Here is a 144,179-nt window from a genome sequence, read left to right on the forward strand (position 1 = left end):
GTGTTTTTCCTGTTTGAAAAAAGAAAAAAAAAAAAAGGGCGGGGAGAGAGAGAGAAATTGTTCAGGGTGTAAACAATTCAGCCGGGTGAGATGCTTGTAATCTTGCAGAAGGTCTTGTCTGCACTGTTACTAACTCAGATCTTTACCAAAAAGCAACTGGGAGATAGGATGGCTGACTTGAAAGTAGACACCAAAAAAAAAAAAAGAAAAGAAAAGAAAAGAAAAAGGCAAATATCCTGACTTGATTACTTGAAAATGACTTATTCGCCAATATTTTAAGTTTCTTCTTCTTCCTGTTCTAAGCAGAGAACCTTTGTGTCTTCTTTAAACTTTTTATAATGTATCAATTTTATGAAAATGACCTGAAGTTGACAACATGTTTTGGAAGTTTCTAAGCCATCAGTTATTTTTTTTCATTGCTTTACTTAAGAATTTGGCTTGGTTGGTTAAATATCTTGTTTTGATTTCAGTGATTGAACATAATTTATTGTATGTGGCACCTTGGGTGTGACCTCATAAAGATATTTTAGTAAATCTAAGTTGTACTTACTCCTCCCAAATAGGTTTGCTTGTCAAAAAAAAATTTTTTTTTATCTCCACAGTGTCATTTAAAATTTATATTACTTTTTCCTCATGCAGGAAACCCATGTCTGAGTTTCTGAGTGCTGTCTTTCTTATCTATCGTTACACTAAAAAAATCCACTTGTTGCTTCTTGTTGCCTACTCTTACCTGGTTGATTTTCCATGTGTTGAAGAACATATGTTTTGGGGTACTTCTTTCAATGAAGGTCTACAAATGTCTGAAAATGTCTTATCTTTACTCTTGGATGATTATTTAACTGGGTAGAGATGTCTAGACTAACAGGTATGTTTTCTCAGCCCTTTGAGGCTGTTATTCCATTGTTTGGGGGCTAGATGAGGAATTTCTATTCTTTGGGATTCAATATGCATTTATAATTTGTAAATTTATGTTTTTCTTCAGTTCTGAAAAATTCTTAGTTATTATATCTTTCAATATTTGGATCCACACGAGCATATGTGGCAGGCCTGGGTTTTGATTTCTTATGCGAGATTTCTAGGAGGCTAGCTTCTAGCCAGGTGGAGACCCTGGGTCAGAGGGCAGAGATTTTTGAGGCCCCTGTTCACATATGGCGTAGCCTTTTCTCTGTGCTTGGCTTTATGGAGAGCCCACTGTCACTTCTCTACCATGCGCTGGGCCATGAGTCCTTCTCTAGTCTGGCTTCACCCAGGCATCTCAGCCCTCGCCCTAAAGTGGGCGTCTGTTCCTGGTTTCACTCTGGGCCACAGGGCTTCAACTTCCTCTCAGCTAAGTCGCCTCTAACACCAGGCTTACTCCTCAGACTTCCATCCTATCCCGAGTCTTGGACTAATAATTCCTCACCACTCTGGCAACTTTCTGAATTCTTTAAGCAGGTGATTTTTGTACTTTGTGCAGATCCACAGCCTTTATTAGATCTGACTCCACTCCATCTAACTTGAGCCATCGCCCTTCCCTTTCTCAGTGTCTTACACTGAGGACTTCTCTGCCCCCTCCTGTAGTGTATTGGGGAAATGGGAGGAGAGACAAGTAATTCTGACCTAAAGTGTCAAGCTGTTAACTGTAGTTTTAGCATCATCAATAATTATTATTTGTTGAAAACCTACCGTGTAATAGGTATCATATAATATGTATATGAAATAGCCCAAGATCTCTGCTCTTATAAATTTTACGTTTTAAAGAGAAAAAGCCAGGAAAAATAAAAAATGAACATATTTGACCTTAAATCTTAGCCAAAAATTGGTATAGATTTCTTAAGATTTGTGCAATATGTTACGAAGTGGAAAAAATCAGGTAGATTTTGGTCCTCCAGTACAATTATACTAAGAGGATTTTTTTTTCAACAACCGTTTAAGCAGAAAGACAATGGGATAGACATAGTGCCAAATAGTAATAGCCATTTCATCTTAACCCTGTCAGTTTTAGAGGTGGGGACAACGCTAGATCTGCGGCCTCTATGGGTTAGTTTCTGTTGTCTTCTGTTTCTGCTTTTCTCATGCTTATCACCTTGCTTTCGTTAGTGCCCAGTTGTTTTTCATTTTTTACTGGACATTCTATTTGAAAAATTGTTTCCAGAAAGAAATCTAAGGGCTAGGATGATGTTTTCTTCTTCTGGAGAAAATTTTCCTTTGCTTCTGTAGGTACCCATGAGCACTAGCGTTCCAGAAATAATCTTAGTCCGTATTCAGAGATCAAGGCTGCCCGAGCCATCCAGATAAGTCAAAGCTGTGATGCAACCTGTGAGGACTTGTTTTCCTCTAGTTCGGCCTTATCTATCCCATCTGTGACTGCCCCAGACCTTAACATTTAACTCCCTGCTTTCTAAGGCTGTCAAAAGTGCTCTGCAGCTGTCAGACTGTGCTTACTGTGTTCAACGCAATGAAAGACAAAACTGAAAAATCTGTCAGAGAATTTAAAACTATAAAAATGACATAGCAGAAGTGGAAAGGAACCAAATAGAAATGATATAGATGAAAACTGTAATAATCAAAAAATTTAAAAGCAGTGGATGGATTTAACAGTAAATTAAACATAGCTGAAGAAAGGAAAATAAACTAGAAAATAGATCAGAAGAAAATACATAGAATGAAACTTGAAGAGACAAAAAGTATGGAAAGAACAGAAGAGAAAGAGACATGGACAATACAGCTAAACTAGTGTTTAGATGAAAATGCATGACCTGAAATGGATATATTAGAAATGAAGAATGGCTGAAAATTAATGAGGAAGCATCTATCTCAGGAAATTAGAATGAGAACCGTAAAATAAATCTAGAGAAAGCAGAAGGAAGTAAATAGTAATATGAGTAGAAATTAATGAAATAGAAAATAAATAGAGGCTTTATAGAGTGAGAAGTTGGTTATTCAAAAATGCTGATAGGACTTCCCCGGTGGTGCAGTGGTTGAGAATCTGGCTGCCAATGCAGGGGACACAGGTTTGATCCCTGGTCCAGGAAGATAACCTCCCACATGCCATGGAGCAACTAAGCCTGTGCGCTGCAACTGCTGAAGCCCGTGTGCCGCAACTACTGAAGGCCGTTCGCCACAACTACTGAAGCTCGCATGCCTAGAGCCCGTGCTCCACAACAAGAGAAGCCACTGCAATGAGAAGCCCGTGCACCTCAATGAAGAGTAGCCCCTGCTCGCTGCAACTAGAGAAAGCTCGCGCGTAGCAACAAGGACCCAATACAGCCAAAAATAAATGGATAAAATAAATAAAATTTTAAAAATGCTAATAAAAACGATAAACCTCTGGCAAGACAATTGAGAAAGAAAACAGGCACAAATACCATCTAAGGAATAGAATAGAGGTCCTGCAGACATTAAAACAATAAGGGGATGAAAGCAACTATGTCAGTAAATTTGAAAATTTGGAAGAAAATGATAACTTCTTTGAAAAACACAACTGACAAAAGAATAAAAAGAAAATCTGAATCATTCTGTAGCTGTTAAATTAATGTATTTAACAAAAACAAACAACAACAAAAACTGTATGAGGACATTAGGAGAAAGAAATTTGTAGGGCAATTTTACTTCTGAATATAGATTCAAAAATTCTAAACAAAATATTATAAATAAAATCCAGCAATATATAAAAAGGATAATATATCCAGACGAATGTGGGTTTATTCTAAAAATGCAAGGTTGCTTTAACACATTTATCCATTGTAGTCACCGATATTTATTAACAAAGTGAAGGAGGAAATGTTCTTATCTCAATAAGGAAGAAAAAAAGTTTTGATAAAATTCAACATTCATTAATCAAGACAATGAAGTAAAGGTATAAGGATTGGAAAAAGTAAATAAAACCATCATTATACCTGGATGATATGATTGTGTATGTAGAAAATTAAAAGGAATCTACAAACTGTGAAATTGCTGAATTAGTTTTGCAAGGTTGCTCAATGCATGGTAGATATGTAAAACTTAATTGAATTTCTCTCTCTGTATATATAGGTATATGCCACATATAAGTAAGTAATACTATTTTCCAAACCTCAAAAGTATCAGATGTCTAGAAATAAACCTCACAAAATATGCTCAAGACCTCTGTGTAGAAAATCATAAGACATTATTGTGGTAATGAAGAGCCAAATAAATGGAAAGATATATCATGCTCATGGATTGAAAGATTCAATATTGTAGTGATGTCAATAATTCCAAAATATCTATAGAGTCATGGCATTGCCAACTAAAATCAATGGGTTTGGGCTTCCCTGGTGGCTCAGTGGTTAAGAATCTGCCTGCCAATGCAGGGAACACGGGTTCAAGCCCTGGTCCGGGAAGATCCCACATGCCGCGGAACAACTAAGCCCGTGAACCATAATTACTGAGCCCGAGTGTCACAACTACTGAAGCTTGCACACCTAGAGCCTGTGCTCCACAACAAGAGAAGCCACTGCAATGAGAAGCCTGCGCACTGCAGTGAAAAGTAGCCCCTGCTCACCACAACTAGAGAAAGCCCACGTGCAGCAACGAAGACCCAACACAGCCAAAAATAAAATAAATAAATTTATTTTAGAAAAATCAGTGGGTTTTGTTTTTGAAACTGATAAGCTGATTCTGTAATTTATAAGAATATGCAAAGCACCAAGACTAAGACTCACTTAAAGAAGAACAGGGAGGAAGGCCTTGCTCTCCTGGATATGAAGATATGTCATATATTTAATATAGTGTGTTACCAGTACAAGGATAGACAAATAGACATTGGATCAGATTAGAGAGCCCTGAAACAGACTGACCCTTAGATGGACACGTGAGTACTGGCAAAGGTAATACTGTTGATTGTTTCCCCAAAATGATCTTTTGAAAAATGTGCTGAGTCAAACACTGCTTCCTGCACTTAGTTCACTGCAGATGAGTAGGTTCTGATGGTCTGATTGTCCCTCCGCCCAACAAACCACCTTGCTCTGCCTGGGGTTCTCAGCACCCCTTCCACCTGCTAGTGCCAAGTGCAAGACAGGTTGACAAGCATGGGACCTTTTTCTTTCGGTTAAAGAGCATGCTCCTCCTGGAGCTGTATTCAGTGAAAGTTGTTCAAGGAGAGCTGTGGTTTGGCACTGTGAGATCTCTAACTCATGGGGGCATCAGGACAGGCAAGGGGCATGCTCCAATATAAGATCTGAAGTATGCAAATACGAGGTTGTAAATGCATATGGTTAAGCCTAGCCCTTAAACTGCTTGCTTTTTCATCCTCCATCATTCATTTACTTTCATCTTTCAACCCACGTTTGGTCCTGCTGCATATTCCTAGATGGTACTGTGCCTTTAAGTCATTGTTCAGTGGCGGTCTGTTGCTGGATGTGTCAGGGAATTCATTTTTTATCCTTATTCATACATTCCATTTCCCTGTCAGTTATGTCTTGGTGTGTGTGTGTGTGTGTGTACGCACGTGCTACATCTTACAAAACGTTTCTCAAGAACTGGAATTAAGCTATGGTGTCAAACACAATCACTCATTTGAACCTCTTTTCTTTGTAGGTGAGATCACTGGACAATGCCACCTGCTTTGTGGACAGTGTGGGTCTTGGGGTCTGTAATCAGCCTCCCCAAGGAGGGAGCCTCTGATCAGGCTTCTTCTCTGTCTTGTGACCCCACTGGTGTCTGCGATGGCCGCTCCAGATCTTTAAACTCCATCCCCTCAGGGCTCACGGCAGCTGTGAAAAGCCTTGACCTGTCCAGCAACGAGATCACCTATGTCAGCAACAGCGACCTGCGGAGGTGTGTGAACCTCAGGACTCTGAGGCTGGGGGCCAATGAAATTCACATGGTGGAGGAAGATTCTTTTTTTTCGCTGAGGAGTCTTGAATATTTGGACTTATCCTATAATCGTTTATCTTACCTCTCATCCTCCTGGTTCAGATCCCTTTCTGCCTTGAAATTCTTAAACTTACTGGGAAATTTATACAAAACACTCGGGGAAAGATCTCTTTTTTCTCATCTCCCAAATCTGCGAATCCTGAAAGTAGGAAATAGTAACAGCTTCACTGAGATTCAGGAAAAGGATTTCGCTGGGCTAACTCTTCTTGAGAAACTTGAGATTAATGCTCCAAATCTGCAGACATATGCGCCGAAGAGTTTAAAGTCGATCCGGAACGTCAGCCATCTGATTCTTCATCTGAAGCAGCCTGTTTTACTGTTGGAGATTTTTGTAGATATTTTAAGTTCCTTAGAACATTTAGAACTGAGAGATACTAATTTGAACACTTTTCATTTTTCAAAAGTATCCATCAGTGAAACGAATACATCGATTAAAAAGTTTACATTTAGAAATGTGCAAATCACTGACGAAAGTTTTACTGAAGTTGTGAAACTGTTTAATTATGCTTCTGGAGGCTTAGAAGTAGAGTTTGATGACTGTACCCATGATGGAGTTGGTGATTTTAGGACATTGACTCTGGAGACAATGAAACGCCTACGTGACGTGGAGACATTAACAATACGGAAGTTGCATATCCCACAGTTTTTCTTATTTCGTGATCTGAGTAATATATATTCACTCACAGGAAAAGTTAAAAGAATCACAATAGAAAACAGTAAGGTTTTTCTGGTTCCCTGTTTACTTTCACAACATTTAAAATCATTAGAATATTTGGATCTCAGTGAAAACTTAATGTCTGAAGAAACCTTGAAAAACTCAGCCTGTGAGCATGCCTGGCCCTTCCTAAAAACCTTAGTTTTAAGGCAGAATCGTTTGAAATCATTAGAAAAAACTGGAGAAATTTTGCTTACTCTGAAAAACCTGACTAACCTTGATATCAGTAAGAATAATTTTCATTCAATGCCTGAAACTTGTCAGTGGCCAGGAAAAATGAAATATTTGAACTTATCCAGCACAAGAATACAAAGTTTAACCCGTTGCATTCCCCAGACACTGGAAATTTTAGATATTAGCAATAACAATCTCGATTCATTTTCTTTGATTTTGCCAAAACTCAAAGAACTTTATATTTCCAGAAATAAGTTGAAGACTCTACCAGATGCCTCCTTTTTACCTGTGTTATTAGTTATGAGAATCAGCAGAAATATAATAACTACTTTCTCTAAGGAGCAACTTGATTCTTTTCAAAAACTGAAGACTTTGGAAGCTGGTGGCAACAGTTTCGTTTGCTCCTGTGACTTCCTGTCTTTCACACAGGGGCAGCAGGCCCTGGCCCAGGTCCTGATCGACTGGCCAGAAGAATACGTGTGTGACTCTCCATCCTCCGTGCGGGGCCAGCGGGTTCGGGACACCCGGCTCTCGCCTTCTGAATGCCACAGGGCAGCTGTGGTGTCTGCCGTGTGCTGTGCCCTTTTCCTGTCGTTCCTGCTCGTGGGAGTTCTGTGCCACCGTTTCCACGGACTGTGGTACATGAAGATGATGTGGGCCTGGCTCCAGGCCAAGAGGAAGCCCAGGAAGGCTCCCCGCAGGGACATCTGCTATGACGCCTTTGTGTCCTACAGTGAACGGGATTCCTACTGGGTGGAGAACCTCATGGTCCAGGAGCTGGAGCACTTCAGACCTCCCTTTAAGTTGTGTCTTCACAAGCGGGACTTCATTCCTGGCAAGTGGATTATCGACAATATCATTGACTCCATTGAAAAGAGCCACAAAACCATCTTTGTGCTTTCTGAGAACTTTGTGAAGAGTGAGTGGTGCAAGTACGAGCTGGACTTCTCCCATTTTCGTCTCTTTGATGAGAACGACGATGCTGCCATTCTCATTCTGCTGGAGCCCATTGAGAAAAAGGCCATCCCCCAGCGTTTTTGTAAGCTGCGGAAGATCATGAACACCAAGACCTACTTGGAGTGGCCCGCTGATGAGACGCAGCAGGAAGGGTTTTGGGTAAATTTGAGAGCTGCAATAAAGTCCTAGGATCCTTCATTAAGGGTCAGTCTTGGTCTGGTGGTGGTCTTTCTATCACTAGTTATAACTAAGTCCATTCTGACCCAATTATATGTAAACTATATGAATGAGGACTTGCTTACTGAAACAACTAAAACTGTTCAAAAGCTGCTACCAGATTGGAAAAACATAGTTCTGGGCTTTTCTTTATCCTATGAGATAATCATGATCTCACTGCATTATTGATATCTGAATTATCTGTACCAATTGACTTAGTTCATTAGGAAACAGCAGAAATGAGCAGAAGATTTCAAATGACTGTGTCCGTCAGCTTTCTGCCAGGAGACTCACGCACGTCTGTAGAGGTCGTTCTCCATCCCCGCACCTGTCCCTTCTGTGCCTGACTGCTCTCAAGAGCAGCAAGGCAAAATGTTATTGCTGTTCTTAGAAAAAAAGTGCTGTGTGTCCTCATTAAGCTTCACAGGATACAAAAAACCCTAGAAGGTATATTTTCATATGAACTGGATCTGTCTTTCTCGCTATTTGATAAGTTTCTCCAGCCATAATTACTTGAGAGAGGGTATATAACCCAAGATGCAGTAAATTATGTATTTCTATGAAAATGAAACGAATGAAATATATACTCAGTTTTGAAGGATTTGAAAGAATCCCCCTATATCCCTGACTCAGATCTTCAGCCTTTAACTACGTGTGAAGTTCTAATTAGTGTCTTGTTACTCTGCTTTCAGCCCCATCTTCTAGTCGGCTTCCCTTGCATCATGTTGCTTTTTCCTTCTTTGAAAAGTCTTGTTTCTGATTTTTTCTCTTTTGAAACATTATGAATGTACGTATGAGCTAAATAGATTTTTAAGCAAGTATAGACCTAGAGGTTCTTCACAATGACTCAGAAATATTTGATACACAATAATTTAAAAGATAGATACTACTTCCATATGTTAATTTTTAGAATCTAGATAATAAGACATTAAGTGAATACATTAAATTTAAAAGTGAGGAGCTATTTATGGACTTCATCCAACTCACTCCTTAAGCTGGGAACCACATGTGAAAGGAAGTGACCTTGCTCAGTCCTCAGCCAGAACTGGGTCTGTGTGGTTAGTTGGGGTCTGGAATCAGAAGGACCTGGGTTAGTATGCATGTATCTTTGGGCAACTCAATCTGATCCCAAATATTTTCCTGTCCTTAAGATAGGGATAATAATAAATACATCGTAGGGTCTGATGTAGATGTCAAGGTGCAGTAATATCAGTAAAGCACTGGCATGTGCCCCTGGATGAGGACCAACCCTATGAGAATGGGTACCATGGGGTACTCGCACAGGGTGACAGGTGCCTGTGGTAGGTGTTAGCTATTATTATTATTTTCCAAGAAGGAAGTCGTCTTATATATTATGGTTTGTAAATGAATGTTTTTGTGTTATGAGTACTAGCAGGGATCTAGGGTATATTTTCTGTCGTTTGCAGAAAGTTATCCCAAAGAAATAAGTTCATTAAGTGCAGGACAGGCTTAAGTCCTTGGGAAACCCAAACAGTGGGTTCTTCTATCTCACACAAACTCCTGGGAGAGTGTAATGGAGTACCCAGCCTAAGAAAAAAATAGACAAGTTCAGGAGAAGGAGACTTGAGATGCCACAGAAACCAAACACAAAATGGACTTTTTGCTTTAGTCCTCTATTTCCTTCCTACATTAAGCACAATGTTAATTGTCATGAGAACCAGACAAATTTAACGTGGACTTGACCTGTAGATTTAATTTCAATAATTTAAACAGCAATAGAAAAGCTTCATAGTTAATTGATAGATTTAAAATAATATTTTAAAAATAATCTATTTTTCTCATTGCAAATGTTAAACTGTAGAAAATTTGAACAAGAAACAAAAGCATATAAAATAAATTAAGAATCAGCTCTTATCCCTTTACCTTGAGATAACCACTGGTAACTGAGTAGTATATACATATTACTTCACAAAACTGAGACTAGATTTAATTAATTTATTTATTTAAAATTAATTTATTTTTTGGCTGCGTTGGGTCTTCATTGCTGTGCACGGGCTTTCTCTAGTTGTGGCAAGCAGGGGCTACTCTTTACTGTGGTGCATGGGCTTCTCATTGCAGTGGCTTCTTTTTGTGGAGCACAGGCTCTAGGCTCGTGGGCTTCAGTAGTCGTGTTGCGTGAGCTCAGTAGTTGTGGCTCACAGGCTCTAGAGCACAGGCTCAGTAGTTGTGGCGCATGGGCTTAGTTGCTCCGCGGCATGCGGGATCTTCCCGGACCAGGGCTCGAACCTGTGTCCCCGCATTGGCAAGCGGATTCTTAACCACTGCGCCACCAGGGAAGCCCCTGAGATTAGATTTTAAATGCCTAAACTGTGTAAAGGAAATAGCATCTTTATTTTTTTCTGATATTGTTTAGTAATTATCTAACATTTCTGAACTCTGAGGGTCATTCAGAATTCCATGAAGACACATGCTGGTTTACTTGCCCAGAGTCCTAAAGGGTCTTCACTCTGCTCTCCATAAAAGGCAGATGGCAAATACATCAGAGGTGCATTTAAGGGCTCTGCTACAAAAGACAAACTAATTTTTAGTTGGTGCTTTATCCAGTTGTGAGGTCTTTTATTTGTCTGTAGCCTGTAAGTTCAAAAATCTTGATTTATCTCTTTAATCCTTGCACATGCCTGGTACGTAATAAATATTGAATTGTTGAAATGTTTGCTGAGTAGAGAAATAAAGCAGAGTTAAATCTTCTAATAATCTGGATGATGAGCCAGCTGTAATACTGAAGCACTGAGCAGTTTCAAGAAGGAATATTACCAACCAGAAAAATCTTAATGTGAGTTATTGTCATTACAACTACAATGGAATTTTGTATAGCATTAAGTGCGTTGCTGATATTTTTAAAACATTTATTGAAGTATAGTTGATTTACAATGTTGAGTTAATTCCTGCTGTACAGCAAAGTGACTCAGTTATACATACATACATTCTTTTTCATATTCTTTTCCATTATGGTTTATCACAGGATATTGAATATAGTTCCCTGTGCTATACAGTAGGACCTTGTTGTTTATCCATTCTATATATAATAGTTTGCATCTGCTCACCCAAACTTCCAATCCAACCTGACCCCACTCCCCCTCCCCGCTGGTAACCACAAGTCAGTTCTCTATGTCTGCGAGTCTGTTTCTGTTTCATAGATAAGTTCATTTGTGTCATATTTTAGATTCCACATATAAGTGATATCATGTGGTATTTGTCTTTCTGTTTCTGACTGACTTCACTTAGTATGATAACTTCTAGATCCATCCAAGTTGCTGCAATGCGTCGCCAATGTTTCCGACAATAGATTTGTTTCTTTTCTACTTCATACAAGTGTAATGTCTTCACGTATTGCAGAATAGATGTCTGGTGTGATGTAGACAGTGTTGGCTGTTTAACAAATGACCAGTAATTTAAAATGAATTAATTTTGGGGAGTTCAACATATTCTTGGGTTAATTTGTTTGACTGGTCTTCCCAATTCTGTTAATTTTTTCTTTCTTGCTGGATTAATTCATTTGGTCAGCAAATATTTATTGAGTGCCTGTTATGTGCCAGGTACTGCTCCAAGTGCTGGAGAGATAGTAGGGAACAAAACAGATAAAATTCCCAGTCTTCATGGAGGTGAAGACAAACAGTAAACAAATGAGTCTATGATATGATTTCAGGAAATGCTGTGAAGAAAATAAAAGCAGAGTATGGCCATGGATTGACTGTGTGTGTGTGTGTGTGTGTGTGTGTGTGTGTGTGTGTGAACAGAGTGGCACAGAAGAAGAGAGTGCTTCTCTTCCCTTTAGTGCAGCCCTTGGGTGAGCTGAGTGCATGGGGCAGCCCCAGGAAACCCAGCATAGCTCTGGCCCATTGAGTGGACTGCAACACACTGGTGCTAGAGGCTTCAGGAGTGCTCTCTGCACAGAAGGGCTCTGTGGTGCCAAAGCTGCCACGTGGTAACAAGCACAAAGAACACAAAAGACTCTGTTCTAAAACCATAGATTTAACAACTCTGCCTACTTCTTTGGAGATGTTGAACTGATAAGAAGGTACTTGTTGTAACTCAACGTTGTACGTGAGGAGTACTTTGCAAACCTCTGAAACACGCCTCAGATGAGATCACTGTAAGCCAAAGTAGAGGTGGGATGTCCACAGTGGGTTGTACCAAATGTGTCAGATGCGATGATTAGAAAACGATTGTAATTGGAAGGATGCAAAGCACGCTTTATTTGTTTATTCCATTGCTCAGCTTCTCTTTAAATTCTTTACACAAGACAAAGTGCCAGTTGTTATTCAGTTCTCTAAATTCTTGGGGTCATCTCTAAAATTAGAAAAGAAGGGCTTCCCTGGTGGCGCAGTGGTTGAGAGTCCTCCTGCTGATGCAGGGGGCACGGGTTCGTGCCCCGGTCCGGGAAGATCCCACATGCCGCGGAGCGGCTGGGCCCGTGAGCCATGGCCACTGAGCCTGCGCGTCCGGGGCCTGTTGCTCCGCAACGGGAGAGGCCACAGCAGTGAGAGGCCCACGTATCGCAAAAAATAATAATAATAATAAAAAATTAGAAAAGAATGTCAATATTAAATGTAGGATTAAGGATTAGAAAATATTTCAACATGCAATACATTGCTTCTGGGGTAGGTGTACCATGCTATTCCAGACCTAGTGAATAATTAATGCCTTGGAAGATTCCTATCACCACGGGTTGCCAGGCCACCAGATAACCAGTCCAGGATTTGTCCATATAAAAAGTGTGTGTGGAGGAGCTTCAAGATGGCGGAAGAGTAAGATGTGGAGATCACCTTCTCCCCACACATACATCAGAAATAGATATACATGTGGAACAACTCTTACAGAACACCTACTGAATGCTGGCAGAAGACCTCAGACCTCCCAAAAGGCAAGAAACTCCCCATGTAGCTGGGTAGGGCAAAAGAAAAAAGAAAAAGCAGAGACAAAAGGATAGGGACGGAACCTGCACCAGTGGGAGGGAGCTGTGAAGGAGGAAAGGTCTCCACAGGAGACCCTTCGCGGGCGGAGACTGCGGGAGGCGGAGGGGGGAGCTTCGCAGCCGTGGAGGAGAGCGCAGCAACAGGGGTGCGGAGGGCAAAGCAGGAAGATTCCCGCACAGAGGATCGGTGCCGACCGGCACTCACCAGCCCGAGAGGCTTGTCTGCTCACCCGCCGGGGCGGGCGGGGCTGCGTGCTGAGGCTCGGGCTTCGGAGGTCAGTGGGGTTGGCGGCGTGAACACAGCCTGAAGGGGCTAGTGCACCATGGCTAGCCGGGAGGGAGTCCGGGAAAAAGTCTGGAGCTGCGGAAGAGGCAAGAGACTTTTTCTTTCCTCTTTGTTTCTTGGTGCGCGAGGAGAGGGGATTAAGAGCTCCGCTTAAGGGAGCTCCAGAGACGGGCGTGAGCCGCGGCTATCAGCGAGGACCCCAGAGATGGGCATGAGACGCTAAGGCTGCTGCTGCCGCCACCAAGAAGTCTCTGTGCGAGTACAGGTCACTCTCCACACCTCCCCTCCCGGAAGCCTGTGCAGCACGCCACTGCCAGGGTCCCGGGATCCAGGGACAACTTCCCCGGGAGGACGCACGGCGCGCCTCAGGCTGTTGCCACATCATGCTGGGCTCTGCTGCCGCAGGGTTGCCCCGCATCCGTACCCCTCCATCCCCCCGGACTGAGTGAGCCAGAGCCCCTGAATCAGCTGCTCCCTTAACCCCATCCTGTCTGAACAAAGAACAGACGCCCTCAGGCGACCTACACACAGAGGCGGGTCCAAATCCAAAGCTGAACCCCAGGAGCTGTGTGAACAGAGAAAGGGAAATCCCTCCCAGCAGCCTCAGGAGCAGTGGATTAAATCTCCACAATCAACTCGATGTACCCTGCATCAGTGGAATACCTGAATAGACAACGAATCATCCCAAATTGAGGAGGTGGCCTTTGGGAGCAACGATATACATATATTTTCCCTTTTGCTCTTTTTGTGAGTGTGCATGTGTATGCTTCTGTGTGTGAATTTGTATAGCTTTGCTTTTACCATTTGTCCTAGGGTTCGGTCTGTCCGTCTTTTTTTTTTTTTTTTTTTTTTTTTTAGTATAGTTTTAGCACTTATCATTGGTAGATTTGTTTTTTGGTTTGGTTGCTCTCTTCTTTCTTTTTTATTACTTAAATTTTTTTTAAAATAATTTTTATTTTAATAACTTAAATTTAATTTCCTTTTATCTTCTTTCTTTTTCTCCCTTTTATTCTGAGCCATGTGGATGACAGGCTCTTGGTGCTCCACCCAGGCATCAGGGCTGTGCCTCTCAGGTGGCAGAGCCAAGTTCAGGACATTCGTCCACAAGAGACCTACCAGCTCCACATAATATCAAACGGAGAAAATCTCCCAGAGATCTCCATCTCAACACCAGCACCCAGCTTCACTTAACGACCAGCACTATGGTGCTGGACACCCTATGCCACACAATTAGCAAGACAGAAACACAACCCCACTCATTAGCAGAGAGGCTGCCTAAAATCATAATAAGGTCACAGACACCCCAAAACACACCACCAGACATGGAACTGCCCACCAGAAAGATCCAGCCTCAATGAAATTAAAAATTCTCTAGGCCCTCTGACCCCCGTCCCCCACCGCAGCCGGTGGGGCAGGCGAAATTTTGTTGCTTGTTGGCCTTAACACATGCCTCCAAATTACAAAACAAGATTTACTACTAGGTACACATCGGAAGAAGCAGGTGTTAATACCACTGGAACTTTGCCTAGCAAATTATTTACATAATCTGGGCAACAAAAGAATTGCTTCAGAGTTTTAGAGAAATATGTTTTGAGGAGCTTCAAGACGGTGGAAGAGTAAGACGTAGAGATCACCTTCCTCCCCACAAATACATCAGAAATACGTCTACATGTGGAGCAACTCCTACAGAACACCTACAGAACGCTGGCAGAAGACCTCAGACCTCCCAGAAGGCAAGAAGCTCCCCATGTACTTGGGTAGGGCAAAAGAAAAAACAGAGACAAAGAATAGGGACGGGACCTGCACCAGTGGGAGGGAGCTGTGAAGGAGGAAAGGTGTCCACACACTAGGAAGCTCCTTCGTGGGTGGAGACTGCGGGTGGTGGAGGGGAAGCTTCAGAGCCACGGAGGACAGCGCAGCAACGGGGGTGCAGAGGGCAAAGTGGAGAGATTCCCGCACAGAGGATTGGTGCCGACCAGCACTCACCAGCCCGAGAGGCTTGTCTGCTCACCCACTGGGACGGGTGGGGGCTGGGAGCTGAGGCTCGGGCTTCGGAGGTCGGATTACTGGGAGAGAACTGGGTTTGGCTGTGTGAACACAGCCTGAAGGGGGCTAGTCCGCCACAGCTAGCCAGGAGGGAGTCCGGGAAAAACTCTGGAGCTGCAGAAGAGGCAAGAGACTTTTTCTTGCCTCTTTGTTTCCTGGTGCGCGAGGAGAGGGGATTAAGAGCACTGCTTAAAGGAGCTCCAGAGGCGGGCGCGAGCCGTGGCTATCAGCGCGGACCCCAGAGACGGGCATGGGACGCTAAGCTACCAAGAAGCCTGTGTAGCTGGTCAGTATCCACACCTCCCGTCCTGGGAGCCTGTGCAGCCCACCACTTCCAGGGTCCCGTGATCCAGGGACAACTTCCCTGGGAGGATGCACGGCGCGCCTCAGGCTGTTGCAACATCATGTTGGGCTCTGCTGCCGCAGGCTAGCCCTGCATTCCGTACCCTCCTCCCACCCCCCCCACCCCCCCCCCACCCCCGCCTTAGTGAGCCACAGCCCCTGAATCAGCTGCTCCTTTAACCCCGTCCTGTCTGAGCGAAGAACAGATGTTCTCACACAACCTACACCAAGAGGCGGGTCCAAATCCAAAGCTGAACCCCAGGAGCTGTGCGAACAAAGAAGAGAAAGGGAAATCTCTCTCAGCAGCCTCAGGAGCAGTGGATTAAATCTCCACAATCAATTTGATGTACTCTGCGTCTGTGGAATACCTGAATAGACAACGAATCATCCCAAATTGTGTAGGTGGACTTTGGGAGCAACGACAAATATATTTTTTCCCCTTTATCTCTTTCTGTGAGTGAGTATGTGTATGCTTCTGTGTGTGATTTTGTCTGTATAGCTTTGCTTTTACCATTTGTCCTAGGGTTCTGCCTGTCCGTTTTTTCTTTCTTTTTTTTTTTGCTTAAAAATTTTTTTCTTAATAATATTTTTTATTTTAATAACTTTATTTTTTTTATCTTCTTTTTTCTTTTTTTCTCACTTTTATTCTGAGCCATATGGATGACAGGCTCTTGGTGCTCCAGCCAGGCATCAGGGCTGTGCCTCTCAGGTGGCAGAGCCAAGTTCAGGACACTGGTCCACAAGAGACCTCCCAGCTCCATGTAATATCAAATGGCAAAAATCTCCCAGAGATCTCCATCTCAATGCCAAGACCCAGCTCCACTCAATGACCAGCAAGCTCCAGTACTGGACACCCTTTGCCAAACTACTAGAAGATAGGAACACAACCCCATCCATTAGCACATAGGCTGCCTAAAATCATAATAAGGCCACAGACACCACAAAATGCACCACCAGATGTGGACCTGAACACCAGAAAGACAAGATCCAGCCTCATCCACCAGAACACAGGCACTAGTCCCCTCCATCAGGAAGCCTACACAACCCACTGAACCAACCTTAGCCACTGGGGACAGACACCAAAAACAATGGAAAATACGAACCTGCAGCCTGTGAAAAGGAGACCCCAAACACAGTAAGTTCAGCAAAATGAGAAGACAGAGAACGACACAGCAGATGAAGGAGCAAGGCAAAACCCCACCAGACCTAACAAATGAAGAGGAAATAGGCAGTCTACCTGAAAAAGAATTCAGAATAATTATAGTAAAGATGATCCAAAATCTTGGAAATAGAATAGTAAAGATGATCCAAAATCTTGGAAATACAAGAAACATTTAACAACGACCTAGAAGAACCAAAGAGCAAACAAATAGAGATGAACAACACAATAAATGAAATTAAAAATTCTCTAGAAGAGATCAATAGCAAAATAACTGAGGCAGAAGAATGAATAAGTGACCTGGAAGATAAAATAGTGGAAATAACTACTGCAGAGCAGAATAAAGAAAAAAGAATGAAAAGAACTGAGGACAGGCTCAGAGAACTCTGGGACAACATTAAACAAGGGAACATTCGATTTATAGGGGTCCCAGAGGAGAAGAGAAAAACAAAGGGACTGAGAAAACATTTGAAGAGATTATAGTTGAAAACTTCCCTAACATGGGAAAGGAAATAGTTAATCAAGTCCAGGAAGCACAGAGAGTCCCATACAGGATAAATCCAAGGAGAAACACACCAAGATACATATTAATCAAACTATCAAAAATTAAATACAAAGAAGAAATATTAAAAACAGAAAGGGAAACACAACAATAACACATAAGGGAACCCCCATAAGGTTAACAGCTGATTTTTCAGCAGAAACTCTGCAAGCCAGAAGGGAGTGGCAGAGCATACTTAAAGTGATGAAGGAGAAAAACCTACAACCAAGATTACTCTAACCATCAAGGATCTCATTCAGATTTGATGGAAATTAAACGATTTACAGACAAGCAAAAGCTAAGAGAATTCAGCACCACCAAACTAGCTTTACAACAAATGCTAAAGGAACTTCTCTAGGCAGGAAACACAAGAGAAGGAAAAGACCTACAATAACAAACCCAAAACAATTAAGAAAATGGGAATAGGAACATACATATCGATAATTACCTTAAATGTAAATGGCTTAAATGCGCCCACCAAAAGACACAGACTGGCTGAATGGATACAAAAACAAGACCCTTATATATGCTGTCTACAAGAGACCCACTACAGACCTAGGGACACATACAGACTGAAAGTGACGGGATGGAAAAAGATATTCCATGCAAATGGAAAGCAAAAGAAAGCTGGAATAGCAATTCTCATATCAGACAAAATAGACTTTAAACAAAGACTATTAGAAGAGACAAAGAAGGACACTACATAATGATCAAGGGATCGATCCAAGAAGAAGATATAACAATTGTAAATATTTATGCACCCAACATAGGAGCACCTCAATACACAAGGCAAATACTAACAGCCATAAAAGGGGAAATCGACAGTAACACAATCATAGTAGGGGACTTTAACACCCCACTTTCACCAATGGACATATCATCCAAAATGAAAATAAAAAAGGAAACACAAGCTTTAAATGATATATTAAATAAGATGGACTTAATTGATATTTATAGGACATTCCATCCAAAAACAACAGAATACACATTCTTCTCAAGTGCTCATGGAACATTCTCCAGGATAGGTCATATGTTGGGTCACAAGTCAAGCCTTGGTAAATTTAAGAAAATTGAAATTGTATCAAGTATCTTTTCCAACCACAGTGGTATGAGACTAGATATCAATTACAGGAAAAAATCTGTAAGAAATACAAACACATGGAGGCTAAACAACACACTACTCAATAACCAAGAGATCACTGAAGAAATCAAAGAGGAAATCAAAAAATACCTAGAAACAAATGACAATGAAAACAAAACGACCCAAAAGCTATGGGATGCAGCAAAGGCAGTTCTAAGAGGGAAGTGTATAGCTATACAAGCCAACCTAAGAAACACGAAACATCTCAAAAAAACAACCTCACCTTGAACCTAAAGCAATTAGAGAAAGAAGAACAAAAAACCCCCAAAGTTAGCAGAAGGAAAGAAATCATAAAGATCAGATCAGAAATAAATGAAAAAGAAATGAAGGAAACGATAGCAAAGATTGATAAAACTAAAAGCTGGTTCTTTGAGAAGATAAACAAAATTGATAAACAATTAGCCACACTTATCAAGAAAAAAAGGGAGATGAGTCAAATCAATAGAATTAGAAATGAAAAAGGAGAAGTAACAACTGACACTGCAGAAATACAAAGGATCACGAGAGATTACTACAAGCAACTCTATGCCAATAAAATGGATAACCTGGAAGAAATAGACAAATTCTTAGAAATGCACAACCTTCTGAGACTGAACCAGGAAGAAATAGAAAATATGAACAGACCAATCACAAGCACTGAAATTGAAATTAAAAATCTTCCAACAAACAAAAGCCCAGACTAGATGGCTTCACAGGCGAATTCTATCAAACGCTTAGAGAAGAGCTAACACCTATCCTTATCAAACTCTTCCAAAATATAGCAGAGGGAGGAACACTCCCAAACTCATTCTACGAGGCCACTATCACTCTGATACCGAAAGCAGACAAAGATGTCACAAAGAAAGAAAACTACAGGCCAACATCACTGATGAAAATAGTTACAAAAATCCTCAACAAAACACTAGCAAACAGAATCCAACAGCACACTAAAAGGATCATACATTATGATCAAGTGGGGTTTATCTCAGGAATGCAAGCATTCTTCAATATCAATGTGCTACACAATATTAACAAATTTCAGGAGAAAAGCCATATGATCATCTCAATAGATGCAGAGAAAGCTTTTGACAAAATTCAAAACCGATTTATGATTGAAAAACCCTCCAGAAAGTAGGCATAGAGGAAACTTTCCTCAACATAATAAAGGCCACATATGACAAACCCACTATCAATATCGTCCTCAATGGTGAAAAACTGAAACCATTTCCACTAGGATCTGGAGCAAGACAAGTTTGCCCACTCTCACCACTATTATTCAACATAGTTTTGGAAGTTTTAGCCACATCAATCAGAGAAGAAAAAGAAATCCAAATTTGAAAAGGAGAAGTAAAGCTGTCACTGTTTGCAGATGACATGATACTATACATAGAGAATCCTAAAGATGCTACCAGAAAACTACTAGCGCTAAACAATGAATTTGGTAAAGTAGCAGGATACAAAATTAATGCACAGAAATCTCTTGCATTCTTATATACTAATGATAAGAAATCTGAAAGAGAATTTAAGGAAACACTCCCATTTACCACTGCAACAAAAGTATAAAATACCTAGGAATAAACCTACCTAAGGAGACAAAAGACCTGTATGCAGAAAACTATAAGACACTGATGAAAGAAATTAAAGATGATACAAATAGATGGAGAGACATACCATGTTCTTGGATTGGAAGAATCAACATTGTGAAAATGACTATACTACCCAAAGCAATCTACAGATTCAATGCAATCCCTATCAAATTCCCACTGGCATTTTTCACAGAACGAGAACAAAAAATTTCACAATTTGTATGGAAACACAAAAGACCCTGAATAGCCAAAGAAATCTTGAGAACGAAAAACGGAGGTGGAGGAATCAGGCTCTTGGACTTCAGACTATACTACAAAGCTACAGTAATCAAGACAGTATGGTACTGGCACAAAAACCAAAATATAGATCAATGGAACAGGATAGAAGGCCCAGAGATAAACCCACGCACATATGATCATCTTATCTTTCATAAAGGAAGCAAGAATATACAATGGAGAAAAGACAGCGTATTCAATAAGCGATGTTGGAAAACTGGACAGCTACATGTAAAAGAATGAAATTAGAACACTTCCTAACACCATACACAAAAATAAACTCAAAATGGATTAAAGACCGAAATGTTAGGCCAGACACTTTCAAACTCTTAGAGGAAAACATAGGTAGAACACTCTATGACATAAATCACAGCAAGATCCTTTTTGACCCATCTCCTGGAGAAATGAAAACAAAAATAAATAAATGGAACCTAATGCAACTTAAAAGCTTCGGCGCAGCAAAGGAAACCATAAACAAGACAAAAAAAAAAAAAAAACCCTCAGAATGGGAGAAAATATTTGCAAATGAAGCAACTGATGAAGGATTAATCTTCAAAATTTACAAGCAGCTCATGCAGCTCAATATCAAAAAAACAAACAACCCAATCCAAAAATGGACAGAAGACCTAAATAGACATTTCTCCAAAGAAGATGTACAGATTGCCAACAAACACATGAAAGAATGCTCAAGATCACTAATTATTCGAGAAATACAAATCAAAACTTCAATGAGGTATCACCGCACACCAGTCAGAATGGCCATCATCAAAAAATCTACAAACAAGAAATGCTGGAGAGGTTGTGGAGAAAAGGGAACCCTCTTGCACTGTTGGTGGGAATGTAAATTGATACAGCCACTATGGAGAACAGTATGGAGGTTCCTTAGAAAACTAAAAATAGAACTACTGCACGACCCAGCAATCCCACTACTGGGCATATACCCTGAGAAAACCATAATTCAAAAAGAGTCATGTACCACAATGTTCATTGCAGCTCTATTTACAATAGCCAAGATATTGAAGCAACCTAAGTGTCCATCAAGAGGTGAATGGATAAAGAAGATGTGGTACATATATACAATGGAATGTTACTCCTCCATAAAAGGAAAGGAAATTGAGTTATTTGTAGTGAGGTGGATGGACCTAGAGTCTGTCATACAGAGTGAAGTAAGTTAGAAAGAGGAAAACAAGTACTGTATGCTAACATATATATATGGAATCTAAAAAACAAACCAAAAAATGGTCATGAAGAACGTAGGGGCAAGATGGGAATAAAGATGCAGACCTACTAGAGAATGGACTTGAGGATATGGGGAGGGGGAAGGGTAAGCTGGGACAAAGTGAGAGAGTGGCATGGACATATATACCCTACCAAACGTAAAATAGATAGCTGGTGGGAAGCAGCCGCATAGCACAGGGAGATCAGCTCGGTGCTTTGTAACCACCTAGAGGGGTGGGATAGGGAAGGTGGGAGGGAGGGAGACGCAAGAGGGAAGAGATATAGGGATATATGTATATGTATAACTGATTCACTTTGTTATAAAGCAGAAAGTAACACACCATTGTAAAGCAGTTATACTCCAATAAAGATGTTAAAAAAAAAAAAAAGTGTGTGCGCTCCGAGATGAATCTCAGTTAAGTAGGTTGCTCTACCTACAGCCATGTAGCAGAAATAGTCATTGTTATTTACACTACACCCAATTTCCAAAAATAAATCGAATCCATCCACGTTAAATTCCCCAAATATCATAATCCCAAACAAGAATAAAAGGCAAGGGTCACTTACTAAAAAAAAGAGGAAAGGGGGGAATGGTTACAGTGGAAAACGAAGAATAATGGGAACTACTGTAGTGAGCAAAAACAGCTCTGGGCTCTCCTGCCTTCAGCTCATCAGAGAGAACTCATTGCATATCTCAAAGAAAAACATTAGTTCATAGATAATACGTATGTTATCCTGGTATCTTTGATAAATTGTACTAAGGGAACTTAATTAATACCTTCTATCTCTGTTAGCAATGTTCCACACAGAAAGGCAGATTTGTCACATGTAGCTTTTATCTTACACTGAGTCTCAATAAAGAGTACATGTATTTCTTTAGCTGCCTTAGAAGAATGACAATTGTTGTTAGGATGTTACATTCAGAAATAAAGTTCTGTATCTCATAGGGAAAAATAAAAGAGTACATGTAGTATTCAAAAGTTTCTTCTCTCAAGACCATTTCTTCCTCTCAGAGAAACCAATTGTCCTTTGTTATTTAAATGATTGTTAAGGTGACATTTATGATCATATCGCCAATTTTATAACAAAGATTTATGTACTGCAGTTTCGTAAGTAAGTTATTAGCCAAAAGCTGTTCTGGACTCGTGTTAGCATGAGTGGAGGAGAGGAAGGCACATGACAGGCCTTCAGCCTTGCCTGTGCGTGCCTCGCACGGACTCTGCGAGGAAGGCCAGGTCTGGGAAGGGAGCTGGTGGCCGCAGGGGATGCTCTCTGTTGTTGGCGTGTGGCTCCGAGATCCAGGGGCCCACGCACGCTGCCTCCTCCACTGCCCTGCTTGCAAGTCCTTCCTTGGTTTGCAGTCCCCAGAGATGGGGGCGTTGCTGCCAGCGCTGCCGGTTCAAACTAAACACTTAGGGTTTGAAGAGTCGGCGGGGCAGGGAGCAGGGTGGGGGTCTCCTTTAGCACTGTGAATGCAGGTGACTGGAACTCCGAAGGAACAGTAAGGCTGTCACTTAGGAGAAGAGCGAGTACTTGGCAGGCAGAAACCATCCCTTCAGTGCTCTTCTGCTTAAGGGGGGATATGTTTTAGTTCCATTTATGCCCCTGGAACATATACACTATGGTCTTGGGCCAGTGAGGGGTTGAGGGCTAAGTCTTTGTAGTCAGCTCTGGGTGGGGACATTCCCTTCCTGTGACCTTAAGGAGATTTGGGTTTATTCAGTTGGGGATCCCTGCTGTCTATAAAAATCCTTTTGCTGCCATTTGTCGAGCAAATCTGTAGTAGGTCTTCACTCCTTTCAATATTATTATTACTTAGGTTAGCCTAAGAAAAGATGAGCTGTAGCAAGGAATTAAAAAAGCCAAAATTCAGGGGGAAAAACCCCTACTCATGTCTGGAAATAAGACAATTTGGTACACCTTCAAAATACTTTTCTATTCTAGCTCACATTTGGGGCCTTTACAATTTCAATTCTTTTTTTTTTTTTTTTTTTTTTTTTTTTTTTTTTTTTTTTTTGCGGTATGCGTGCCTCTCACTGTTGTGGCCTCTCCCGTTGCGGAGCACAGGCTCCGGACGCGCAGGCTCAGCGGCCATGGCTCACCGGCCCAGCCGCTCCGCGGCACGTGGGACCCTCCTGGACAGGGGCACGAACCCGTGTCCCCTGCATCGGCAGGCAGACTCTCAACCACTGCGCCACCAGGGAAGCCCTCAATTCTAATCTATTTGTCTCCCCACCCACTCGTCCCATCCACCTGTTACCTATCATCTCTCTATCTGTTTGCCTATCTATATCTATATCTATCTACCTATCTATCTATCTATCTATCTATCTGTCTGTCTGTCTGTCTGTCTGTCTGTCTGTCTATCTACCTACCTACCTACCTACCTATCTTATCCTTCCATATATTCACCTATCTTTTGCAATGTCCCATCACATTTCCACTAAAGCCCTAATAGTGGAATATGTGGAATATAAAGAGTACAATGTATCTTTTTTGGCATTTAACTTCCTAACTAGAATGGTAATGTAGGCACAGGGGAGAAAAGAAACCAGAAAATTGTTGTGAAAAAGGTGGTTAGGGAGAACAGAACGTTTTCTGCTGTACCTATAATGAAGATAAGGAACGTTTAAAGAATACATCACCAGAAAAAAATTTGAGATAATATTTCATAACTTTATAAAAAAGGATACAGGTTATTGATCATCCTCTTCAAATCGACCTTCTCTTTGCAGTAAGGGCACGTCTGCTTTTTACCAACAATACACCAACCTCGGATGCAGAATTCATGAAAGCTTAGGCATCTTTTTAGGGAAGCTTCTGGATATTAAAGGGCAAGGTCTGCTTCATGATGATGTAATAGAAGTGACTCCACCTGTAGGGCGGAGTGGTGGAGGTGGGAATTGCTCTCGGTTATGACTCAGTTGTGTCTATCACTCTCTTAGGGAGATTCTGCAGGACAAGGGAACCACCAAGTCCCAGAGGAGCCTGGAGTCAGAGCTGCAATAGCTTATGACCCTGAGGAATTTACTGATCTTCTCGGCCTTATGTCGATTCTTGTGATTAGATTACAAAAAGAATGTGGACATGCTTTTTTACAGGAATGTCTTATGTAAACATATCATTGTATTTCTCTGTCTCGCTTATGCATTTTTCTGTGTTTACCGTAGCATCTCTCCATTCAGCTCTTTGTGCACCTACTCACTACCTACTATGTATGTAACCAGACTTGTCTTAGGTGCTAGACAAATTTAAATTATTTGTGGTCAAGAATATGTACAAATATTTCTGTTAGCTTCATAAGTTTTTTCTCAACTTTTATTACTGATAAGGGGCCAGTTATTTTTAATAGAATATAAACCTATAATGAACATCTAAAACTCTAGGCATTTACAGATTCAGTTGTATACAACCCCTTGTCCAGAAAGTTTGACCCTTTGACCCCAAAGTTGCCAGTGAACTGTATGTTTTTCTGCAGCACCAGGGACGGAGTCTTAACAGAGCACAGGTCACTCTGTGTCATGACTTTCTGTGTATTTACATGTCTCTCCTGGGCAATATGTTACCTGTGGGACCATGACTCATTCATCTCTGTGCTCAGCACATTAAGCAGTGCCTAAGTGCCTATTTATTGGACAAGTATTTGAATGAATCATTCAAAACCGATTACTTTTGCAAATGTATTTCCCCCAGGTTCCACAGCTTATAGATTTGGGTAAATGATTAACTACAATGAGATCCATCATGTTGATTTATTTCTACAGTTGTTGATCCCAGTGTGGCCTTCTGGATCAAGATCACACGATGTTCTGTCTGGCCTGCTACACACCTGTGTGAACAAAAATGATGTTCCCTCTCTAACAGACGGAGGATATGAAGGCGGAGGCAAGTCAAGGCCATGTAGATGATTCCTCAATATTAGATCTGTGTGCAACTAAGGGTTCCCACTCTTTTACGTTCTTGGCGTTGGGGTCACTTTTGCAACACGCTTGGGTTAACATACAGTGTATTATAACAAAGATTCTGAGTCAAAACCCATACAGCTCTTCATTCAAAAGGGCTGGAGTACAGCCCCATCTTCCACATAGATATGGAGTTCAGGGGTCATCGAACGATCATCGAAATGTCCATCTCCTCTTTAATATTCTCTCATCTTCAAAATCTCATCTGCAAAGCTTCCACACTGGCAGAATTGCCGCAGAGCAAGACTCAGATTCCCGCCCCCTTGTTAATATGATTCCGGTTTGCCCACTCCTTGTTAATATGACTCATGCTAAAATGGGCCTTTAATGATACTCCCTGCAAAGCAAATTTAAAGGTGACTACATTTTCGATTACATATGCACACGTGTACAACAATCCCTAAGGGCTTTTAAAGGTGAAGAGAGAGAAAATACTTCCACTTGCAAATGGCAGAAGGGGCTCTGTTCCAACATTTGAAAAGTAATTCGTATTTAAAACTAGGACCAGACTTGGAAAATTTCTACTAAGAATGATAGTTTTTTGGGAAAGGTATCACACTAAGAAACCACATAGACTTCCACATGGGGTATCTTTGTGTTTCTCACCTTAAAATGTTAAAACTTAAATGTTGGAATAATACATTTCAGATGCATTTGGTCCAGTTTAGTTTTGCGGTACGCGGGCCTCTCACTGTTGTGGCCTCTCCCATTGCAGAGCACAGGCTCCGGACGCGCAGGCTCAGCGGCCATGGCTCACGGGCCCAGCCGCTCCACGGCATGTGGGATCCTCCCGGACCTGGGCACGAACCCGTGTTCCCTGCATCGGCAGGCGGACTCTCAACCACTGTGCCACCAGGGAAGCCCTGGTCCAGTTTTTGACTCTCAGGATTGAATAAATGGAATCTGTCCAGGTTAAACAGAATCAAATCATGAGTGCTGCACATCTAGGGCATTACTGATTGAGTTAGGTGGGCTTCAGAGGCAAAAGACAGATGGTTTAACCACCTCATAATGCCAGAGCTTTGAACCGACTGAGTGCATAGCAATATTATAAAATTGATATTGTACTATAAAATAAAGATAAATGATGCCTTCTCTTCCCTCTCTTAAGAAAAGAATTAAAATACTGATTGTTGGCCAATGCAAACACAACTCTGGTATCCAGAGTTACTTGCTCAGGCAGGACAGGCTGCTGGGTTCTTGACCTCAGTATCTTTCAGCACAGTGGAGATCTTCCTCACGGTTACTGGAGTCCCAGAGGATGCTGGTTTCCAGGCACAGGCTGGTCTGGTCCCTAATACCTAAAGATCCCTCAGCCAGTAGATAGCAATTTGGGGTACAGCCCATAGGCAGAGGAACCAAATAGTCCAAGAATTGGGTACTCACGTTTTGGTCCCTCCTTGTGTAACTTAAGGTGTCCTGCTACCTGTGACCTTATCCTCTTTTCAAGACCAAAGCTGATACTTGGCTTCCCCCATCACCACTGTTGACACAAGCAGGTTCCTAAGGATTATTTCCAGGCAAAGAACACCGCTTTGTCGTTCTTGTTCCTGTGAGACTCAGACACGGGCTCCACCTGGAGAGTCCTGAGTTCCTCCCTGCACCTGAAACTTCACTCTGTTTTTCACTCCCCAACCCTTTCTCTCTCTTGTCTTTCTTGGCTACCTGTTTGCTTATAGCTTCACCAGCTTTCCCAGCCAGCCTCTGCACAGATGCTGCAGCCCTCCTGTCTGTGTGGCATGAAGATTCGTTTTTGAAAAAGAAATTACTGGAGGAGGAGGTTCACCTCTGCTAATTAAGAGCAGTTCATTATTCAGCAGGGATTGCCAGAAAGTCTCAAAAAGAAGATGGATGGGAGGATAAAGGCTTGGGGTTTGGGGATGAGCGTTAAGCAAGGCAGAGGGTGGGGGTAAGGGGAGAAAAGGAAGGAGGAGGGAAGTGATGAGACAGTCTTCCCTGACTGGCTATCTCCCATGCCTGACACAGATTATCTGAAAACTGCCTCCTGGCACTGGCTTGATAAAGACCAAAGGGTCTCCCATGGAAAGGATACACATGCTTGCACGAAAGCTGGTAGGTGTTCTCAGTGAGTCCTTCTTCATTGAGCACCACGGTGATCTGCCCACAGGCGGCACCGATGTCGTCTGACGAGCTCCTGGTGGGCATCCCACTGACTCTGTAGAACTGTTGGGGGAAAGGCACAGAGCAACACCATTCTCGGAACACAGGGAAGCCACTGCCAGGCTTGGGAACATAGTCTTTACTGTTTCTCTGGTGGTTTAGAACTTGAAACACTTTTTCCCATAGGGACAATGCTACTGTGGGGTTTTTCTAGGCAAAACCCCACTGCACCCCAAATGGAACCAAAGCACATCGCTAATTGTAACTACCTAACCTCCCCACCAAGGAATCCTTTGAGAGGAACAGTTTTTATCCAGAGCTGTAAGTGCAGACTCACACGGGAAGCTTTTTAAGTTCACCCAGAGCCTGACCCTTCCCTTTATTTTCCTGGAGACTCTGATTCATAGATCTGGAGTAAACCCAGGCATCTATGTATCTTTTAATTAATTTTAATATAATTAAAATTTTAATATAATCCCAAGTGATTATACGGAGCACACAGACTAATTGCCCATTAGAAGGCAATGCATCTGGAACCCTAATTTAAGACACTGCGTCTCCCCAGGGCTGCGGATGAGGAGTGATTCTCAACATTAGCAGCACATTAGAATGTCTCAGAAGCTCCTTTAAAAATAAAATATGTATTTTATAATAGCTTTAAACTTAAAGATACGAAGATAGTACAGAGTTCCCATACCAAGTTTCCCCTATCAGTGACATCTTACATCAGTATGGTACATTTGTCACAATTAATGAGCCAACATTGATACCTTATTACGAAATAAAGTGTATACTTTATTCAGATTACTTGGTTTTCCCTTAATGTCCTTATTTTGTTTCAAAACCCCACCTAGGATACCATTAATTATCGTGTCTCCTTGGGCTCCTCTCGGCTTTGGCAGTTTCTCAGACTTTGGTTTCCTTCTGACTTTGAGAGTTTTGGAGGCAGGTATTTTGTAGAATGTCCTTCACTTGGAATTTAGCTGATGTTTCTTCTCTTGGTTCCTCTGGGGTTATGGTTTTAGGGAGGAAGATAACAGAGGTGAAGTGCCATTCCTACCACACCGTAGCAAGGGTACATGCCGTCAACATGACGTCCCTGTTGATGTTGACCTAGATCACCTAGCTTGAGGTAGTGGTTGTCAAATTTCTCCACTATAAAGCTACTCGTTCTTTTACTTCTTTTTATACTGAACTCTTTGGAAGGAAGTCGTCATCACCATGAGCAGCCCACACTTAAGGAGTGGGAAGTTATAAGTTATGCTCCACCTCTGTATTAGTCAGCGTTCTCCAGAGAAATGGAACTGATAGGATATGCATGAGTGTGTGTGTGTGTGGAGAGAGAGAGAAAGAGAGAGAGAGAGAGGGAGGGAGGGAGGGAGAGGGAGAGAGAGACTCATTTTAAAGACTCGGGGCTGGGAAGTCTGAAACCTGGAGGGCAGGCTAGCAGGCTGTAAACTCTGCAAAGAGTTATTTCAGACTTAAGGCAGTACTCCTTCTTCTCAGGGAAACTTCAGTTTTTGCCCTTAAGGCCTTCGACTGATTAGCTAAGACCCATCCATATTTTCAAGGGTATTTTCTTTCCCTTAAAGTTAATCATATCTCCAAAATACATTCAAAGCAACACGTAGACTGGTGTTTGATCAAACAACTGGACGCCAGAGCCTAGTCAAGTTGACACATAACATTTAACCACACAAGCTTCTTAAGGGTGGAGTATCTACATAAATTATGTGGAATTCTTCTGCATAGGAGATTTGTCTATTCTCCTCTATTTATTTATTTATTTATTTAATTTATTTATCTATCCAATCATTTATTTATGTCACTATGGACTCATGGATATTTATTCTATACTTTGAGTTATAACCCAATACTATTACTATTACTACTACCTACCATTGTGTTGCTCAAATTGTTTCAGCTTTGGCCATTGGGCTCTCTTTCAGTTGGCTTCTGTGTCTCTTTGACATATCCCCATCATTGTGGGTTTTTTCTTGTGTGGGGCTTTTTTTGAGCACTTCCTTACTTTCTGACACTACAAGATACTCCAGGCTCATATTGTATATTCCCTGCCAAGATCAGAGTCAGTCATTTTTCCAAGAAGCACTGCTTCCCCTTATTATAGAATGGTATTAGAAACCAAGATCTGGGTACTCGGTGTGCTCAATGCTACTGAGGTGTCATTGCTTCTAGGGCTTCGTAGCTGACAGAGCAAGGAAATATGTCTGTATATACTAACCCATGTGTATACACATATCTATAAATATTTCTATATGTATCATCTACATTAAGATACATTAAGCTAAACATGAGTTCAGATTGATGTCTTTGACTCATCCATTACTACATAGATAATTCTAGCCTTTTCTCCTTGCTTGTGTGTAAGCTTCTGAGAGTAAGAAATGTAGCTCCCACAATCGGTCTTCCATTTACTTGGTAGTCCAATTCCAGAATACATGTATAGTGGTATCAAAATAGTTAACCCATAGCCCTGAGGGAAACTACTTTATGAACTAGCATACAGTGCTTATGTATAGTTCCTTTTGCTTTTAATCTTAGATCTCCACTCATTTCAAAGTGACTTAGGTCAGCACTTCCCCCCACCCCCTTCAGTGAGGTTATTTCATACATTTGTAATACAGTTGAACTCTTTTGTCACAGTCTACATTCTATCCTGGCATTCCCTGACATCCTAAATGATTTCTTAAGATTTGCATGCATTAAGGTTTACCCTTTCCACTATAAAATACTGTTGATTTTGACAAATGCATAGTGTCATGTATTCACCATTAGAGTATCACACAGAATAACTTCACCACCCTAACAAATAACCTGTGCTTCACACATTCAACCCTGCTCCCTCCCTAACCCCCTGGCAACCACAGATCTCTTTAGCGTCTCCATAGCTGTACCTTTTTCAAATTGTCATAGAAGTGGAGTCGTGTAGTATGTAGCCTTTTCAGGCTGGCTTCTTTCACTTAGCAATATATATTTACAATTCATCCAAGTTTGGCATGGCTTAATAGCTCATTCCTTTTCCTAGGGAGCTTTTAAAACAAAGCAGATGCACTGGCTCCACTCCCAGAGTCTGACAATTAGTGTGGGGCTTGGGCGCTGGGGTGAGAATGGAGAGTGCTCATCCTTTGCTTCCTCTTTACCTCTGGCACAAGTGTGCACGCACGCACGCACGCACACACACACACACACACACCCCATCAGTTTAAGTCACAGATGGCTGTGCCAATGGCTCGAGGCAGGGGTTTTTATGTCTCTGGTGGTTGGAAAGAGGATGACAGGAGATGACAAGATGTTGAAGACTGGTGGGGTGGGGTCAGGTGAGAAATCTCCAGGATGTTGGTGCTTAAAGACTTGGTTGTCTTGCCAGGTTAAGTCTCTTCTTCCTGGTTCACTGGCGAACAGAGGACATACAACTCTTTTCTTCCTCTCCTGTCCCTAAACAAGCACAAGAGGTTTGGGAATTTTTTAGAGGGGGGATGGCTCTGGTTTTTGTTGGAGGAAGTAGGAGCAAAAATGCTCCCTCCTGTGTTCACCTTAAACCTTATAAGAAAGGCAGTTGTCTCAGAGATTACACACGGCAGGGCAATTCCAGAATTTCACTATAGAAATTGGATTCCAGGCTCTAGGAAAAGAGTAAGATGGAGCCTACAGAGATGGGGGGTGAAGTCAAGGTCTTGTTTACTCAGTCCTGTCCCATAAAGAGAGGGAGAACAACAGTCCAGAAGTTCACTCTTCTCTTTCCACTCACACTGGTTTTTCCATTTTACATCTGGCTGTGTACCAAAAGACTGGTAGAGGGCAGAGATGTGGAATTTCTGAAACCACTGGGTCTTCCCTGGAGCCCTTGGTATGCAAGTTTTTAAGAGATGTGCATGTGTTAGACACAGATGGATACTCCTAATATCTGAATCTGGAATCCATCTAACCAGAAAATATGTCCATTCTGAGTTTTAATTTTAAGAGAGTTAAAAAAAAAACTACTAGGGATTTTTTTAAATTCCAGGGAAGAATATTACAGTTAGAATACATTTAGCACACTTTTTTTGTCTTCTACTTCTTCAAATGCTGTATAATGGTAACTGCTGTATAATGATAATGATAACATCATATCTTTATGATGAGGCATTGGTTGATTCTAAAGTGTTTTATGTGCATAAAATATGACTTTTATTTGCATTAGCAGAGATCAAGTGTTTTTGTTATTGCTGATTTTTTACTAATCCTTTATATGTTGGCAATTGGAGTATGCTAGACATGGTTACTTTCAGATAATCTGATGCCAGGAGAATCCAGGGAGCAGTTGGGCTGACAGAACCAAAAAAGACTTATCTATTTTTGAAAATGGATGCAAATGTGTAAGATGAGACCATTTTTCCATGTACCATAAATGATTTCAAAGAATGAAAGCAGCGCTTCCCCTATAGTAGAAGCCATGTAAACTGAGCAGATCTCTGCAAAGTCTATCCTCATTACCCCATAGTAGAGGCCATAGAACGAGGGCATGATGCCAAAATCCATGGAATCTCTAGCCTTGGTTCTATTGAGAACAACAGTGAAGGGATGTAAGGATGTGGCATTTGTGGGGATGGGTGAGGGCTGCAGCTTGGAAAGTATTGGGTTGGCCAAAAAGTTCATTTGGATTGGTCAAAAACCCCAAATGAACTTTTTGGCTAACCCAGTATTTCCTGCCATGGTATCTAACAGAGCCTTGGTGGTATTTCCCCCCACTTATTTGTTTAATTTTTTTTAATGAAAGAATTTAAAATTCTCTCAATTCCATTCAAATTTTACTACTCAGGGCTAAGTGGACAAAGTCATTATTGAGAATGTTTAAAGGCTTCTTAGGACTGCAGTGCTGAGACAAGCCAACTCTAACCAGCAGTTCTCAAGCTTGGCTGCGTGTAGAAAAACCTGGGCAGCTTGTAAAAACCTCCATCCCCAGGCTGCACCCTGGGCCAATTACATCAGGCTTTCTGGGGGTGGGGCCTGGGCAGCAATATTTTTGGAGGCTCTCCAGACACCAGGTGATTGCAGTGGTCCACTAACATTAGGAACCTCTTTAATAGTCCAATGATTCTCAGCCCTAATTGTAGATTGGAATCACCTGGGGGAGATTTAAACATATACTGATACACGAGCCCACTTTCAGGGGCTCTAATTTAAGTGGCCTGGGGTGAGGTTGGGGCAGCAGCTAGGGTTGAGAATCCCTGCTATCAAACTTAGATTTTACAGAATGCTTTCAAATACTTTATCTTTCCTAAAAATATTTGAGATAGATATTATTATCCCCAATTTACCTTTGAAAAAACGGAGACTTAGAAAAAGTGATTTGCTTAACATGACAATTGGTACAAAATGAAACCAGGAATCAAGCGCAAATTTTGATGCCCTTTGCTGCTATGCCGTGGTTGCCATGTGTTAATAAAAAAAATCTTTTTGCAAGTTGGATCGTATTTCAAATGCACTAGGATTCTCTGTGACAACCCCTATTTCTTTTTTAAAGGTAAATGTTTCTTTAAAAAGTAAATGATTATATCACCTCACACCAGTTCGAATGGGCATCATCAGAAAATCTACAAACAACAAATGCTGGAGAGGGTGTGGAGAAAAGGGAACCCTCATGCACTGTTGGTGGGAATGTAAATTGATACAGCCACTATGGAGAACAGTTTGGAGGTTCCTTAAAAAACTGAAAATAGGACTACCATATGACCCAGCAATCCCCCTACTGGGCATATACCCAGAGAAAACCATAATTTAAAAAGACACATGCACCCAAATGTTCATTGCAACACTCTTTACAATAGCCAGGTCATGGAATCAATCTAAATGCCCATTGACAGAAGAATGGATAAAGAAGATATGTTACATATATACAATGGAATATTACTCAGCCATAAGTAATATTCCATTGGGTCATTTGTAGAGATGTGGATGGACCTAGAGACTGTCATACAGAGTGAAGTAAGTCAGAAAGAGAAAAACAAATATTGTACATTAATGCACATATGTGGAATCTAGAAAAATGGTTCAGATGAACAGTTTTGCAAGGCAGAAATAGAGACACAGATGTAGAGAACAAACGTATGGACACCAAGGGGGGAAAGCGGGGGCGGGGGGGATTGGTGGTGGTGGGATGAATTGGGAGATTGGAATTGACCTATATATACTAATACATATAAAATAGATAACTAATAAGAACCTGCTGTATTAAAAAAATTCAAAAAGAAAGTAAATGATTAGCTTCTAATGTAATGTCTGGATCTTAAATCATTGCACTTTTGATGTGCTATCTCTGTAAACAGTCTCAAATACTAGCAATGGATGTAGGTGAGTCTGACTGAGTTGGGAAGGAAGTGGAGAGAGGAGAGGCGTTGGGAAATCTGTCTCTGGAACCTTCTTCTGGCAGTTTTTGTACTCTTAATTTGAGGAGGAAATGGTAAAGGCAGAGAGCTGTGTAGACCTAGAGGGCAGCCATCTTTTGGTAATGCGAACCGGGAATTCCAACACAGCGGGTGGTTTCATCCTTTCAATATTTGAGAATTGGGGCAGTGAGAAAGAATGAAGATGACTTTCCCTCCATACCCAGGGGAGCACGTATTTATAATCTAATTGATAAAAAGTGTAGCAATGAACTCGTGGTTCCACAGAAAAGAATCTTAATACCATAATGCTCAAGAAAAATTAGTAGTGAAAAAAATCGTTCCTTCCCATCTGAAGGGTTAGATTCTTTGAATGCCTCACTATAGGAGAATTCCTGGTTAAGGATCTTAAAATTATATGGATAATAATCTTGGGGCAACTCTATTCCCAAGTAACTTCATAAAAGTCCTTATGAATACTTTTACATTCATTAAAGTAATACAGACAGTATGCTGAAAAAATAAATCCGTGTCTTTCTATAACTTAAACTAATAATAATAGATCTGTACAGTTATTTTCTATCCCTTTCCTGCTAGAGAATGGTAGGAATTCCCGCTCTGAAAGTTTCATGAAATACTTATAAAATCAGATTGCTATGTTGCCATAGGAAGAGCCCTTCTTCCCAGGGCTGGCTCTCCATCTGATTGTCTTCCTTATTTTATTTATTTATTATTATTATTTTTTTAAAGTAGTTTTTAAAATTTATTTTATTTTTGGCTGTGTTGGGTCTTCATTGCTTCACGCGGGCTTTCTCTAGTTGCAGCGAGCTGGGGCTACTCTTCGTTGCGGCACACGGGCTTCTCATTGCGGTGGCTTCTCTTGTTGCAGAACATAGGCTTTAGGTGTGCAGGCTTCAGTAGTTGTGGCATGTGGGCTCAGTAGTTGTGGCTTGCGGGCTCTAGAGCACAGGCTCAGTAGTTGTGGTGCACGGGCTTAGTTGCTCCACGGCATGTGGGATCTTCCTGGACCAGGGCTCGAACCCTTGTCACCTACATTGGCAGGTGGATTCTTAACCACTGCGCCACCAGGGAAGCCCTGTCTTCCTTATTTTATGAGTTAAGAGTTGCTGGCCTCTACCTCTGAATTTCTGTTAAGGTCCTAGAGATTTAGAGTAACTTTGATGTGACAGATCTTCCAGGAAATTTTTCATTTGACATGTTTTCCATGGCTATGCAGTATGTCTTACATTCCCTTTCTAGGACATAGGTTGATTACACAGCCTCAGCTCTGCCTGTGAGACCCTCACCCATAGCACATCTCAGCAACCATCTTCGCAATGGGAGCATGGTTCTGAGTCATAGATATTATTATCCCAATTTCCTTTATTTCTCCTTAGACTTTCTTGTTTTTTTATCTCTTCACCTCTCTTTCAGTGAAAGTTTCAGTACTCAGTTTCCTCTTTTCCCAACTGCTCCCAGCAAAAGGGATTTCATGGATACCAGAAACAAAATTCTAGAGCAGTGCTGTCCAGTGGAAATACAGATTGGACAAAATTAAAAGTTTTCTTGTAGCCACACTAAAAAGGTAAAAAGAAACACATGAAATAATTTCACCAATACATCCAGAGTACTATCATCTCAGCATATAATCGATAGAAGAATTATTTTCTTATGCTGTCTTTGAAATCCAATGTGTATTTTAGACTTACAGCACCTCTTATGTCATAATTTAAGTGCTCCGTAGCTACATAGGCTAGTGGCTACTGTATTGGATAGCATACTTCTAGAGGTTTTAAGGAAGAAGATCTATAGAAGGAAATGACACTTCAGAATTTTGTGGAAGGGAAATTTGTAGTTCAGTAAGAACTACTTTACCATAAATGTCAGCCTACTTTTTTGTTTGTTTGTTTAAATTTATTTATTTATTTGGCTGCATTGGGTCTTTGTTGCTGCGCGCGGGCTTTTCTCTAGTTGCGGTGATCGGGGGCTACTCTTCATTGCAGTGCGTGGGCTTCTCATTGGGTGGCTTCTCTTGCTGCAGAGCAGGGGCTCTAGGCGTGCAGGCTTCAGTAGTTGTGGCTCACGGTCTCTAGAGTGGAGGCTCTGTAGTTGTGGCGCACAGGCTTAGTTGCTCCGCGGCATGTGGGATCTTCCCGAACCAGGGCTCGAACCCATGTCCCCTGCATTGGCAGGTTGGTTCTTAACCACTGCGCCACCAGGGAAGCCCTGTCAGCGTGCTTTTAATGGTGATCTTTTAAACTTATAGACCACGTATAGATTCTCTTTAAAGCTTATAATTTTTGCAAAACTTTTAAATCTGTGGGTTTTCTCTTCCTTTTCTCCTGGTTTTCCCCAGTGATATCTACGATACCAATGATAGGCCTATAAACAACGTGTGCATGGAAAAGTGTAGGGCCAAACGTGGCTTCCAGAGACAGAGAACTCGACCAGGTGAATGTTATAAGCAAGTGCTTGGAGATATGAATGTCTTAATTGGAGATACTTAATTGAATCCACACATTGTAAACATGATAGCCAAATAACCCACAGCACCAAATGTACAGCTGACTTTTTGGATGAGAAGAAACCATTTGTAGACCAATCTGTGGAGAAGCATAAAACACGATGTACCATAAAATATTTTACCTTTTTAGAACATTGTTATAAGTCAATTTTTAGTTTCTAAAATACTATTCATTATGCAATATACAGAACATGAGTATATTATATCAGCTAAACCCCGTAATTATCTCGAGTTTTAATACACTATCAACAAGCAGTATATAAACAGTACTATCATGCACATGTGTTTCTGTGTATATGCATATGTAAATTCATTGTGACTTATTTATGTTCCTCATGTAAAAATGGCCTTCAGGACTGGTTATTCTATATGGGACCCTGCCTACCTTCCTCTCCTCCTTTTCTCATTTGACCCTAGGTTAGCTTAGAGTGGTTTTGGCAGGAGTACTTTGGAGGCAAGCAAAAGATGGGAAGAGAAGTCTAGAGGGGAGACCCCTGGGAGTTTCTCTTCCCTCCTGCTGCCCCAGTCCCAGGGCAGGCATCACCAGCCCTCACCCCATCGCCTCTCCACTCAAACAGCACCCCACTCCCCAGTCCTGGAGCAAGAGTGCTTCAGACTTGTTTTTTCTTTTATGTGGATGGGTCCTTTGTGTGTCCCACACTCACCATGATGACTTCTAAGGCCTTTCCCTCTTCCCACAGGGTCCAAGTGGAGAAGGAAGAGTATAGAGAATGAGGGCAAGAGTGGAGATGATCTAGAAGGAGCTGTGTACCCTGTTCATTTCCCTCGTTCCAGGCAGTAAAAGCCCTTAGAAAAACTACAGAAAGGCCACACGGCTGCTTTGTGCCTGAGAGAATGTGGGAAGAGGATGGAGGCACAGCTCCATTCCTGGGACACCGTGGTACAAGGACTCTTCCCACTGGAACAAGAAGAGAGGGTGGAAGGAGGAGGGCTGGGGGCCCCAGGCTTGGTGCCCAGAGATGATAGGGGGTGCTGGCACATTGCACACAAGGGTGAACAATGGCAGGGGGCCCTGTTTGCCCTCAGCCCTTTCCCTCCTCATCCTCTTGAAGCCCCTCTCCTGCATTTCACCCCAAACTTCATTCAGAGTCTCCCTCGAAAGACCTGGCCCCCCCTTTTACCTCTGACCCCTGGAGCCCTGTCCCCAACTCTCACCTTCCCCAACTTCCTCCCTGTTGGAGACATTGCACCAAATGCTTATGTTCTATGGTATTACTGATGCAATGTTTCAGCGTTATTTATTTTTTAAAAATTTTTATTGAAGTATAGTTGACTTATGATATTTTATTAGTTTCAGGTGTACAACATAGTGAGTTGACATTTTTATGCATTACGAAATGATCACTACCATGAGTCTGGTTACCATCTATCACAATACAAAGTTATTACTATATTATCAACTATACAGGCAGACCTCGCTTTATTGCACTTTGCAGATACTGCAGGGTTTTTTTGGTTTGTTTTTACAAATTGAAGGCTTGTGTCAACCCTTTGTCGAGCAAGTCTATATGTGCCATTTTTTCCAGCAGCATTTGCTCACTTTTTGTCTCTGTGTCCCATTTTGGTAGTTCTTGCAAGATTTCAAACTTTATTATTATTATATTTGTTATGATGACCTGTGATCAGTGATCTTTGATGTTACTATTGTCATTGTTTTGGGGCACCACAAACCACACCCATGTAAGATGGCAAACTTAATTGATAAACGCAGTGTGTTCTGACTGTTCCATCAACTGGTCATTCCTCCATCTCTCTCCCTTTCCTCAGCCCTCTCTATTCCTTGAGACACAACAATATTGAAATCAGGCCAATTAATAACCCTACAGTGGTCCCAGTGTTCAAGTGAAAGAAGCCTTGCGTGTCTCTCACTTTAAATCAGAAGCTAGAAATGATTAAGCATAGTGAAGCAGGCATGTCAAAGCAGAAGCAGGCTGAGAGCTAGGCCTCTTGCACCAAACAGCGAGGCAAGTTGTGGATGCAAAGGAAAAGTACTTGAAGGAATTTAAAAGTGCTGCTCCAGTGAACACAGAAATGAAAGTGAAACAGCCTTATTGCTGATGTGGAGAAAGTTTTTTTGGTCTGGATAGAGGATCAAACCAGCCACTACATTCTCTTAAGCCAAAGCCTAATCCAGAGCAAGGCCCTAACTCCCTTCAATTCCCTGAAGCCTGAGAGACGTGAAGAAGCTGCAGAAGAAAAGTTTGAAGCTAGCAGAGGTTGGTTCATAAGATTTAAAGAAAGACGCTAGCTCTGCAGCACAAAAATGCAAGGTGAAGCAGCAAGTGCTATCGCACCAGGAAGCTGCAGCAAGTTATCCAGAAGATCTAGCTAAGATAATTAATGACGGTGGCTGCACTAAACAACGGATTTTCAATGTGGACAAAACAGCTTTCTATTGGAAGATGCCTTCTAGGACTTTCACAGCTAGAGAAGAGAAGTCAATGCCTGGCTTCAAAGCTTCAAAGGACAGGCTGACACTCTTGTTAGGGTTTAATGTAGCTGGTGACTTTAAGTTGAAGACAATGCTCATCTACCATTCTGAAAAATCCTAGGGCCCTGAAGAGTTATGCTCAGTCTATTCTGCCTCTGCTCTATAAATGGAACAACAAAGCCTACATGGCAGCACATCTGATTGCAACAAGGTTTACTGAATACTTAGTACTCCTCAGAAAAAAAGATTCAAAATATTACTGCTCATTGACAACACACCTGGTCACTCAAGAGTTCTGATAGAGATGGACAATGAAATTAATGCTTTTATGCCTACTAATACAATATCCATTCTGCAGCCCATGAATCAAGGACCAATTTCAATTTTCAATTCTTATTTTTTAAGAAGTACATTTCATAAGGCTATAGCTGTCATAAATAGTGATTCCTCTGATGGATCTGGGCAAAGTAAATAAAAAACTTTCTGGAAAGGATTCACCATTCTAAATGCTGTTAAGAATACTTGTGATTCATGGGAACAGGTAAAAATATCAGCATTGACAGGAGTTTGGAAGAAGCTGATTCCAACCCTCATGGATGACTTTGAGGAGTTCAAGACTTCAGTGGAAGAAGGAACTGCAGAGGTGGTGGAGATAGCAAGAGAACTAGAATTCGATGTGGAACTTGAAGATGCGACCAAATTGCTGCAATCTCCTGATAAAATTTGAATAAACGAGGAATTGCTTCATGTGGATGAGCAAAGAAAGTGGTTTCTTTAGATGGAATCTTCTCCTGGTGAAGATGCTGTGAAGACTGTTCAAATGACAGCAAAGGATTTGGAATATTACATAAACTCAGTTGATGAAGCAGCAGCAGGGTGTGAGAGGACTGACTCCAATTTTGAAAGAAGTTTTATGTGGGTAAAATGCTATCAAACAGCACCACATGCTGCAGAGAAATCGTCCATGAAAGAGTCAGTTGATGAGGCAGACTTCACTGTCTTATTTTAAGAAATAGCCACAGCAGCCTCAGCCTTCAGTGGCCACCACCCTGATCAGTCAGCAGCTACCAACATGGAGGCAAGACCCTCCGCCAGCAACAAGAGTACAACTTGCTGAGGGCTCAGATGATGGTTAGCACATTTTAGCAATACATATTTAAAAATTAAGGTATGTACATCGTTTTTTTGAATATATTTCTATCGCACACTTAATAGGCTACAGTATAGTGTAAGCATATATAGTGTAAACTTTTATGTGCACTGGGGAACCAGAAAACTTGTGTGACTCACTCTATTGTGAAATTCACTTTATTGCAGTGGTCTGGAACCCGACGCAAAAGGTATGCCTGTACATTGCATTCCTGTAACTTACTTACTTTATAACGTGAAATTTGTACTTCTTTTTAAAAAAATTATTTAATTTATTTTTAATTTTGGCTGCCTCGGGACATAGCTGTGGCACATGGAATCTTCACCGAGGCATGCAGGATCTTTTGTTGAAGTGCGAGCCCTCTTCATTGTGGTACGTGGGCTTCTCTCTAGTGGCGAGCAGGTTTTCCTCTTCTCTAGTTGTGGTGCGCAGGCTCCAAGGTGTGTGGGATCTGTAGTTGTGGCATGAAGGCTTAGTTGCCTCGAGGTATGTGGGATCTTAGTTCCCCAACCAGGGATCAAACCTGCGTCCCCTGCATTGTAAGATGGATTCTTTACCACTGGACCACCAGGGAAGTCCCAAAGTTTGTACTTCTTAATTCCTTTCACCTATTTCACCCATTCCTCCACTCCCTTCCCCTGTGGCAACCACTAGTTTGTCCTCTGTATCTATGACTCTGTTTGGTTATGTTTTTTCATTTGTTTGTTTTTACATTCCACATATAAGTAATATATGGTATTTGTCTTTGTCTGACTTTTAAACTTAGTATAACACCCTGTAGGTCCATCCATGTTGTCCAATCAAAATGCAAACTTCAATAATTTCAATGGCTGAGTAATATTCCATTGTGGGTATATACCCTATCTTCTTTATCCATTCAGCTATTGATGGACACCTAGGCTGCTTCCATATATTGGCTATTGTAAATGCTGCCATGAACATGGGGGAGCACACATGTTTTTAAATTAGTGTTTTTGTTTTCTTTGGTTAAATACCCAAAAGAGGAATTGCTGGGTGGTAAGGCAATTGTATTTAAACATTTTTTTAAAGAACCTCCATACTGTTTTCCATAGTGGCTCCACCAGTTTACAGTCCCACCCACAGTGCACAAGGGTTCCCTTTTCTTCACATTCTTGCCAACACTTATTACTTCTTGTCTTTTTGATAATAGCCATTTGATATGTGTGAGATAATATCTCATTATGGTTTTGATTTGCATTTCCCTGATGATTGATGTTGAGCATCTTTTCATGTGCCTGTTGGCCATCTGTATGTATTCTTTGGAAAAATGTCTATTCATGTCCTTAGCCCACTTTTGAAATGGATTGTTGGTTTTTGATAGAGTTGTATGAGTTCTTTATATATTTGGAGATTAACCCCTTATTGAACATATCATTTGCATATATCTTCTCCCATGCAGTAGGTTACCTTTTCATTTTTAACAGTTTCCATTGCTGTGCAAAAGCTTTTTAGTTTGATGTGGTCCCATTTGTTTATTTTTGCTTTTGTTGTCCTTGCGTGAGGAGACAGATCAAAAAAATATTGCAAAAACTGATGTCAAAGAGCATACTGTCTATGTTTTCTTCTAGGATTTTTATGGTTTCAGGTCTTACATTTAAACCTTCAATCCATTTTGAGTTTATTTTTGTATATAGTGTAAGAAAATGGTCTAGTTTCATTCTTTTACATGTAGCTGTTCAGTTTTCCCAGTGCCATTTACTGAAGAGACTGTCTTTTCGCCATTGTATATTCTTGCCTCCTTTATTGTAGACTAATTGACCATATTAGCATGGGTTTATTTCTGGACTCTCTATTCTGTTCCACTGATCTAAGTGTCTGTTTCTGTGCCAGTACCATACTGTTTTGATTGCTATAGCTTTGTAGTATGGTTTGAAATCAGGGAGTGTGATACCTCCAGCTCAGTTCTTCTTTCTCAAGATTGTTTTGGCCATTTGGGGTCTTTTGTGATTCCATACAAATTCTAGGACTGTTTGTGAAAAATGCCATTGGTATTTTAATAGGAATTGCATTGAATCTGTAGATTGCCTTGGGTAGTATGGATATTTAAACAATATTAATTCTTCCAATCCATAAGCCCAGTATATCTCTCTATTTGTGTCATCTTCAATTTCTCTTATCAGTGTCTTACAATTTTCTGACTACAGGTCTTTTACCTCCTTAGGTAGGTTATTCCTAGGTATTTTATTCTTTTTGATGCTATGATAAGTGGGATTGTTTCCTTAATTTCTATACCTGATAGTTCATTGTTAGTGTATAGAAATGCAACAGATTTCTTTGTATTAATTTTATATCCTGCAACTTTACCAAATTCATTAATGAGCTCTAGTATTTTTCTGGTGACATCTTTAGGATTTTCTATGTATAGTATCATGTCATCTGCAAACAGTGACAGTTTTACCTCTTCCTTTCAAATTTAGATTCCTTTTATTTCTTTTACTCCTCTGATTGCTGTGGCTAGGACTTCCAAAACTATCAATATGTTGAATAAAAGTGATGAGATTGGACATCCTTGTCTTGTTCCTGATCTTAGAGGAGAAGTGTCCAGATTATCACTGTTGAGTATGATGTTAGCTGTGGGTTTGTCATAAATGGAATTTAGTATGTTGATGTATGTTCCCTCTATACCCACTTTGTTGAGAGTTTTTTTTATCATAAATCAATGTTGAATTTTGTCAAATGCCTTTTCTGAACCCATTGAGATGATCATGTGATTTTTATCCTTTGTTTTGTTAATGTGGTCTATCATGTTGATTAATCTGTGGATGCTGAACTGTCCTTGCATCCCTGGAATAAATCCCACTTGATCATGGTGTATGATCCTTTTAATGTATTGTTGAATTTGGTTTCCTAATATTTTTTGAAGATATTTGCATCTATGATCATCAAGGATATCGGCCTGTAATTTTCTTTTTTGGTAGTGTTTTTGTCTGGTTTTGGTATCAGGGTATTACTAGCCTTGTAGATTGAGTTTGAGAGTGTTCCTTCCTCTTTAATTTTTTGGAATAGTTTGAGAAGGATTAGTATTAACTCTTCTTTAAATGTTTGGTAGAACTCCCTGTGAAGCATCTGGTCCTGGACTTTTGTTTGTTGGAAGTTTTTGATTACTGATTCAATTTCATTACTAGTAATTGGTCTTTTCAGATTTTCTATTTCATCCTGATTCAGTCTTGGAAGATTGTATTTTTCTAGCAATTTATCCATTTTTTCTAGGTTGTGTAATTTGTTGGCAGATAATTGTTCATAGTAGTCTCTTATGATTGTTTGTATGTTTGTGATATTGGTTGTAATTTCTCCTATTTCACTTCTGATTTTATTTACTTGGGCCCTCTCCTTTTTTCTCAATGAGACTGGCTAAAGGTTCATCAGTTTTGTTTATCTTTTCAAAGAAACAGCTCTTAGTTTCATTGATCTTTTTAATTTTTTTCAAGTCTCTATTTCATTTATTTCCACTTTGATCTTTATTATTTCCATTCTTCTACTAACTTTGGGCTTTGTATAGTCTTCTTTTTCTAGTTCCTTTTAGTTGTAAATTTAGGTTGTTTATTTGAGATTTTTCTTGTTTCTTGAGGTTCGCCTGTATTGCTATGAACTTCCCTCTTAAAACTGATTCGCTGCATCCCATAGATTTTGGATCTTTGTGTTTCCATTTTCATTTGTCTTGAGGTGTTTTATGATTTCCTTTTTATTTCTTTGTTCACCCATTGGTCGTTTAGTAGCAAGTTGTTTAGTATCCATGTGTTTATATTTTTTCCAGTTTTTTTCTTGTAATTGATTTCTACTTTTATACTGTTGTGATCAGGAAAAACACTTGATATGATTTTGATCTTCTTAAATTTATTGACACTTGTTTGACACATGGCCTAGCATGTTATCTACCCTGGAGAATGTTCCATGTGCACTTGAAAAGAATGTGTATTCTGCAGTTTCTGGATGCAGTGTTCTATATATATCTATTAAGTTCATCTGATCTAATCATTTAAGGTCAGTGTTTCCTTACTGATTTTCTATCTGGCTGATCTATCCATTGATATAAGTGGAACAGTAAAATCCCTTGCTCTTACTGTACTGCTGTCGATTTCTCCCTTTATGTCTGTTAATATTTGTTATATTGTATTTAGGTCCTCCTAATGTTGGGTGCATAAATATTCACAGATATATCCTTTTCTTGGACTGACCCCTTTATAATTTTGTAATGCCTTTCTTTGTCTTAGTCTTTGTTTTAAAGTCTATTTTGTCTGATATGAGTATTGCTACCCTAGCTTTCTTTTAGTTTCCATTTGCATGGAATATCTTTTCCCATCCTTTCATTTTAAGTCAGTGTGTGTTTTTAGATCTGATGTGAAGCCAACATATAAATGGGTTTGGGTTTTTTTTTTTTAATCCATTCACCCACCCTATGTCCTTTGATTGGAGCCTTTAGTCCATTTACATTTAAAGTTCTTATGATAAGTATGTACTTATTGCCATTTTGTTAATTGTTTTTTGGTCATTTTTGTAGTTCTCTGTTCCTTTCTCCTTCTTTTAGTCTCTTCCCCTGTGGTTTGATGATTTTCTTTAGTGTTAGGTTAGAGTTCTTTTCACTTTATTTTTTGGTATTTTTATTGTGGGTTTTTGGTTTGTGGTTCATGAGTTTCATATACATGTAACTATATATATATGTGTGTGTGTGTGTGTGTGTGTGTGTGTGTGTGTTTTGAGCTGATGGTCACTTATTTGAATACATTCTAGAAGTACTACATTTTTACTCCCCTCCAGCCCATGTTTTATGGGTTTGGCATCAAATTTTATATCATTTCACTTTGTGTCTCCCTTAACTACTTATTGTAGCTATAGTTTATTTTACAAATTTTGTCCTTTAACCTTCATACTACTGGTGGTTGATCCACTGCCTTCACTATCTATTTGCCTTTACCAGTGAATTTCTTTTCTTTCACGTATTTTCTTATGTCTAGTTATGGCTATTTGTTTTCCACTTAAAGGAAACCCATCAACATTTCTTGTAAGGCTGGTTTAGTGGTGATGAACTCTTAGTTTTTGCTTACCTGGGAACCTCTATTTCTCCTTCAATTCTGAATGATAACCTTTCTGGGAAGAGTATTCTTGGTTGTAATTTTTTTTTTTTTCCTTTTAGCACTTTAAATATATCCTGCCCTCTCTTTTGGCTTGTAAAGTTTCTGCTGAAAAATTGGAGGTTTCCTTGTATGTCACTTATTTTTTCTTGCTGCCTTTAAAATATTCTCTTTATCTTTAACTTTTGTCATTTCAATTATGACATGTGTTGATGTGGATCATTTTGGGTTCATTATGTTTAGAATTCTCTGTGCTTCCTGGATCTGCATATCTGTTTCATTTTCCAGATTAGGGAATTTTTCAGTCATTATTTCTTCAAACAAATTTTCTGTCCCTTTCTCCCTCTCTTCTCCTTCTCGGACTCCTGTAATGTGAATGTTAGTATACTTGATGCTGTCCCAGAGGTCCCTTAATATATCCTCATTTTTTAAAATTCTTTTTTCTTTTTGTTGTTCTGATTGGGTGATTTCCACTATTCTGTCTTCCAGGTCACCGATCCATTCTTCTGTATCATCTAATCTGCTGTTGATTCCCTCTAGTGTATTTTTCATTTCAGTTTTTGTATTCTTCAGCTCTGATTGGTTCTCTTCCTAACTATATGTTGAAGTTCTCACTGTGTTCCTCCATTCTTTTCCCAAGATCTGTGAGCATCTTTATGACCATTAACTGAACTCTTTATCGGGTAACTTACTTATCTCTGTTTCATTAGTTTTTTTTTTTTTTCTGGAATTTTATCTTGTTCTGTTCTTTCAAATTCCTTTGTCTCATCATTTGTTTGGCCTTTTGTATTTGTTTCTAAGAATTAGGTGTAATAGTTACCTCCCAGTCTTGAAGGAGGTGGCCTTGTGCAGCAGCACCCCTGTGTGGACTGTGTGTGCTGGAAAGCTTTGGCAGGCTGGCTAGGGCTGGAGTGGACATGGGCTGGGGATTTCCTAGGGCATGCTGGGGCTGGGCTGCCTAGGCAGGATGGCTGGAGTGGGTGTGGGCTGGGGCCATTGCTATTTTAAAAGATACTGTGCTTCACTGAGTTCTGGTTAGAAGGGACCTTATGAAATATGATTTAAATGGGGGTTTGTGGGCTTGCCTGATAAATGATTTGTCATTTAAATTATTTCTATGATGAAATGCTTTCTCCACTTCAAGCAAGTGACATACAAGAGTTATCTAGACAGCACCTTCTCCTATAGGTGTAATCCTGCCTCATCAGAGGGGTCAACAATGGAGAGTTACTTGGAGCAGGAAACTCACATGGGCTGCACAAGGTGTCTTAAATCATTATGAGGCTGTCATCTCCAAAGGGAGCCAGAAAGGGCTTTTGTGGTCTTTTTGCCACAGTGACTCCTTGGGCCATCAGTCCTTATGACTTGCCAGTGTTGAGCACTGTGGAGCATTGTTCAGTGCATCGAGATAAAGGCAGAAGTTAATGTTGCCAAAAAGGGTGATGATGGGAAAAGTGGGAAAAGTGGCAGCTCTGAGAGGATATCCCCTCCAACCCTCACAACATTGGCAGCACCAGAGTGGGCTTCCCTGAACTCCACATGTACTTTCTGCCCATCTCAAGGTTGTACCAGCATTAGAGGTGTGTCTGATTAATAACTGTTTAAACTGCAGGCTTTCTCTGTGCAAAGCAGCTGGTTGATATAATTAAGCCACAGCATGTTCTTGGGGCAGAGGCTTTGCATTCCAGTAGTCCGTGGCTTGATTCTGGGCTCCCTGGCTTACTACCTGTGGGACCTTGGCCACCCTATTTAGCATTTCTGAACTGTGATTGCCTCATTTATGAAGTGAGGAGGGTAGCACCAGATCCTAAAGCAGTCCCGAAGATTATGTGAGAAAATGTGGTAACTCAATATGTCATATTGTTGTTATGGTTGTGTTATGTTTTCCAAATGTACCCCTCCATCTCCCCACCCAAATCTTCCTGCTTATTGGCGGTATGAGTTTGTAAAGCCCAGAACTTCCTTGCTACTCAGATTACACTGGACACAGATATGCTAGATTAGAAATTGTGTTGATGTCAGAGCAGCCTCCACAAAGGGAAGCTTGGCCTTAAGTTGGAGTTCATGTGATCGAGCCCAGCTCTTTGTGGCTGGCCTGTGACCTGTTTTTGAGCCTGAATATTGCTTGACAGGCAACCCAACTATAGTAGAGAGGAAACCCACTTCCCTTTCTCTGTTCTCTTTTCCACAGAGAAGCCCTGGTATACTCTGGGAGCGGAACAGCCGGTTTTTAAATGGTGTTGGTACTGGAGACTCTTCTTGGGTTTGCCTTCTTCACCGTGCCAATTTGTTCCAACCAGCTTTCCTCGTTTGTCATGAAATCCTCCACTTCCAACTGGAACATAGCTAATATGGGACTTACCTATAATATGATGAATAAGCAATGATCCATAAAGATCCTCAGGGTGTACTACCTCTCATGAACTGGAGCTTCTTTATCCAGGAAGAAATGGGGCCTTAATGAGCCTCTCCCATTGTTGTCTTTTAAGATGTCAGTGGAGCATCTTGGCTCTCAGACTGTGTCAGGTCTCGGAGCTGAGCAGCCCGAAGAAGCTGGAGTGGGAGCACAGTGAACATGAGCAGCAGACAGCATGGGCCCTGGCCATCTGAGATATAGGAGCTGTGAAGTGCCATGAGGCCGCATTTGGGTACTTTTGGTATTGGAGTTCCTCTTCATGTGCACAGAAATACAGCATTTAGCTCAGGTAATTCATTATACAGTAGAAAAGTGAACATTCTCATTGAAATAGAATATGGATTATGTTCAGGGGATGAAAACAAGTAAATTTCAATTCATCCAAAACTTAGATCCCTTTCACAAGTTTTAAACAACTTATATTTTGTAAGAAGGAGAAAGGATACCATATGTCCATTTACTGATGGATAAACCAGGCCCTACAAAGGCTGTGTAAAACTCCAAACTGGCCAATTTAGAAGGTCTCTTAATACCACCCTAAAGCTCTTCCCCAAATGGGATTAAATTAAGATACTCATAAACCAAAATTCATTTATTTGAATTTCAATCTTTATCTTTACATTTATTTATCTGGTTTCTCTCACTGAATATATTTTCCTTCTCCAAAGTAGAAGAAAAAATTGATATTTATCTCTCCTACTTTTCTAGAGGATTAAAAAAGTATACATGAATGGCTAAAAAATCATAAAAATATTTCATAGAAACTTATGATTTATTCTCCTACACAGATCAAAATTTGACATTGCCTTATTATCATTGAACACTACACATTTTCTCTTCATCTCATCAGTTTTATCTGGATTGGATTCAGATCTTGTTCAGAACAAGAACACAGAGAGCAAGAACAAACTTGTGGACACATTATGAGTTTATAAGCCCTTTGGAAAGTTTTGTGAATGATCTGATGGAATTATATACATTTCAAGAGGTTGGCAATGGGAATTAAAGTGAGCACTGGAATATTAAACTTCATTTGTTATGAGAGTAATAGCTTGTCCATTACTCATGATTTATCAGACATGAAATACATACATAGTTGTTAGAAGTACAAACTTCCAACTCTTGCTTTATGATAAAATGTATGTGATGTGACTTAGCATGGGATCCAATAAAATGCTGAGGAAAAAGTCAACATGCAAATAGTGCTCTAAAAAATTTAAACAATAGTTTCACTTCTCTTTCTCCAGGCCTTCACTAGCTGATATCTAAAATAATAAATTTCACAGACATGTTGGAATACCATTAAATATGAATGTGAATGCACAGCAGTAGAGCAAATCTCCAGTTTTGCTACAAAGGGTCAAAGAGGTGTAACACCCTCCTCCGCATCAGGAAAATGGATATTAAATATACTTTCTAATGGTTAAAATTAAGGGTGTGGTGGAGAAAGAATGAATGGAATACATACTGTGGTGTTCTCCCTGAGAAGGGTTTTCGGGTAGCGCTGCAGAGGATGTAGCTGGTAATAAATGAAAACATTCCCCACATAGACAGAAATCACCACCAGTAAAGTTTTTTTTTTTTTAACATCTTTATTGGAGTATAATTGCTTTACAATTGTGTGTTAGTTTCTGCTTTATAACAAAGTGAATCAGTTATACATATACATATGTTCCCATATCTCTTCCCTCTTGCATCTCCCTCCCTCCCACCTTCCCTAACCCACCCCTCTGGGTGGTCACAAACCACCTAGCTTATCTCCCTGTGCTATGCAGCTACTTCCCACTAGCTATCTATTTTAAGTTTGGTAGTGTATATATGTCCATGCCACTCTCTCACTTTGTCACAGCTTACCCTTCCCCCTCCCCATATCCTCAAGTCCATTCTCTAGTAGGTCTGAGACTTTATTCCCACCTTACCCCTAGGTTCTTCATGATCTTTTTTTTTCTTAGATTCCATATATGTGTGTTAGCATATGGTATTTGTTTTTCACTTTCTGACTTCACTCTGTATGACAGACTCTATGTCCATCCACCTCACTACAAATAACTAAATTTCGTTTCTTTTAATGGCTGAGTAATATTCCATTGTATATATGTGCCACATCTTCTTTATCCATTCATCTGTTGATGGTAGATTGCTCCCATGTCCTGGCTATTTCAAATAGAGCTGCAATGAACATTTTGGGACATGACTCTTTTTGAATTCTGGTTTCCTCAGGGGATACGCCCAGTAGTGAGATTGCTGGGTCGTATGGTAGTTCTATTTGTAGTATTTTAAGGAACCTCCATACTGTTCTCCAAGTGGCTGTACCAATTCACATTCCCACCAACAGTGCAAGAGTGTTCCCTTTACTCCACACTCTCTCCAGCATTTATTGTTTCTAAATTTTTTGATGATAGCCCTTCTGACTGGTGTGAGATGAGATCTCATTGTAGTTTTGATTTGCATTTCTCTCATGATTAATGATGTTGAACATTCTTTCATGTGTTTGTTGGCAATCTGTATATCTTTGGAGAAATGTCTATTTAGGTCTTCTGCCCATTTTTGGATTGGGTTGTTTGTTTTTCTGTTATTGATCTGCATGAGCTACTTATAAATTTTGGAGATTAATCCTTTGTCAGTTGCTTCATTTGCAAATATTTTCTCCCATTCTGAGGGCTGTCTTCTGGTCTTGTTTATGGTTTAATTTGCTGTGCAAAAGCTTTGAAGTTTCATTAGGTACCATTTGTTTATTTTTGTTTTTATTTCCATTTCTCTAGGAGGTGGGTCAAAAAGGATTTTGCTGTGATTTATGTCATATAGTGTTCTACCTATGTTTTCCTCTAAGAGTTTGATAGGGTCTGTCTTACACTTAGGTCTCTGATCTATTTTGAGTTTATTTTTGTGTATGGTGTTAAGGAGTGTTCTAATTTCATAGTTTTACATGTACCTGTCCAGCTTTCCCAGCACCACTTATTGAAGAGGCTGTCTTTTCTCCACTGTATATTCTTGCCTCCTTTATCAAAGATAAGGTGACCATATGTGCATGGGTTTATCTCTGGGCTTTCTATATTGTTCAATTGATCTATATTTCTGTTTTTGTGCCAGTACCCTACTGTCTAGATTACTGTAGTTTTGTAGTATAGTCTGAAGTGCAGGAGCCTGATTCCTCCAGCTCCGTTTTTCTTTCTCAAGGTTGCTTTGGCTATTCGGGGTCTTTTGTGTTTCCATACAAATGGTGAAATTTTTTGTTCTAGTTCTGTGAAAAATGCCAGTGGGAGTTTGTTAGGGATTGCATTGAATCTGCAGATTGCTTTGGGTAGTAGAGTCATTTTCACAATGTTGATTCTTCCAATCCATGAACATGGTATATCTCTCCATCTATTTGTATCATCTATAATTTCTTTCATCAGTGTCTTATAATTTTCTGTATACAGGTCTTTGTCTCCTTAGGTAGGTTTATTCCTAGATATTTTATTCTTTTTGTTGCAATGGTAAATGGGAGTGTTTTCTTAATTCCACTTTCAGATTTTTCATCATTAGCGTATAGGAATACAAGAGATTTCTGTGCATTAATTTTGTATCCTGCTACTTTACCAAATTCATTGATTAGCTCTAGTAGTTTTCTGGTAACATCTTTAGGATTCTCTATGTATAACATCATGTTATCTGCCAACAGTGACAGCTTTACTTCTTTTCCAATTTGGATTCCTTTTATTTCTTTTTCTTCTCTGATTGCTGTGGCTAAAACTTCCAAAACTACATTGAATAAGCGTGGTGAGAGTGGGCAACCTTGTCTTGTTCCTGATCTTAGTGGGAATTGTTTCAGTTTTTCACCATTGAGAACAATGTTGGCTGTGGGTTTGTCATATATGGCCTTTATTAGGTTGAGGAAAGTTCCCTCTGTGCCTACTTTCTGCAGGGTTTTTATCATAATTGGGTGTTGAATTTTGTTGAAAGCTTTCTCTGCATCTATTGAGATGATCATATGTTTTTCCTCCTTCAATTTGTTAATATGGTGTATCACACTGATTGATTTGCATATATTGAAGAATCCTTGCATTCCTGGAATAAACCCCACTTGATCATGGTGTATGATCCTTTTAATGTGCTGTTGGATTCTGTTTGCTAGTATTTTGTTGAGGAATTTTGCATCTACGTTCATCAGTGATATTAGCCTGTAGTTTTCTTTCTTTGTGATATCTTTGTCCGGTTTTAGTATCAGAGTGATGGTGGCCTCGTAGAATGAGTTTGGGAGTGTTCCTCCCTCTGCTGTATTTTGGAAGAGTTTGAGAAGGATAGGTGTTAGCTCTTCTCTAAATGTTTGATAGAATTCGCCTGTGAAGCCATCTGGTCCTGGGCTTTTGTTTGTTGGAAGATTTTTAATCACAGTTTCAATTTCAGTGCTTGTGATATGTCTGTTCATAGTTTCTATTTCTTCCTGGTTCAGTCTTGGAAGGTTGTGCATTTCTAAGAATTTGTCCATTTCTTCCAGGTTGTCCATTTTATTGACATAGAGTTGCTTGTGGTAATCTCTCATGATCCTTTGTATTTCTGCAGTGTCAGTTGTTACTTCTCCTTTTTCATTTCTAATTCTCTTGATTTGAGTCTTCTCCCTTTTTTTTCTTGATGAGTCTGGCTAATGGTTTATCAGTTTTATTTATCTTCTCAAAGAACAAGCTTTTAGTTTTATTGATCTTTGCTATCATTTCCTTCATTTTGTTTTCATTTATTTCTGATCTGATCTTTATGATTTCTTCCCTTCTGCTAACTTTGGGGTTTTTTTGTTCTTCTTTCTCTAATTACTTTAGGTGCAAGGTCAGGTTGTTTATTTGAGATGTTTCCTGTTTCTTAAGGTAGGATTGTATAGCTATACACTTCCCTCTTAGAGCTGCTTTTGCTGCATCCAATAGGTTTTGGGTCGTCATGTCTCCATTGTCATTTATTTCTAGGTATTTTTTGATTTCCTCTTTGATTTCTTCAGTGATCACTTCGTTATTAAGTAGTGTATTGTTTAGCCTCCATGTGTTTGTATTTTTTACAGATATTTTTTCCTGTAATTGATAGCATTGTGGTCAGATAAGATGCTTGATAAGATTTCAATTTTCTTAAATTTACCAAGGCTAGATTTGTGGCCCATGGTATGATCTATCCTGGTGAATGTTCCATGAGCACTTGAGAAGAATGTGTATTCTGTTGTTTTTGGATGGAATGTCCTATGAATATCAATTAAGTCCATCTTGTTTAATGTATCATTTAAAGCTTGTGTTTCCTTATTTATTTTCATTTTGGATGATCTGTCCATTGGTGAAAGTGGGTTGTTAAAGTCCCCTACTATGAATATGTTACTGTCGCTTTCCCCTTTTATGGCTGCTTGCATTTGTCTTATGTATTGAGGTGCTCCTATGTTGGGTGCATAAATATTTACAATTGTTATATCTTTTTCTTGGATTGATCCCTTGATCATTATGTAGTGTCCTTCTTTGTCTCTTGTAATAGTCTTTGTTTTAAAGTCTATATTGTCTGCAATGAGAATTGCTACTCCAGCTTTCTTCTGATTTCCACTTGCATGGAATATCTTTTTCCATCCCCACACTTTCAGTCTGTATTTGTCCCTGGGTCTGAAGTGGGTCTCTTGTAGACAGCATATATAAGGGTCTTGTTTCTATATCCATTCAGCCAGTCTTTTGGTGGGAGCATTTAATCCATTTACATTTAAGGTAATTATTGATATATATGTTCCTATTCCCATTTTCTTAATTGTTTTGGGTTTGTTATTGTGGGTCTTTTCCTTCTCTTGTGTTTCCTGCCTAGAGAAGTTCCTTTAGCATTTGTTGTAAAGCTGGTTTGGTGGTGCTGAACTCTCTCAGCTTTTGCTTGTCTGTAAAGGTTTTAATTTCTCCATCAAATCTGAATGAGATCCTTGCTGGTTAGAGTGATCTTTGTTGTAGGTTTTTCTCCTTCATCACTTTAAATATGTCCTGCCATTCCCTTCTGGCTTGTAGAGTTTCTGCTGAAAGATCAGCTGTTAACCTTATGGGGATTCCTTTGTGTGTTATTTGTTGTTTTTCCCTTGCTGCTTTTAATATGTTTTCTTTGTATTTAATTTTTGATAGTTTGATTAATATGTATCTTGGTGTGTTTCTCCTTGGATTTATCCTGTATGGGACTTTATGTGCTTCCTAGACTTGATTAACTATTTCCTTTCCCATATTTGGGAAGTTTTCAACTATAATCTCTTCAAATGTTTTCTCAGTCCTTTTCTTTTTCTCTTCTTCTTCTGAGACCCGTATAATTCGAATGTTGGTGAGTTTAATGTTGTCCCAGAGGTGTCTGAGACTGTCCTCATTTCTTTTCATTCTTTTTTCTTTATTCTGCTCTGCAGTAGCTATTTCCACTATTTTATCTTCCAGGTGACTTATCTGTCCTTCTGCCTCAGTTATACTGCTATTGATCCCTTCTAGAGTATTTTTAATTTCATTCATTGTGTTATTCACCATTGCTTGTTTCCTCTTTAGTTCTTCTAGGTCCTTGTTAAGTGTTTCTTGAATTTTCTCTTTTCTATTTCCAAGATTTTGGATCATCTTTACTATCATTATTCTGAAGTATTTTTCAGGTAGACTGCCTATTTCCTCTTCATTTATTAGGTCTGGTGGATTTTTATCTTGCTCCTTCATCTGCTATGTGTTTTTCTGTCTTTTCATTTTGCTTATCTTACTGTATTGGGGGTCTCCTTTTTGCAGGCTGAAGGTTCGTAGTTCCCGTTGTTTTTGGTTTCTGTCCCCAGTGGCTAAGGTTGGTTCAGTGGGTTGTGTAGGTTTCCTGGTGGAGGGGACTTGTGCCTATGTTCTGGTGGATGAGGCTGGATCTTGTCTTTCTGGTGGGCAGGTCCACATCTGGTGGTGTATTTTGGGGTGTCTCTGGCCTTTTTATGATTTTAGGCATCCTCTCTGCTAATGGATGGGGCTCTGTTCCTGTCTTGCTAGTTGTTTGGCATAGGGTGTCCAGCACTGTAGCTTGCTGGTGGTTGAGTGAAGCTGGGTGTTTGTGTTGAGATGGAGATCTCTGGGAGATTTTTGCCATTTGATATTATGTGGAGCTGGGAGGTCTCTTGTGGACCAGTGTCCTGAAGTTGGCTCTCCCACCTCAGAGGCACAGCCCTGATGTTCGGCTGGAGCACCAAGAGACTGTCCTCCACATGGCTTTTGGGAGGTCTGCGGTCTTCTGCCAGTGTTCAGTGGGTGTTCTATAAGAGCAGTTCCACGTGTAGATGTATTTCTGATGTATCTGTGGGGAGGAAGTTTATCTCTGCGTCCTACTCTTCCACATCTTCTCCTGTCTCCAACACCAGTGAAGTTTTATTGTGAAAAACTAAGGGACAACCCACATCTGCAACAGGGTCACCAGCTGTCAGAGAGATAAACAGAAAGGCTCCTTCAGTGACTGAGGGCCAGATGGCACATCTACTATTACACGATTCAGAAGCTACTCTGGGGCAGGGGGAAGCCACCTTCACCATCCTGTCTGGAACATGCACCTGGCTCACCACCCACCTGCAAGCTGCTCTGTACATGTGCAGCTATGGAAGGCACAGTTATTTGAACATTAGGATGGGAAATAATCCAAAATATGCATCTTCTGTCACCTCCTTCTACAGATATTTCAGATGAAAGGAACTTTAGGGTGCAACAGTTGTGTGATTTTGGACAAATGAGCTGCACTTTAGTGGTAAAATCGGGGGACACAATGTCTGCTTCCCCTGTGTTGACTGAGGTGGGGAACAAAGGAGATCACAGCTGGGAAAGTGCTCTGGAAGCAGTACTGAGCTACAGGGAGCCGAGCGGCTGTTGTTACTATGACAGCACATATACAAATGCACTGCGATGGCAAAGGAGGGAGTGGTGTCAATGCAGCAGCGTCTGGGACTCTCCTGCCTGCTGTCCCACTGTGCTCTGCAGGGCTACTCTCGCATCCCCACTGTTGGGTTATCTTGTCCCTGATGATTGGATCTTCAACCCACCATATTTCTTCTTGTCTTTTCTCTTCAGTTATTGGTGCCCTGTCCAGGCAGCCCCAGATGTGGATCAGACTCTTTCGTGTCCCTCTGTGTGTAACCCCTTTGTGGCCTATACAACTGACCTGAGTCCAAGTAGCCTTCAGAGGGTCCTTTAAGTTTTCTGGCCTCAGTCCCACTTGGCCGGAAGCAGGATAGACTGTGCTGATGAGCTGTCGGGTCAATGACTTGTTATGGTTACCATAGTGACACTCTTACTCTATAGATCAGGCCTAATGCCAGCTACTCACCTCCTTATAAAAACCACAATAGCAATAACCTTTGATCTTTTATTTTTTATCACATTCAGACTAACCACCTATATATGCTCAGCACCAATATACGAGGAGGCTGGCAAAGAGGTTTTGTCTCAGGTGTAGACTTTAATATGTAGTGGCACCTGGCAATACTCTGTTGAAGGAGATTATGAGATCGGGTCTTAGTTTAGCAGTAAAGAGTATCATGATCAGTTAATTATGTCTGCCAGTGATGTGGAAAAATTTGCCAGAGCACGCATGTCACATGTTTGTCATCTGAGTATAAAAAAGACTGATGTCATTTGTTTGTTTACTTTCTTCATCTTCGTGATAAAAAGAAGTGGCTTAGAAAAAAAAGTTTGTGAGTATATTTGGGTCCTTTAATGAGAACTTGGTTATAATAATCTCAAAGTCAATAACCAAAATTATTTGATAGAACTTCAAGATTTAAACCAAAAAGACCCAAGGCCACAGCCATTCTTCTTTCCATGTCAAATAAGAAGACATCTTCCAGGTTTTTTATTTCTTCATCTCATAAATGGCCTGGATCTGAAGTCTTCTTAGAGTGGCTCTAAATCTTCTTTCAGAGAACACTACAATTGTTATTATATATATGCATTTGAACAAAAATACACACAGATCAAATCTGAAGTAACTATTTGGAGAGTTCAGGAAAAAATATCTTATAATAACTTACTTTTTTTGTCTTTAAATTACAGGCAGTACTTCCAGGGAAGGGTAAATACTCTTTACTTCTGTCCAAATTAGTCAGATCATTGCTTTAATTTTCCATTCTACTTTGTGGGTACCGTCAAAGCTAATGAATGAGTTTGCACCTTTCTTTCTGATATTGAGATAAAGATGTATATATCTAAACAGGAAAAACAGGTTTTACTTAAGGAAGTAGAGTAGTTTTCATGAGGGCCACAAACCACATGCTAGGTAACCAGGACTCAAGATATGTTTCCTTTAGCACTCAGCGTCAGCAACTTTGACTCTACTAGTGATAATGAAAGTGTGCAGCCCCTTGAAAAATCTCCTCCGTATCTAGATCATTCATTTCCCATAGCTGATCATAGAGATTGTTAGCTATGATAAATGATAGATTTTGACTTTTTTCTTAGTTTATTACTTCTGATATTAAAAGAGGAAATGGACATAAACTCCATCTTTCAAAATCTGATCATCTCTCATTTGCATTTTTCATCTTTTTGTTTTAAGAATTTGATTCACTTTTATATCTACCCCACAAAATGCTGAATTTTTTTAAAATAAAAAGTTAAGATTCAGTTCAGTTTAATTTAGTGAAACTACCATGCTCCTATGTTTTATACTTTAGATTATAAGCCAAAATTTACAAGACTAATCCATTTCCTCTAATCAGTGGAGCTACACTCTTTTACAGTTTGAAGTGATGACTGGACTATATTCTTATAAAACTAGTTCTTTCCCTGTAGGTCTATAAGTACAACCTATTTCTAGAAGATTCCAAATTTCTCTTACTTGATGCCTGGATTTAATTAACAGTAAATAACAATGTTCAAATGTATACACATGCTACTTAAAAAAATATAGGCCTTGGAGATCAGAAATAAAAGGAAAGCAAAAAATCATTATAATGTATTGTGTATGCAAATATTTAATTTCTTAACTATCTTTAAAGTGGATACCCAGTGCCGTGTTTTCTCAGCATGCAAGGGGAAAGGTCAGAAGTTTGCATGATGAACTCAATAATTGTATAAGAACTCATTTTGAAATGAGGGCCACATTTCAGAGCGATTTAAAAGATTCTTTATCAATTTCCAGAGCAGTTAGAACTTCTCATTTTTAATAATAACTGCCACATATGAAATGTAGGAATGTTGTGCCTCATAAATAAACGCATGAAATATGTGAAATTGAGGCACATGCATGCAAAGGAGGAAACCTGGCAGCTGGGACACATTAATAATGCCAGAGGGGTCACCATCTGGGCATGTGCGGATAAAACACATCTGCATTCCTGGCAAAGGGCAGCCTGTGCATCTGGATCACATCACCCCGTCCTCCCCACCCACGCATCATGGCAGGAGGAATTTCCTGACGAATAAGATGCTGCTGAAAGGTACCATGTTTGTTCTTGCAGCCATGCACATAATGAATCTGAAAAGAACTGCTAATCAAGTCAAAACAAAGAAATCTTTTCATTTGTCTAATTGTACAGAATGATGAATGAGTCACACAGTATGAAAGAAAGAAAGAAAGAAAAAGAAAGAAAGAAAAAGAAAGTTGTTTTATGCCCATTCCCTTTGCACTACAAATCCTAAACTATCTGCAACCATTTGTGGTGGGTCTGTGTGTATTTGTATAGGTGGGGCTGGAGGGAGAGCAGAGGGATGCTCAGAGGTAAGAAGAAAATTATAATTTCCTGGCTCCAGGAAATATTGCTGCTATCAGTTCAAAGTCAATGAAGGAGAGTGTGGACATATCGAATAAGTAAAAGTACGGAATCCTGGCATATGAAGGGCTCTTAGAAATTCACTTGCTCCATATTTCTATCTTCAAATCAATTGACTGTTGATTTTGCTACTTAAATTCTTAAAGGAGATTCTGCAGTGGCATATATGTATACATGTAAGTATGTATGCAACTATGTATGTATTTGTGTATTAAAAAGATTCGAATAGATAACACTTTATTGGTACAGTAATGTGTTTTAGTGTTTCACAGCTATTAATAGTCAGGAAGTTTGATTTAAATAAAGCAAATTTTCAATCTGTGGCAAATTATTTGCCTGTGTATTGAGGCAAGTTAACAGTGTATCTGAAGCTGAAATTCTGTGTATTTACTCCTCAAGCCTTCTATTGATTTGAAGAGCAGTAGAAAGATTCTTTTTTGGTGCACCCTCCTCCACTTCCTGCAGATACGAAAAACAGGATACATAAAAGAAGGTGGCGAGGGTGTTGTTGAATGAAATTTTATTTTTAATTAAATGCTGTTAAAAGCATTTGGGAATAATTTAACTTTGAGGCTTTGCCTATGTGTATACTGTATCAACACTAGCAGCTGGAAAGAGAAAAATTCAAATATCCAGATGTTCAGTCTATGCTGTGCTGAAAATGTGATCGTGTATTTGCAAACATTCAGGTATTTAGTAGTATCTCAAACAAAATATGAAAAATTTTCTACTTTCTACCCACACTTTTTGGCATCACCTAGGAGCAGTTTATGTTATATTTTTCAACTTTATTTTCTTAATAAGCTGTTTCCTTTGCTCTATGTATTTATGATAAGCTTCTCTGATGTACACAGCTCCTATAGACCATACAACAGAATCAGTCTAGACAAATTAAATGAGCACTTCAGAAGACAGACAAATTTGTTAAAAGCTGTATCTGAAAAAATTCTGAGCTTTTGGATTGATCTCTCGCCTCTGAAGTACCTGGTCCAAATTATGCATGAAATAATGTGAAAGTAATAATACTTTATGCATAATAAATAATACCTTCAGGGCATAAATATTATGTATAAATAATAATAATAATACCTTCAATGTACAAAACTGTTCACACACATTATTGTGTGTGTACTTCCTACTTTTTTTTCTAAATTCCTCCCTTTTTTATCTGTAAACTCCCACTCCCACCATTTATCATTGATTGACTGAATTGTTCCATCCCAGTACACAAATATAGGAGTATCAGAATTGTTAACCTGTACCGCATGGGAAACAACCTTGCCCACTAGTGATCACATGAAGCTCCTATTGACTTCATCTTACAGACTCTCATTTCCAAAGGTACTCAGAGCAGCACCTTTCCCCCTAATTCCCTTCAATGAGGTTGTTTCACACACTTGTAATGCACTTAGATTTTCTCTTCACGGTCTGCATTTCTCCCTGGGATTCCCTAAACTTCCTAAATGATTTTTAAAAATTTGCATACCTTAAGGTCTGCTTTTTGTGCTGTATAGTTCAATGGGATTTGACAAATGCATAATATCTTGTAAGCAAAATTACAGTATCATACAGATCAGTTTTACTGCCTTAAATTCCCATTTCACTTCCTTATCCTTTTCCTTCCCTGAGCCACTGGCAACCACTGATTATTTTATTGTCTTTGTTTTTGCACTTTCCAGAATGTCATATAATTGGAATCATACAGTATATAGCCTTTTCATATTGGCTTGTTCCTTCATGTCTTTTTGTGGCTTGATAACCCATATCTTTTTACTGCTGACTAATGCTTCATTGTATGGAGGTACCACAGTTTGCTTATTCATTCATATTTTAAAGGACATCTTGGTTGCTTCCAGTTTGGGGTGATTATGAATAAAGGTGCTTTAAATATTTTCATGCAGGTTTTTTTGTGAATGTAGGTTTCAATTCAATTGGGTAAATACCCAGTAGTGATCGCTGAATCATAAGGCTATGTTTAGCTTTGTGGGAGACTGCCCAGCTGCCTTCCAAACTGGCTTTACCATTTTGCATTCCCACACAGCAAGAGTTCCTGCTGCTCCACATCCTCATCAGCATTTGGTATTGTTAGATTTTTTATTTTAATCATTCTAATAAGCATGTATTGGTAACTCATTATTGTTTTAACTTGCCATTCCCTTAGATGGTGAGCTTCTTTTCATATGCTTATTTGCCATCTGTATATCTTCCTTGATGAGCTGTCTTTTTAGATATTTTGACATTTAACTGAGTTGATTTCTTATGATTGAGCTTTAAGTATATTTTGGATAACAGTCCTTTATTAAGTATGTATTTTATAGTTACTTTCTCCCAGTTTGTAGCTTGTCTTTTCATTCCCTTAACAGTGTCTTTCACAGAGCACTTTTTACTCCAAATAAAATTCAACTTACCAATATTGCCTTTCCTGGATCATGCTTTAGGTGTTGTATCTAAAACTCATCACCAAATGCAAATTCATCTAGATATTTTTCCTATGTTATCTTCTAGAAGTTTTATAGTTTTGCATTTTACATTTAGGTCCATGATCCATTTTGAGTTCATTTTTGTGAAATACATAAGTTCTATGTCTAGATTGTCTAGATTATTATTAATTTTTTTGCATATGGATGGCCAATTGTTTCAGTACCATTTGTTGAAAGATATCCTTGCTCCATTGAATTGCCTTTTTGCTCCTTTGTCATGGATCAGTTGACTATATTTGTGGGGGTCTATTTATGGGCTCTCTATTCAGTTCCATTGATCTATGTGTCTATTCTTTCACCAATACCACACTGTAGTCATTACTACAGCTTTATAGTAAATCTTGAAGTTGGGGAGCATCACTCCTCCAACATTGTTCTTCATTGTCGTGCTGTCTATTCTAGGTCATTTGCCTTTTCTTATAAATTGTAGAATCAGTTTGTCAATGTTCACAAAATAGATTGCTGGGATTTTGATTGGGATTGTAGAACCTTTAGATCAAGTTGGAAAGAATCAACATCTTGACAATATTGAACTTTCCAATCCATGAACATTGATTATCTTTCCATTTATTTGAGATCTTCTGTTTTTGCATATAGCTCTTGTACATATTTTGCTAGATTTGTACCTAAGTATTTCTTTCCTAAGTATTGTAAATGGTATTGTGTTTTAATTTCAAATTCCAATTATTCATTGCTAGTATATAAGAAAGTAATTGACTTTTGTATATTGACCTCGTTTCCTGCAACCTTGCTATAATCATTTATTATTTCCAGGAGTTTTTTGTTGATTTTTTTGGAGTTTTCCATAGAGACAAACATGTCATCTGCAAACAAAGATGGTTTTATTTCTTCCTTCCCAATCTGTATACCTTTTATTTCCTTTTTTGTCTTATTGTACTAGCCAGGACTTCCAGCACAATGACAAATTGGGGTGATAAGAGGAGACATTTTTGTCTTCTTCCTTATCTTAAGGGGAAAGCATCCAGTTTCTCACCATTAAGTATAATGTTAGGGTAGGTTTTTTGTAGATATTCTTATCAAGTTGAAGAGTTTCCCTCTATTTCTAGTTTGCTGAGAGTTTTTATATGAATGGGTGTTGGACCTTGTCAGATGCTTTTTCTACATCCATTAATATAATCACGTAAGTTTTCTTCTTTACCCTCTTGATGTGGTTGATTGCATAAACTGATTTTTAATTGTTGAACCAATCTTACCTACCTGGAACAAATTCCACTTGGTCATGATGTATAATTCTTTTAAATGCATGGTTTAATTCAATTTGTTTCTATTTTGTTTAGGAATTTTACAATTATTTTGGTGAGAGATACTGGTCTAGAGTTTCTCTTTCTTATAATGTCTTCATCTGGTTGAGGTATTAGGATAATGCTGGCTTCAAAGAATGCGTTCTGAAATATTTCCTCTGCTTCGACTTTCTAGAGAGATTGTATCATTTCTTCCTTAAATATGTGGTAGAATTCACCAGTGAAACCATCTGGACCTGGTGCTTTATGTTTTGGAAGGTTATTAATTATTGATTCAATTTTTAAAGATAGATATAAGGCTTATTCAGACTATTTCTCCTTATGTGAGTTCTGGTATAGTTTGAGTCTTTCAAGGAATTAGTCTATTTCATCTAAACTTGTAGGCATACAGTTGTTCATAATATTCATTTATTTGCTTTTTATGTCCATGAGATCAGTAATAATGACCCTTTATTCTTTTCTTATACTAGTAATTTGTGTTCTCTCTCTTATTTTTCTTTGTTAGCTGGCTAGAGGTTTATTAAATTTATTGACCTTCTCCAAGAAGTAGCTTTTGAACTAGTTTTGAACTCTTCTCCCCTTAGCATGACTTGTAATTTTTGGTTGAGAAGTTCTTATTGAGGTTCTTATTTGGGTAGTAAGAACATTTAGTGTGAGACTTTGTGTTAATTTGGCTAGGAGTTGGGCTGTGTTTGATGTTTGCCATGTGTTAGAGCCTCCAATTTCCATTAGTATACGTGTTTGTGTCTCCCTTTTTGTCACTGGTTTCCCTAGAAACGCATTCTTGTGTAGCTTGCAGCTCTTTCAGCTGTAATCCACTGTTTTCTGGATGCCTGATGATGTGGGGGTCAGGTGATGGGCAGTGGAAGTGTTCTATTATTCTGTGATTAAGCCTTGGTCTTTTAGTAGTCCCCATACTACGACCTTCACAGTGTTTCTGAACTTTTTGTTTTCCCCTGAGGTGAGACAGGAAGGCTAGAGGGGCCTGGAGTTGGGTAATTTCTCTTTCTCCACATTGGCTAAGCCTCTGATAAAATCTTTTCCCTTGCGGTGCAGGTCTTTGTCATGGTGAACACTCTGGAACTCTAGTTCAAAATAATTAACTTTTCCCCTAACCCTGTCAGAAGCACAAAAGTTTTTCTTGGCTTTTTACCATGAGAAGACTTGGTGGGATCCTTGAAGGTAAAACCTACAAAAATATGGGCGGTCCTTAAGACTGTGGCCCCAGGAGTTTCTCACTCTCACACTGGCCTAAACTCTACTCCCAACAATTCTTCCAGGTTACCCATTAAGTGTTTCCTCCAGTTTATGGCTCTTGCAGTTTCTGCTCCCAATAAGCAGATCTTAGTTTTGAGTTCCTGTATTCACCTGTCTTTCCAGTTTTGTGGGTGATGGCTTTCCCTGTGACATCTATTCTCTGATAGGTCCAGCAAAAGTCACTGACATTCAGTTTGTTCAGCTTTTTTTTTTTCTTGTTATATGGGAGTGATGACTTTCAAGCTTCTTACATATTAGAGCTGAAACTAGAAGGCCTTCCTATTTTTAAAAATTCCATCATTTTAAAGATCAGGAAACTGAGGCTCACTGTGGTAAGATGAGTAGCTAGAGTTGTCTAACTCCTAAGCCAGTGTTCTTGGCTTCACAGCCTGCTCCTGTTTCCTGGTAATACATCTCACAGAACCAGCCCGGGGAATACTCCCAGACAAAGCAGATGGCAGAGTAGGAGGGTGTGCTAAGGCAGGGTAAACAGGTGTGATGTTTGAAAAAACAATACATCAAAATCTCCTAACAGAGAATGTAAATTAATGAGGGGGGTGTATTCATTTTAGCTTTACAAAAGCATTCAGAAAAGGACTCTTTTATTAGTAAACTGCTTTTACAGTGTATGATTAAATTTGCACAAATGTTATATACAAGTCATATCCCTTGAATGTATTCAGAGTCAACTGATGGTACTGAACACTCACTGTGTATCTAGAAATTCTCACAGGAAAATATTCTGAATCACAAGTCTGGGAGATGGGCTCTTATCTGCAGTATTTGCATTTTGCAGATTAGGAAACCGTGATTCAGAGATATTGAAGGAGCTGATCCTTGATATGAGAGAAAATAACTAGTGAGGTTGGATTCTTGTCTCTTCTCTGCAACTAATTAGTGATATGACCTTGACCAAGTTATTTAATCTCTCTGAACTATATTTCACAAAGGGAAGAAAAAAATTATTATCTCCCAGGGTAACTTAGATAATGTACAAAAAGCACTTATTACAACTATAATAAGATGTAATAGTTATATATAAATTTATATATAGTATTTCATATATAAGTATATTATTATAGTGATATAATTGTTATTATTACTATGGAGTAACTATTATTATAGTAATTATAATTAAGTTATATATAATAATATACTACTAATATACTGGTGGAAGTTACAATATCAAATCATGGAAATAAACTTCACTATATGGCCCCTTATAGAAAAGAGCCAGTGAGAGGACCTTCAAGATGGCAGAGGAGTAAGACGTGGAGATCACCTTCCTCCCCAGAAATACATCAAAAATACATCTACATGTGGAACAACTCCTACAGAACACCTACTGAATGCTGGCAGAAGATGTCAGACTTCCCAAAAAGCAAGAAACTCCCCACGTACCTGGCCGTGTGGCTGACAGGGTCTTGGTGCTCCAGCCAGGTGTCAGGCCTGAGCCTTTGAGGTGGGATGGTCAAGTCCAGGACATTGGACAACCAGAGACCTCCTGGTCCCACGTAATACCAGTCGGTGACAGCCCTCCCCAGAGATATCCATCTCAAAGTTAAGACCCAGCTCCACTTAACGCCCAGCAAGTTCCAGTGCTGGACACCTCATGTCAAACAACTAGCAAGACAGGAACACAACCACACCCATTAGCAGAGAGGCTGCCTAAAATCATAATAAGTTCACAGACACCCCAAAACACATCACTAGACGTGGACCTGCCCACCAGAAAGACAAGATCCAGCCTCATCCACCAGAACACAGGCACTAGTGCCCTCCACCAGGAAGCCTACACAACCCACTGAATCAACCTTAGCCACTGGGGGCAGACACCAAAAACAATGGGAACTACAAACCTGCAGCCTGCAAAAAAGAGACCCCAAACACAGTAAGTTAAGCAAAATGAGAAGACAGAGAAACACACAGCAGACGAAGGAGCAAAGTAAAAACCCACCAGACCAAACAAATGAAGAGGAAATAAGCAGTCTACCTGAAAAAGAATTCAGAATAATGATAGTAAAGATGATCCAAAATCTTGGAAATAGAATACAGAAAATACAAGAAACGTTTAACAAGGACCTAGAAGAACTAAAGAACAAACAAACAATGATGAACAACACAATAAATGAAATTAAAAATTCTCTAGGACTTCCCTGGTGGCACAGTGGTTGAGAGTCCACCTGCTGATGCAGGGGACACGGGTTCGTGCCCCGGTCCGGGAAGATTCCACATGCCGCAGAGTGGCTAGGCCCGTGAGCCATGGCCGCTGAGCCTGCGCGTCTGGAGCCTGCACTCCACAATGGGAGAGGTCACAACAGTGAGAGGCCCACATAATGCCAAAAAAAAAAAAATTCTCTAGAAGGAATCAATAGCAGAATAACTGAGGCAGAAGAACGGATAAGTGACCTGAAAGATAAAATAGTGAAAATAACTACTGCAGAAGAGAATAAAGAAAAAAGAATGAAAAGAATTGAGGGCAGAGGGGAGACCTTCAAGATGGCAGAGGAGTAAGTCATGGAGATCACCTTCCTCCCCACAAATACATCAGAAATACATCTACATGTGGAACAACTCCTACACAACATGTACTGAGTGCTGGCAGAAGACCTCAGACTTCCCAAAAGGCAAGAAACTCCCCACATACCTGGGTAGGGCAAAAGAAAAAAGAATAAACAGAGAGAAAAGGATAAGAATGGGACCTGCACCAGTGGGAGGGAGCTGTGAAGGAGGAAAGGTTTCCATGCACTAGGAAGCCCCTTCACTGGCGGAGATGGTGGGTGGTGGTGGGGAAGCTTCAGAGCCATGGAGGAGAGCACAGCAGTAGGGGTGCAGAGGGCAAAGTGGAGAGATTCTTGCACAGAGGATCTGTACCGACGAGCACTCACCAGCCTGAGAGGCTTGTCTGCTCACCTGCCAGGGTGGGTGGGGGCTGGGAGCTGAGGCTCGGTCTTCGGAGGTCAGATCCCAGGGAGAGGACTGGGGTTGGCTGCGTGAATACAGCCTGAAGGGGGCTAGTGCACCATAGGTAGCTGGGAGGGAGTCTGGGAAAAAGTCTGAAACTGTCTAAGAGGCAAGAGACCATTGTTTTAGCGTGCGTGAGGAGAGGGGATTCAGAGCACCGCCTAAATGAGCTTCAGAGATGGGCACGATCTGCGGCTATCAGTGCAGACAACAGACATGGGCATGAGATGCTAAGGCTGATGCTGCAGCCACCAAGAAGCCTGTGTGCAAGCACAGGTCACTATCCACACTTTCCCACCCGAGAGCCTGTGCAGCCTGCCACTGCCAGGGTCCCATGATCCAGTGACAACTTCCCCGAGAGAACACATGGCGCACCGCATGCTGTTGCTACGTCATGCCGGCCTCTACCACTCACCCCACATTCCATACCCCTCCCTTCCCCAGGCCTGAGTAAGCGAGAGCCCCCTAATCAGCTGCTAATTTAACACCGTCCTGTCTGTGGGGGAACAGATGCCCTCAGGCAAGCTACATACAGAAGCCGGGCCAATCCAAAGCTGAATCCCAGGAACTGTGCAAACAAAGGAGAGAAAGGGAAATTTCCTCCAACAGCCTCAGGAGCAGCAGATTAAATCTTCACAATCAACTTGATGTACTCTGCATCTGTGGAATACCTGAATAGACGATGAATCATACCAAAATTGAGGTGGTGGACTTTGGGAGCAACTGTAGACTTGGGGTTTGCTGTATGTGACTGACTGGTTTCTGGTTTTAGGTTTATCTTAGTTAGTATTTAGAGTTTATTATCTTTGGTAGATTTATTTATTGATTTGGTTACTCTCTTCCTTTTTAAAAATATATAGATATACATTTTTTTTCCTTTTTCTCTTTTTCTGAGTGTGTATGTGTATGCTTCTTTGTGTGATATTGTCTATATAGCTTTGCTTTTACCGTTTGTCCTAGGGTTCTGCCTGTCCTTGTTTTTTTGATAGATTTTAGTGCTTGTTATCATTGGTGGATTTGTTTTTTGGCCTGGTTGTTCTCTTCGTTCTTTCTTTCTTTTTTCTTTCTTTTATTACTTTTTAAATTTTTAATATTTTTTTTAATAATGTTTTGTTTTTATTTTATTTTATTCTTTCTTTCTTTCATATTTTCTCCCTTTTCATCTGAGCCATGTGGCTGACAGGGTCTTGATGTTCTGGCTGGGTGTCATGTCTGTGCCTCTGAGGTAGGAGAGCTGAGTTCAGGACATTGGACCACCAGACACCTCTTGGTTCCATGTAATATCAAACAGTGAAAGCTCTCCCAGAGATCACCATCTCAATGTTATGACACAGCTCCACTCAACAACCAGCAAACTACAGTGCTGGACACCCTATCCTACAAAACTAGCAAGACAGGAACACAACCACACCCATTAGCAAAGAGGCTGACTAAAATCATAAGTTCACAGACACCACAAAACTAACAACCAGATGTGGTCTTGCCCACCAGAAAGACAAGCTCCAGCCTCATCCACCAGAACACAGGCACTAGTCCCCTCCACCAGGAAGCCTACACAACCCACTGAACCAACCTTAGCCACTGGGGGCAGACACCAAAAACAATGGGAACTACAAACCTGCAGCCTGTGAAAAGGAGACCACAAACACAGTAAGTTAAGCAAAATGAGAAGACAGAGAAATACGCAGCAAACGAAGGAGCAAAGTAAAAACCCACCAGACCAAACAAAGAGGAAATAGGCAGTCTACCTGAAAAAGAATTCAGAGTAATGATAGTAAAGATATCCAAAATATTGGAAGTAGAATGGAGAAAATACAAGAAACGTTTAACAAGGACTTAGAAGAAGTAAAGAGCAAACAAACAATGATGAACAACACAATAAATGAAATTAAAAATTCTCTAGAATGAATCAATAGCAGAATAACTGAGCCAGAAGAACGGATAAGTGACCTGGAAGATAAAATAGTGGAAATTACTGCAGAGCAGAATAAACAAAAAAGAATGAAAAGAATTGAGGACAGTCTCAGATGCCTCTGGGACAACATTAAATGCACCAACATTTGAATTATCAGGGTCCTAAAAGAAGAAGAGAAAAAGAAAGGAACTGAGAAAATATTTGAATAGATTACCTTTGAAAACTTCCCTGACATGGGAGAGGAAATAGTCAAGTCCAGGAAGCACAGAGAGTCCCATACAGGATAAATCTAAGGAGAAACATGCCAAGACACATATTAATCAAACTATCAAAAATTAAATACAAAGAAAAAATATTAAAAGCAGCAAGGGAAAAGCAACAAATAACACACAAGGGAATCTCCATAAGGTTAACAGCTGATCTTTCAGCAGAAACTGCAAGGTATAAGGGAGTGGCAGGACATATTTTAAATGATGAAAGGCAAGAAACTACAACCAAGATTACCCAGAAAGGTTGTTATTCAGATTTGACAGAGAAATTAAAACATTTACAGACAAGCCAAAGCTAAGAGAATTCATCATCACCAAAACAGCTTTACAACAAATGCTAAAGGAATTTCTCTAGGCAGGAAACACAAGAGAGGGAAAAGACCTACAGTAACAAACCCAAAACAATTAAGAATATGGTAATAGGAACATAAATGTCATAATCACCTTAAATGTAAGTGGATTAAATGCTCCAACCAAAAGACACAGGCTTGCTGAATAGATACAAAAACAGGACCCATATATATGCTGTCTATAAGAGACCCACTTCAGACCTAAGGACACATACAGACTGAAAGTGAGGGGATGGAAAATGTTATTCCATGCAAATGGAAAGCAGAAGAAAGCTGGAGTAGCAATTCTCATATCAGGCAAAATAGACTTTAAAATAAAGACTATTATAAGAGACAAAGAAGGACACTACATAATGATCAAGGGATCAATCCAAGAAGAAGATATAACAATGGTAAATATTTATGCACCCAACATAGGAGCACCTCAATACACAAGGCAAATACTAACAGCCATAAAAGAGAAAATCGACAGTGACACAATCATAGTAGGGGACTTTAATGTCCCACTTTCACCAATGGACTGATCATCCACAATGAAAATAAATAAGGAAACACAAGCTTTAAATGACACATTAAACAAGATGGACTTAATTGATATTTATAGGACATTCCATCCAAAAACAGCAGAATACAGTTTCTTCTCAAGTGCTCATGGGACATTCTCCATGATAGATCATATCTTGGGTCACAAATCAAGTGTTGGTAAATTTAAGAAAATTGAAATCATATCAAATATCTTTTCTGACTACAGCGCCGTGAGACTAGATATCAATCACAGGAAAAAAACTGTAAAAAATACAAACATATGGAGGCTGAACAATACACTACTAATTAGCCAAGAGATCACTGAAGAAATCAAAGGGAAACAAAAATATACCTAGAAATAAATGACAATGAAAACATGATGACCCAAAACCTATGGGATGCAGCAAAAGCAGTTCTAAGAGGTAAGTTTATAGCAATACAATCCTACCTCAAGAAACAAGAAAAATATCAAATAAACAACCTAACATTACACCTAAAGCAATCAGAGAAAGAAGAACAAAAAACCCCCAAAATTAGCAGAAGGAAAGAAATCATAAAAATCAGATCAGAAATAAAGGACAAAGAGGGGCTTACCTGGTGGTGCAGTGGTTGAGTGTCCGTCTGCCGATGTAGGGGACACGGGTTCGTGCCCCGGTCCGGGAAGATCCCACATGCCGTGGAGCAGCTGGGCCCATGGGCCATGGCTGCTGAGCCTGTGCGTCCAGAGCCTGTGCTCTGCAACGGGAGAGGCCACGGCAGTGAGGGGCCTGCGTACCGCAAAAAAAAAAAAAAAAAAAAAAAAAAAAAAAAAAAAAAAATAAAGGAAAAAGAAATTAAACAATAGCAAATATCAATAAAACTAAAAGCTGGTTCTTTGAGTAGATAAAAAAAAAATCATAAACCATTAGCCAGACTCATCAAGAAAAAAAGGGAAAAGACTCAAATCAGTAGAATTAGAAATGAAAAAGGAGGAGTAACAACTGACACTGCAGAAATACAGAGGATCATGAGAGATTACTAAAAGCAACTATATACCAATAAAATGGACAACCTGGAAGAAATGGACAAATTCTTAGAAATGCACAACCTTCTGAGACTGAACAAGGAAGAAATAGAAACTATAAACAGACCAATCACAAGCACTGACGTTGAAACTGTGATTAAAAATCTTCCAACAAGCAAAAGTCCAGGACCTGATGGCTTCACAGGTGAATTCTACCAAACATTTAGAGAACAGGTAACACCTATCCTTCTCAAACTCTTCCAAAATATGGCAGAGAGAGGAACACTCCCAAACTCATTCTACGAGGCCACCATCACCCTGATACCAAAACCAGAAAAAGATGTCACAAAAAAAGAAAATTACAGGCCAATGTCACTGATGAATATAGGTGCAAAAATCCTCAACAAAATACTAGCAAACAGAATCCAACAGCACATTAAAAGGATCATACACCATGATCAAGTGGGGTTTATCTCAGGAATGCAAGGATTCTTTAGTATAGGCAAATCAATCAATGTGATACACCAAATTAACAAACTGAAGGCTAAAAACCATATGATCATCTCAATAGATGCAGAAATAGCTTTTGAGAAAATTCAACAACGATTTATGATAAAAAACCCTGCAGAAAGTAGGCATAGAGGGAACTTACCTCAACCTAATAAAGGCCATATATGACAAACTCACAGCCAACATCATTCTCAATGGTGAAAAACTGAAACCATTTCCACTGAGATCAGGAACAAGACAATGTTGCCCACTCTCACCACTATTATTCAACATAGTTTTGGAAGTTTTAGCCAGAGCAGTCAGAAAAGAAAAAGAAATAAAAGGAATCCAAATTGGAAAAGAAGTAAAACTGTCACTGTTTGCAGATGACATAATACTATACATAGAGAATCTTAAAGATGCTACCAGAAAACTACTAACGCTAAACAATGAATTTGGTAAAGTAGCAGTTTACAAAATTAATGCACAGAAATCTCTTGCATTCTTATATACTAATGATAAGAAATCTGAAAGAGAATTTAAGGAAACACTCCCATTTACCACTGCACCAAAAGTATAAAATACCTAGGAATAAACCTACCTACGGAGACAAAAGACCTGTCTGCAGAAAACTGTAAGACACTGATGAAAGAAATTAAAGATGATACAACCAGATGGAGAGATAGTCCATGTTCTTGGATTGGAAGAATCAACATTGTGAAAATGACTATACTACCCAAAGCAATCTACAGATTCAGTGCAATCCCTTTCAAACTACTAATGGCATTTTCCACAGAACTAGAACAAAAATATGACAATTTGTATGGAAATACAAAAGACCCTGAAGAGCCAAAGCAATCTTGAGAAAGAAAAATGGAGCTGGAGGAATCAGGCTCCCTGACTTCAGACTACACTACAAAGTTACAGTAATCAAGACAGTATGGTACTGGCACAAAAACAGAAATATAGATCAATGGAACAGGATAGAAAGCCCAGAGATAAACCCATGCACATATGGTCACCTTATCATTGATAAAGGAGGCCAGAATATACAATGGAGAAAAGGCAGCCTCTTCAATAAGTGGTGTTGGGAAAACTGGACAGCTACATGTGAAAGAATGAATTTAGAACACTCCCTAACACCATACAGAAAAATAAACTCAAAATGGATTAAAGATCTAAATGTAAGACCAGACACTATAAAACTAGTAGAGGAAAACATAGGCAGAACACTCTATAATATAAATCACAGCAAGATCCTTTTGACCCACCTCCTAGAGAAATGGAAATAAAAACAAAAATAAACAAATGGGACCTAATGTAACTTAAAAGCTTTTGCATAGCAAAGGAAACCATAAACAAGACGAAAAGACAACCCTCAGAATAGGAGAAAATATTTGCAAATGAAGCAACTGACAAAGGATTCATCTCCAAAATATACAAGCAGCTCATGTAGCTCAATATCAAAAAAACAAACAACCCAATCCAAAAATGGGCAGAAGACCTAAATGGACATTTCTCCAAAGAAGATATACAGGTTGCCAACAAACACATGAAACGATGCTCAACATCACTAGTCATTAGAGAAATGCAAATGAAACTACAATGAAGTATCAGCTCTCAACGGTCAGAATGGCCATCAACAAAAAATCTGCAAAGAGTAAATGCTGGAGAGGGTGTGGAGAAAAGGGAACCCTCTTGCACTGTTGGTAGGAATGTAAATTGATACAGCCACTGTGGAGAACAGTATGGAGGTTCCTTAGAAAACTGAAAATAGAACTACCATACGACACAGCAATCCCACTACTGGGCATATACCCTGAGAAAACCATAATTCAAAAAGAGTCATGTACCACAATGTTCATTGCAGTACTACTTACAATAGCCAGGACATGGAAGCAACCAAAGTGTCCATCAACAGATGAATGGATAAAGAAGATGTGGCACATATATACAATGGAGTATTACTCAGCCATAAAAAGAAACGAAACTGAGTTATTTGTAGTGAGGTGGATGGACCTAGGGTCTGTCATACAGAGTGAAGTAAGTCAGAAAGAGAAAAAGAAATATTGTATGCTAACAGATATATATGGAATCTAAAAAAAAAAAAGAAAAGGTACTGAAGAAACTAGGGGCAGGACAGGAATAAAGATATAGACATAGAGAATGGACTTGAGGACATAGGGAGGGGGAAGGGTAAGCTGGGACAGAGTGAGAGAGTGGCATGGACCTATATACACTACCAAATGTAAAATAGATAGCTAGTGGGAAGCAGCTGCATAGCACAGGGAGATCAGCTCAGTGCTTTGTGACCACCTAGAGGGGTGGAATAGGGAGGGTGGGAGGGAGACACAAGAGGGAGGGGATATGGGGATATATGTATACATATAGCTGATTCACTTTGCTATACAGCAGAAACTAACACAACATTGTAAAGCATTTATATCCAATAAAGATGTTAAAAAAAGATGTAAAAATTTTAAAAAAGAAAAAGAAAAGAGCCAGGAACCTCATGAACATGTTCAAAGCTCTAGCAGGTCCTACACAATCTTAAATGAGAAGAGAAACAAGTTAAAAGTTAGGTTATGTTTGGATGATAAGGCTATTTAGGTCAGCTTTTGTGGAAACATGTTCAGCAAATTCCATCCCAAAGATATTAAACTGAGCAGTGTATTAAGTTCAGGTTTTTGGATCCTGTTCATGCAGAGCACAATAAAAAAGCTGGAAACCAGTGCTGGAATCAGCTACTTGTGCTCTGGGAACCATTTCCAGGCCCAGTGTTTGCAGATGTCACCAAGAGTTCCTGAAATGGCTGAGTTCTGATGTTGGCTCTTGTAGTGAACCTACAAGTAGGATGTACAGCATGGGGCAAAGTCAAAGCCGCAGCATGGGGAAAGCTCAGACTCACGTGCTGGATCTCACCTTGAGCTAAAGATTGTCATCAGAGACATGAAGGGGAAGGGGGCTACACCACCTGTTCCTTTGGGGCAATACAGTAATAGATGGACAGATGGGCAAAGAAGTAGAATATACTCCACTGTATTTTCAGTTGTATCTATGAGCCAACCCAGAACAGTTCCAATGGCTCCACAGCTCCAATGAGACCCAAATCTGTCCTTGACCCCGAGGGCATCTTTAGACTCCTGGCTTTGTCAAAGTGTCAGACTGGGTCATCTTAAGAGATGCCACGATCACAGTCACCTGGTTACCTCCAAGGTATCCTTAGGACCACAGTGGCCCTCTGGGTAGCCATAAAATAGCACAGATGTGTGACAGAAGGACACAGGAACAGGAACCTCAGGGAGAAGTGGGGTGACTAACAGGGTCTAGTTTTGGGGTGGGGGGAGTGGAGAACAGTCAAAAGCAACGTCCCTGGAGAGGCATTCTAGGCAGTACAGCTGTGTAGTGAGCAACAGGAAACAACTTGGGCAGACCACTCCAGCTAATCAACAGTTGTAGCCTGAGCCACCAAGGGTCAGAACCTCCAATGGCAACAAGCCCTTCAAGGGACCTCTGACTCATGGGCAGGTGTATCTGTGGTATAGCCAGTGTGTGAACTCCACATTGATGGACGCAGTGAAGAAAATTTGTCCAAGTGGAATATAGAGGGTGTTCATTTTAATTGACAAGGCAATGGTGACATGGCAGCACATGGATGCATTTGCTTAAAGAACAAACAAACCCCTCCCCCCAAGATTCCCCTTTCTAAATAAATGTTCAAAATTACCTAAATTTACATATTATAGGGAACTCAAAAGAATTCCTTTAGATCCCATGCTATGTAGGAAGTAATATTTATGATGGGTAAAAAGAAAATAAAATACTGGTCTAAGCCAGCCCTTCATATGTCACAGGCAAGTCTTCTTATACAACGACCAGTCCAAGACCCGAACCATGGAGAGTGTTAATTGAGGACCTTTCTCCTCTGCAACGTTTCTCCACTCAGGCCATACTCAGGTCTAAACCATTGGTTCTCAGCATGCGGTCCCAGGACCAGTAACATCAGTATCACTTGGGAACTTGTTCATGTGCACATTATTTGGCCCCTATTGAATCAAAAACTCTGGGGGTGGGACCTGGGAATCTGACTGAAGGAGCCCGCCAGGTGATTCTGATGTGCCCTGAGATGTGAGCACCACTGCTCTCCACATTGCAGTAGCCTGGTCTCGGGTCCAACAAGCCCAGGGTATGACTCTGAGGCTATGAGATGGGAAGGCTTCAGTGGGCGTGCTTGGGTGGGATTGGTCTGTGACAACGGGATCCCGCTCTGTGTGGCCAAGGTCAGCGCAGTGTCTGCCTTATCACACTTCCTTGGATATGGAAACCATCAATGCCAAGACAGTTTATTGCTAATGAAACAAAGTTAGACAGACTCAGTCTTTTGTTTCTGCCATTCCTAATCCTCCTGTCCTGGGCCACTGGCAGAAGTAGTTCATGCCCAAAAGGAAAATTGGGTTACTTAAACCAGGGTTTCTCAATCTTGGCACTATTGACATTTTTGTCATGAGGAGCTGTCCTGTGCATTTTCAGCGGCATCCCTGGCCTCTACCCACTACATTCCAGTAGCAGCTCCTATCCCCCCTCCCCTCCCGCTAAGACGTGACCATCACAAATGTTTCCAGATGTTGCTTCCGAGAGCAAAACTGTACTGGGTTGAGAGCCACCAACTGAAACCAAACCATTTCCTTCAAAGTGGTGACAAAGGAGGGATGTGGTGGGAAGAGGAGCAGGTTTCCAGCGGCCCCCGGGGTGACTCACGTTGTCGGAATGACCATGCTTCTGTCTCCACTGCACCAGCACTATCTGGGCAATGACCAGGGCACAGAGGAAGATCAAGACCATCTCCACATGCACGGACTCATGGCCGTGCATCCTGTACATCCTCTCCTGCCGCAGGCTGGAACCAGCAAAGGAGGTCAGCTGAAAAAGCCCTCAACTCTTGCACATTTAGCAGAACAAGAAAAATAGGTGGGATTCATAAGAAGCAACTGGGAATTTCAAATGTAGGGTTTTTGAAGCTTTGATTACAAAGTTTTCCAAAGTCCTTCTTGGTTCTTCCCTTTCCCCTGGGCTTGGGGAAGGGACAGCTGAAAGGAGGAGCCTGAGTTTGTCAGCAAAACCAATTCCTCTCAGCCCTTAGCTTTCCCGTGTGCTTTTGGCCTCAGTCTTGTCCTTTCAAGGAAAGTGATGGGGCCAAAAGCTCACTGATGGGCCCTGGGAAGACCTGGATTCTAGCCCCTGATCTGCCACGTTGATCACCTTGGGAAAGTCACTTATTCTATTTGAGCCTCAGTTTCCTCATTTGCAAATCTCAAATGATGATCCCTCTGTACCTCACAGGATTGGTCTAAAACTGTAAAGCACATATATATTTTATTTGTACCTATATGAAGAATAATAATTGCTATTAGGTTGAATCATATGAAATTGCCATTTTTGAAAGTAAAAAAAAGAACAGTCAAATATTGGTAATTTCAAGTAATTGCTAACATTCTCAAGTACAAGGATATCCTGCAGATGGTGCCTGTGAAGAGAATATTATCCGCGGGGCTACAGAAAACTCCTGGGTTGTATAAATCATTTTCATTATAAGGAGAAAGAAGAGGCCTAATTATTATCTTAGGTGCAAACATTCAGAGGATGGCTAAATGCTTCAGTGTTTAGTTGGACTCTTTAATTTTATACAATGGTAGAGAAAACCACTAAAATATTATGTCATCTGGTTTAACTTCCTACAGCAGAAGTGGTCTCTAAGGGAGTCTAGAGCAGAGGCTCTTGACCTGGTCTGTGAGTTGGAAATCACTGGGGAGCTTTTAAAAATCACAGTGCCCAGGCTGGACCCCAGATCAATGAAGTGAGCATTGCTGGGTGTTCTGGGCTGAACTGGGTCCCCTCAAAATTCATATGTTGAAGTCCTAACCCCTAGGACCTCGGAATGTGACTGTGTTTGGAGAGGGGGTCTTTAAGGAGGCAATTAAAGTAAATGAGGTTGTTAGGACGGGTCCTAATCCAACATGACTGGTGTCCTTATACGTGAGGACACAGACTCCCACAGGGAAGACACAAGGAGAAGGTGGCCACCTGCAAGCCAAGGAGGGAGGCTTTAGAAGAAATCAAAGCCTGCCGACCTCTGGATCTTAGACTTCTAGCCTCCAGTCTGTGAGAAAATAGATTTCTGTTGTTATAGCACTCAGTCTGTGGTGCTTTGCTATGGCAGCCTGAGCAAACTGATAGAGATTTCCAGAATGGGATCCAGGCATCAGTAATTTTTAAAGTTCCCTGTGTGATTTTAAGGTGCAGCCAAGATTGGGATTCACTGGCCTAGAGGAGAGAGCAGTCCGAGATCAAGATTAGGGAAAAGGGGGAAAAGTATGAATCTTGCCAATCAATTATTTTATAAATACTGGTTAGCATTATCTTTCACCCCAAGTGGGGAACCATCAGTCACAAAATCTCTTAGTGTCCACTTATGACTGGTCACAATATATATTTAGTTAGAGCACTGATCAAAAAGCACTCCAGGGTAACATTCTGGGACCTTTTAAAGGCACTTGTTGGGTACCTGGGTTGAGTCTTTGTCTTTACCAGCAATTCTACAGAGCTGCCTCAGTAAGAGCCCCATCCAAATCCCAGGGGTGCCCCCTGCTGGAGAATGCACAGAAATGAGCCCACAGACCCTCATAAATATTCCTGCTTGAGTTCAACTTTCCTGAGATGGAATCTGAGAATGTTAGTGCTGGGAGGTACCATAGATGTACTGAGACCCCTTCATTTATCAAAGGAAGAAGCTGAAATCCACATCAGGTAAGCAACCTGCATAAAATTACATGGCTATTAGTTTCTGTGTTGGAAGCTTAGCTTAGGAGCCGAGAATGATTTCTAGAAGCTCTTTTAAAAATATATTCACTCTTCTGAAGAAATGGGAAGTGCAAAAAAAATAAAAGGGTACAAGCACTTAGTTATAGTTTTTACAGCCCCAAATACCAAATAACTATTTAATATTTTCTGTAATGAGTGGACTTCAACTTAGGCCATGTAGATAGAAGAGTGAATTTATCATCAGTCTAAAAGAGGGCTTGCATAGATATCAAACAAAATATACTTTATGACATTAATCTATTTTGTGCATATACAGTAAAATGCATCTCAGATGGTTAACCTATGTGGAAGTACTTTGGAAAGTATAAAGTAGTGTACAAATGTAATAAACATTTCTACTTTGATTAGGAATACATTCATAATTGACAACCATAAAGCAAAAAAGGAGGAACATTTCACTTTTATTTCATTTGGTGCCCATAGGGGTCCAATGGTCCCACAGTAGGTGCCACAGCACAGGGGAAACAGCCTATAAAGAAAACCAGATGTGTCTTGTGCCTCAGAGGACAAGGACATACAAGGACATGTATTGAGGGACATACGCATTTGTGGGACTGCATGGAGCCTACTGCAGAAAACAGATGAAATCCCTGTGGCTTTGGTCTATACAATCACTGTGCACACATGGCCATGCTAACCCATCTTCTATCCTGGGAAATTTATAAATAAAATGATGGCTTCATTTAATTTCTCAAACTGTTAAGAGGGAAGCCTAATTTTTAGTATACCAGCTATAAAAAAATACAAATCACTTACTTCCACTCATCATCTGCAGAAAGCTTTGTCTGAGAGATCTGAAAAACAGAAAAATTTTTCTTGTTTTCTTGTTTTTCTTCTCAAATTTTTCTTGTTTTCTTAGCTTGCATTTTACAACATTACATGAGAAACCCAAACCATGAAAAAGAGTGATGTTTCTTAGTACTGGAATAATTTAGGATGAAAGTGTTAATAAAATATTTGCTTATGGAACAAAAACACACATACACATACACACCCTAAACAAAACAGTAATCAGGTCACTATTAATAAATACTTGATTCTTCTGTCTAAGGTCAGAGAACCAGATGAGGCCCCATTCCTGTGGTTTTGTCTGGCAATTCAGTCAAGGTTGTAGGGAGTGGCCTCCTAATGGGCAATGTTACCCTGGCTTCTGGTATATGATCTGTGAATTGGAGAACCTCTGAAAAACATCTGTTTTGCTGGTGTCTTAAATGATGCCAATGAGTAAATATCATCTCCAAGTTCAAGGTTTTAGAGTCAGAGCTGACCAGCTACTTGTTCGCAGCATTTTTGTGTCCTCCTGTTAATTTAATTTAAACCCTGACCCCAGGGAAGGGCGGTAATGTGGCCTTGCCCTTGCACACTGAGCGGGAGAGCATAGAGACCGTCCCCAGGAAGTGCTTTAGGCTGACCCACAGAGTGTTCCCACATGCTGCCTGCCTTCCGCTGGTCACTGCTAATCCACTACCTTGGGTCATTTGAAGCCTTTAAGGCCAATCTTCGAAAAGACATCATCGTATAACCTTCATGGAGAACACAGGCTGCTTAATCTCTAGTCCAGTAGCATCAAAAGCTAAAAATCCCTAATGATGGCAAAGAAGAGAAGGCAAATAAAGCATCTGTTACACAAATCGGACATTAACCAGCTTTTTTCCCTTTGTTTTCTTCAAATGGAATAAACAATTCTGACAGATGGAAAGAAACAGCGCCATTCTTATTTCAGGCTAGGCTTTCTCTGACTTGAGGTCAACAGGTTCCGTAAAACACCTATGCCTTGGTCAGAGGCTGCAGAGGTTCCCTTGTAAGAGAGATGAAAGCTCCAGGTGATACAGCTAAGCAGAGGCTTGGGCAGTATCTGCACAATGCGAGGGCTGGCTGGATGATGCCAGGAGAGGAACTGGGTGAGGCAGCAGGGGATGCTGGCAGCTTCTCCCGGGCTCTCTGCCCACTGGTGGTCCCACCAGGTGGTCCCTGATATCCAACTGGAGGTCACAGCACCTGGGCTCAAGGCTGCTTTCCAGGAGCAAAACCTTAGTGGCAACCCTCAGGGAAGAGTGGTACCCGAGTCCCCTCCTTTTGTCTGATAGGGCCCACTTGTCTGACATCTGCTTTGGGGGAGAAAACACTGGATGGGCTTGGAGCCCTGAGCCATGCAGCCACCCAGCACCACCCAGCACCACCCAGCACTAAACATCGAACTGACTGGGGCTTTGGGTGACCCAGGGCACGTCACCAACCTGTGTTTGTCTCCATTTCCTTCTTAGAGACTGGAGATTGACGTAAAAGCTGCTCTTGTCTACTTCACTGGAGTACTGTGAGTATAAATAAGGCAATAGATGAGAGTTTTGTAAGAAGGTGCTTCGTCCAAGGGCCAATTATCTCAGTAAAAGTTGTAACCAAAGACCCCCTGGGTCCTTTTCCTTTTGCTATTCAAGATCTTTGGGTTCACAGTGCTTTTTGTTCAGATAACCTTAAAACAGGGAACTGGGTGTTTTGTTGAGAAGATAAATTCCCTTTGACTTTTACAAGCAATATAGCCCCGGGCATAAATGTGTAGCTATCTATCAGATTCTAAGCCTTTTTTTATTGAAGTATAGTTGATTTACCATATTATATTAGTTTCAGGTGTACAGCAGAGTGATTCAGTATTTTATAGATTATACTCCATTAAAAGTTATTACAAGATAATGCTATAATTCTCTGTGCTATACAGGATAACCTTGTTGCTTATCTATTTTATACATAGTAGTTTGTATCTCTTAATCCCACACCCCTAATTTGCCCTCCCACCTCCCTTTCCACTTGGGTAACCACTAGTTTGTTTTCTATATCTGTTAGTCTGTTTCTCAAGTCATTTTAAAAGAACTATGATAAATTATTCTACAGAAGACCAGGAAAGCTTAGGGAGTGGAAATTATAGCTGAAAAGATTTCTGCTAAATGTTGGATATAGTTAAGAACTTCCTTAGATCAAGTGATATTGAAACAATATTCTTATTTCCTAGGGAACAAGCACACGATGATGATGATGGAAATGATAATGATATACTTAGGGACATCTCTTTCCTAGTAATAGTTCCCTATAGCACAATATTTTTTTCTAGGGTGGAATCTACTTTTGGACAATTTTTTTCTGGTATGTAAGCCCATCTGGGATCCTAAGAGGATTTATTTTGGAAATTGAAATGACACTAAGACTTATGCTTATCTGAAGGATAAGCATAAGGATAGCCAGGAAAATTCAGAAGAAGAGTAAAGACTTGGCTTCTCAGCCACTGAAATCTATAATACAGCCACAGAAATTAATTGAAAGCATTACTGGCCCAGGAAAAAGAAGACAGATGAGTGAACGAAACACAGAGGCCAGGGACAGACCCAACTCCCTATGATAAGCAGTGAGAAATCAGTGAGAAAGAAATGGATTGTTCAATAAAGGGTGCTGAGACCCTTAGCTGGTCATTTGGGAAAAATGTAAAGCCGGATCCATACCCGGCTTCAGAAGGATCAAATATTTAAATGTAAAAAGGAAAATCTTAAAAGGGCTAGAAGTAAATATGGGTAAGTATTTGAATACTCACGCAGTGAAGAAGGCATTTCTAAGTATGACGTGGAGCCCAGAAATTGTAAAGTAAAAAAATCGATGAATTTTGAGGACATAAAAATCAAATACGTTAAAATCACCGATATTTGAAAGACAAATTAAACTGGAGAATATACAACATATGTGAAGGCAAGAAGTGAATAACTTGAATAGAAAAAGAGCTTTTGCAATTTAATCCAAAAGAGACAAAACATTTCCAAAAGGCAAGGCACATGAACAAGAACTTCATAAAAGAGGAAGTACAAATGGCTCATTTATGAAAAGATGTTTCAACTCACTAGTAAAACCTTTGGAAAAGCCTTTGTGAAAGAAGACTGATTGTGCTGAAGACCCTTGGGAAGGCTGAGGGGTGGAGGGGTCCTAGCACTTCTGGAAGTGTGGGTGCAGCTGGGTGAAAACAGAAGGTTCGGTTAAGAGTGGTGGGAGGCTTTGTGTCCTTCTCCCCTGCACCCCACCCCTAGGGCAATTGGATGGGGCTCAGAGGCCCAGGAGCTGGGAGGGAGGGCGGAGGCACTGAAAGCCTGTGTCTGGAGGAGGGATCCCAGTCCCGTCCTCTATTAGGCCCCACGGGCATTGCCTTGCTCTACAAGGCCCTGTGCATCTCTAACCTGGAAACACAAAAACTTTTTTTTTGTCTTTTCTAACTCTTAAGAAAATATTTTGAAAGTTTTGTCGCTGGTTGAGTAGAAATTGACAGAAGAGGGCTGGTGTAGAGTGGAGGCCCTCAGGTGGGTTGAGGGAGAAGGGCGGAAATAAAGAACAGCCCCAGCCCTGGGAAATCAGAGATAGAGTTTTTAATTTGCCCACCCCCCCAGGCCATCCGAAGCTGGTGTCTAAGCAGATGGGGTCCCCCTTGTAACCGCACTGCCTCTCTCCCTCCACTGCGGTGGGGTCGTTTGGAAGGAGCTAGGAACAGCCTGGAAATCCTAAGTCTGAGAAGTGAGGAGGTAAGGTGTGCGGCGGGGGCCCTTCCTACCCCGGGTCCTTGGGGCGTCTGATGGCACCAGCGCTCCTCCCTGGTTTCCGTGCTGCTGTGGGTTGAACTATGTCCCTCCACGCCCCGCCCCCCCAAAGATATGGCCAATTCTTAACCTCTGGTACCCATGACTTGATCTTATTTGGAAATAGAGTCTTTGCAGATGTGATCAAGTTAAGGATCTTGGAATGGGATCATCCAGGATTTACAGTGGGCCTTAAAGCCAACGGCTGGTGTCCGTATAAGAGAAAGTCAGAGGGAGATTTGACACCCAGAGACACATAAGCACAGAGGAGAAACATGCAGGAGGAGGCCACGTGAAGACAGAGGCAGAGACTGGAGATAAGCAGCTATAAGCCAAAGACACTTGGAGTCCCCCGAGGCTGGAAGAGGTGAAGAAGGATTCACCCTAGAGTCCTTGGAGCAATCACGGCCCTGCCTATACGCAGGTTTTGGACTTCTGGCCTCCAGAGCTGTGAAAGAGTAAATTTCTAATGTTTTTTTTTTTCCCTTTTCTGTCAATATTTCTTTTATTTTCTGTACTTTTAAAATAATTTTTATCAGAGTACAGTTGATTTACAATATTGTGTTAGTTTCAGGTGTACAGCACGGTGATTCAGTCATACATATACATGTATCTATTCTTTTTCAGATTCTTTTCCCATATAGGCCATTACAGAGTACTGAGTAGAGTTCCCTGTGCTATACACTAGGTCCTTATTAGTTATCTATTTTATATATAGTAGTGTCTGGATGTCATCCGAATCTCCCAATTTATCTCTCCAGTAAATTCCTATTGTTATGGCAGCTCCGGGAAATGGATACACGCATGTCCAGCCCCAGCAGGTCTTTATACACTCCGGTTTGCAAGCAGCGGGGCGGGTGTGGAGGGCATGACCCCTGTAAGCTCTGGGTCAAGCAGGCTGCACAGGTCCCGGGTGGACCCTGCAGGCAGGCCTGGCAGAGCAGCTTGGCTTATAATCTTTAGACATGTGGCATGTGGGACTTTATTTGTACTCTTGCCCTGGGCCTATCAGATGCGGGCCTGCCACTTGGCGGGGGATGCTTGCTGCCAGACAGCACATGGAAGACCAGAGGACTCTTTGTAAAACCATCCAGGACTAGAGAAAAGACTTACAGATATGGACCGTCATCATTCTTCCCGTGAAAAGGCCCAGGTAGGTCCCCTTCCAGCTCAGCCTGCCCGTCAACAAGTTCTCTCTGCTTACGGAAGCTTCTGAACAGTGTTTTAGTGTCTCCCCTTAAATATAAACAGATGGCCAAAGATCACCAAGTCCTTGAGTCAGGAAAGGGTTCTGCAATGATGACAAGGACCCCAGGCTTTAAAAATGGAAACAAACAAAAGCTCTTAGAAATGAAAAATTTGAGAACAGAAATTGAAAATCTCATGGAAAAGTTGAAGATAATTTATGAAACTCCCTCAGAAAGAATAACCAAAAACCACCAACGGAGATGGAAAAGAAGAAAGAAAATATATGAAAATTAGAGAATCTGGCCAGGAAATCTCAAATCCAAAATAGAGTAGTTCCAGAACAAGACAACAAGATGGCTGAAAGTAAGAAATTTAAGAGAACTTCTACAAGAAAATTCCCAAGGATTGAAAGACACCTGTTTTCAAATGAAAGGACTCCCAGGTGCCCAGCATAATAAATGAAAAAAGAGCCACGTCAAGTCACACCAGTTGGAAATTTGAAAATTGTGGCTCAGAAGGAAGAGCCTATCCAGAGAAAAAACGCAGGTCAAATGTAAAGCATCAAAACTCAGGATGGCACTGACCCCTGAACACCATCTCCACAAGTCACAAAGAGAGCAGAACGAAGTGTTCAAACTTCCAAGGGAAAATTACTTCTATAGACAAACTACCAATCAAGTCTGGAAGCAGAATGAAGGTATTTATGGACATGCAACATTTCAAAAACATTCATCTCCCATGTGTCCTGTCTCAGGACGCTCAACTGAAACAACAGAGTAAAGTGAGAAAGAGAAAAACCGGATTTCCAGGAAAGAGGAGTGCCACCAGGAGAGTCCCCTCCAGGTGAAGGGATGCCCCAGGAGGACGGTGGAGGGGCATCCAGGACTGGTGTCTGGGCCTCAGACTGGGGATGCGGCCAGCCTAGACCGGACCGGGCATGGGGGTTTCACCAAGTGCATCTCCAAGAAAAAGATGAAGTCGGGAGATCAGCCAGTGTGTTCTGGCATGTTGAGAAGATCCATACAATTCCAGCAGTGGGTTTGGGGATGAATGGGTGACTGGTACACAGAAAACTCAGGAAACCAGAACATGAAACTCAAGGGAAAGCAGAATAGTACAGAGTGCAGTGTAGCGACCCGGCTGGGAGTGACTAGTACTCACTTGGGTCGCTAACGTAGGCAGTGAGTGAAGGCTTAGCTAAAATGTGTGATGTAACTAAATAGAGAGGATGGAAGAAAGGAAAGCAGTGTGGACAGGCTGGTGGGAGAGAGTATAGTTCTCATCATCCACGGTAGGGAATCAATCAGATAACACCAGAGACTAAATATCAAGAAATGCTGCGTGATCGTGTTATTGAAAATGTGGAACACATACCAGAAAAAATGGGTGGAAGGGTTGAAAATTGTTGCCTCTGGGGAGTGGAAATCAGGAATGGGGAAAGGTGAGTGAAAGTGAGAATGCTTTTTTGTTTTAAGTCTTACAGAATTATGTATGAGTCTTTAAATTTGGGATGTACAAAACTTTAATAAAAATTAGCAATAAAAAGAAAAAATTCCCATAACAACAAGGTATAATTTTCACCGAAAAGAATGACAAGGGGGAATATAGCCCTCTCACGCGTGTCACGTGTGGGTGTACATCAAGACAGTTTCTCTGGAGAGAAATTTGGCAACCCATATCAAAACTGTAAGTGTTTGTCTATTCTAGTGTAGAATGTTCTAGGAGTATTCTCTAAGGAAATGAAGAGACAATGAAGGATGACACAGGTGTTCATGTAATTTTATTTATAATATCGCAAAACTGGCAACAATCTACGTGTCAGTGTGTGAGGGATCAGTTAATGAGTTATGGTATCTCTCTGCAAAGGAAATCCATGTAGCTCTTTAGGATGATGGTGCAGAGCCATATCTATCAACGCAGAAATATTTCCATGACGTACGGTTAAGAAAAAATGCATGCTCCAAAAACAGCTGTGTATCATATGAACCTATCAGTGTCAATGTGCAGTTATATAGAATGAAGAACAGGGACATCCAGAAGAGAGAGCGATCCAGAAGAGTTACCAAAACGTAGCCATGACCCGTGGGTGGTGCTGGATCTTGGGATATTTACTTCTTTTTTTATATTCGTCTATACTGAATATATTCTACATGAACACGTCACTTAAAAGAAATCAAACAGTCATGTTTACTTGGCCCTCTCCTTGCCCCTTTTCCTTGTCTGTCAGTTGCCAAGCCCTTTTCTTCCCATCCCTGCATCATCATTCCAATCGACTTCTCTTCTCCTTTTAAGCCAAATCTCACTTTTGAGTTCTAGATTCTTCTAATGAAGTGACTCCTACACAAATCCACCTGGATGTCCCTCAGGCACACGAACTCAACCTGCCCCAAACCGAATACATTAATTTCACCCGAACTGCTCCCATTTCAGTGCCCCCCACCTCCCCCAATAGCCCCACATCCCATCTACCCAATCGCTCAAAGCAGAAACCTGGGGCACCATTGTTGATCTAACCCTCCGCCTCCAGCCTGTCACGCTCCCGTTGACGCTACCTCTAAAGACCTCGCAAACCACTTCTTTCCACCTCTATGGCCTCTATACCATCCATGTTTTCATTCATTCAACAAATATTTATTGACCACCTCCTGTGTGCCAGGCACTGAGTGGGGCTGGCATACAGTGGAGAATAAGACAGACGAGGTTGTGTTCTCATGAATAGAGCCTTGTGTGCGACAGAAAGGGTGGACAATAAACAAATAAAACAATTACCTAATGGAGTAAATCCTAGAAGAAAATAAACACAATATGTGATAAAGCATAACCGGCGGTGGGGGAGGGGTTCTGACTCTAGATGGGGGGCGGGGAAGGCTCTCTGAGCCAGGAGAGATGGAGATGGAGCCAGGCACCAGGGTGCTCCCCTCCTCCCGGGGCCCTTGCCTTCGCCTTTCCCCTCTTCAAACAGTGAGGTGATCTTATCAAAAGCCAACTGATCACATTAGCATCCCCCTGGCCACCCTTGTTAATGTCCCTCATGAGGCCTCGTGTCTCTTTCTGGCCTCACCTCCATCCACTGCCCCTGCACACCCTCTGCTCCAACTAAGCAGAACCTTCTGTCTCCTGAATGCTTTTTCTGCACCGCCAGCCTCCCTGTGGTTTGCCCTGGACCCACTTCCTCCAGGAAGCCCTTCAGGTTTGGCCCGTGAACACTGTTGCTACACTGCACCGTCACTGATGACTATTTCCATGTCTGAATCTGCAGGAGGGCAGGGCTGGGCCACCCCCCCCCCCGCCACTACTGAACCCCCACTGGTGCCGGTTCTCATCCTTTCTCACCCCAGCTGCTACCTTTCCCTTTCAACTCTTCCCTCATGACAATCCATCTGATAGAGGAATCTTGCTAAAACGAGTGGCAAAGGCAAAACAGTGAACTCAAACTACTGATGTTCCTAGGGCACGTGTGAGCCAGAGGAAAGGGTGTTAGGTTTGGAGCGCTGCGTCCAGCGATAAGGAATTCACGTTATGGGAGGAGGACAAAATTCCTGTGCATAGAGGGGAGGGGAGGGCTGTGAGGCAGAGAGCAGTTTTGGGGCAGAGGTGGGTCTTCTCGGGGGACGATAGAGCTTGCAAAGCAGACCTCAGTCAAGCAGAGGAGGGAACACATGAATCCACACTCTCTGCTCTCTTGCACTCCAACTTTGAGGCATCTCAAAAGCACACGAGGCTAGCTGACTCAGCAGACCCCAGGGGTGCCGCTGAGCTGGGGGGAGGTGGATGGTGGGGAATGGGGTGGGCCTCTGCCACAGAGAGGTTGGCTGGGAGCTGCGCAGACCGTGTCCCAGGTCATGGGGTTGTTTGCTCATTCGTCCACTCATTCACTCTTTCAGTGAATATTTCTTGACATCCTGCCATTTGCCAGACTTTTTTCAGTGCTGGAAACCTAGTAGCTAGTAAAGCAGATGAAGTGCCTGCTCTCTTGGACCTTGGGAGGTGTCGGAGGCTCTTAGAGAAACAAATACAAATAGACTACTTCAGGTGGCAATGGCGATGAAGGAAAATAAAACAGGGTGAGGTTCAGAGTGAGAGGGTGATATAATATATAGGGGGGTTAGTAAATTTTTACTGGGTGCTCAGTAACCCTATCTATTTTTCTTTTGTTTTCCCCGGCTCTTGTAAAGTCTGGTTTAAACCAGCACTTCTCAAACTTTGATGTGCAGTCACCCAGGGGTCTGGTTAAAATGCAGATTTTAATTCAGTACGTCTGGGGTGGGGACTCAGACTCTCACTTCTAAATAACTCTCAGGTGACACCTTGGCTTCTGGTTCCTGGACCACACAGCTCTGCCTTTGGGGCTAAGGGGAAAGCTGTGGGTCCCTCCCAGTTAACAGAGGGACCATGCCTCCTGAGGGCGACGGCAAGACAGTGATGTCAGCCTTAAGGGAGAGCAAACAGCAGCAGCAAAAGTGACCCTTGCCAGTCTTCTGGCCCTCCTGGTGTGCAGAGGTCTTCATCCATAACTCTCTCTGGATGATCCGGGTTTGGAACCAGCAAGGAAGCCATGGAGTTTCCTTAGAGCTTCTCCATTTTGGAGACGAACTCCCAAATGCATAGTGCGGGACATGAGGCCTGCAGCAGCCTAGCTCTCTCCCTTATCTTTCACTACAAGCCTTCATGAACCCTGGATTTCTACCAGGGTCACAGTGAGTACTGCTCCCTCTCCCCTTTCCCCAGGGTCTCCATCCCCCAACAATGTTCTTCACCTCCAAGCAATTTGGTACTGCTGTTCCCTCCGTTTAGAATTTCCATTCCCCTCATGGCCACAAGGTCAGATCTCACCCATCCTCCGAGGCCCAGCTCAAATGCCATGCCCCCCACCAGCCTTGCCCATCCCCCCTGCCAGGAGCAATCCCTTGCTTCTTAGAAATCCTACAAAACTTCACTTGAACCTGTTTTTGGTTCAGTAATTTCTTCCTACCCTCAATGAGTTATTTGTGTCCTAGTTTTACTTTCCTTCCAGGATGTGAGCTCCGAGAGGAAAGGCCCACCTCTAATCGCATTCTTCCCCCACTCCCTACCCCAGTTCCCAGTACCTGGTCATGACCTAAGAATTGTCCTATGAATGAAAAATAAATGAACGATTGGGTTTGAAATCACCACCAGCAGGAGGAAGAACGTGCTAGCCCAGTGATTCTCAAAGCTCAGGCAGTAGCACCCTCTGAGAACTGGTTAGATTGCAAATGGTCAGGCCCTACCCCAGAGGTGAGGCTTGGAGATCCTGGGGGCAGAGCCCAGCAATTGATCTACATCTACTTTTTAACCAGCCCTCCAAGTGGCTCTGACACTTGCTCCAGAGTGAGAACCATAGAGCTGAGCCTGATGTATATCCATCATTCCTCAGCTGTCCTCCTCCAGTGCCTCGGCCTTCACCCGGTTCCGCCAGGGAGCAAGGAGGAGAGAGGGGTGCAGCCAGCACGGAGGGCAGGGAATGGATGGATAGGGCTGAGCAGAAGGCTCATGCTGGAAGAGACAGGGTGGGTGGGGAGACATGGAGGGAAGGAGGAGAGAGGAAAAGAGGGGAAGGGGAGAAGGAAGGGGAGAAGAAAAGGAAAGAGGCAGAGAGGGAAATGGAGAGGAGCTCGGCCTCCTGGGGTGGGGTGGGGCGGGGTGAAGAGACAGCATTTTCCAGAAGGTCATCACTCCCTCCATCCCCAGCCAGTCCACACCGGGTGCTGGCGGGGGACCCTGGAGACCTATCTGTGTGGCCTCCCAGCCCCTGTGCGGGCCTTGGGACCCCAGCCTGGTGTTCCCCCACACCCGCGCCCCACACCCGGTACTTGCTCGTGCTGGGGGGGTGCCTCCAGCCCCGGCGTCGCCCACGTGGCCATACCTCCGGTGCACACAGCTGCTGCCGAGGGTCTCCGAGTCTGCGGGCGGGGGCTGCCCAGATGCCCAGCCCCAGGCAGTGTGGTCCCGGTACCAGCACGGGGAGCCTCCTGCAGAGCAGGGACACTCATGATGGTCACCATCACCACTGAGGAGACTCTCTGGGTCTCGGGGCCCTCTGCAGTGTAGCCATTCCATCAGCCGCCTTCACTAGTGAAACGTCCTGCGCCCCCCACCCCCCCACCCCACTTCCCGTGCTCTGGGCTGGACCCAGCGGCTCTGTTACCAGGCTACAGGAAGGATAAGATGTAGGGAGTCTAACAGTGAGCAGTGGAGATGAGAGAGGAGCAAGGACGAGTGAGGTCATTTTCTCCTCAGTTCTCTCCCTCAAAAGTGTTTATCAGAAGACAAGAGTTCAGGTGATGGTCCATATGCCCAGAGACTGACTCTCTGCTGCCTGCCCAGCCCCCTGCCCCTTCCTCCTCAGTTATCTGCAGCCTCAGTCAGGTGGGACAGCTCCCTGGTACAGTCCCCCACAGATGGCAAAGGAGGGAAACTCCACTGTGGGAGAATGCAGAGCCCCTTCACCACTGTGCTCCTCCAGGACCTGGGACTTCCCCTGGGACACCACCTGAAGTCTTGTCTTCTGGGTCCAGCACATGTAATTTGCAACTTTGTTTCCCAAATTGAATGGTTGGCAGCTGACTCCATCATCAATGTGGAAAAGATGAACTTTAGTCCTGTTGTTTAGTGGTAATTTCTTCAGCATGTTAGCCCCAGTCTGCTGACCCCATCCTCTCCTGGTCTAGAGCCCCGAGGTGATTGCAATGATGTAAGAGAAGAAATGAGATAATGTCATAAAAGTGCTTGAAAAACAAGGTGGAATCAAGACTAGATAGAAAAATATGGTATATTGTACAGGAAGAGAGAAATAGACCCATGGGACGGAGCAGAAAGACTCCAAATGGACACATGCATTGACAGGAACTATTTTTATGAGAAGAATGGCAAATCAGCAGGGAAAGGATGGACTGGGTAGTAATTAGCTTATCCATGTGAAAAAAGTTACAGCATAACAAGACAAACAGATGGTTTTAAAGCAAAACTTTAAGAAGACAATTTAAAAGAATATCTTTGTCATATCAATATAGTAAAGATATATTAAACAAGAGTCAAGAAGAACAAACCATGAAGGAAAAGATTCATAAGTTAGTCTATGTTAAAATGTAAAATTTCTGGGCTTCCCTGGTGGTGCAGTGGTTGGGAGTCCGCCTGCCGATGCAGGGGACACGGGTTCGTGCCCTGGTCTGGGAAGATCCACATGCCATGGAGTGGCTGGGTCCATGAGCCATGGCCGCTGAGCCTGCGCATCCGGAGCCTGTGCTCTGCAAGGGGAGAGATCACAACAGTGAGAGGCCCACATACCACAAAAAAAAAAAAAAAAAAAAAAAAAGTAAAATTTCTGTACAATGGAAAGTTGCCATTAAAAAGAAGCAAGCTGAGAGGAGAGACAGCAGAAGCAAGAAGAACTACAATCCTGCAGCCTGTGGAACAAAAACCACATTCACAGAAAGACAGACAAGATGAAAAGGCAGAGGGCTATGTACCAGATGAAGGAACAAGATAAAATCCCAGAAAAACAACTAAATGAAGTGGAGATAGGCAACCTTCCAGAAAAAGAATCCAAAATAATGATAGGGAAGATGATCCAGGACCTCAGAAAAAGAATGGAGGCAAAGATCGAGAAGATGCAAGAAATGTTTAACAAAGACCTAGAAGAATTAAAGAACAAAAAAAAACAGAGATGAACAATGCAATAACTGAAATGAAAACTACACTAGAAGGAATCAGTAGAAGAATAACTGAGGCAGAAGAATGGATAAGTGAACTGGAAGACAGAACAGTGGAATTCACTGCTGCAGAACAGAATAAAAAAAAAAGAATGGAAAGAAATGAAGACAGGGCTTCCCTGGTGGTGCAGTGGTTGAGAGTCAGCCTGCCAATGCAGGGGGCACGGATTCGTGCCCCAGTCTGGGAAGGTCCCACACACTGCAGAGCAACTGGGCCCATAAGCCATGGCTGCTGAGCCTGTGCGTCCAGAGCCTGTGCTCTGCAATGGGATAGGCCACAACAGTGAGAGGCCCATGTACCGCAAAAAAAATAAGAAATGAAGACCGCCTAAGAGACCTCTGGGACAACATTAAATGCAACAACATTCACATTATAGGGGTCCCAGAAGGAGAAGAGAGAGAGAAAGGACCAGAGAAGATATTTGAAGAGATTATAGTTGAAAACTTCCCTAACATGGGAAAGGAAATAGCCACCCAAGTCTAGGAAGTACAGAGAGTCCCATATAGGATAAGCCCAAGGAGAAACACACCGAGACACATAGTAATCAAATTGGCAAAAATGAAGACAAAGAAAAATTATTAAAAGCAGCAAGGGAAAAATGACAAAAAATATACAAGGGAATTCCCATATGGTTAACAGCTGATTTCTCAGCAGAAACTCTACAAGCCAGAAGGGAGTGGCATGATATACTCAAAGTGATGAAAGGGAAGAAACTACAACCAAGATTACTCTACCCAGCAAGGATCTCATTCAGAGTCAATGGAGAAAACAAAAGCTTTACAGACAAGCAAAAGCTAAGAGAATTCAGCACCATGAAACCAGCTCTACAACAAATGCTAAAGGAACTTCTCTAAGTGGGAAACACAAGAGAAGAAAACGACCTACAAAAAAACCCCAGAACAATTAAGAAAATGGTAATAGAAACATACATATTGATAATTACCTTAAACGTGAATGGATTAAATGTTCCAACCAAAAGACACAGGCTCACTGAATGGATACAAAAACAAGACCCATATATATCCTGTCTACAAGAGACCCACTTCAGACCTAGGGACACATTCAGACTGAAAGTGAGGAGATGGAAAAAGATATTCAATGCAAATGGAAATCAAAAGAAAGCTGGAGTAGCAATACTCATATCAGATAAAACAGACTTGAAAATAAAGAATGTTACAGAGACAAAGAAGGACACTACATAATGGTCAGGGGATCAATCCAAGAAGAAGATATAACAATTACAAATATATATGCACCCAACATAGGAGCACCTCAATACATAAGGCAACTGCTAACAGCTATAAAAGAGGAAATCTACAGTAACACAGTAATAGTGGGGGACTTTAACACCTCAGTTATGCCAATGGAAAGATCATCCAAAATGAAAATAAATAAGGAAACAGAAGCTTTAAATGACACAGTAAACCACATAGATTTAATTGATATTTATAGGACATTCCATCCCCAAACAGCAGATTACAATTTCTTCTCAAGTGCACATGGAACATTCTCCAGGATAGATCACATCTTGGGTCACAAATCAAGCCTCAGTAAATTTAAGAAAATTGAAATCTTATCAAGCACCTTTTCTGACCACAATGCTATGAGATTAGAAATGAATTACAGGGAAAAAAACGTGGAAAACACAAACACATGGAGGCTAAACAATACGTTACTAAATAACCAAGAGATCACTGAAGAAATCAAAGAGGAAATCAAAAATACCTAGTGACAAATGACAATGAAAACAGGATGATCCAAAACCTATGGGATGCAGCAAAAGAAGTTCTAAGAGGGAAGTTTATAGCTATACAAGCCTACCTCAAAAAACAAGAAAAATCTCAAATAAACAATCTAACCTTACACCTGAAGGAATTAGAGAAAGAAGAACAAACAAAACCCAAAGTTAGCAGAAGGAAAGAAATCATAAAGATCAGAGCAGAAATAAATGAAATAGAAACAAAGAAAACAATAGCAAAGATCAATAAAACTAAAAGCTGGTTCTTTGAGAAGATAAACAAAATTGATAACCCATTAGTGAGACTCATCAAGAAAAAGAGGGAGATGACTCAAATCGATAAAATTAGAAATGGAAAAGGAGAAGTTACAACAAACACTGCAGGAATACAAAGCATCCTAAGAGACTACTACAAGTAACTCTATGCCAATAAAATGGACAATCTGGAAGAAATGGACAAATTCTTAGAAAGGTATAACCTTCCAAGACTGAACCAGGAAGAAATAGAAAAATATGAACAGAACAATGACAAGTAAAGAAATTGCAACTGTGATTAAAAATCTTCCAACAAACAAAAGTCCAGGACCAGATGGCTTCACAGGTGAATTCTATCAAACATTTAGAGATGAGCTCACACCCATCCTTCTCAAACTCTTCCAAAAAATTGCAGAGGAAGGAACATCCCCAAACTCATTCTATGAGGCCATCATCACCCCGATACCAAAATCAGACAAAGATACTACATAAAAAGAAAATTACAGACCAATATCACTGATGAATATAGATGCAAAAATCCTCAACAAAATACTAGCAAACAGAATCCAACAACACATTAAAAGGATCATACACCATGATCAAGTGGGATTTATCCCTGGGATGCACGGATTCTTCAATATACGCAAATCAATCAATGTGATACACCATATTAACAAACTGAAGAATAAAAACCATATGATCTTCTCAATAGATGCAGAAAAAGCTTTTGACAAAATTCAACACCCACTTATGATAAAAACTCTCCAGAAAGTGGCCATAGAGGGAACCTACCTCAACATAATAAAGGCCATATGTGACAAACCGACAGCAAACATCAATCTCAATGGTGAAAAACTGAAAGCATTTCCTCTAGGATCAGGAGTGAGACTAGGATGTCCACTCTCACCACTATTATTCAACATAGTTTTGGAAGTCCTAGCCACAGCAATCAGAGAAGAAAAAGAAATAAAAAGAATACAAATTGGAAAAGAAGAAGTAAAACTGTCACTGTTTGCAGATGACATGATACTATACATAGAGAATCCTAAAGATGCCACCAGAAAACTACTAGAGCTAATCAACGAATTTGGTAAAGTTGCAGGATACAAAATTAATGCACAGAAATCTCTTGCATTCCAATACACTAATGATAAAAAATCTGAAAGAAAAATTATGGAAACACTCCCATTTAGCATTGCAACAAAAAGAATAAAATATCTAGGAATAAATCTACCTAGGGAGACAAAAGACCTGTATGCAGAAAACTATAAGACACTGATGAAAGAAATTAAAAATGATACAAACAGATGGAGAGATATACCATGTTCTTGTATTGGAAGAATCAGCATTGTGAAAATGACTATACTACCCAAAGCAATCTACAGATTCAATGCAATCCCTATCAAGTTACCAATGGCATTTTTTACAGAACTAGAACAAATCATCTTAAAATTTGTATGGAGACACAAAAGACCCTGAATAGCCATAGCAGTCTTGAGAGAAAAAAGCGGAGCTGGAGGAATCAGACTCCCTGACTTCAGACTACACTACAAAGCTACAGTAATCAAGACAATATGGTACTGGCACAAAAACAGAAACATAGATCAATGGAACAAGACAGAAAGCCGAGAGATAAACCCACACACCTATGGTCAACTAATCTATTACAAAGGAGGCAAAGATATACAATGGAGAAAAGACAGTCTATTCAATAAGTGGTGCTGGGAAAACTGGACAACTACATGTAAAAGAATGAAATTAGAACACTCCCTAACACCATACACAAAAATAAACTCAGAATGGATTAGAGACCTAAATGTAAGACCAGACACTATACAACTCTTAGAGGAAAACATAGGAAGAACACTCTTTGACATAAACCACAGCAAGATCTTTTTTGATCCACCTCCTAGAGTAATGGAAATAAAAACAAAAATAAACAAATGGGACCTAATGAAACCTCAAAGCTTTTGCACAGCAAAGGAAACCATAAACAAGACGAAAAGACAACCCTTAGAATGGGAGAAAATATTTGCAAACTAATCAGTGGACAAAGGATTAATCTCCAAAATACATAAACAGCTCATGCAGCTCAATATTAAAGAAACAAACAACCCAATCAAAAATGGGCAGAGATCTAAATAGATATTTCTCTAAAGAAGACATACAGATGGCCAAGGAGCACATGAAAAGCTGCTCAACATCACTAATTATTAGAGAAATGCAAATCAAAACTACAATGAGGTATCACCTCACACCGGTTAGAATGGGCATCATCAGAAAATCTACACACAACAAATGCTGGAGAGGGTGTGGAGAAAAGGGAACCCTCTTGCACTGTTGGTAGGAATGTAAATGGATACAGCCACTATGGAGAACGGTATGGAGGTTCCTTTAAAAACTAAAAATAGAATTACCATATGACCCAGCAATCCCACTACTGGGCATATACCCAGAGAAAGCCATAATTCAAAAAGACACATGCACCCCAGTGTTCCTTGTAGCACTATTCACAATAGCTAGGTCATGGAAGCAACCTAAATGCCCATCAAGAGACAAATGGATAAAGAAGATGTGGTACATATATACAATGGAATATTACTCAGCCATAAAAAGGAACAAAATTGAGTCATTTGTTGAGACGTGGATGGATCTAGAGACTGTCATACAGAGTGAAGTAAGTCAGAAAGAGCAAAACAAATATTGTGTGTTAACACATATATGTGGAACCTAGAAAAATGGTACAGATGAACCGGTTTGCAGGGCAGAAATTGAGGCACAGGTGTAGAGAATAAACGTATGGCCACCAAGGGGGAAAAGCTGTGGGGGGTGGGGATGGGGGTGTGCTGAATTGGGCAATTGGGATTAACATGTACACACTGATGTGCATAAAATTGATGATTAATAGGAACCTGCTCTATTAAAAAAAATAAAATAAAATTCAAAGAAAAAAGATGTGGTATACACACACACACACACACACACACAAATAAAAAAATAGAAAGAAGCAAGTGTTGGACCAAGAGAATATATTTGCATTTATCTAGCTGTCAAAGGATCAGTGTTCAGAATAAACAGAACTGTTAGAAATAACTTGTTTCAAAAAATCTAAATCATTAGAAAATGGTCAAGGGATGTAAACCAATTGGAAGAAATAGTTATGAGATGTTTTTGTAATTTAAAGAGAATTAATTACTACATTTATGTATATAAGAGTTAATCTAAAGTGCATGCTTCACGGAAATGCCTTGTATATGTTAAATTACTGAAGGCAAAGTGCGTCCCTTCCACCTTCCCATCCATTCTGACCATCTATTACTTTCCCCATTCTCTGCTGAGAACAACCAAACTGCTGATGGCTGATGGTGCCCCCTAATGGTTTGATCTTGCAAAAGACCACTATATTGCTTTATAAATGATCTTTTTCAAGTAACTTTCTTTTTCCCTGTGCCCCTTTCCTCTTTCTCATACCCTTTTCATAGTGATAGATAAAATTTGTATTTCATCCTCATCATTACAGCTAAAATGGGTGATTCAGGATGTCTTCAGCCAGGTGCAGTGCTGGTCACGTGGAGTAGGGAGTTGGAGGGAGGGAGTCTAGGAGCCTGGCGGGGCCTCTCCTCTGTGAAGGGCTGGCAATGGCAGATTCAGTCTAAATGGGGCAGGGGGGTCAAGTTCAAAGCCATCCAGGCAATGTGAGTAATCAACTGCTTGCCTGGTCTCAAAAATCAGTATTAAAAGAGGCGCCAAAAGTTCTGCACTCAGAGATTCTTGGGGTCAGGGGCAGCCTGGGTCATTGATGGGGGCAATCATCCCTTAAAGGAAAGCGACCCCAAAGCCAGGTTCTACCTTGGAAGATGGAGTGACTGCATAGAGATAATTAGGCTGACTTTCCATCCCAGCACTTCAAGCCCCATACCCTTATCCGCCTCTGGAGGATAGGTTAGTCTTCAGGTGTAGACACTGGCAGGAATCACGCAAGCTCGTCTGATTGCCGACTGCCTGGGCTCCGGACTACAGTAGCAGTGTTCCCAGGCCCCTCAGCCTCACGGGGCAGACCTTTGCATCTTCCTTTAATTAAATCTGCTTTTGCTTAATCAGTAGTACTCAAGACAAATGAAAGATGCTCAACTTTATTATCTCATCCTTTAATTATTAGTATTGTAACATTATTGACTTCTACTTTTTTGGCTAAAGTGTTCGGTATTTAGCTATATTATGGTTACATGGAGTTTTGTGAGCTGGCGTGTGGCCCTAATCACCATTTATAACATCGCTGCTTTGAGAAAGTGTATTCTGCCTTTCAAACCACAGCCTTCCAAACGCACATTTGGAACACAATCCACTTGTGAGCTTGGAACTCTCTGTACTGATGTCTCTTGGCCCAGGGCAGCCCCACTACCAAATGACATGTGGTTTAGAGTTCATGTAACAGCTGGTTCATTTAAATAATGTTAGCTGGAGCTCAGCTTTCAGGTTCTCAGGTTTCTGGTTAATTTAAAATCGAGGTGGCAGCAGAGTCGCAGTGATCAAACAATAGCATGTATGGGGCTCCCGCTTCCTATAGAGAGATGGCACATCCCACTCTTCACGGTTTTCCCTGCAGGTTTTAGGACTAAGCCTCTTCTGAGGGCAAGCTTTCCAGTTCTGCTGAATAACTGATCTTGAAAAAGAGGACCTCCTTTTAAAAGCCAACTATACTTTGAAGCCTGGAAGTTCAACCTGGGTCATTTCGGTTTATGGAGTGCAGGGGCCCTCTCAGCAGGAGGAAAAAACACATTTAAATCCTTGATGGGGGTTCCTCCCTCTCCCCTCTCCTTGTTTCCCTTTCCCGGTGCCTCCTCTAAGAAGTCTCATCTTTACTAAGTTAGAAGCCAGACATCCTGTCCCAGGCGAGCCAGCCTCTCTCCTGTCCTATCAAAAGAGTTAATACTTATCAAACACCTACAGCATGCCATGCCCTGGGCTAAGCAGGCTACGTGTCTAACATAATTTAATCCTCAAAATGACCCCCAGTGACAGGAATCAGCATCTCCATTTTGCAGATGAAGCCATATAAGTTAGAAGAGGGTAATTGTTTCATCTAAGAATGCTGAGCTGCGACACTGCCCCACTAGTGTCCTAATCCCTGGGTGGGTGGGAGGTCCCCTGCTTCATGGGGGTGCCCCCGGGAAACCCCGTCCTGCTGTGGAAGTTGTATTTGTCATTTCTAGTTAAGACCAAGGACTTGCCGTCGTAATTCCTCTACCTCAGGTTAATTGCCAAGATCACGTTGCACCTTTGTTCCACAAAAGTCACGTTCTCGTGAAAGAGAAGTACTAACATTCCTGTTTTCTCTTGACTTTAGCTTTTTGTCCTACTTGGGGGCTTGGAACAAGATCAGTTATAAAAGCAATGCCAAGAGGACACAGTTATTATTTTCTGGAGTAAAAAGCCTTCCAGTGTGCCTTTCTGGCCTTACTTACTTTGCTCCCTGCCTGCCATAAAAGCTAAGACTTTTTCTAGTGCCTACCAGTGCCAGGTACTTTACATATATTCAATCCTCAAAACCACCCTATGAGGTAGGTGTACTATTCTTACCGTTACTTACAGTTAAGGACAAATAAGGGCTTCTGGGCCATCCGCTCTGCTTCTAATGCCCTTTCCTGTCCTCATTTGGATCTTCCCAAGTCTCACCCCTCAGCTAAGGGCCTGGACAACTTTGTTCTCTCACCAGGCTTTCCCAGATCCCAGGTGGGCACACATCTCTCTCAATCCTGTGCTCCCACAGCTTTTTGCATTTGCCTCTCTATTCCAGACTGTTTTGTGTTCAAGGTGCTGGCACAGATGTCTCTATCAGCCACCAACTGCAAAGGCTTGGAGAGCAGAAACCCATTCTCATCATTATTCCACCTCTGTATCTAGCACGATGCCTGGCCTGGAGCCAAATGGAGTTAGTGGTGTGGTCACATTCCCAGGACGGATGTTTTCATTTTCCTTTTTTAAACATCTTTATTGGAGTATAATTGCTTTACAATGGTGTGTTAGTTTCTGCTATATAACAAAGTGAATCAGCTATACATATACGTATATCCCCATATCTCCTCCCTCTTGCGTCTCCCTCCCACCCTCCCTATCCCACCCCTCTAGGTGGTCACAAAGCACGGAGCTGATCTCCCTGTGCTATGTGGCTGCTTCCCACTAGCTATCTATTTTACATTTGGTAGTGTATATATAGGATGGATGTTTTCCCTTAGCCCATAGCCTGCAGAACTTCCTTCAGGAAGGGGACGGAGCTGCTGTCACTGTGGCCACAGACTTTCGCCATCTACCCATTACAGAACCATTGAGAATTCTGTACATCGGTACGGACTTAAAATAAGAGGCCTAAACTGTGCCCTGAACATAAATCCATCCAGTTCAGAATGTGTGTATACTACTTTCTTTATGATGTGGCATTGTTCACCAGGGCAGGGACATACTTTTGCCATCACTTAGAGATGCTGACATGGGATTGGGAGAAGGAAAGCCGTGCCTGGTTAAGGCTTGAGTCTGTTCCATTCTTCTTGTTATTTTATCCTTGTGTCGAAGGAACATAACTTTTGGTGTTTAGCCACATAACTGCTGAAAATATGTGGCACATGAGTGTTGATGATATAGTTGCTTTTCTAATTTATTCCATAAATGCAGTAATCCTAGCACATCATATAATAGTTGGAATAGTGCATGGATGGAAATAAAACACATATTTATATTATTTTAGAGTATGAGAGAAATGGAATATTAGTGTCTTTGGTTGGTTGTTGTTGATTTCACCTTTTTTGCGGGGGAGGATGAAGGATTTCAATTATTCCAAGTAACTAAATGGTTATAAACAAAACTTCGGGGCTGGGCATGTTGTCTAATTATGGCTATTTTTAAATTTTAATATCTTGGCATAAAATTACTTATGTATGTTTAATTTTTATAGCAAACATATTTTGCTAGGTCTCAAAAGAAGGAAAATTTTAGAAGCTATCCTAGATACAATAGTTAGTGTATAACTCAGGGAACAGTTCGACTTTAGCAGTTTAAGATTTTCCTGAAGATATCCGCCAGAATGACCGTAGTCTTGGGGATGACTTTAAGAGAACAACTCAAAGGAAGTTTCATGTGGAGACAGGTGTGTGTGATCCCAGTGCACAGCAAGACTTGAGTCCAGGTCCTACTTCCACTACTGGCTCTCTAGAAGTTTTGGAGACAGGGTCTTTATCATTTCCCCTTAGTTGCTATTGTGTTCATATCCTAAGGCATTATTAATGTGAAATAAGGATGAAAAATCTCTTGGGAATATGTCATCTGGGTGAAGAGTCAGGAAAGAAAATGGTCAGAGCTAGTAACATGAGCCTGAAAAACTTGATCATTTACTGGACTTGGGGGAAGTTAATTATCTTTGCTTTCCAAATAGCCTGAGGAATGGAAAGGACAGCAGCCAACTAGGAATAACTCCCAGTGAGAGCTATTCATAAAAGGAAGATAAGGTTGTAGAAGGTGAAGTTAAATTTGGTTTAACACATATTGATTTTTTTTTTCAAGTATGTTCAGTATCATTTTATCGACATCTGAATACATAGGTTGAAATAACTGGAAAAAGATGTTGAAGGCAGATCATGATAAGACATACATTGAATAAAATGATAATGATAACAATAATAAAAATCAAGCCACTGATTGCATTGATATGTTATACATTGAGTTAAGAATTTCAGATAATTATTTATAGTCATTTGTATCTTTGCATATTTATGGCAGCAATTCTGTGAAATGGATTAAGAAATGCTTGTTCTAATTTTAGAGATGCATAAATTGAGGATACATTTCAGGCATTTTATTTAAGGTCTTATGGATTGAGTGTCTGCCCTTCATACAGACTTTAGTTAATTTAACACATGTTGATTCTGAGGTCTTTCTAGGCCATGCAGGCAGAGTAGTCCACAGTGAGAGACAAGTCCACTCAACAGAAAACTAAGGGATAGAGATAGAGATCTGGTGTTGGCCAAATTCACTCTATAGAATGAATGGCATTGTCTTGAAAGTCAATGTAAAAAAAGAAGGCAGCCCAGGAGTATAGTTGATAGTTAAGACAATGAGTTTCAGAATCAAACAAACTTCAGATGTCATTTACAACACACACACTGTGTCACTTTAAGCCTTGGGATACCTGACATTTTTTTTTAATAGTAGACTTGAGATATAATTCACATACTATAAAATTCACCCTTTTAAAGTATGTGATTCAGCAGTGCAACTATCACCACTATACAATTTCAGAACATTTTCATCACCCCCAAAAGAAAACCCATATTCATTAGATGTCACTGCCCATTTCCCCCTTCTTCCACCCATTAGCAACCACTAATCTACCTTCTGTCCATACAGCTTTGCCTGTTCTGGACGTTTCATATAAATGAAATCATACAATATGTGGCCTTTTGTGTATAATGTTTTCATTTAGCATAATGTTTCAGGTTGTAACATGTAACAGTACTTCATTTCTTTTCATGGCCAAATAATATTTCATTATACAGTTATACCACATTTTGCTATCCACTCAGCAACTGATGGACTTTTGGGTTGTTTCCACTTTTTGGCTCTTATGACTGATGCTGCTGTAAAAATTCAGATACAAGTGTTTTTGTGGATATATGTTCTCAGTTCTCTTGATTATAACATCTAGTAGTACAATTGCTCTGTCATATGGTAACTCTGTGTTTAAGATTTTAAGAAACCGCCAAACTGCTTTTCAAGTTAGCAGTACCATTTTACAATCCCACCAGCAAAGCATGAGGGTTCTGATTTCTCTACATCCTCTGACTTTCTGTTTCTAGCCGTTCTAGCCATGGTGGGTGTGAAGTGGTATCTCACTGTGATTTTGATTTGTATTTCCCTAATGACTAATAATGTCAAATATATTTTCATGTGATCATTGGCCATTTGTACATCTTCTTTGGAGAAATGTCTTTCCTTGCCCATTTTTAAATTGGGTCATTAGTCTTTTTATTGTTGAGTTTTAAGAGTTCTTTATATATTCTGGATATCACTCCTTTAGTGATATATATGATTATATGATTATATATTATATATTATATGATTTGCAAATATTTTCTCCCATTCTGTGAGTTACCTTTTAATTATTTTGATGGTATGCTGTGAAGTGACAAAGTTTTAAAATTTACCATTTTTTCTTTTGTACCATGTTTTTGGTATCATATCTAAGAAATCATTGCCTAATCTCAGATTGTAAAAGTTTACTCCTGTGTTTTCTTCTAAGAGTTTCATAATTTTAGTTCTTGTATTTAAGCCTTTGATTCATTTAAAGTTAATTTTTGTGCATAGTGTGAGGTAGTGGTCCAACTTTATTTTTTTTGCATGCAGATGTGCAGTGTTCCGGGTACCATTTGTTGGAGACTATTCTTTCCCCATTGAATCGTTGTCTTGGCACCCTTGTCAAAAATAAGTAGACCCGGGCTTCCCTGGTGGCGCAGTGGTTGAGAGTCCACCTGCCGATGCAGGGGACACATGTTCGTGACCCGGTATGGTAAGATCCCACATGCCGCAGAGCGGCTAGGCCCGTGAGCCATGGCCGCTGCGCCTGCGCATCCAGAGCCTGTGCTCCGCAACGGGAGAGGCCACAACAGGGAGAGGCCCGCGTACCGCAAAAAAATAATAAATAAATAAATAGACCATAAATATAATGGTCTATTTCTGGACTCTCAGTTCTATTCTTTTGACCTACAGTTTTATTCTTCTGTCCTTATGCCAGTACCACACTATCTTGATTACTGTAGTTTTGTATTAGGTTTTTAAATTGGGAAGTGTGAGTCCTCGAACTTTCTTCTTTTTTTCCAAGATTGTCTTAGCTATTTTTGGTCTCTTGCATTTTCATGAGAATTTTAGAATCAGCTTGTCAATTTCTGCAAAAAGCAGCTGGAATATAGATAAGGATTGTATTGAATCTGTAGACCAATTTGAGGGAGTATTGCCGTATTAGCAATATTAAGCCTTCCAATTCATGAACGTGGATGTCTTTTCATGTATTTAGTTCTTTCATTTGTTTCAATGATGTTTTATCATATTCAGTATAGAAATCTTGCACTTCATTTGTTAAATTTATTCCTAAATATTTTCTTCTTTTTAATTCTATGGTAAATGGAATTGTCATCTTAATTTCATTTTTGGATTGTTCAATGCTAGAGTACAGAATTACAATAGATTTTTGGATGTCCATCTTGTATTTTATAGCCTTGTTGCACTCATTTGTTAGTTCTGATAGTTTTTTAGTGGATTTCTTAGGGTTTTCTGTATACAGGGTCTTGTTATCTGCTAATAGAGGTAGTTGTTTTACTTCTTCCCTTCTGATCTGGATTTTTGTGCTCTTTCACTCTCTTCTTTTCCCTTCCCTCCCTTCTACCTTTCACCTTCCTTCCTTCTGTCCCCCTCCTCTCTTCTTCTTATTTTTTTTGCTGTCCTTTTTTCCTTATCATGCTGGCTAGAATTTTCAGTAATACGTTGAGTAAGAGTGCTTAGGGTGGATATTACTCTTTTTTCCCCCTGATCCTAAAGAGAAAGCATTTATTTTTTTCACTATTAAGTATGACGTTAATTGTGGCTATGTAGATGGCTTTATCAGGTTGAAGAAGTTCCCTTTTATTCCTCGTTAATTAAGTGTTTTTATCCAAAAGGGTGCTGAATTTTGTCGTGTTTTTCTGCATCTATGGATATGATCATGTGGTTTTTGTCCTTCATTATATTAATATAGTGTATTACATTGATTGATCTTTGTATGTTAAACCAAGCTAGCATTCCTGGGATGAGCCCCACTTGGTCATGGTGCATAATCCTTTCAATATGTTGCTAGATTGTTGAGGCTTTTTGCATCTATATTCATAAGGAATATTGGCTGGAAGTCTATTTTCTTGGGATTTCTTTGTTTCATTGTGGTATCAGGGTAATATTGGCCTCATAGTATGAGTTGAGAAGTGTTCCTTCCTGTTCTATTTTTTGGGATGAATTTGTGAATGAATGATGTTTGTTCTTCTTTAATGTGTGTTAACATTATCTAATTTATTGGGTTAAAATTGTTCATAGCATTCCCTCATAACTTCTGTGAGGTTGGCAGTAATGTCCCTCTTTCATTCCTGATTTTAGTAATGTGGGTCTTATCTCTTTTTATTTTGGTCAGTCTAGCTAAAATTTTGTCAGTTTTGTAGAGTTCTTTAAACAATCGACTTTATTTTCATTTATTTTTTCCATTGTTTTTCTATTCTCAATTTTATCAATTTTTTCTCTAATCTGTGTAACTTACTTTCTTCTGCTCACTTTGGGCTTAGTTTGCTCTTTCTGTTTTTTAAGGTGGAAGATTAGGTTGTTGGTTTGAAATCTTTCTTCTTTTTTAATATAGGCATTTACATCTATTTCTCTCTGAGTGTTGCTTTAACTGCATCTTACATGTTTTGGTATATTGAGTTTTCATTTTCATTCAACTAAATTTCAAACACACTTAGAAATGTGATGTTTAATTTTCACATATTTGTGAGTTTCCCAAATTTCCTTCTGTTATTTATTTCTAATTTCATTCTTTTGTGATTGGAGAACATTCTTGACATGGTTTTGGCCCTTTTAAATATACTGAGGCTTCTTATATGGCCTAACATATGGTCCATCCTGGAGAATGTCCCGTGTGCATTCACTTGTGTGTTGAGCTTGAGGATTTTGGGGCTGATCAAGAAAAGACCAGAGGACGAGATGGCTATGGTGTACAGTGAGCTTATTGGGCAGTATTTGTACAGGGCTGCATGAGAGGGGAAGAGCCTCATAGCAGAAGATCTTCCAGAGACAGGGGCCACCATCCAAAAGGGGAAGAAGGTAAGTGAACTCCCAGAGAAGAGGGAAATGGAGAGGAGGCTTATGTGTCAAGGTGATGTCACTCAGCAGCAAGGTAGGGGGGTTTCTGAGTCAGAGAGCTCTGAGGGGCAGCAGTGGTTCCAGGTCCTTTACACCTACAGGGTTTGTCTTCTCTATGACTTGCAGATATTGGGTGCAGTTTTGCAGGGTATACAAAGCAGGCAGGCTCTAAAGGCTAAAAATATGTTTACTTTGGATATATTTTAAAGCAATTGGATATGTAAGAGTTTGAGTTTGGCTTTGGGTTGATGGTGCCAACTTCTTGTGGAAAAGTAAACAACATGAGGGCCAATATACAGGGGTCACATAGAACAATTTGAGAAAAATGTGTATTCTGCGGTTGTTTGATGGAAGCTTCTATAGACGTTTGTTTGTCTGGTTGGCCTATAGTGTGTTGGAGTCTTCTGTTTGCTTTTGATCTTCCAGCTATTTGTTCACTCCCTTGCTGAAAGTGGGTTTTGAAGCTTCTATTATTGTTGAGTTGTCCATCCACTTTGTCCCCTCCCACTTTCTCCTTTGCCTAGATAACTCCTTCTCATACCATAAACAGTCATTCAGGATTCAGGTTTTGGGTCTGGATCTGCTGAGCAGGGGGTAAATTTACTGGTTTGGGTTGGTTTTAGTTTAAATTTTATTTTCTAGTCTTTCATCACAGGCCAGTGTGCACATTCTAATCCTCTGAAGGACAAGAATTTAAAGGAGCTAGGCCAGGAAGCATGAAGGGACCATGCTACCGTCAGAACCTCTCCCCTTTCCATATCAGCAGTAAGTCAGTGTTCAGATTGTTAGAAGTCCAAAACACTAAAAATATTGTTATGACCTCCCCACATCACCCCCATATTTTCATTCTGAAAACAAACAGAAAAACCCCCCAAAACAAAAAAACCCACTAACTTATTTAAAAAGGTATAAGTAAGCATACAATGGTTTGGTTTTCTTCTATGGTGACTATGTTGATGCTTTTTTAAAAAATCAAAAACCAAAATCAAATGCTTTTCCCCCAGTTGTCCTGTTTTTAGAACCCCTGCTTTACTGGCACGCTAAACACAATGTGTTGCCCGCCATAGAATCAAGCACTGCAAGTCTCCTTTGCCCGCTAGGGCCTGGGTAGCAAGCATCTGGGGCGTGGCTACCACTCCCTCCTCCCAAGCCCGTGGTAGATACCATCAAGGCCACATGTATATCCTCTTGCACTGAATGTCTATGTCTTTACCCATTTTCTAAATGCATTGTTTGATTGTTTTACTTTTGACTTCTGAGAGTTCTTTATATATTCTAGATACAGGTCTTTTGTCAAGTATGTGGTTTGCAAGTATTTAATCTGTAATTTATCTTTTCATTTTCTAACCGGGTCTCCCACCACCCCATGTTGAGGTATGATTGACAAACAAAATCGTACAATATTGAAAGTGTACAATGTGATGATTTGATATACATTTAATGGGGTTTTCTTGAATAGCTGAACTATTAAATTTTGAAGAGGTTCCATTTATCAGCTTTTCCTTTTATGGATTGTGCTTTTGGTATCAAAGTTAAGAACTCTTTGCCAGGTCCTAGGTCTTGAAATAATAAATTAATCTTCTGTTTTTTCAAAAACTTTTATAGTTTTACATTTTACATTTAAGTTCATGATCCATTTTGTGTTAGTTTTTGTATACCATGTAAGGTTTAGATTTTTTTGTTTTGCCTATAGGATATTCAGTTGCTCCAGCACCATTTGTTGAAAAGGCCATCCCTACTCCATCATGTTGCTTTTACATCTTTGTAAAAAATGAGCTGGGTTCATTTCTGAGTTCTGTATTCCATTCCATCAAGCTATTTGTCTATCCCACAGTACCATACTGTGTTGATTACAGAAGCTCTAAAGTAAGCCTTAATATTAGGAAGAATGATTTTTCTTGCTTTATTCTTTTTCATAATTATTCTGGCTACTCTAGGGTCTTTCCCTTTCAATACAAATTTTAGAATAATGTTGTCCATATTTACAAAGAAGCTTGCTGAGATTTTGATAGAAATTACATTAAACCCTTAGATCAGTTTGAAGAGAGCTGACATCTTCACCATGTTGAGTCTTTCAATTTATGAACATGGTATGTCTCTCCAATTATTTAGGTCTTTTTTGATGTCTTTCATCAGTATTTTGTAATTTTCAGCATACAGAACCCATACATGCTCTGTTACATTTATACCTAAATATTTTAATTTCTTTGGAGCAGTTGTAAATGGTATTGTGATTTTGTTTTGATTTCTACTTGTTTGTTGTTAGTATATATAAATACAATTGATTTTGTATGTCAATCTTGTATCCTAGCTCCTATCCATTCCTAGTTTGCCAAGAGATTTTTATCATGAATAGGTATTGAATTTTGTCAAATGCTTTTTCTTCTGCATCAATTGACACGATTGTATGATTTTTTTCTTTAACTTGTTGACATGGTGGATTACATTTATTTTTGAATATTGAAACAGCCTTGCATACCTTGAATAAATCCAGTGTGTTTGTAGTATATTATTCTTTTTACACATTGCTGGATTTGATTTGCTAATATTTTGTAGAGGATTTTTGTGTCTAAATTCATTAAAGATATTGGTCTATAGTTTTCTTTTTTTGTCCTTTATTTGGTTTTGGTATTAAGGCAATACTAAGCTCATAAAATGAGTTGGGAAGCATTCCCTCCTCTTCTATTTTCTGGAAGAGATTATGTAACACTGGTGTCAATTATTCTTTAAGTGTTTGGCAAAATTCTCTAGTGACACTTTCTGGGCCTAGAGATTTTGATTTTTAGTATTATTTTAATGTGAACTTATCTGTACCCATAAGAACAAATGGAACCCAGGAAGACTGTGTTCAGGAAAGTCTGGAGAATTTTGGGTCTCAGTTAATATTATATGTCACATGTGTATATGACACATTAGCCTGTGTTCTTCTTGAGAGTAGCCATGTATGTTGGTCATTGTTGGGACCTCAGCACCTAGGACAGCACCTGGCACATAGTAGGTGTTCAATGTAAGATTGCTGAATAATTGAAACGACTCTCAGCACTCTGCTGCAGATGGGAAGCCTGATGCTGTTAGAGGGCAGCATGGAGGCACCCAAATCTTCTTTGGGGGTAGAAAAATCTTTTGGGAAGAAGGGAGGAGTAGATAGTACTTATGGTTCCATTTTTTTCCTCTTATTTGCCTAAGCTGCTTCCAAGCAGGCCGTGATCAGCCATACCACCTACAGCAACCCAATGTGCTCAAGAATTTGAAGAGCATGGGGTTGCTGGTGGGGCAGCAGAGTGTGTCGGGGTAGGACTAGGGTTGGTTGCAGACTGGTGTTCCTTCCTGTTCTGGGTGCCTCCTTACAGAGAAACAAGCTCTGAGAATTCCACCTTAAAACAGACGATGAACAAGAGATGAGAATGTATTGAGATTAAGCATAACTTATAGAGTAATAATTCTTAATTATTTATTGATGAGTAGTCTCAGGCTTGCAGAAACTATTGACTGGCCTAGGTCTCTCTGAATTTCGAAAGCTACACCAAGGTGCTTGCCACTTGAACTGCAGTTTCTAGTCTGTTAAGTGGTTTGTTCTGACATCCCTTAGATTATACAGTTATAGATTTCCTGCCAGAGCTACATTTGTGTGTGGGTGTACAAGAAAGCACATGCATGCATGAGGAAGTGCATAGGTTTTTAGATATTGCTACTGGGGAGCCAGTTAATGACAGTAAGTTCTTGTGCTTTGCACATTTCATGGTATAGCAGAATGTCTGGGTTGTTAAATTAATAATTATTATTACTCTCTACTGGGACATCTTGGGACAGTTAAATTCTTTGTTTTTTTCTTCTAACACTATCTGTATTAACTGCTATTTTTATCAATAGATTTTTTTTTAGCACCTATCCATCTGCATTATTCTCTGGACAATCATGGACAACTATAAGAAATATTTTATTATGCTCACTTGCTCTTTGTTTCTAAGCTAAATGTGAATTCATTTGTTTGTAATTTGAGGATGTGGGGATTTTATTGATTATAAAGGCAATGGACCTTTTGCCAGGTTTATTTGTAGTGTCTAGAACAGTACCTTCAGCACGATAATTGCACAATGTTGATTCGTCAATATGTAAAACTGATGATAAATACTTAATTTCTAGGGCTCTGTCCTATTAGAAAATATTCTGGTACAACTCAGTGCAAGTTTTCTCCTTGCACGCACCTTTACCTGAGTTCGACCTGAACCAAACATTCTATTTTCTACCTGAGTCAATCCACTCTCTCCTTTATGCCATCCCTGGGCATGTGCATACCTCCCTCTTAACACAGCATGTTGGAATTATTTGTTTGCATGCCTCTCTCTCTTACTGGATTGAGAGTTCCTTTTGGGAAGGATCCGTCTATCCTTAGTGCCTAACACAATTTCTAACTCTAGAATAGAAGCTGAAGGAGGGCAGGATCACTGTGCATCCACCACCTAGAACAGCGCCTGGCATGTGGGTAAGCACTCACTACCCATTATTGAGTGAATACATCAATGGTGATAGTTGGTGCTCAGAAAATCTTTGCTGAGTTAATGAATTAATGTGTATTTGTGCAACAAGTTTCATGGGCAAAAATCACATTGTTTCATAATCCAGAGGCAGTGACTGCACGCCGGATACATATGCCTGGACTTGCTTTCCAAGGTGACCCCTCCCGCCATCAAGAACATTGAAAACCTGGTAGTAAACAATATTTGAAAGGTAAAAAATCAAATTATCATTTGATGACAGAATAGGGAATGAAGACTGGAGGGTGCTGTTAGATAAAATGGATCTTTTTTAACTCTATGAATTTCAGTGCACGTGGACAGAGCCTTTGAACACTTAGGAAATGTTGTCCCAAAAGTCTTATAAATGTGTTCTTGTACACAACTCATTTCTCAGGTTATTTAGGAAAGGGAAGAGGAGTTACATGTGTAGTAGATGTGTAGTTTTTATATCTCTAAACTTTCCTGATCTCCTATTTGGGGCATTTTAGCAGTTTATTAACAGGTCATGAATCATCTTAGGAAACTCAGAAATCCAATGTCTTCTGATGGCTTGCTTTCTTTTTACAATAATGGGTGAACATTTGTGTTTTTATCTGCCTATGAAAGAAATCTAATAGTTGAAAAACTAATTAAGAATACAGCCATGAGGGCTTCCCTGGTGGCGCAGTGGTTGAGAGTCCGCCTGCCGATGCAGGGGACACGGGTTCGTGCCCCGGTCCGGGAAGATCCCACATGCCGCGGAGCGGCTAGGCCCGTGAGCCATGGCCGCTGAGCCTGCGCGTCCGGAGCCTGTGCTCCGCAACGGGAGAGGCCACAAAAGTGAGAGGCCTGCATACCGCAAAAGAAGAAAAAAAGAAAAAGAATACAGCCATGATTATTTCAAAAATGAGCCATATATATATATATTTGAATCATCATGCAAAAGAAAACAATAAAACAGAATGAAAAATGAACCAAAAACCTACCTGCTCTGTCCAAACATGTCTCATTGGCTTATAGGCTTGCCAAAGATGGGAACAAGATGTGTGTGTGGGGATTGGAAAGTCCATAGAGAGGCCCATAAGGCAGGATGCAGGCACGGGAGTGATGCCTCTGCTACTTCTTTACAAAGCGACCAAAGGAGACTGTGTCTGGCATTAACGAGCTCTCCAGAGCTGGAGAGTTTGCAACCCTTAACACCGCCAGGTGACTTTTGTTTTGATTGGAAAGGGGACATTCAGACAGGTCAGTTTCTTCCAAATTGTTTCTTTCCACTACTTTTGCATGTGTTGTACCTATTTTCACTTTCTAATTCCTAAATCCTTGGTCTACTTCCTTTTGTCTTTTATCTTCTCTCTCTCTCTCTGTCTCTCTCTCTGTCTCTCTCTCTCTCGCCTTTTCCAGGGTTCCTAGCTTCCTGTTTCAAATGTTTACAATGAGTAATGGTCTTGATCATGAGTGTCCCTCTTCCAGCCCATGCGTGCCTTTTAGGAAGAGGGTTGTGCCATGAGTTTGTGGAATTGGTGAGAAGCAGAGTCAGGTGGTAATCCAGAGAAAGATGAAAGGAACTGTGCAGCTCAGGTAGGCAGAGGGCTCTATTGACTTTTGGAGCTAGAAGAGCTGAAGCGCTGTAGAGAGATCATGGCTGTATATTCAGGAAACTTTTAAACTAAATCAACAAAATGCTATCAGATAAAGTCTTCACACGAACACCACTAAAAATTTCAAATTTGCTGAGGACACTCTGTTGTTCTCATGTATTACCTGTCCTTATACTTCATGTAACTTATCAGTTGTAAATATATAATTGTAATTGTGGTTGTTTTCTTTCACCCTCTCATGTAAATGCCATGAGAACAAGGATTGATGTACATGTCCACAGCACTTAGAACAGGGCCAGGCATGCAGCAGATGCCCAATGAGTATTTGTTGAATAGATGAGTGCCACCCTGTTCCTATAATCCATCCTGGATTAAATAGAAGATAGAATTTGCCATCTGAAAGGCCTGAGTTTTAGCTCTGACTCTACCTTGTGGCAGTGGGTCCACGCCGCCTAACCCCCCTGAGCCTGTTTCCTCGTGTGTTTAATAGAATTTCTCTGGAGGCTCCTAAAATAGAACAACGAAGCGTTTGGATGGAAGCTTTGTGGATGGATGCCCTTCTCACCTTCATGCTGTTTTTTCACCATCCCTTCCCTACCCTCTGCCTTCCAATGGCTACTCTTCAAATCATGGCTCTGTTAGCTGTTTGAAGTGGAAGAGAACAGAATGAACATTTTTCAATGATATAAAAATCTGCAGAAAAACTGCAGAAAGAAGCACAACTGTCAAGCTTGTGAACCGTAGCTAGCCGCGGACTGCTGAGACCAGACAATAGCCTGCCCATCCCCGTCTCCCAGCAGGTCCGCAGTCGGTAAAACCTAGAGATGGAGGCAGGAGGAGTGGGTGATGGGAGGTGTGGGGAAATGCACTTTCTGAGTCACAGAGGAAATGGGCACTTCAAACTGCGGGAAGGCTGGGCCTCAAGACAAAGGAGGTGACAGCTCTTGTCCAGCTCCCTTCCCAGTTCCTCCCACGAAGAAGACAAGACACAAGACCAGGAGTTGGTAAAGCAGGAGGTAAAGTTTATATACAAGAATATAATGTTTATCTGAAATATTTACAGTGTTGGTTAAAGCAGTATTTTTACAACTTTTTCAGGTCAACTACTATGTATATTACAGGTAAGCTACAATGGTTTAATTTGCAAAATTAAGTAAAAAAAGCTTAAAGTACTCGGGTCAATCATAACATCAGTCTGTCTTGCCCTTTATTTGAAGAACTCATGCTACGGTGGTTAATGTGGTTTTTATAAATGGAAGTACTCTACCTGGAAATGCAAAATGCAATACATGCTAGAGTTGTAAGTTCCCAACAGGGATGTAAAATGACAGGTGAATCGTTATAAGACTTAGGTGCTGAGTGTCAGGCTGGAGCTGAGAGAGAAGTTGAGATAACAGCCAGCTTTATCTCAACTGGGTTTTGGACCCACAACAGAAAAGTGAAAGTTTGGGCCACATAGGAAAGTAAAGCTATTTGCACATTATGGCAACCTCAGCAGAAAGTGAAACTCGGTTGACCCAAACCAAACAACCAAAAAAAAATAAAACCCAAGTCACAGTTGCACGTATTCAAAACTAGCTTTTCAGTGAGCTATTTTAAAACTTCATAAAAATCTTCGTGATTTTATTAGTTGGAAGATTTCTACAAGATTTGGGTGGGTTTTTCCTTTATGTGGAAACAACTATTTGTTCCTGAGGCCTCCTGGGGCCTTATAACTCAGAAAATGCCAGGGGTGCAAACGTGCAAAAGACAGGGGAGAGCCGCTCCAGGCTGGGGCTGGAGCTGCAGGGACTGTGCTTGGGAAATGAGTGCTGAGGTCCCACAGCAGAAGTGGAAAGGGTCAGCAGAGCCCGGGGGATGGCCCCGGGACTAGCACTGCAGCTTGCGGATGCTGCGGGAGATGCGCTTGAACTCTCTCTGCCCCTTCTGCCACCGCTTCACAGAGGTGATGACTAGCTCTCCGCCCAGTTTCTGCCCCATGACCAGGTAGGGCGCATTGATGTCATTCATCTCCTCGCACGTGCACTGCAGGCTGTCTTTGAGCCACAGCACCGACTTCTTCAGGTCCCTCTCAGACACACCGTTCAGCTTGTAAATGGTCTTGCTCTTGGTCTCCAGGATGATTTTGGTATCTCTGTTGATGTAGGTGATCTCCTTCACTTTTATTTTCAGTGCTACGAAGACAAGAGAGGACAGAGTGATAAGGAGGGAACACATCCCACTGCATATTTGTGACTCGGCTTGGGAGAGGGAAGAAGAGCTTCCCAGGGCCGATGGGACTGTCAGGGGCTGCGGGTAGGGGGTTGGGAGCTGAGGGCAGCAGGTGGCTCCATTTCTAAAGCCTCAAAGGGTTTGTCAGGCACTTTGTTTCAAACCAGCCATCCTTTAAAAACTCTCTTTGCGGGGACTCAATTGACTTTTCTTCCTTGCCCTTGTGTTCTTGTGTTTGTATGTAGGCTGCCTGTGGTGTGTGCTCTCCTTGACAAATGACTTTCCCTATTGGAAACTTCAGCATGAAAAGAAATGCCTGACTCTTAGGTGAAACACGATCCTTCTGTGGCCATAAACGTTAAACTCAATTTATTACGTCGGAGAGGTTTTTGGACAAACCTGTAAGGAAATTATATCACAAAATCATTGTTTTCTAAAGAACAAACTACAAGGAAGGAGAATTGATCTTACAGCTGCATTTGATTTGGTAAAGTAACTCAGAAAAAACAGCCAAGATGCTTTTTAAGAGCACAACATGTTTAGCTGTAAAAGTGTTTTTCTGAAGACCTCATCCTCATATGCTATCATTTGCCCGTCCGAGGCCAAGGCGTTTACAGATCATATATGTACTGTTTCCAAGATGAATATGTAGACTCATTAGAATGCTAAGACCAAACGTAAGTGGTTTACGATAAAAGACACATTTTATAGTCATGAACAGTATGCTTTGGGAAAGACAACCCTACAAACATACATGCTGGAGTTAAATTTCAAGACCCCATGAGGCAGGGAAAGGATAGAATTTTAAGGTTGGAAGGGATCATCCAGTTAAAATCTCCTCTTGGTACACAAAGAATCTGAAATCCAGAGAAGTTTAGTGACGTAACATGAGGTCACCCAGTTAGGCTGTGCCCTGGCTGAGTCTAATTCTCAGAACTCTGGTCCCCAAACCTCCTCCTGTAACACCACTGTGATCTCTTAGGCAGAGTATCAAGTTTCTTGTCCTGGTTGGTGCATTAATATGCCCACTGTAATGTGTCTTCAGACCCTTGGTGACATTAACAATTGTTCCATAGAGATGACATGCAGGTGTGACTTCCTGACTCTGATGGAGCTTAATGCATGGTTTAAATTAGTAATAGAGGAAGAGGTTTTTTGTGTGTATATCACTGTTCTGGAAATTTCTTCCTCTTTCTTTCTCTCTCAGAAGGAGAACTTGACTAAGCATGGCTTTTCTAGTCAACCAGGACATGGCTGAGGCTCAAGCAGGTAAATCAAGGATACTGGGACTTGGCCAACCATTGTTTGTCTGATATGCATCTGGGCTCTAGTACTGAGTTCTCAGGGTTTATCATGAGATAAGCCACATGGCAATGTCACATGGTCCTATGGCCTCTGCCTAAGGGCTGGGAGTGGGGAAGGTATATGGTGGGAGAAGTGATTGTAATGTTACCTGGGAGCCTCATCCAAAGCACAGACAGAGCATGTGTGAGATTTCGCCTGGTCAAATTAGACACTCTTGAGCTCCAAATGTCAGAAGAACCATCACTTTTAACAAGGGGGGAGACTTACTACTCATCTTTCTCTAGCTATGAAATAACCAACTTTGTAAGAGCTTACCATGGGAAAACTTCAGACATTTCCTCCCTGGGTTTTCAGCTGGGACCAAATAGAGGGAATCAAAGCCCTCAAATAACTTTTCTTGCCCTGCAAGATGTGAACGGGGATGCCACACATGGCAGGAGGCAGGGGTGTTGATACTGTCTGCTCCAACAATAGGCTGCATACAGAGGCAGGCAGTTCTGGGCTATTCTTTCTTCACCAGTACTTTCCCCACTGTAATAAGGAGGTCTTCTCCATCCTCCCTGTACTCCAAGTGCAGTGGGGAGAGTGTCACGCTTTCATGGATGATTCAGATTTCTACCCTTGTTCCTTCTACCCTGTCATTACTCCCCCAGAGTACAGAGGCGATGTGGAGAACCACCTATAAACCAGTATAACACGCACCCCCTACAATTTAGGTTCATTATCCCCTTTGGGACAAATTGAATGTGGAGAAATAGAAAACAAAGCTTGTGAGGTATCTGCATGTGTGATACCTTAAGTGTAATGACTTCCATGTTGTTTTGAAAGGCTCTCTCCTCTAAGGAGAGAGAACGTTGAACACACACACACACACACACACACACACACACATTTCTTTGGCCCAGGTCTTGATACAGCATTCTTAGGAAGGAGGTCTTCTGTAAGGTAAGCCACAAAGCAAGCAGGTAATGTGTGTGTGTGCACGTGTGCTCTAATTTCAACTTTTATGGAGCTCCACTGAACTTTTTCATGGAAGTCAGGAGAGTGATCTGTACTAAATCTAGTGCAAAGGCCATAACTTGTCAGAAGAAAATGATATTTTATATACATTTTTATACAAACTTTATTAAAATTATATTAAAAAATTCTGTCCTTAATCCAATCCTGTAGCATGGAAGCTAAGAACCGTGTTTTGGGCAAGGCTCTGCAGCTTTAGGGCTGCTGCTGCCAACATGCCTGGCCCTCTCCTGCTTTGAGAGTTGTATGTATTAGAATATAGACATTTGAAACCCTATCATCTATCTGTGGCTCTCACTGAGGGGAAGGACTGGCTAGGACTCAGAGTTACCTCCTTCCTTTCCCCTTCCTCAGCTGTTTGAATCTTCTCCTATAGCTACGGCTGTCCCAGGACCTGCTAAGGTTAAGCCCAGGACCCTTCCTGCAAGAGACCTGGGGTTGTAAGGGGCAGCGATTGGGTTGTTTCCAGTTTCAGGGACCTGGCCAGGTCTGAGATTTCTGGGCTGGCAAGCTGTAAGGAGAGGGTGGGAGGGCAGTCCTCCACAGTGGGCGCTGGAGTGCTTTCTCTGTCTCCAGGACTTAGTTGAGTATGTAGAAGTGTTCATATAGATCTGTTACAGTCTGTTATTGTTTGCTAGAACAGGGACCACATCTGTTTACCAGTAAATTCAACCTTCTGCCTGAATAAATACTTTTAAATACCAACCCCTCAAACACACCCAAAAGTGCCTGCTCTTGGAATGGGAGGAAAACACGAATGTCTCAGGTGTCTCGGCAAAGTTCCTGGCCACCCCCAACTCCTCCCCCAACACAGCACTGATCTGTGTCTAGCTGGCTCCTCTGCTCCCCTTGGAGGGCTGAGGACACAGATGAGGTGCTGCTGGAGCTCTGGGTGGACAGTCTCCAACCCTCCTTCCTCTTACAGTTCTTTCTTAAGGGGAATGACCCGCACGCCGTGGAACTTGGGTAACATACCTCGCACATTATTTACTGTCCTCCAGAACCTTGTCATCACGGCACCTTGCATGTATCTTGCCAAAGTAAACTCCTAGCTTTATTGTTTCTTCTTTTTAAATTTAAGGAAACTCTCCCCGACATCTTATTAACCAGTACCTTGGATATACTCACTGATGGTGGAACATGGGAAGCAGAGCATCACGGGTTACGAATAACGTAAAAATATTTGTTTGGCACTGGAGTAAATTTCATTTTTTGGCCAACTCCATGCCTTGAATCTGTTTTGCTGAGGCTAATATTTACATGTTCCCATCCCCGGGACACATGTTAAGTGACTAAAAGAGAACATGGTCCAAGATTATGCTTGTTGGCAAGAAAAAGCCATAGTGAAATGAAAAACATGCCATCGGAAATCCATAGTGTGAACAACTCTCATGATTTGATCATTGCTTAACAGAGCGATGACTCTCACCTAAAAAGATACAACTCGATACCAGATAGTTACATAGGGAGGAAACTAGGATAACACAGATGATTAGCTCAAGGAAAGATGAGCTGTGATGATATGTCACCCAAACTTTATCTAGTAACATCTTAAGGAATTGTACCTTTAAGTTGTACTGGGCAATAAGACTTCTGTTGTTGGTGGTGTATTACTTACCAAAATCATTTTTACAAAGAGTTTCCATTATGTCGTTGTCATCTTCGTTTTTATTTTTGCAGGCTTCGCATACCTTTGGAGCTAGAAATGTGAAAAGTTAGTAAGTTTGCTTAAAACGAAACAGCAGGTGGCATTTCTAAACAACTCACAGGGGCTTATTCAGGCAAGAGTAGCAATTGTCCTGTAAGACCCCAGCTTCTGCCTCATTTATGAAAGAGGGACCACTCATTCCCAAGAGAGTCTCCCATGCCTCCCATCTTTCTGACAGGCAAAAATGCCCACATGCTGTGTTCCATGTATGACGACTCCCCAAGCAAAGGGCGCCCTGGTGGAGTGTGCAGGTGCAGCCACAGGTAACGGAGACAGGCTGCAGCTTTTCACTCTTCCTCCCACTCCTGGGACAAACTCGGTCTCTGAAAAAGTTAGTCCCAAAGCCTCTCTGAGGAGAAAGCACCAAAAGACCCTTAAGGGACTTTGGAAAACTAGCAACCACAAACTACGGCCAGAAGATCGTCTTTCTGAGCTGCAGGTCACTGGTGCAGCCTGGTCTCTGCTGGGCTCTTCAGCTGACCTGTCTCTCGGGGGAGTCATTTCAAGATATTTTCAGGTCTGGACAGGGCGGGGTGGCTAGCACTGTAAGGCTCACATCTGGGTTCTTCCCCCTTGGAAGCACACCTTGCTAATGACTATAGCCTGCTCTAAATGGTTCTGTATCACCTCGTGCTTTCTGCCAAGTTTGTGCTTGAGTTAAGCAGCATTTATTTCACTGTTCTCTTCATCCCTGGTGCAGATTCTTCTTGCCTCTCTTTGCCTGTTTCAAACTCTCGAAAACAAACAGACAAAACAACAGCAACAACAAAACCCAAACAAACAAAAACCCAAAGCTTCTCCTGAAGCCAGTGAAAATCTGACCAAACCCAGGAAGGTGCACTAGCACAATCATGAGAGCGCCTGCTAAAGGCTCCTCTAAAAGAGTCTGATTCCTTGGGAAAAGGGAAAAAAGAAAACATTCATTTTCTCCCACTTATAAATGTACTAATGCTGTCTTTAAAATTTAGGTGAAAGTTCATTAATATGAAACTGCGTTTTCGCAGGGAAAAAAGAACTATATGACTCATTTTAGAAGTTATTTATCAAATAAGAAAAAGCGCAGAGCAGATTTTGAAACACGTAAACTTTTATTTTGAAGGGAGAAATGACTTTTTCGAGAAATGTAATATATAATGTGGGTGGGACTGTGAAAAACAAAAACAAAAGCAACACACATAAAACTGCCCTTAACTCCTCTGTCTCAAACAAAATGAAATTTTTCCAATTAGGAGCTCTAGGAGTGTATATAAAATGTTACTAACCTGTGTTGGTTGGTCTGTGGTATATGTTGGACAAATGTTTGAAATATGCCAAACATTTGCAATAAATTATAAATCTAACCAATAAGATGATTGCAAACTCACGGTGCCTGCCAGGAAAGATTGCTAAGCAACTTTGCATTTTCTTTAACTAATGATGGCTGTAGGAAAACAATTAGAGATGGAAAGGGAGATGCTGGTGGAGCCCTGAAAGGGATTAGGAAGCCCCCTTTCCATCCCGGGGGAACCTAAATCAGCTCAGACACATTGTATATGTTTTCCTTTCAGGAAGACTATCAAGCGCCCATGAGGTTTTCATTGCTTTGATGGTTTCTGCACAGGAACTCCCCCCCTATTTTCTAAAAAACTTGGGAAACTCTTTTGCACGATTTCTCCAGTTAATTAAAACCACTCCTAAGATAAAAGCTGATTAGTGATAGAAAAATGATTCCTGGAGATTCCCTTTGTGCCCTCTTTCTTGGACCTCTGGGCAGTTAACAACCAATGCTCAATTTTCAACACGCATGAGCCAGTCCTGCTTTTTATTTACAAAGCCTAAATCGGCAAAGAACAGAGAGTGCCTTAAAAGACTATCTGTTTGCACATTTTGGCGATCGTGCCTGTAGGGAATGTCCCTGTGCCTAGAATCCTGCCCAGTGCTAAGAACGTGCTGCGTGAGGCTGAGGCCAGCGTGCTCTGGCCAGGGTGCTCACCGCCAACTCCTCCTAGCAGGACCACTTCCAACACTCTCAATTGCGGCCTCCGTGCTAGCATCTTCACAAAGAATTGTACATATATCTACACGGGAAAGATCTCTTCCAGTTCTACGTTTTCTCCCCCCACCCCCCCTTTTAAACTGTCCCTAAGAAAGAGCAACTGGTACAACTCGGGAAGAGAATGAGAGACTTGGGTGTGTGTTTGGGCAGGGGGGTATCTCAGATTTGTCACGATGACACACCAGGGCAAGGAGAGCGTCTGCCCTGCCCGGGACTGACACCCCCGGCGGGGAAGCATCGGGATGGGGGGCGGGGGCCGCGAGAACACCCCCGGAAAGTCTTAGCGGAGCTGGTCGGGGGGGTGTAATAAGGAGGAGGGCTTACCTTCCTCGGTGGCCGGCAGGAGGTGGTCGCTGCTAGCGAGGGGGATGCAGAGGTCGTTGTCCTGGGGGAAACGGTCGCACTCAAGCATGTCCGGCCAGGGGAAGCCGAAGGCGGACATGACCGGAGCGCAGCGGTCCTTCACCTGCACGCAGAGCGAGTGGCACGGCTGGATGGTTTCGTCCAGGTCATCGAGGCAGACGGGGGCGAAGAGCGAGCAGAGGAACTTCTTGGTGTCCGGGTGGCACTGCTTCATGACCAGCGGGATCCAGGCGCCCGCCTGCTCCAGCACCTCCTTCATGGTCTCGTGGCCCAGCAGGTTGGGCAGCCGCATGTTCTGGTACTCTATGCCGTGGCACAGCTGCAGGTTGGCCGGGATGGGCTTACAGTTGCTGCGCTTGTAGGAGAAGTCAGGCTGGCCGAAGAAGAGCCCGCGCGCGAAGCCCAAGCAGCAGTGCGAGGCGAGGACGAGCAGCAGCAGCGACCCGGGACCCTGCGGCATCGTGGGCGCGCGACCCCCGGTGGGGCGGAGGGAGCCAAGGCGGGGAAGCGCGAGACGGCAGGGGCCGGGAGCTCTTTCCGGCCCGCTCGTTGCGCTCGGCGCGGCTCGGGGCCTGGGAAGCGGGCGGTGGGAACGCCGGGACGCCGGACGCGCGGACTGTGGCGGCGAGGTGCTGTGCGTTCGGCTCCGCGCAGCAAGTCCGCGCGCAGCTCCAGGGGGCTCCGACCCGGGGGAGCAGAGTGAGCCACTGCTGGGGCCCGGCCAGCGTTTTCTTGGCCTTTTTTATGCAAATCTGGAGGTGGGGGGAGCGAGGGAGGAGCCAGTGGAGAGTAATCCGAGGAGGTTTGGTCACTATTCTCTGGGTCTGGTTTTCCGTTGAGAATGCCCCTCACGCGCTCCCTGGAAGGAAATTCTGGCTGCGCCCCACCGACCCCCGTTCCCCCCGCCCCACAGGATGCTGCCAAGCGCGCGCTCTAGGACTGCTGTAAACAACAAACAAACAAATAGACCAGCCTGGCAGCTGCGCCCCCACAGTGGGCGTGCGGAGCACGGGCTGCGGGAGATAGGGGGACGTGACCAGCGGCCTTGTCGCCAGGTCCCTGAGGGAACGCGCTCCGCCCCAGCGAGGCCCGGGCGTGGGTTTGTTTCACCCCAGCACGAAGTTTCTGCTCGAGCCCCGGGTCTGCGGGGCGGAACTGCGTTCCAGGCAGTACCGAGCCAGCAGCCGGCAGGCTCTTTGTGCCCCTGGCCCGCGCCCGGGACCTGCCCGCCCGAGGCCGTCTCGGCCCGGTTGCTCTCCTCTCGGATCCCCAGCCACGGTTCCCAGCCTGGCCCAACCCGTACAGTGACTCCCGCCTGCCCTTTCAAATATCAGAATTTATATAAGTAGAGTCGTATGAGCAAAACTTGTACATGACAAAGGAAATATCAATAAAACCTTGGGGGTGTTTTGCTGGGGTAAGTCTAGAAAATTTGGTCATTGTGGAAGCGCCTCTACAGAGTTTCGTCAGAATCACACACGACTGCCCACCATTTCCCGGTTTGGGAGAAGAGACCTGCCCTCCCTGCCTAAAGGAACGGGTTGACTCAAGGCTCGAAGGCACCACGCGCCCTAACCCACTCTCGCCCTGACGGCGGGCGCTGAGGAGTGTGTGCCCTCAGGGCACGGTTTGGAAAGGCTGGTGCCCGGCACAAGGGACTGGTAGCAAGTGCCCCAGGTGGGCAGGCTGGGAAGGGGTGGGGGCAGAGGAAGAAGCCCTGCTTAGACATACACGAAGCCTGGGCAGAGGCGGCTCATTCACGCTACATATGACGGAGGGCAACGGGTGTACGGAGGCTAACAGGCAGAGGGCCTGTGCGGTCGCGGAGCTGGGAATCTCGTGCCCCGGAGGACTCCAAACTAAGTTCACAGCTGTAAACCGGCACTAGGGTGTCAGCAGGAGGAAGGTGTGTGTGTGTGTGTGTGGGGGGGGTCTCCTTTCTTCTAATCGCCCCGAGTTTCCCCTTGTGGCTGATCGTCTCCTCCGTCTCAGCCACCCCCCTCTCCCCGCAGGTTGGCGGTGCAGCTCCAAAGAGAGAATGCCCGGAGAGCGAGACTCCAAGGTTCTTTCATATGGATGGTGGGCGCATTGTTATCACTTCCCGGTCACTTAGAGCCATCGGTGGGCTCCGTCCGCAGCTTCTCTATTTCCCTCCTTCCGGAAGATGCTTTGGCCTTGGCGGCACCCCAGGCCCAAGTCGCCCAGCTAGCTTTGTGGTCCCACTGCTTAGAGGAGGGGGTTAACGTGGGATGGCGAAAGCCCACTTAATGTTTTCTCTTACCCCATCCTGGCCGTGAACCCATCAGGAAAATCGCCACCTGGAAGGAGAGTATCTTTTGATTTTGACCCAATAATTTGGGTCCTTAAAACCCCAGCTTGCGTCTTGTCTCCTTTGACGCTGGTGCTCTGCAGGAGAAGGGCCGGGGGCGGCAGCAAAAGTCCGCTCTTCCTTCGAATGGGTCCTGGGTCTTTTCGTGTCTAACTAAAGCACTAAGATGCCTAAAAGCCCCGCTCCCCAGTACAAATTACTTTGAAAATAAACCTCAAATAAAACGGAAGCACACCGAACCAAGCAGCTAATCAGAGCCTGAGCTCTGAGAGATGCTAGGACTTGGGCCCGGGGCTGGGATGAAGGCCCTCCCGCCTCCACCGCCCCCAGCCCCAACGCCTTCCCCTGGGTCCCCTCCGCTTCTCAGAACCCCTCGGGGGTCAAGGAGCCCGGGGCACAAGGAGCCCGAAGCCGGTCGGGCTGCTTCGAGGCGGTGCGCGGCCGCGCGCCCAAGAGAGGCTGGGGGCCCAGGAGCCCTTGGGGCCCGCGCGGCCGAACGCATTGTGTCGAGAACCCGCTGCCTCACTGGCCGCCAGGGGGCGTCGCACTAGGGGCTCCATCTCGGCCGCGCCTAGTTTCGCGCTCTGGCCTGCCTGGTTCCGGGGTCGCGGCCCCTCCATGCACCCGCGCAGCTCAGCCTAGACCTCACCCTGCACAGGCTGCGTCTTCCTCCCCCACCTCGGGTCGCGGCCCGCTTCCTTTCTCTTCCGCCGCTCGTTAGCGCCTGGTCAAGCGCGTGCGCGTGTGACAGGCGCACCAGCCAGACGAGCAGACTGCAGACGAAGAGGAGAATAACCTCTCACCGAGGCCCGGACGCGAGCGCGGACCGTTGTCTGTGTGACAAATGCTCGAACACAGATGCTTGGCGCGTCTCCCCCGCCCGGGTCGCTGTGCTACCGCAGAGAGATGGGCGCACGTGGTGTAGCCCAGCGGCGCCTTCAGTAAGCCGGACTCTTCTGCCCTCCATGCCGGCCCTTGGGCCTACAGGTCTCCTCCGATCCATGCAAGTTATCAAAATCCGAAAAAGGCTTTTGTTTTCCACAAATGGAGAGTCAAATGCTTACCCCTCTCACCCCTACACCCCCCACTCCTCCGGGGTCTATTTAGTACTTGCCGTTTTTTAGGAATGGAAACTATTCGCCCAAACCCAGGATAAGTAGTGGGGGTGACCACTCCTCTGAGGGCCGAAGTACCCTGCCGGGCGACCTGCTTAAAGGGGTGGCCCATGGGCCCCAGGTGACGGGGTTGGGCATGCTCCCCCCACCCCCGACGATGAACTACACCCCACCCGAATGCTGCAGGCCTGAGAACCTCAGCAACCCCGTGTTCTGGATTTGGCCCCGCTTCTCTGCTTGTTTTCTGTTGTCAAGGCACTGAAGAATCTTGAGGCACAAAGAAAGTTCCTGCCAATCTCGCCAGAACAATTCGGCTGCTTGGTTAAACCTGTGCCGGCTGGAAGAGTTTCTGGGCAGGCAGGACCCTCATTCTGCGGCCCAGAGATTCTGCCCTGGGGGCTGGGGGCGGTCTCCAGGGGGCCTCCAGACCCCTGCGTCTGCTCTGCTTCGGCGGAGAACCGGGGAAACCGAGACTTCCAACCCCCCTCGCCCCCCGCCCCGCCCCGAGAATAGTTGAGTAAAGGCGTTCAGACTCTTATTTCCGAGAGGAAGTGCAAGCAAGAAGGGGGTGAACGACGTGTGATAAACCGACGTCTTAATTTCTCACAATCCAGCACTGGTGGAGGGGCAACCTCGAACTGGAAACAAGCTTCTTAGCCCCCACTAGATTGGAAAGCTTGGCCTTCGACGTTCCCTGTTAAAATGCACGGCCTCTTGCGGTTTAAGCCTTTACAACAACTCGTGAGTGGGGAAGAATGCAGTTACAGAGGGCAGGCCTGGAGCGCCCTGGGTAAGCACGGAGAAGGACGCCCCGCGCCGAAGCCCTAACAGACCGGCTGAGCGCTACCCCCGTTCCCGGAAATCCTCACTACCACCCGGCAGGTGGGTGTGACTATTATCATTTTGCAAATAAGTAGTCATGAAGAAACTGAGGCATGGACGGGTTAAGGAACTAGAACTGGGTCACACAGCGTGTGACACAGCTGGTGGTGTTGCACGTGCCTCGGCTGGGTGAGGTTCCTGCCCCGGCGGCTGTGGGGATGCACCCTGACCTGTCAGGACAGCGCGGTGGTTAGGCTTTCGTCCACGCGCAGGCCGGCGGGGTGGGTGACGTCACCTTCTCCTAGTGGGCCTCGGGACCCGGGCCTTCCCTGCTCCCCGGGGGCGGAGCAGCGAGCCAGCTCCAGCATCTTTCGTGGGATTCGCGGCAGCCATCTGGGGGCGCCATTACCCAAAACAGTTTCCCCAAACCCTTTTAGGGTTGCAAATCGGCTTCCTTTACTCTGTTGAGGCTCTGAGATCTTTTATATTTTTACACGTTGGGCGTCAGGGTGTTTTGTTCGTTTGTTTTTTAAATGTGCAGCGGGAAGGGATTACCTGGTTGTTTCGCTTTTGGCGCTCCCCTGCACCCACCGCCGACTGCCGCTGGACGTGAAGGTGCCCGGCGCAAACGCGCGCAGGGCAAGTGCCCGCAGCTCCCCTGCCGCCCACTCTGTGCTCCCCTTGGGCCCTCGGAGTCCAAGGGTTCAGTCGCGGATTTCCAATACCGAGGTCCGTGCCTGCGACCGCAAAGCCTTTGCCTCGCATTTTAAGAAAAGTCAAGGCTGAGAGCGAACAGTTTACCAGCTGCTAACCCAAGCTCTCGCGCTTACCTCCTTCTTTAAGATTTAAGGGGCTGATGGGCCCCAGATCCGCGCTGCAACAGCAAACGAAGGGTCCAGAGAGGCTCAGACTCGGCGAGCTGGCCGAGGAAGGGAGCGGGAGGGGCGGCGGAGACTAGACTGTGGTCGGCGCTCTACCGGAGCCCTGGCACAGGGCTCGGGGCGACGATTCCCTGGGGGCGAAGCAGGAGTCGTCCGCGGGCCCTACTTGGCAGCGAAGGAGCCCGCCGGCGAGAGCTGTAATTGCTCGAGTCTGTGTGAGCTCTCTGGGGGTGGGGGTCCAAAGCCAGTGCGAACCCCTGGTTCCCGAGGCCTCTGGGTACCGAGTACACTGAACTAGCTCTTTGAGAAAGGTCTGAAGGCATTGTGGATGGATACTTCTGGAGCTCAATAGAAAACTATTGAAAAACAGTCGCTCCAAAATGGTAAAAAACAATTACACCTACAATGGTCATCTACTAGTGCAACAGGTCATTTTCTTGCTCTTCCCCGGTCACTGGAGTGTTTTAGTCAAAGCTGACTTGGGATGGACTGAGAAAGCTGTTTGACAGTATACTTTTCTAAGGAAAAGCTAGAGGCACATTATGGAGGCTGTCTGCCTTGGGAGAGACCAATTTCCATTTCTTCTCTTGTTCCCTCAATGGGAAAATGGCCCTAGATATTTTGGGAATTAGGATGGAACTAGGGCATGGTATGTCCTACTTGCATCCCTGGGCTGCTTCTGCTTCAAAACAAAAACAAGAGAAAAAACAAAAAGAAACCCACCCAACCAAACAAAAGCACCTGAGGTGGTTCAGTGGCCTGGACCTCTGGGAAGGAGATTCTATTTCTGTGCAGTGCAGGTATCCTCCTCAGCAACTTTTTGTTTACAGCAGAAAGTCTCAAATTTGCTGGACCAGTAGTAACTCCTTGGTCTTGGGGGTTCAAAAACTTGGAGTTCCTGTCACCTGTGTACAGCTAGTCCATTTGGCATTCTTAAAGAAATACTTACTGAGCACAGCTGGTATGCAAGGAACCCTGTGGATACTTTCCCTTTCCTCTCCCCTGCCCCTTTCTTCCCAATTTTCCTGTCTCTTTCTGGGGTCTCAGTAGTTCATTGCTCACCGATGTGTTGCAACTGCTGATGAGACTCTTGAAATGAAGCATCTCCTAATTGCCCACATTAGGAAATCCTGAATGGAAAGTGCAGAATCCCAAGGCCATTCATAGAGGGCAGTCCAGAAGCCACAGAGTGCCTCTGGGAAGAAAGACCTGCTCCATTGTCTGATTTGAACAGCAGGGGTCACTGGCTAAGCTGGTGTTTCACTCTGGTGGGAATTTACTGCCATCAGATAAGAGCACAAAGTCAATACAATAAATTCTGTTGGCTCTAAAGCAACAGATGGAATCTGAGTTCCTGCACACATGTACGGTCTTTCCAGATACAAATCCCAGAATCAAAAGCCCTTTGTCATTCTTACCGAACTGACTTTTAGGGACACCTTTTCATACTCTGTGTGTGTTTGTCTGTTTGGGTCTTTCTCTATAATGGTAGATTTTTATGTTGCCCAAAATAAGACATTTGTCAGATTCATTAAAGTGATTCATCCTTTTATGACATACTCAGTAAGTCACAGGTCTTCACAGCAACAAAGAAATCTGTAAATTAGAAAAAGCATTTGTTTTTAGTTAATTTAGGGCTAATAGTGTAACCTGTAACTTCAAACTACAGTATCCAAACACACAGACTCAGCACTCTGAATGAATTCATTGGCATTAAACGTTAAAGTTTCATTAGCAAGCCTAATATTTCTTAATAGCTTGTAAATCTCCAGTGGTACAATAGGGAGTGAAATATTACATAGAAATAACAGTTCCAAATGTTAAATTGGGTTTCTGGGAGATGGCCAGTCTGTGAAGTGTCTAGGGATCATCTTAGACATGTCATCCACAGCTTTGCTGTTTTCCTTTAGTTTCCTTGAAATCTTAATTAATTAAAGACACTCATGACAAGTTCTGCCCTGGAAGAAAATAAAGAAGAAAAGAGCGCTTTTATGAGTACAGTTAATTTATTATTATTTGTACTAGTTCAGAAACCCTTTCCGTGTCCAAGTTTGTCTGGATTAGAGCTTCAAAATGAGCAAGATTATCTGATGTTTTCTTTTATCAATTTTCCCTGGAATAAACAAGTCTTTAACTCTAAGCTGTTTGGTATTATTAAGTTGAAACTTTTACTTCTTATGCTAGTTATCGTTGCGTTCAGAGCAGTTGGGTGTGGTGGGAGGGGGGAAGATGGAGGGGGGTTGTCAATTTTGCTCGTACCCTGCCTCACAACCAGATTTATTTTGGATTTTTATTTATTTATTTATTTTTTTGGTGAAAGAATGTATTATTCCCTAGGCTATTCTCATGGTATCTGAAAGACTTAGCCAGGTAGTCACTGAATTATTTCCATGGAATGTTGCCATATCACGAGAGGCAGGACAAATATTCTGCACTGCTCTTCTTTTTAACCATAGATGATGTAATTAGCAGCCTAATGCCATAAAGAAGTAATTCCTCAAGTTCCTCGGGGTTTAATTCTATCCATCCAATCAAAAGATTATTGGGCCTCTACCACATACTGTGGGAGTAATCAAAAGGTCCCCACCTTTAAAGGGTTTATGGTTTAGTATTTGCAGGTAAAGGTAAAATTTCCACTTCCCTGCATTTAGCTTTAAAGTTGAAGATGGCACATATTTCTGAGGATAAAGACTTTTCCCCACTGCACTTGGATAAAAGGCTGTGAAAGCTATGAAGATTCGCATAGAGCAAAATATGTGTTGTAGGTCGTGTCTGAGAGCCTTAGTTCCTTTTTGAATTGTGATAGAATACAGTCATAAGCCTTATTAGAAAGCAGGCAGTCGGAAAAACCTTCTGTAAGAGATCTAGAGAGGAACAGATGGACCAGCTTAAGCTAACAAAAGGAGATTACATTCTGTCCAGTTTATGAAGTTACTTTCAGAGAAGAATATTCAGTGTCTAAGAAACTCTGGACTGTAATAGATACATGGGAAATTCTCATTAACCACCAGATAAATGATGTATCCTGCACAGCTGCATTTCCCAAATCAACAGCAGACAACTGGATAGAGGACTGAAGGAATGAATTGAAAATTAAATCAAGTTAATATGAAACTTTCATTTTTACTCATGAATTGCTCCCCCCCCCCCACCAATGCCTATTGTTTGTAAAGGTAATACATGTAAAAAATTCAGGCAACACAGAGAATTATAAAGAGGAAAGTAGAAATCTTTTAATTTCACTGTCCTGATTTGCCAAAAAATGAGAAACATAATTGTATTTTTCTAATTTAAGAGAAAATGAATACACACAAAGCTTTATAAAAATGCAAACATACATACTGTTTATAACAACTTTCCATATGTCAACAAATGCTGATCTATGTCATAATAAATTACCTTTGAATATAATATTTGAACCATATTCAATTTCATGAGTGAATTCCTCTGCATTGATGTTTCCTCTCCGGTTTCTTACCGGCTCATAAGTGGCACTGCTTTTGTAGTGACTGATTTGTGCCTATCATGATTAACATGGGTCTGGGTAAGCACCTCACTGTCCAGATTTCTTCCAACATATTAGTTTGATCGTAATGTCTTCTGGCATTTGGACAGGTTGGCCACAACGCAGAAACTGTTTTTCTCATATTTCCCATATCAACTTGGTTGAAAAGAGGAATTTTAGATTTGCAATGAAAAAAAAAAAAGCAATTGAGCTTTGCTTTTAACCTCAAAAATGACGTGGTTAGAATTTGAGAAGGGTTAGCTCTTATTTTTCTGAGCCATTTTTCCCATTCACGTATTTCAAATATCCCTTTGTGCAGAGAAGAATGTACTTTGGGAACCAGAACTTTCTGGTTCTTGGAGAACATCCTTGGAAGGCTCAGTTCTGTCTACCACGAGGGTGATCCACAGGGAAGGTGAGGGGAGGATGAGTCATGGATAAGGGCTGCCACTCCATGAGTTCATGTTTTCTGGGAGAAGAATGTGCTCACTCTCAGATGGGTGTAGGGTTTTTTTATTTTATTTTATTGAAGTATAGTTGATTTAAAATGTTGTGTTAATTATTGCTGTAGAGCAAAGTGATTCAGCTGTACATATATATATACATTCTTTTTTAAAATGTTCTTTTCCATTATGGTTTATCATAGGATACTGAATATAGTTCTCTGTGTCATACAGTAGGACCTTGTTGTTTATCCATTCTATATATAAAAGCTTACATCTGCTACCCCCAACCTGCCACTCCATCCCTCTCCCAACTCTGTCCCCCTTGGCAACCACCAGTCTGTTCTTTATGCCCATGATTCTGTTTCTGTTTCATAGGTTCATTTGTTTCATATTTCAGATTCCACATATAAGTGATATAGTATTTGTCTTTCTCTTTCTGATTTACTTATATGATAATCTCTAGTTGCATCCATGTTGCTGCAAATGGCATTATTTCATTCTTTTTTATGGCTGAGTAATATTCCATTGTATATATGTACCACATCTTCTTTATCCATTCACCTGTTGATGGACATTTAGGTTGCTTCCACATCCTGGCTGTTGTGAATAGTGCTGCTATGAACATAGGGATTCACGTAACTTTTTTTAAAAAAGTATTTACTTATTTATTTGGCTGCACCAGATCTTAGTTGCGGCATGCAGGATCTAGTTCCCTAACCAGGAATTGAGCCTGGGCCCCGTGCATTAGGAGCATGGAGGCTTAACCACTGGACCACCAGGAAAGTCCCTGCATATATCTTTTTAAATTATAGTTTTGTCTGGATATGTGCCCAGGAGTGGGATTGCTGGATCATATGGTAATTAGTTTTAGTTTTTAGTTTTCTGAGGGACCTCCATACTGTTTTCCACAGTGGCTGCACCAACTTACATTCCCACCAACGGTGTAGGAGGGTTCCCTTTTCTCCTCTCAGGTGGGTGTAGTTTTGGAAGGAGACAGTGTCAGGATAGGTCTGACACACTCACATGAGTGGTGCTCTGTCTGTTCACATAGTGTGTGCCTATAAGACCTTTAGTAAGGCTCTTCACGCTGGCATGAAATAGCTGGACACTGTCTGATATGTTGTGTCTATCTATGTTCTACTTCTAGAATCAATTTAGCTAAAATAGATTTTTGATTTACAAGATGTAATGAACAGTCCTTTATGGGCGAGGATGGTCCTATTGAATATTAATCATTAAGATACGTGCCATCACTCGCTTTTATAGAAGTCAAGGGAATGTACACTTAATTATGTAAATTATCTTTCTCAGTTTTCCTTGTAACACACGTTAGTACTCATTTTCAGGATGGTAGGGTTAAAATGCTGTTTAGCCATTGACAAAGCAAATTGACTGGTTTACTTAGGAATTACACACATGGCCCTGGGCTTCAGTGTGATGCAAAGCATGCATCACATACAATACCACATCAGTCAGAACAGGCTAGGTTTTACTGCTATAACAATCATCACCAAACAACAGAAGTCTGTCTTTCACTAATGCAAAGTCTGTTGTGGGTCAGGATCCGGGGGTCTTCCAGGGCAGCTGTTTTCCCGGCTCAGCATTCCCAGCTGCTTTATTTTATGGCATTTCCATATTAAGATGTGCTCCCAGAATCACTTAACAGGCAGAGGGCTGGTGAATCCATTACTGGAAGTAAATGCTTCCATTGGGAAATGATACATGTCACTTTCACTCACATTCCATTGGCCAAAATGAGTAAGAAGGTCACCCCTAACTTCAGAGGGGTCGAATGTGCACTCCTGCCCTGCGGCTGGAAGTGGAGAAGAATTGGATGTCAGAGAACGGTAGCAACACCTATCGCGTGTATGTACACACTCCACATCTAATTCCATGCTTTGTACTGTGCTTAAGCTGCTATTGTTAATCAATAAATGTCAAGTAATAAGTAAATACTGGTAAGGTTTGTATATTATAATATGCTGTAAAGTTGAAGTTAGTGAAAAAACCGACAATTGGAAAATATTACATGGACCTTTTTCTATGGTTATGCTTTGATTTGTATCAGAGCAGAATCTATATGACAGCAAGCTAGGTTATGATCTGAGTCCACTGCATTTTAACTGGCATTGTCAACTTACGTGAAGAAATAAAAATAGGCCACTGTTAAGAAGTCTAGAGAAATATAAACCTGCTCCCTGGAATTGAGAGGCCTGAGTTGATGGGTGCTATAGAATTTCCTCTACATTTCTAATTGGTAATTTTGATGAACTCCTATAGGTGTTTCCAGTAGTACAGGAAATAAGAGCATTACCTAAAGGACCTATCTATGGAAATTTGCTTTAATAATATGTTTCCATTATGTAGCTTAGAGAATGATTTCTCTGGGAGAATGTAATCTGGGAGAATAAAACTCTTAAAGAAATAAAATGACTTTGTGAAATAATTTCTTTTAATAAAATAAAATCCTTGAGCAAACTGAAATCTATCAGGGCTCTAGCCAGGAATACATATTATGATGTATTTTGTATAACATGCATTTCGGGTCTTCACGGATTAGATTTTTTTGGTGGCATTTTAAGGTGATCCGGCTATGCAAATATGTTCAATGAAATGTAAATTGCCAGGAAATTAGATAAAGATGGCAGATTGAGGGAAGGAAGAGAAAGGAACCCTCCGAACTATTTTGAGTCTCTTGTTTTCCATGGACCGAGGAATGCCAAAAAGAACAGGCTTCAAGACTCCCCAGGGGAGGGGAATCAGAGTCTTTCTTGTCACAGAGGGGGAATGAGGATTGCAGATGTTTTCTTAGAGACTCTTGCAACAGGGTTGCAACCCAAGAAAGCAAGTCCTGTGGCTTAATTTGAGATATCCATTTGGTACTGGGAGAGATCAGCTTCTCCCAGGCTGATTCCTGGGGCTGCCTGATGGTCAAAACTCAGACTGCGTTCAAATCTAACTTCACTGTTTTCTAGCTGAGAGATCCTGAACAGGTTACCTGAGCTCTTCGTGCCTCAGTTTCTTCACCAGTCGAACGGGATACTAATGTGCCTGGTGAAAGGAATAAAGCACTTAGCAGTACAGTTAAGTACTTTATGTAAGTACTGTTTATTATTTTTGTTCTCCTAGGTAGTCATTAGTGCATGATGTCAGCCAACTCTAGCCACGAGGCTTCCTCTGGAAACTTCTCATGTGTGTGTAATGAAGTGTTAAGAGACTTGCCCAGGTCACATAGAAAGCCCTGAATCATTAGGAGAGGCGGAGTGCCACTCAGCTGTGAAAGACGAGGCCAGGGGTGGACTCCACACCTGCATCCCGGGAAGGGGCAGGCAAATCCAACTTACGCTTTACACAGGTTCAAAAGAAAATCAGACTCACTAAGTTGGAAAGAGATCTAATTATTTTTAAAATGTTGTTACTGTTGTTGGAATTTGCATTTGAAGTCAGAATTGTATTCCAAAATAGATGACCAGTAGTTGAAATATTAACTGAGGGAAACAGTTTTGGCACTTCAAGAAAAACCCTTGTAATTAATCTTCGCTGGTAATCTCAGGGTAACTGTTACTAATTAGAAACACATTTTCTCAGCCCATCCAGAGTCTAGGCCTGGGGATGGCAGGAGTATATTTTTTGGGTACTGCCACAGCCCCAAGACTTAGTGGTGTGTTGTGCATACAGCAAGTGTATAATCAAAGTAGTTTGTTACTACTCTGCAGTGAGAGTAGGACACCAAATCCTAGACTTCAAACATAGAACAGAAGGGTTTCCTCGAGCAGAGCCATGCCCTTTTCCGATCACACGCCGGGGTTCAGAGACAATCCAAGTGGGAAGAGTGAACTTGGGTCTGACAGGATGAGCCTCACATCTGGCCCTTCACCCTGGGCCTTCACCTTCTCCTTCCAAAACAGTAGACAGACAGTGCTCGTAGAAAAATGATTCAAGCAGCATAAGAGTGTAACCTTGTAAAACCTACCAGGGCAAGGGGACTCATGTTTTGCAGACAAGTTCATACTGAGTGTTATTCTCAGCATAGAGACTTCAAGTCTCTTTGGGTACAGATGATATAATTCTCAACTCTCCATTCCTATTCCCACCCCACCACACTGACCAAAATGGTTTTATTTATCCGTTACCTACCCTCTTAGAAAGCTAACAGGCTTAGAGGTGTTATTTTATTATGTGACTAAAACTTGGTGTTACTTTTTAAAAATTGTGGTAAAATATATATAACCTAAACTTTACCATTTAATCCTTTTTTTTTTTTTTTTTTAATTAACATCTTTATTGGGGTATAATTACTTTACAATGGTGTGTTAGTTTCTGCTTTATAACAAAGTGAATCAGTTATACATATACATATGTTCCCATATCTCTTCCCTCTTGCGTCTCCCTCCCTCCCACCCTCCCTATCCCACCCCTCCAGGCTGTCACAGAGCACCGAGCCATTTAATCCTTTTTAAAGTGCACAGTTCAGTGACATTAAGTAGATGTATTAACTTTTTTTTTTTTTTTTTTTTTTTTTTTTTGCGGTACGCGGGCCCCTCACTGCTGTGGCCTCTCCCGTTTCAGAGCACAGGCTCCGGATGCGCAGGCTCAGCGGCCATGGCTCACGGGCCCAGCCGCTCCGCGGCATGTGGGATCTTCCTGGCCCGGGGCACGAACCCGTGTCCCCCGCATCGGCAGGTGGACTCTCAACCACTGCACCACCAGGGAAGCCTGATGTATTAACTTTTTGATCAAAGTGCCATTCACATTTTGGGGAACCTACTGTTCATTAGCATTTTTACCAAAGAGAGGGTACAGAAGAGCAAGGACACCCTTATCATTTAATGGGTTCTCTCAGCAACAGCTTTGTAAAATGATTTGTTGGTGTAGGAAATAGAATTTATTGACCAAAATGAAAATGTTGTATTATCAATAGCCACTATTCTTGCTATTGTCTTCTTACAACAGAATTGGTTAGACTGGCTAATAACTTAACACAGGTCACAGTTCCCTAAGGTGAGTTGACTCTTTACAACCAGCGAGAGTAGATGCAAATCTGCTGACTCTTGAGCCTGGCAGAAGAGTCTAGAATACTTGTAACTGTAGCTGTTCAAAGATCATCTCAGCTCTCTGTGACTCTGACAGTAGAGACAGGGGTTCATCGCCCTCCTTCTCCTCACCTGGAAAGACAACTCCCAGTCCTTTCCCTCCCACTTGGTAAGGTCCCATCGGTCCTTCAAGTTCCATTTCAAATACTCATCTCCAAAAAGTGGGAGAAAGATGATGGCAGCAGTAAGACGCTGTGTGTTTGAGAAATTAAGGAGTCAAATGAAGGAGGGGCCAGAGGGGGTCAAGTGAAAGTATTTAAATATGTTTCTGTTTTGTTTTAAATTTCTAGATAGGAGACCCCGAAGTATATTTGATGATGGAAGAGATAATTGTCTTCCATGGATAAGTCGAAGTTTGTAGAGAAAAATGATAGAATCTAAGTGTTGGAAAGAGGTTCGAGACCAGCTGGTCCATTTTCCCACCCAGTGTGATGTCCCTGACAGGGATTCACCCAGTTTCTCCTTGAACACACACGGGAATGAGGAACTCCCTCATTAGCTCCTTTTTAAGGTCATCTAACTCCCTTCACTGTCTCCTGTGTTCACCAAGGAACCCTGGTACAGGGAAGGATGCCGTATTAGCCGGCCAGGGCTGTCATGACAGAATACCATAGAGTGCGGGCATTTAAACAACACAAACTTATTTTCTCACAGTTTTGGAGGCTGGAAGTCCAAAATCAAGGGGGCAGCAGGCTTGGTTTCTGGAGGCCTCTCTCCTTGGCTTCAGATGCCGCCTTCTCACTGCCTCTTCACTGGTTGTCCCTCTGCGCACGCACACCCCTGCCCTCTCTTCCTCTTCGTTTTTTTTTTTTCCTCTCTTCCTCTTCTTATAACACCAGTCATATTGGATTAGGCCCCCCCCCACCCTAATGGCCTCATTTCATTTTATCACCTCTTGAATGGCCATATTTGACAGTGAGCTCCTGAATGACAGGAATCCTGCCTTCTCCCTCTTGGGCTACCAGAGCCTAGCATGGTACCTAGTGCATAGTAAGCACTCAGTTCTCAAGTGAACTCTAGTGAAATAAACTGAGATGCATCTCTTTATTCTTTGGGCTCACCGGTTGGAAGCCAAAGCAGATTAGATTAAAAACATTGGAGATGTGAGAGAACAGCCTCATGAGGGCACCTGGGCACATCAGTACTTTTGCTGCTTTGAAAGTGAGATGATTTTCCACGTGGTTTAGTGCCTGATCCCATCAGGCAGGCCTTATGTGTGTGATTGTCTTTTGGGATTTCATACTTATGAGTAATGCAATGAATTTTCATTACAGTTGAAGGGCATTCTTATTGGAAATAGGTGCTGATTATACTGTAATTTCTTATTTCCAAATGGCTAGTGGCAGATAATTGCAGATGTTTGATAAAGCAAACAGATTTGCTCTACATGCTTCAGTGAGCTGCTCTTTCTATTCTGTGTAGACAAATGTTATTTATTTACGACCTTTGGGTAGGTCATTATAATCTAGATTACTTATATTCAATGAGGCATCCTCTTTTATTATGTCTTTGCCCTTCTCATTTAATGATATTTACAAGCTCTTGGGTGTAGTAGGTTCTTATTTAGCAGCAGAAGATTCGTCCTGCTTTGACTAATGATGCATTGCTTGTTTTCACCCATGAGTGCTCAGTTGGTGAAGCCTGCATCTGGCTTCCCTGTTTGTTCTTACGTACATTTCTTCCTAATGTCACAGATGTCCTTATGTAGTAGGCACTTACATTTTCTCTGTTTGCTTCTGTTCTGATGTTCCTTCCTACTTTTTCATGTTGCTGTTAATTTTGAAAGGTCAGTTGTTAAAAATAGATCTATCTCCATAAAATAAATACTTCAGTGCATGTGTTATTTCCATGTTTACTACCAATTTTTTCACTTGGACCTAGTTAGATGAATATGGAGGATAAAGGTTGTCCTTATTTGGCAACATAGAGTGATGATTACTCTCCTTGGCCTTTGAATATCACACACCCGACAATAAGGAAGTAGTCCTCTAGAACTGAGAATAAGGCACAAATACATTCACAGACTGCATTATTGCTTTAAGCCATAAGAAACTGTGTTAATGATTAAGAGAAAGGCTGCCAGTCCTGGGAGAACTTCACCTGTTATTTATGCAGTAGTTATAGGACGGTTTCAGTATTATATCCTGTGTGGCTTGTGGTTCATGGGTCACACTGCTTAATACCTGGAACCACAAGGGACATCTGTGAATCCACTGTCCAGCTCCTAAGCTAAAGCCACAGGCAAAGAGACCGTTTGTTGATGGGCAGATTGTTACACATATTAGCAGATGAAATTTATTCTAATGTGGAGAAAGCTCGATGTTGGGGGTATCTAAAAACGACATTAATTTCCATAAACACTTTATAAGATTAAACAATGAAACCTCACATTGGATGTGAAAATAAAATAAATAAGAAAAATAAAAATAGTGGCAAGCTAGTAAAGTTATAACAGTGAAATACTTTTGTCAAAGGAATAGAAAATCCTCAACAGAAATATTAGAAAAGTATGTAAGCAATCTTACTTTAGGGAATAAACAATTAATGATGACCAGTGTTTTATTCCACAGAACTAAATAGGGTTAGAATAATAATTTGAAATTGCTTCTCCATATGGAACTTACTTGGCTTCTCCATATGGAACAAACTTTCAGAAAATACTCTGAACCATACCTTGCTAATTTTTTTCCAGATTTGTACATTTCTGACTTTTTACACCTTTACCTACTGTACAAAATATGGGTACAAAATATGTGTAGTTTTCTTAGAACTGATAACATGGTAGTTTTCACATGGGAAGGGTGGTTATCAAAGTTTTGTAAGTTTGGAACCCTGCTGCATTCATTTAGCTGTTGGCAGAGGTGATGGTATGTGGTTGGTGGTGGGGTGGGTGTCATCGAGAGAAAGAATAGACTCTTTTCCGTATAATCTCCTTGTTAAATCTTGTTTTGGTTATATAACTGAATATTGACATTCAACCCCTGTGTTCCTGAGCCCCTGGCTGGTGATTACCGGGCTCCTGTGAGGAGTTTTCTGGGTGGCCCAGATCTTTGCTGTGATAGTTCAGTGATGGCAACAATACTGTCATGCTCTGAGGCTTGTAAGAAACTTGTGGTGCTCCCTAGTAGACTGATAAATAGGTTTCCCCACTCTGTCCCTTAAGGTGATAACTTGGGGACATTTTCAAAGGGGACGGGCTGCCAAGGTTAGGCCTCCCAGTGTGTTACCTCACTCTTGAGAAGTTTCAGCAAGTTATTGAGCAATTTCATTTTTTTTTTACAAGGAAAATTTCAATTCTCCGTTCCTGGACTGTTCTACACACATTATGTGTCGACCTCATCTTTTGCTTAGGCTGTCACTGAACCTGTGACAGGCTGAGCTGAGTGGCAGCCTGGAGTGACAACGCACAAGTAGATCCAACCAAATTTGGCTTCGAGGCCTACAAAACATTTCACTGACATGAGTTTTCCAAGAGGAACAAATATTCTGATTAACTGAATATCTGAAAAGATTTGTGCATCACCTTCTAGTGTCCTTTGGGTTGGCATTGGAGGTTGGGAAGGTGACCAGATGGTCATATTGTGTAGAGCATTTATGTTCTTTTCGATCACCAGCTCACCTCTGGGCTCCTGGGAGCAGTTTCCAGTGGAATGGAGAGCAGAGAGAATCATAATTACGTCTCAGCCCTGGTTCATCACTCAACAGGGACCTGTATTTCTACATGTGCCCTTATAAATCTTTTAGCTAAAACAGGGCTCAAATGTAAAACTCAGTTCCCTAGGGAACTTTTTAATATAAAGTCTGGTTTACACTGATTTTTTTTAACTTTCTGACAAGTATTCACTCATGATAGTTACAGATTTAGTACAAAGTCTTATTTATTTTGCATGAGACTAAAAACAAAAACAAAAAACAACAAATGAACGAAAAGCAGACACATCCCTCGAACACCTTACAACATATAGATAAGTTACATTTAAATTTATATCAATGAAAATATAGTTTAGAAGCTGGTAGAATATTCAGAGGAAGCATAATATTTCTGGGCAATGCTGCCATTGTTATTTTGCTTGGTTTTGCTTTTCAACTGAATAATGTTTTTACCTACTTATAATACAGCCCCCAAAAGGGATAAAGTAATGGAAATGTGACAATCTTGTCCTTTCTGTTTTTCTCAAAAAAAAATTGCTTGTTTTTAATGTCCTGTGATAATCATAAAACCTCATCCTCATTCAGTTGGGTTCATTACAGGTTAAATCCTGAGTAAGTAGTATTCTAGAGTTAATCTCCTAAGGAGCTCTACCCTGATGTTCTGACTACCCTTGAAAGAAGAGATTCTGTCTGGTCAGCACTCTGGGAACCAAGTGCTCTTTTAAAATCTGGGTTGGTTGATGCTACATGTCAAGATCCAGACAGAGTGATATATTACTTATAAATGAAAAGAGAGAAAATTATTGCAGTGATGGTCACTGGCTATGATCTTGGTAATTCCAGTGCTATAGCTGTTCTTTTAGCTACAGATATTTTTTATGCTGAACATCTGATTCCCAAGTTGAACCTCTGAATTTGAATGGCAGAATAAGTTACTGGAAGCTGTTAGGAAAAACTATTCTGTCTGGAAATGAACCTTGGGATCTCTAGAATCCTATGAAGAAATAATAGAAAACCCAGGGACCACTAAATGCCCTGTGAACTGCTGGGAAAAAATACCTTACATTTTCTGGAAGAAAAGTAACTCTCTGTATTTATGTAATCATTTCAATTATGATTCTGCTTATTAGCTATAAACCCCAGAAGTCATGAGGTTAATAGAAACCTTTCCAGAGACATATACATTAAACTTACAGAGTAAGGTCATACATTTGTGGAATTCAAGGTTTGTTGGGGTGGGTACCTGTCTCACATTAGAGACTATGTAGGGAACACTGGCTCCTGGCACATACTCTTTTGGCATCTGTATTCTTTTTGTTTGCCTCAAATTCCATTTGTTCCTCAAACCAGCAGAAGCTATTTAAGCCTAAAGGGGTGGATGCCTCCTACACCTGGCATCATATAAGCAATAAGACGTGTTCCATTTCCCTAATTAAGAAAGGACCTCAACAGGCAAGCTTGTAGTATTAGTGATATGCTTTTATATTTTAGTACACTGCTTATGTTGGAATCATTTTTTGAGTGTTTTTGTTGATTTACTTTGAATTTCTAGCTTTTAATTCAACTCAGGTCAAAATTTCTTTGCTGTTTTCAATATGTGCTAGGCACCATGTTCAAAGGCTGTAGAGGATGCTGTAAATAAGACAGAAGAAATACACGTAAATAATTAACATATGAAAAAATTTCAATCTCATGAGCAATCGATAAATATGCATTCAAGTAAGATTTTTCCCTTCTATCAAATGATCCAAGATTAAGAAAGGGGAGGCGATGATGCTAGGGCACTCTGCTGTGCTGCACTGAGAGTGAGTGTCATAGAGATACAAACCACAAGCGCCCAGGGAAGGATCAAAGTTGGAAACATCAGGGAAAGTTTCTGGAAGGATTTTGGAGGAGAGGTGGAATTTAAACAGATGGAGGATGGAAATGGAAGGCGAAGCGCAGAGCTCGATGAAGGGCGGTGGTTTTTCATCTCCCCATGTTTTGGAGGTTTATCTATCTTGAAACGTGAACTCTGTCTCATTCATTTTAATGTTTTTATAGTATTCCATTGGACGACTATATAATTTATTCACCCATTCTCCTACTGATGGACAATTAAATTGCTTCCAAATTGTTGTTGTCACAAACAAAGCTATTGTGAACACCTTAGCATATGTTTTCTCTTGCACACTGGAGAGTTTTTTTCAGGAGAGGTACTGGGGGATAGGATTGCTGAGTCTTGGGATGTACTAGATAGTCCAAATTGCTCTCCACGTGTCTGTGCCAATCGAAAATCCCACCAGCAATGTTGGAGGGCTCCTATTTTCCCACACCCTCACATTTAGTGTTGGCAGACATACATTTTTACCAATTTGATGGGTGTGAATGAATATCGTATTAATTTTTTTTCAATTCCCTGATTACAACTGAGGGTCAGCATATATTTTGTAATATTTATGGGCTGTTAAGATTTCTTCTTGAGCCAGTTGCGTGTTTTCCCCTCTTTTCTATTTTTTATCTTTTCTATTTCTTTAGTTGACTTATAGATCTTCTTTATATATTCTGGATGTCATGTTATAAAAAAAAATGCATGAAATAAATTGCAAGTATTTTCACTTTCTCTGGATCTTGTCTTTTAAATTTTTATAATTGTCTCGTTTCATCTAGAAGTAACTTTAATTTAGGCAAAATTATAATTCTTTTTGTTTATGGTTTATGTTTTCTATGACTTGGTTAAGAAATCCTTTCAACATAACTTCATAAGAATGTATCCTAACATTCTGTTTAGAAATTTTGCTTTTCATAGTCTTTAATTGACCTGGAATTGCTTTTTGTGAATGGTCTGAGATAGGGTTGTAATAGCCAACCCTTCAAGTCCATAAATAATTCTTTTTATATTTTATTTCTATGTGTTATCACATACCAGGCAACTTTATACAGACTTCGGCGAGCAAACACGGTGGAAATCCTCTCGATGGCAAAGTGTGTCCAAGTATCCCTGGAGTCACAGGTGTTCTAGAAGCAGCTAAAAAATGGTGACTACAGATCTGATTGAGTTTGAATTCAAGCTCTCTCACTTATAAACAAAGTAGGGTAAAAAGAATGTTAACAAAATTAATCAAAGTGAAAAAAAGTTGATATTGAAATAAATATAATTGGATAGAAGTTTGGGGCAGAAATCTGAGCTGTCTGTATCAATTTAAAATGGTTGGGAGAGCTGGACCGTAAGGCTCTCACTGGACTCTAGAAATACTGGAATGAAATGAAGAGGACCCTTCATCACATGCAACCCAAGAGCCTGGACTAAATAAATAGAACAAAACAGTATCAGTGAGGAGCAAGTTATGTGAAAACCATTTATTCTTGGGAGAAGAGCTGTTAGCACATAGTTCCAGGGCTTGGCTCACTCAACCCCATTCCCAACCGGCTTGTCCCTTGCTCAACACTCACTTTTCTTGGACATGTTCTGTCTGGGGGTGCCACGTGGCTCAGTGATGGCCAGTGATTCAGGTGCCCAGCACCCATTCCCAGGCAAAAAGACCAAGCTGCCTGGGGAAAAGGCCATTGGCCCTCGCATGGTCTTGCTTCCTGGAGAGTGGATTTGGCATCTGGAAGAGCAGTGGCCATCTGGTGATCCTGAGGACAGAGACTTGTGGCATCCTGAGCTCCTCTGCCATCCTGGTGTTCCTACCCTTAGACTTCCTGTGGCCAGAGACAAAGTAAACCCATATCTGGGTAAGGCCTTGTAGTGAAAGTTTTTATTTTTTACATTCATTTATAGCCAAACACATTCATTCATTCATTCAGTATTGGTCATCACTGAAAACATTTACAGTAATGGGTGTGAGTTAGTGAGGTGAGGGAGGATCCAACAGAGGAAGGGAAAAGAGAAGACAGAATGTGTTCCTTGTGTATCCAGAATTTAACTTCTAATAGGAGGAGTAAAACATGACTCCAGACTGAGAGGCAGTTTATGATAAGTAAGTGCCCCATGTGCCAACAGTGGGTTCCAAGTTTTCCTTAGGCGATCTTTCTACAACCATCTTGGATTCACTGTGGCAGCTTGGGTACCACAAAGATATTTTTGTGCATCAAATACTTAGTCCTCAGAGCACATGTCATGTGCTCCTAAAGTCACATTATAAATACTCGCAGGACTATTTTGTAGTATGAGATGTTCAACAGTGTATTTTCTACTACAAAACAATCCATATAAAGTTCCTTTTGGAACTCTAAGGCATTTGCTTCAAGAGACACAAGCATTCCGATCCACCTGTCGTAGCCACAGGATGGTCTCTATTCTATTGGTGTGGCTTTGAAAGAAACAAGCATCCTGCTGCTATTCCATGTCACCGTCTTGTGCAGGCAATGCACAGGGGACAAGGAGACAGAGAAAGGCACACTTACAGCCAAGGCTCAGAGGCAGGATGTAAACTCCTGGCATCTTGTTGTTTTATATCCTGGTATCCCTCATCATGACTAATTTCTTGTTTGCACATTTCAGGGGCTCAAAAATACTTGCTTTTTCTGATTGCACATAGTTTTATTTTCCGGCCATAATTTAACACACACACACACACACACACACAAAGATATAATCCAACTTCTTGCATTACTGGCCAGTCCTAGGTTTAGATTTGGCAGTGAACACTTGGTCCAGTTTCTGGTTCCCTGACACAGATGAATGAATTCCCAGCAAGGACAGGTCATGCCACCTGCCTTCCCACAGAGTGTCCTTTGGTTCTGGTCAAGGGCTGAAGACAGGGTAGCAGGGGGAGTGGCATGGATAAAGGCATGAGCATGGAGCAGCCCAGCCCTGGGTCATCCTTGGCTGAAAGAACCTCCAGGAGCATGAGTTGAGGGGCACTTAGGATTGTTAGTTCTCCTCAGATGTCATTAGTGTCCCTGTGAGGCTAGTATCAAAGGTTTTGTGGCAAGCCTGGTCATGCCTTGAATGTGTGGTTTGTGACTCAGGCTGCCGCATGGTCTATCCCTGGCACTTTCAATCTGGCTAGGCTTGGGATAAGGCTACAGAAGAATCAATTGAAAGTATCAGGGTGCAGGACTGAAGTTAGGTAGGAGGTTTGCCAACTCATTTCTACGGCACTGAAATGTCTTCCCTTGGAAAATCCTCCAACTGATTTCCATGCCATACTCTGCTAAACTTTTCGGACCAAGATGGTTTATCTGTGGGAATAGGATGCCATAGGTCTTGAGGCTTTGATCTCTAGCTTGTGGAAACACACTTTGGGATGATGTGGTTTTAGCCTATTTGGCTTTTCCCACCTTTTTTTGAACATTACCCTTCTTGATTAAAAAATGTCATGCTTGTAAGATCAAAAGTTGGTGGTAAAGATTGTTAGTCCATATGAAGTCATTTAGACTGTTTTTGTTTGTTTCAGAGATTGCTTAGTCCATCTGTGATTGCCTCAGTGCAGTTTCCTTTGATATAAACAGAAAGACTTTAAAAAATTGGATGAATGCCAGTGTTGGTTAACATTAGAATTGGCTCATGTTGAAGTTCATATTGACCTCAAAGTGCAACTTTATCTTTTGAGGTTGACTTTGGGGAGGCTAGATATTGTAAGTTTCCATGGAGAATACTGCTTGGTTGACTTGTTTTTCTTCTCCATGACGTTTGAAGGAAAATCTCCATGACCAGAAGGCTTACTTCCTCAGACAAAGTGGTGGTCCATCTGCAGTATCTCTGGCTGTATAATCCCGAGGTCAATTGATCAGGCACCCAGCCCTCGGCTGGGAATTTAGTGCTTCTGCTGTTTTATAGGTGATGTACCTGAGGTCCCAAGAGGGCCAAACAACTTAGCTATATCACTAGGAGATGAAGCTGATAGTGGTATGGAGATGCAATAGATGTTGGGTGGGGGCAGGTCCTAGAATTCCTGATTCTTATTTCAAGTCCACAAATCCATGGAAAGCTGGCCATGTCAGCCTGTCCAGTGTTCCTGATGCTGGTCTATGAGAATCCGAGACTGAGGACCAGGCTGGATGGTGAGGGAGACAAAGCTGGTCTTGCTACTCTCTCCACTCCCAGGCTACCCCTTGTCTTTCAAAATCTCCTTATTAAAATAGTAAAGAAAAATGTCCCTGTATTTTCCTCTAAGACTTGAGTCAACTATCTTCCATGTCTTCTTCATTGACCTATTCTTTAGTAATCTCTCTTTACCATATCTCTAATCTCTCCTTCTTTGCTGGGTCTTCCCTGCAGTTTACAAACATATTCAAGTCTCTCCTATATTAAGAAAAAGACCTTTATTCTGCATCCCACTATCCTTTTATTCTTTCACAGCCTACCTTCTTAAAGAGTTGTCTACACTTTTTTTTTCATTTTTAAAAATCGAAATATAGTTAATGTATCACATTGTGTAAGGTTAAGGTGTACATGTTGATTCGATACATTTATATTTTGCAATATTATTGCCATTGTAGTATTATCTTCTACACTTATTTTTTCCACTTTCTTCCCGCTAATTCATGTTAAGCCTTCTGCAGTCCTT

The 144,179-nt window shown here is 41.5% G+C and overlaps 3 protein-coding genes across 3 annotated transcripts; 1 reads left to right on the forward strand and 2 right to left on the reverse strand.

Annotated features, from left to right (window-relative positions):
• Window positions 1-5,553: 5,553 nt before the first annotated feature.
• Window positions 5,554-11,627, forward strand: TLR2 (toll like receptor 2). The gene has a single exon (XM_060012171.1). It carries the CDS (start codon window positions 5,555-5,557, stop codon window positions 7,910-7,912), a length of 2,358 nt encoding a protein of 785 aa, XP_059868154.1. The 5' UTR covers window position 5,554; the 3' UTR covers window positions 7,913-11,627.
• A 948-nt stretch (window positions 11,628-12,575) lies between these two features.
• RNF175 (ring finger protein 175) lies at window positions 12,576-89,481 on the reverse strand. The gene is given in 12 exon segments (XM_060011913.1): window positions 12,576-12,648; window positions 12,650-12,690; window positions 16,298-16,304; window positions 24,143-24,244; window positions 27,465-27,595; window positions 31,967-32,102; window positions 36,423-36,518; window positions 49,016-49,123; window positions 54,890-54,936; window positions 75,549-75,687; window positions 78,426-78,463; window positions 89,290-89,481. Coding segments are annotated over 12 exon segments (1,110 nt in total).
• A 22,730-nt stretch (window positions 89,482-112,211) lies between these two features.
• SFRP2 (secreted frizzled related protein 2) lies at window positions 112,212-120,428 on the reverse strand. Its single transcript, XM_060011651.1, has 3 exons — window positions 119,802-120,428; window positions 117,353-117,433; window positions 112,212-113,375 (listed from the first exon to the last, which is right to left on the reverse strand). Exons 1-3 carry the CDS (start codon window positions 120,298-120,300, stop codon window positions 113,071-113,073), a joined length of 885 nt encoding a protein of 294 aa, XP_059867634.1. The 5' UTR covers window positions 120,301-120,428; the 3' UTR covers window positions 112,212-113,070.
• Between the last annotated feature and the right edge of the window lie 23,751 nt (window positions 120,429-144,179).

This window comes from Delphinus delphis, chromosome 5 (assembly GCF_949987515.2).
Source record: "Delphinus delphis chromosome 5, mDelDel1.2, whole genome shotgun sequence".
Classification (NCBI taxonomy): domain Eukaryota; kingdom Metazoa; phylum Chordata; class Mammalia; order Artiodactyla; family Delphinidae; genus Delphinus; species Delphinus delphis.

Bases quoted from the DNA above. Each gene is read 5' to 3' on its own strand.
- TLR2 (XM_060012171.1), top strand. From the start codon at position 5,555: ATGCCACCTGCTTTGTGGACAGTGTGGGTCTTGGGGTCTGTAATCAGC.
- SFRP2 (XM_060011651.1), bottom strand. From the start codon at position 120,300: ATGCCGCAGGGTCCCGGGTCGCTGCTGCTGCTCGTCCTCGCCTCGCAC. The intron at 117,434-119,801 runs GTAAGCCCTCCT...TCACATTTCTAG, and splicing joins CCTGCCGGCCACCGAGGAAG to CTCCAAAGGTATGCGAAGCC. The intron at 113,376-117,352 runs GTAAGTAATACA...TTGTCTTCGTAG, and splicing joins TCTTTGTAAAAATGATTTTG to CACTGAAAATAAAAGTGAAG.